General features: G+C 46.0%; 6 protein-coding genes and 1 long non-coding RNA gene across 20 annotated transcripts in view; 2 read left to right on the top strand and 5 right to left on the bottom strand.

Moving 5' to 3' along the window:
* The window catches only part of dlg1 (MAGUK family member discs large 1), a 540,041-nt gene extending 530,805 nt beyond the window's left edge, over positions 1-9,236 (bottom strand). For 2 of the 11 annotated variants that reach the window (XM_077658726.1, XM_077658727.1), the window contains exons 1-2: positions 8,578-9,226; positions 6,190-6,321 (exon numbers count right to left, since the gene is read on the bottom strand). In XM_077658726.1, coding sequence (XP_077514852.1) covers positions 6,190-6,321; positions 8,578-8,581 — 136 coding nt within the window. In that variant the 5' untranslated portion in view covers positions 8,582-9,226. Of the gene's footprint in view, positions 1-6,189; positions 6,322-8,577 lie in introns of all 11 variants that reach the window. The other 9 variants (XM_077658733.1, XM_077658734.1, XM_077658730.1 and 6 more) reach the window with 6 other exon arrangements.
* Positions 9,237-17,601: 8,365 nt separating this feature from the next.
* Positions 17,602-38,899, bottom strand: LOC144125388 (neprilysin-1-like). 2 transcript variants are annotated; one of them, XM_077658720.1, is made up of 11 exons: positions 38,555-38,899; positions 30,635-30,975; positions 29,520-29,861; positions 26,881-27,129; positions 26,283-26,486; positions 25,272-25,514; positions 24,318-24,521; positions 22,228-22,523; positions 21,373-21,517; positions 20,282-20,665; positions 17,602-17,852 (listed from the first exon to the last, which is right to left on the bottom strand). In XM_077658720.1, the coding sequence occupies exons 1-11, from the start codon at positions 38,724-38,726 to the stop codon at positions 17,742-17,744; spliced, it is 2,691 nt and encodes an 896-aa protein (XP_077514846.1). In that variant the 5' UTR covers positions 38,727-38,899; the 3' UTR covers positions 17,602-17,741. The 2 variants fall into 2 exon arrangements, with proteins under 2 accessions (XP_077514846.1, XP_077514847.1); XM_077658721.1 differs by lacking the exon at positions 26,881-27,129.
* An 86-nt stretch (positions 38,900-38,985) lies between these two features.
* LOC144125387 (transmembrane protein 126) lies at positions 38,986-41,859 on the top strand. The gene is made up of 2 exons (XM_077658719.1): positions 38,986-39,259; positions 41,244-41,859. Exons 1-2 carry the CDS (start codon positions 39,093-39,095, stop codon positions 41,743-41,745), a joined length of 669 nt encoding a protein of 222 aa, XP_077514845.1. The 5' UTR covers positions 38,986-39,092; the 3' UTR covers positions 41,746-41,859.
* Positions 41,860-45,238: 3,379 nt separating this feature from the next.
* LOC144125386 (nuclear protein AMMECR1) lies at positions 45,239-57,390 on the bottom strand. Of its 2 annotated transcripts, none has more exons than XM_077658717.1 (5): positions 57,104-57,390; positions 54,778-54,888; positions 52,461-52,575; positions 51,567-51,657; positions 45,239-50,587 (listed from the first exon to the last, which is right to left on the bottom strand). In XM_077658717.1, the coding sequence occupies exons 1-5, from the start codon at positions 57,322-57,324 to the stop codon at positions 50,421-50,423; spliced, it is 705 nt and encodes a 234-aa protein (XP_077514843.1). In that variant the 5' UTR covers positions 57,325-57,390; the 3' UTR covers positions 45,239-50,420. The 2 variants fall into 2 exon arrangements, with proteins under 2 accessions (XP_077514843.1, XP_077514844.1); XM_077658718.1 differs by having other exon boundaries at positions 54,778-55,864; positions 57,104-57,385.
* A 3,070-nt stretch (positions 57,391-60,460) lies between these two features.
* Positions 60,461-91,409, bottom strand: eIF2A (eukaryotic translation initiation factor 2A). 2 transcript variants are annotated; one of them, XM_077658716.1, is made up of 17 exons: positions 91,350-91,409; positions 86,198-86,267; positions 85,558-85,632; positions 85,353-85,471; positions 82,251-82,347; positions 81,681-81,763; positions 81,117-81,217; positions 79,531-79,648; positions 78,566-78,682; positions 75,364-75,432; positions 70,307-70,407; positions 68,926-69,101; positions 67,825-67,988; positions 65,768-65,943; positions 64,470-64,592; positions 64,321-64,386; positions 60,461-60,554 (listed from the first exon to the last, which is right to left on the bottom strand). In XM_077658716.1, exons 1-17 carry the CDS (start codon positions 91,375-91,377, stop codon positions 60,492-60,494), a joined length of 1,746 nt encoding a protein of 581 aa, XP_077514842.1. In that variant the 5' UTR covers positions 91,378-91,409; the 3' UTR covers positions 60,461-60,491. The 2 variants fall into 2 exon arrangements, with proteins under 2 accessions (XP_077514842.1, XP_077514841.1); XM_077658715.1 differs by having other exon boundaries at positions 91,269-91,382.
* A 146-nt stretch (positions 91,410-91,555) lies between these two features.
* On the top strand, positions 91,556-134,025 carry LOC144125384 (U2 snRNP-associated SURP motif-containing protein). The gene is given in 24 exon segments (XM_077658714.1): positions 91,556-91,664; positions 92,241-92,318; positions 92,987-93,101; positions 96,064-96,206; positions 96,887-96,951; positions 100,338-100,429; positions 101,671-101,900; positions 101,902-101,926; positions 102,653-102,879; positions 103,447-103,490; positions 107,096-107,200; positions 107,926-107,992; positions 109,111-109,207; positions 109,210-109,285; positions 113,823-113,985; positions 115,526-115,605; positions 117,258-117,345; positions 117,922-118,026; positions 119,536-119,783; positions 122,125-122,364; positions 123,406-123,517; positions 126,951-127,061; positions 129,741-129,988; positions 133,902-134,025. Coding segments are annotated over 24 exon segments (2,889 nt in total). The 5' UTR covers positions 91,556-91,652; the 3' UTR covers positions 134,020-134,025.
* A 5,730-nt stretch (positions 134,026-139,755) lies between these two features.
* LOC144123460 (uncharacterized) lies at positions 139,756-140,829 on the bottom strand. The gene is made up of 2 exons (XR_013313101.1): positions 140,680-140,829; positions 139,756-139,877 (listed from the first exon to the last, which is right to left on the bottom strand). It is a non-coding gene; the product is annotated as an uncharacterized LOC144123460 (long non-coding RNA).
* Between the last annotated feature and the right edge of the window lie 2,703 nt (positions 140,830-143,532).

The raw sequence follows: 143,532 nt of genomic DNA, 5'->3' as shown, positions 1-143,532 counted from the left end.
AAGCAGCTAGATAAAGAAACAGGCAAGCAATACGCAGCATGCTTGCTCAGCCTTTTCGATCGATGGGTCGAGATGTCGGGAACGGCCACAACGTACAATGATTTCTGTGACTTGGTGGTGGCCAGACAGTTCATGAGGAACTGTCATAGTCGTCTGGCGATTTTTTTTCGAGAAAGAGAGTGCAAGACGCTGAACAAAATGGCTGAGGCGGCAGACAATTTTCTAGAGGCCCAGCGGCAAAGCAACTTGTCGTCGTTCAAAGAATCGTTCGAGGTGGGCATTCCGAGAGAGAAGGATGTCGAGTAGACAGTCAGGAAAGTGCCTCATTTGTAACCGACCGGGACATAAGGCTGCCGACTGTCGCTCTAAGCCAAAACAGTTTTATTGCGTTTAATGTCGGAAAACAGGGCATGATGTAGGTTCCTGCTCAAGAAAGCATGAAAACCAGAAGCAATCATCCTGTTGTGTTCAGCCAGAGAGTGTTGCACCTGAAACTGCGTCCACAACAGCAGATAGGCTTGAACCAGCTGAGGATAAGGTGGTGGACGGACTTGTCCGGAAAAAGCCTGCAGACGCCCAACACATGCCTGTACTAGAGGGCGAGCTCCGAGGCCTACCTGTACGTGTTTTACGGGACACGGGGAGCAATACAATGGCGGTGCGGAGAGCCTTAGTGCCTGACTCGCCTCTCACCGATTCGAGATCTACGGTGTTCTTGATTGATGGCAGTAGTCTGGAAGTTCCCGAGGCAGATGTCTATATCGCTTCCCCTTATCTCGCTGGCACGGCCATGGTGAAATGCATGGAGACACCGTTGTACGATGCCATAATTAGAAATACATCGGAGGCTCGTAAGCCGTCAAATCCTGACATTAATTGGAAGAAACTGGAGGGCGTTGCTAAATTATGTCCTGGCATAGTCAATGACGAGGTCGCCAGTGAAAATGGTGAGGGCGAGGGCCCAAAATTTGTGTTGGCTGGAACGGAAGTTTCTGGACGAATGAGGGAAAGTACTGCTTTAAGCGTTGGTCCCATGAGGTTCACCAAGGAAATGTTAGCAACAGAGCAAAGAGACGATGAGTCACTGAAGGCGTGTTGGATGAAAGTAGGGAAGGTGTTCCATGGCAAGCACGGCCCTTTGCACTCGTATTCAGTGTTTGCTGTACCGCCTCTTCATCTCACCTCTGGCAGAGAGGTTCGGCAGGTAGTACTTCCAAAGTCTTGCTGATCACAGGTGTTAAGGCTTGCCCACGATAGCCCGTTGGCGGGACATCAGGGCATTAAGAAGTCTACAGATCGAGTTCTGGAAGAATTCTACTGGCCGGGAGTGCAGAAGGAGATTAAGAGGTATGTCAGGTTGTGCGACTCCTGTCAAAGGATGTGCCTGAAAGGCAAAGTAGAGAAAGCTTTGTTGGGACGCATGCCTCTTATCGACACTCCATTTGACCGGCTCGCTGTTGATATTGTCGATCCACTGTCACCCACATCAGTGAAAGGCAATAGATATATTCTCACTCTCGTCGATCTTGGCACGCGGTATCCCGACGCCATGGCTCTGCCAAAGATAGATTCAGCGATTCTGGCAGAGAGTCTGGTGATGTTTTCGCGAATAGATTTTCCGAGAGAGATCCTTTGTGACGAGGGCTCCTGTTTCACTTCCGAAATGATGAGAGAGCTCAATGATCTCTTGGCAGTGAAACATCTCAGCACGACCCCTTACCATCCAATGTGCAATGGGATGGTGGAGAAATTTAACGGCATACTCAAGCAGATGCTGCAGAAGCTCAGTCAGGAGCAGTCCAAAACCTGGGATCATTATATCGCTCCGCTTCTGTTCGCATATAGAGAGGTGCCGCAGGCGAGTCTAGGGTTTTCTTCATTTGAGTTGATATTTGGACGTCACGTGCGAGGACCGCTCGCAGAGAGCTCTGGACCAGGGAAGAGCTGGGAGAAGACACGAAGACGACCTATGGTTACGTTCTCGATCTAAGAGAACGTCTCGAGCAAACTGTGAGAGCGGCACATCAAAATTTGTTGCGTGCCCAACAGTCTCACAAGAAATACTATGATAGAAACAGCAAGAAGCGGCATTTAATGGTTGGAGATCGTGCTCTCATTCTTTTGCCGAGCAGCCACAATAAACTGCTAATGCAGCGGAAAGGTCCTTTTGTGATCTGTGGCAAAAAGAACGATGTGGATTACTGGATTGACTTGGGCCACACTAAGAAGCTCTTCCACACCAATATGCTTAAGCGAAACGAAAAGCGTGCCCCCCAAGAGACCTTGCAGGCGTCATCTTTTGTCGTACTTGAAGAAGGTGACAGGTCCGAAAACATGGGTGCTGATTGCATGAGTCGTTTCCAGATTACCGGAGGGTAATGCCCTATGTACAGTGCTACTATCCGGAGTGTTTGTAATGGCTACCTGTGCAAATGTAGTTTAGGAGTGCCTACGAGTTGTTTATTTCTCTGCGTTTTTCGGTTATGAGTTGTTCACTGTGTGAATTTTCACCTTTATGATGCAGACATGTTTAAAGTTTGTGTCTGATGTTTTGTACGGTTTTTATTGTCCCTTTTTCCAGATGTATGTTTGACCCCATGTTCTTTCTGTGTGCGTCACTATGTGCCTCCTTGTGTCACTGTGTAAAGTGCCTTTGGTGACTTCAACGGCGTGTAACCTGTCCGTTTACCACATGAACATAAGTGTTGTGTGCACCAACGGCAGTTTTTTCTATGTGGAAAAAACTTTTTCGAAGGGGGGCATTGTGAGATGCACAACAAATCTTCGGAGGATTTTTGAACGTGCTGCGTCGACAGTGGTGCGTCGTACAGCGAAGCGCTGCGCAGGCCAGCCCAGCGTTGCGTGTGTGCGCATGCAAAGAGAGTGTGCGAGGCAACGGCGACAAAGACCGTGGCGAGCCCAGCATTGCACGTGTGTGCGTGCGAAGGGTGTGTGCGAGGCAACGGCGACAAAGAGCGTGGCGAGCACGAGGAGCAGAGAGCTGACATGTCAGAAAACCGAGGTGTAAAGGAAGACAGGGCAGTGGAGATCGGGTCATTCAAGTGTGGAGGTGGCAGCCGTCGGATGTTGGGTCCGCGCTGCCGTGGATCTCCCTTGGATCACCGATGCAAGCCTCCTGCATTCTCGGCAGCCGATGGACTGAGGGTCCGTGTTGCCGTAAGACACTCTTGGATTAGCCTGCTTTAAGCCTCCGGCATTTCGTGACGCTGTCGATGGGAACTGGATACGCTTGTTCCTTCTGCTGATGCCAAGTTTTTTGGGCTGCTGATGGAAGTCCACCGGCGTCTCCCTGTGTTCCCCTCCGCTCCTACCACTACCTGGCTCTCTTCCGCCGCTTTCTTCTGCATAGCACCGGCGATGCAGTCAAAAACGTTAGCCCGATATCACAGCGATAAATTGAAGCAACATCAACAGAGTCCCACTGCAACCACCCACGTCCACCCTGTCTGCAAGACATCCCCGCTTCACCTGGGATGCTCAGTACCTGGTGAACACTTTCCTTTATTCTCTAGTGTTGTATGCCTGTTGAGTGTGTGTTTTTCTTGGTGTTTTCCTTTCTTATTGGCTCGTTTCCTTTAATTTATAAATACAGCTTTGTTTTGTTTTGTTTGATCTCTTTGTTCCAACCTGCATGCGATAACGTTCCCTTTCGAAAAGTCGGGGACGCGCTACCGATCCACAACATGCACTGTACTTAGTGATACCTTTTCACTCTGTCTTCACTACAAACGATGCTCTCATGTGGGAGCCGAAACATCATTGAATTTCCCTTTTGGATGTGCCATATTATTTCTTTTGTCAATTACAAGGTGTGTTATGCCTCTAAATTTTGCTCGTTTTGGTTTTATGGGGTTTACCGCCCCAAGACGACGCTGGCTATGAGGGACGCCGTGGTGGAGGGCTCTGGATAATTTCAACTTCCTGGAGTTCTTTGATGTGCACTGACATCACACGGTACACGGGCCTGGAGCATTTCGCCACCATCGAAATGTGGCCGCTGCAACCAGGATGAAACCCACAGAAGGTCAGAAGCCAAGCACTGTAACCACTTAGCCACAGAAGCTTCTGCCTTTCATTTTATTTCTGCATTCAGCAAGAGAAAACTGTGTTCTCTATGCCTAAAGAAGCAAATGGTACAATGTTTATAGCTCACCTATGAACAATTGCTGTGCAATTTGCAAAGAAAGTATCCTCAAATACAGAATGCCACAGCTAAAGCAGCTAGCATCAGGAGCCATTTTTTACTTCTACCATAAAATGGATTGATCCCTCAAGGAGCTCAATGATTGGTTCAAGCAGCGAAAAGCAGATGTTGCCCTCAGGTACACCGCAAAGCGTCATTGGACCAACCGTAAAGTTGGGCCCACAAAGCTACAAAAGCATGTTCAATTTGGCAACAGACAGTTCTGCTGCACTACCAGACTCAAAGGCATGCCAGTTCCTGAACATTCACTCGTAACGTCAAAACAACTTGGATGTCACTACAGTTGCGTCGCAGCTACACTCAGAAGCAGTGACCAAATAGCTGGTTCTTCTTGCTAATAAGAAAAATTACATTTCCAGACATATTTTATTAAAATGATGACAATATGTGACAATATGACAATATGACAATCTGACAATGATGACAATGTGTGACAATATGACAATGTGTTGAACATTTAGTTCAAACAAGCAGTTTACGCAACTGCAGCAAGATTCAGACTCTCTATTTCATGACTGCAGACAGTACAGCTGTGCCACTGTACTTTTCATCACAACTGAGAGCCATGACTGCTCCACTGCTTAAGCAAACTGGCGAGATTTTCGAGTCCCTCGAGGGATCAAAGTTGGGATATGATTCCCGATTACATGACTCCACACACGACAAGAGCAGTTCACTGGTCTGGAGCATTTAGTTAAACCCAAGGTGTGTCAGCTACCTCAAACTGCAAGATGTAGTAGAGTGCACTCAACACATTCCTTCAAAGAGTCCTTGAAAAGAGTGAGGTTGGCTATAATACGCTTGCATTATGTAGAGTATGGGCCATAGAGCGTTCATGCCGTGTACAAGGCCTCAAAAGCGAGCCGAACATATATTTTTAAAAATTCACGCTTCTACACCTCGTGATGACCATCGGTGCCGGTCTTTCGCCCGAATATGCGCGCAATGCGCCATGCAGCGCTCATTACGTCAGCAGCGGAGGGCATCGTTGTTCACCGTGCCAACTCTTTCTGACATCACACAGCTACTATAGCCGTAGCCGGAAGCTCCGCACCTCCCCCCACTGAGGAACTCCCACGCACGTCGGCAGCCGGCGGAGGGGCCGTGTGGGTGGGGCCGGCTGGAGAGCACCGACATTTCAGTGTGCAAAAGTGACGAGAGGAGAAAGGCGCAAAAACGCAGAAATTCAAATTTTAACTACAGATAACTCACCTTCCAAAATGCACTTAAAAAATTCTTTCTGGAGGATATTTGTGAAGCAGCGTTGTTTAACATCCTAGGCATACCACAACATTACTGAGAGCCCCTTTCAGAGCCCCTTTAAGATCTCAGGAGTGCCACTACTTTACCCAAGCTTCCAGCCAGTCAATGAACCTGGTTCCACAAGCTGCAGGTACACAGCCTCGTACAGGGTCTCACAAGGAACTTGACGCAACAGCACAAGGTACAGGCCAGCTGTCCATCTCTTTGCAGGATATGGCAAAGAGTTTCGGAATTCTTGAAGAACGCGCAACTTTTTACTGAAGTAAGTGCGCAGATGTATAACTTTCTCGTTATGTTGCAATGAAGCAGTCTAATTTTCAATTTATGACATTTAATTTTTGACATCTTTAAACTGCACTCGGTAACAACAATTACATTATGAAAGTAGCAAGGCATTGAGCTCTTCCTAAAAAAAACTGTTTCAGAGGAAACTTCCAGATGAACATCAATGTGCGTTTGTCAAGTGTGTTTCTGTGTGGGTGCCAGGCTAAGCATCTGGTTAGGATCCAAAGTGCATTTTGAGTGGCCTCGTGAGAACAATAGCAGGAAGCATTCCAAATTGGTGATGTCACCATCATACACACACCGTAAAAAAGCACATCGTCCATGTGAATGAACACAGTGAGCAAACAAGCAAGCTCTCTTTTCACACATCAGACATAACCAGAACTTAAAAGAACGAAGACAGTAAGGTCGCCTACCCAGCAAAGCCTGGAACAGCCGGCTCTTGAAGATGCGGATCACACGTTCAATGGCATTGCGCAGCTGCTTGTCCTGTGGCTTGCTCAGCTTGCTGTGGTATTCCTCCAGCAGCTCTAGAGCCCTATGGGCCTCTAAAAAATAGAAAAAATATATATATATATTAGTACACTAGGTATTAAGATATTAAGTACAGTCAAAATATAGAGGGTGCTTGTAAAAATATTTGTCATGGCATGTCTTACACAAGTTACTTTTGTTGCAGGTCTAAAAAAGATGTACATGAAGTGGTAACAAACTCACCAAATATTCTAAAATTCTAATCTGCTGGTGAGGGCTTAGTGTCGCATACACGAGATGTTACCGTCACAGGATTGGACACAACGGAAGCCTAAAATGCTCTCTCTGCAGTACTGTGGAACCACTCACGTCCTTTAAACTATTCTTGCTACATGGTCAAGATGGCCACACTTCAAACAACCATTGAGATCACCTCACCTTCCACCCCTCTCCAGACCAGACTCACGGATGCTGGTCGAGCCCAGAACACAGTAAAGGGCATTACGGTGAATTAGATGCCTGACTTTAATGCTTTTTGGTGCACATGCACTGCTTTGCCCCAGTGCATGCACTTACCGGTTGACCTCCAAGCTCACAGCTAGGCACCTACAAGTCATTTTATTACTGCATCAAGGCTAACTCCCATCTCCACTCTCTCTCATTCTCTGTCAATCCCTTGCGACTTGGATCACAAAAACTTGCTACAGGAACATGTGATGTCAAATTATGCGTTAAAAAATTAACGATACTGAAACAAATTTTGCACTTCTCTTGAGCAAAAAAAAAGCTATATCGACAAATATATACCTAATCTTTCAATTCTCTAATAACGGTTGGGAGCAACACCGTGCCATATAGGGGTTTTAATGCAAACACATGTGAAAAAAAAAACAAGTTCACAATATGGCTGTATGCTGAGACACTGAAGTTTGACTACATACATAAATCTTAGCTTCAGTACGAAATGTCTATCAATGGGACTTAAAAACCGAGGAAAGTATATATGGACAAGTAGCGCAACAATTAAAATTGTTAAGAAATGCGAATTTCGCCGTCCTTAAGTGTATTTTCTGAACTTACTTTCTCGAAAAAATGGGTATCAATGCGGTTTTTCAACAAAATGTTTTTGCTTACCGAGAGCTATCGTAACATTCCTACCCCGCCTCCTCGTAAATCCGCCTCCATGCATCAGCACAGCGAGTTTGTTTAAGGAACCGATAGGCAGCTATTATCAACACATACAATATGTTTGGAACGCCGAAATTCCTGCTACAGCAATTGCATTTCTTCTTAACCGCCTTCCCGGTATCCGAAGGCTCAGCTAGTCCCTGTGTCTGTCACAGAAAAATGACAATGACCACTCCAATATGGAAGTTCACACTTTCCAGAAGAAGAAACTAGTCACCATTAAACAAAGACGACAAGTAATAGTAACTGAACAAGCGCTACGCAAAAAGATAATAATAATAATAAACGCGCAAGGTAAGTATTCATCAAGAAATCGGATCCTCGCCAAAACAACTAAGGTGTTCTCTTTCTCGACTGTTTATAAACTAATGAAAAGAAATAGCCACCCACACGCAAATAGCTTGCACGTCACACGTATAATGGGCTGTATGCGAGAGTGCAATTATCTGCAGCTGTCAAAGTTACCACCCGTCAGTTTCTCAACTCCTGACCTGTGATGTGACGTGCGAGAGCTGCCACCACCCTACAAGGGTGAATTTCTATAACGCTTCTAGCAGCAATCTGGCAAATATGACGTATTTTATCTGCGTTTCCTATCACTAAAACGCTTATTTGGCAAATTGGAACAGCCTTTTCGACCAAGCAGTACAGCCTACTGCGGCGCCCGAAAAACCCCTGACACCTGCTCCGATCCGCATGCGTCATTGTCATTCGATCGGCAGCTCGCGGTTTGCTAACATCGCCCCCTAAGCGCGTACAATTTCACAGTAAGCCCACCAACAAGGAGAAGAATAAAAAATAAGCCGAATCATTTCCTTTTTAACACCCCTGGACAATAGAAACGTTAAGAACCGGTGCACTACTGCAACCCGGAACGTCGGCGGCGGCGCGCCCACCGCGTACGTCAAGGGCCGTGCGCGACCGATTAGTCGCGCTTCAAGCGCACCTATCTTCATCCCAGCCGCCGCTATCACTACCACCTGCCCGGCGGAGCGCAGGTGATGCGACAGAGTAGCAGCGAATCGGAGCAGCGTCAGTCAGCGATAAGCCGCAGCCTCGAGGCGCGCAACCACTGCTCGAGCCGCGGATTCGGTGGCTGCAATCGCGGGCGTGCGTGCGCCGTGCATTCCGCCGCTACTGACCCATGTTCGCTGGCCGTCGGCTGTTATCCGCTGGCTCTGCAGTGGTATCGCGCACACAAGAGAGCCTCACTGCCGAGGTGCATCGTAGAGACACAGGTCAAAACACGGCACAAACCACGCAGCCTCCTCCTCCGAGCAGAGCACAACAAATCCTGCGGCACGGAAGCGTGTTTCCCTTTTCTTTTTTTGCTTTTTTCCTGGGGAGTGACAAATCGAGGACTCAAGGCGGGAGAGGGAAGCGAAAACCCGCAAAGCTCTTCGGCGAAGTCAGTCGGACGGCGCCCTGCTCTCAGAGACCGGGGGCACGATTAATTAAGGAGAAAATTAAGCCTACAACTGAAATGATCTTACCACCTTGTTTACGGACTGGCATGGCCGTTGTCAAAGCAGCAGCCGCGGACTAGCGTCGGTATCCAGCGAGACACCTTCGTGATTCCTCCGCAAACAACCGAGGGAACAGAGCCGACTCCAGGGCAAACAACGAGGCAGCACAAAAAGGGGTAACCGCAAATTTCTGCCGAAAAACACAGCAGCAGCAAGTGGTTCTTTTCAGCACCACCGACGATAGCTGGGGATACCGCACCGCGAAATGAAATCAAACGATAGACACGCACACTCGCAGCGGCGCGGCGGCGCTACAAACCAATATGGCGGCACCCAAGTTGCCTCAGTGTCACGTGGGCATCATTGGCCAATGGGACAAAAACAATAATAATTTATTCGCTTTTCATTGGACCGCGAATCTAGGCGGCAGTTTGACTGCGGTAAAACGTGCGGGAGTTAACTGACAGTCCACGATGCTGCGGTTTGTTCGTACCTTTGCAAAACTTGGTTTTTGTTCTTTTTTACGAAACTAGTTGAGCTTTGGCAGAGGAAAGCGTCGATCTATTTTATTTTTGCTTTTCTTGAATGAGAAGTTTTAATCACTCATCATGTTAAACGATCCGCTCAATTGACGGTCTTCAAATTCGGCGCACAGACAATAATACTTACTTCGTTGACCAAATAACGTACAATTATGCTGAACTCCTTAACCTCTTTTATCCGAAAAAGTACTGAGAGTCAAAGAACACGGAGCAGTCCCGAGCACCGTCACCTGATAACACTCAAATTTCACTTGTGTATATTTCGGCTTACATCAAGCAATTTTCGAAAATTTCGAGCCTGCAACGTGAAATTATGGTGAATAGTTTGTGTACATTAAAAAAATAGCAGTTATTCCTCGTGCTCGTACAGATATCGAACTGCTAAATCCAAAGCGAAATGAACATTTTTGCTCTGGAAGTAGGCTTTTCCCTAGTGCGACTGCTTTGACCAGGCTTTCTGCGGCCTTTGGTGGTATTTTTGTATTTTGTAAATAGTGTACAAAGCTCTCCCCTGTCCTTTCTGCTATCGCTCCCCTCTATACTTCTCCTAGTTATCCTCTCCCTTCCTTTCACCTTCGGCAGCTGCAGCTCCGGTGCTAAGGATATTAGGTAGCAATTGTCGCGGCCGGCAACATTCTTTTCCTTAACTTTTTTTTTTAATTAACTACTACTACTTATGCGGGGCCCCCACTGAGGTTTACAAAGGAAGCATCAGCCTAAAATACATTACAATGCTGAGACATCAGGATTAATGATCAGATGATTCTTTTCTTAGCCCTCCCCCCTCCATTTTTTTTTTTTTACTTTAGGAGCAAATTCGGTGTTTTCTCGTTTTCTCTTGCCTTCTTTGTACCTTGTTTTCAGCTTATTTTTTTCTCTACAGATGAATTATTGGCATATTGGATACTGCACCTCATAACGTCGGACCTATGGCTTGACATGATTCGAGAAATCGAAGCATATAAAAATTCAGACATCGTAATGAACTTCGTGCATAAAGCACTCCATGGTGATAGTGCAAACCGACAGGTGTGCTCTACTGGTGTGCTGCAGGCCCTTGCGCCTGTGTGGTAACGCGGAAGCTCAGGAAGAGGATCAATATCAACAAAAATAAGGATGTTTTGCTGATATTCAATCCGAGAGTTTTCATGCCCGATATGCCGACAAGTATGCGACATCGTCGGCGCAGTGAGAACAAAAATATATTTAAAGGTGTATTTAAGTCTATTCGATCCCTAGATTTCAAATGATATCCACTTTCGGGAGCAGGTAGGTCAACGATAGATTAAAAAAAAAAACGTTAAACACTTGCGCGAGATTTCGGGATATACTTACGTATATAGGGCAATATCTTCCAAATTACACTCAGAATTTTAGGGACATAAGCGAAAGCTTGGTTTGTCGGCGGATGTCAAAATGTATATCTGAAGTTTCAGTGTTCTCCATGAACGGACGTAAAAAATTTTGCAGCTGTATATGCCCAGCAGTTCCTTCTTTACCACCTTTTTCAATGCTCTGCGCTAAGGGTTTCTATGCCTTCGGAAACACGCAGCATCATGGCGCCGTCTGCACGACGCTATTCGTTTCAAAAAAGTGCAGACGTTGTGCAGGTCTTGTTCAGGAAAGTGTAGGAAAACTGTGCACCTCCTCAATGGTCGGTGCCGAAACGGTGCAGCTGCAGCCGCCATGGAAGCAGACGACGGCTTGCGCGACGATGGCTTGCGCTTTGCGATAAACGGCGGATACACTCAAATTATTCCACTCGTCGATGATAACAGTTCCTCACACGGGCCCGCTGACCACTAGCTCCCTGTATATATTTTGAAAATAAAGTTTTTCAGTCAGTCAGACTCTCATGGAACGTGAGCGGCTACCCGAGAAGGCGGCGACGGATGTGGGGACGGCGGCCCTCGCCAGCACCTTGCATCTCTCGACCATCGTGCTCTCGACGGACCCGTAACCGGCGTCTTTCCTTTCTACTAATAAAGTTATATTAGTAGTCGAAGCCGGTTATGTTAACTAAAAAGTAAACACGTGCATGCAGCGCATGATGCATGTTGTTGCAACAACCGCTCAGCATGCAAGTCTGCGCGCGCACACCTCAGTCGTGTTCAGTAAAAGAACACACGTGCGTTTCGCTTAGCTGCCGCGAGGTTGCGTCGAGGCTGATTCATGGCATTGATTGTAAAACATTTTATTCGCCAGGAAGAGCTTGGCAAGAGGTCGCGTTAAGTGGTCGAGAGTACATAGCCCTCGACGACTTTGTCAGCCCACTCCACCGCCAAAACTTGCGTTCTGGGGTCAGAGCTAGCCAGCACGGTCTCCCACCGCTCGAGAGAAGGAGCTGTAACTAGATCACCCGGAGGTGGCTCTATTTTGCAGTCCCACAGGATGTGATCGTAGGTAGCACGTTGGCCACAGTGTTTGCAGTTTGGGTTGTAAAGATCTGGATAAATGTGCGCGAGGAGTGATGGGGTGCGTATCGATCTCGTCTGTAGACGACGCCACGTAACCTCTTGTTCTTTAATAAGTCTTTTGTCTGGAGGGGGGAAAATTCTCCTCTCTAGTTTAAAATGATTGGTGAGATCATGATATGTGATCATTGAGTCCTTCGTGAAATTCAGGGAGCCAGACTCATCCACTGCCCGGTCGACGAAACCTCGGGCTTTATTGTGGGCTGCCTCGTTCCCCGGATTCCCCGAATGGGCTGGGACCCATATCAATTCGGAATAATTTGGTGAGAATTTGGTTGCGTTAAGGATTCTAAGGGAGGTGTTTGTAATTCGCCCTTTAGCGAAATTATTGATACCCATTTTGGAATCGCTGAGGATGATGCTCCCTTGGGTATGTGCTAGGGCGAGGGCTATAGCCGCCTCTTCTGCCGTTTCAGAGGATTTCGTTTTGATTGTCGCCGAGACGATGGCAACACTTCGCTGCGATGTGCTGCACTCGACCATTCGTTTTGGGAGTAGGCAGCACTTGAACTGCTCGAACTGGCGCTACACGCTGGCGGCACCGCCACGGCACCGCTGCGGAACTTTACAGAACTGGTGCAGGGAGTGCAGGCGAATCGAACGGACCTATAATGCGATAGTGAGTGCAAGAAAAGGGGCTGTCACTTAGCCACCAGGACCAGAAAGCCGATTTAAACAAAGCAACCAACTTGGAAGGATGCTCGTAGCACTCTTTTCGCTAAGTTTTTGAAGAAGTGACTGAGCGGTAGAACGGGGAATACTTTGCCAATTTCGAAGCGAATTTAGGCTGCATAAATTGCGCGTTTTTTGAAAAAGTCCTTTAAAAAAAACAGATGTGCATTATAATGTATACGCGGAGTCCCGTAGGATTTGTTTTGTTTTTTTGCTGCCTTAAGCGCCAATTCCAAGGACCCTTCCTGGGCGTACGCGCCCAGCGTCGGCGCTCTAGGCGTACACTGGAACGGGCGTCGAAAACGGGCATGCATCTCCATGTTTCTGGCACTGGCTCGCTTCCTCTCTCGAGCCGACGGAGAGAATTTCAAGCCGTGAAGCGAAGGGGTTCGGGGGCGATGAAAGGACAACTTAAACCCCGAAGAAAGGTTTGGAGAACCGGAAAAAGCTTCAAGCAATGAAGAAAAGAATCGAGGTCCCCGCGATCCTCCCCTTGTTATAAACCGGACCCCTCTTCCGACGCGTACACGAGCGCCCGTGCACTGACGCCGATATCTAGCACGGACAGATACCGGCGCCTCACCGAGGCTTGATGGCGTCTCCTGCAGTGTGCATGCGCAGACCGGTTTTGGCGTACGCCAAGAGCGCCGACGCTAAGCGCGTACGCCCAGGAAGGGCCCTTTAGCCCAACTACGGTACACGCGTACCGGAATTTGCTAGTCTGCGATTAACCGACAGGTGCAATTTCGTCTTATTTCCTATAAATATCAGAAGAGGAAGTGTGGTATATTAGTATCCATAGCTCTCATATGGTTCCTGCACATGCGGAGAGTCAGTCAAGGAGACTCCCGCAGGCTAGAAACAGATATAACATAAAATGACTAAAGCATAACCTATACAGATATTGCATTTCCGATCCCGCCGCATAACATAAGAGGCCAAGTATGGCGAGCCAGCGTTTTCTCTTGAGAAAGTAACGCAGGAAAAATTAGGGGCGAACATGCAGCTCTTGCATTTGGCAGTAAATATTACCACACGCGAGACAGAGTTTACTCACAACACGATGTTCTACGCAAAAGATATTGCGGATGCGACGAGTGATTCGTGGAATAAGTCTGAGTGCACGTGTGTTCGTTCTCCAGCCTCGCTGGTCCCAAGCCGAAGAGGGAATGGACGGCTGGGGCCTGTGGGCGTGCTTAGCGTACAAAAGAGCAGCTGTACATTATGTTTGAACCCAGCTGTATGTACATCCTAAATGATGATAGCCTGATGTCAACCCGACCAGCGGACGTGAATTTTAGGAAATGTGCCGACTATGTCAACTCGGACTCACTTCTGTGTGTCAACATCTACCACCTACACACGCCGTGTCCTTCGTGCATCTCATTATGCGCTTTTGGCGGCCGCCATGCGTCGCTAGCTCGGCATCACGGTGTGCGCACTGAAGTGTGAAACCAGCGCCGCTACAGAAATATAAGGACGGTAATCGAGGTCCCACTACCATTTTTCAATTAAATTTTTATACGTAATATAGGGAAATGTGTCGGCACAAACATAGTGTTGCAAGACACGCTGTAGTTCCTTTTCCTTTTTGAAAAAAGTCAGATATCACTCGAGATAGAAAAGTTCGCTTTTGCGATTTCGCAAAATCATTTGCTTGGCTCCCCCAGAAGGAAACAGAAAATTTTGTGGAACACGAATATTTTTACAGTAATTCTACGCAAATGTTTCTGCTGGAAGCAGTAAAAAATAATTTTTTCGCTCCTGTAATTTTGTAGCAATAAAATCGCAAACATTATTGAAAAAAAAATGAGGCATTCCAATAAGGGCATTTTTTAGGACAATAATGGGCAAAAAGGAGTTAGAACCTCAGACTCAAATGTTTTTTTTTAATGTTAATCCCTCTCTTTTACTGTCTACTGACAAAATTTGTACTTCTAGAACGGGCAGATGATTTTTAATTAGGCATTGAAACATCTATAATTCAAAAAATTCGGAAAACAGCGAACTTGGAGATTTAAAAATAAAAACGCCGTTTCAGATTTTCTCAAAATTTCGTTATTAAACCTTCAGTACCTGGTAATTCTAGATTAAGATAAAGGTGTTGCACTGTAGTGTTTAGATTATAAAAGTAAAGGCCTAACACAGACCATATTTCGTTAAGTTACCATTACTGATTATTGTCTGTTAAAAGAGCAACGGTCATGTATTCGACTTCGAACTGAACGCATGTGATTGCGTTTTAGTTAGCACAATGGGAAAATCTCAGAAAAAACCTTGGAAGCATGTTTTTGCTTGTAGACGATTTTGAATATGTCAAAACAAAAAATGCGTTTGCTTCTTCACGTGGCTTCTGTAAATCTGGCTATTGGAATTCAGAATTTTGCCGCACTACAAAAGTGTTTCATGGCACTTTGGCTTGGAATAAGATTTATAAAACGGTTAGCTCAAACTTTTACATCGTGTAGATCGACGATAGCTTCTTTGATTAAACTTAAACGATAGGGGAGCGAAACGGTATAGTTGTGCTTTGTTTCTTCTGATATTCCAAAATGAGCCAGGGAACCAACTTTATCCCAAGAAACAACAAGATTATTTGCATATGTCGGCAAGCTAGTGTCGCCTGAGCCTTGGGTATGGACAAGCCTTGCCGAAATTATGTAGCCTTCCCCACCCAAAAATAAATTTAATTCTGTAGTGAGCGCGAAAACCTAACGGCGGATTGGGAGTCTAGTGGAATGGTTAAATAGCTGGTACTTCTTCATTGCTATTAAAATAACTTATAAGGAAGGCTAACGAATCATTCCCCACAAGTACACAAGATCTAGTCCTACAGTATTTATGCATAATGGGAGGCGGAGCTAAAAGTACAAAATATAGTTTTGCGTTTTCGCTTTGTCTACTGAACAGTTGGGTTTCCAAATGCAGTAAAAGCATGCCATTGGGAAAGAAATAGTTCTCGTTTTTTACATGCGTCTGCACCTCACCTCTGAAAACCGAACGCGGAGATTCGCCATTTTTTCGGACGAACTGCCTGAAGAGCCGACACATGCATGGCTGGCTCCGTCGAAATCGAAGTACGACATGCATCAACACAACGTGTCCATCTATATGCCAAGGCAACTTTTTGCCTATCAGAGAACTCCCAGTTATTGTAAAAGCAAATATTAGTATTATGAACTCGTGTACACAAGGAATATCAAATAACAAAGCTGATGTTTCCGGCCACATGGCACAGCAAAAGTGTGTGCAACGGTGATGATGGGCTAGTTAGCAAACCCTACACACCTTGATCTCGATTAGAAATAAAAGTTTAGGAAGAAGTCGTGACCTCGTAGACGCACTGAAAGGAAAGCTAAATGATATTACATTCCGGGCCTTCGGCAAAGTCACCTTGCTGACCTTTAGGACAGGATGGAAGAGAGCTGAGAAAGTACACGATAACCACATGTATGCATCGAATGTAAATATGTTGAATCCAATTTAGGCAATGCTTAGATGCGTTTTTATGGAGGAAAAACACTAAGGCGCCCGTGTGCTGTGCGATGTCAGCGCACGTTAAAGATCCCCAGGTGGTCGAAATTATTCCGGAGCCCTCCACTACGGCACCTCTCTCTTCCATTCTTCTTTCACTCCCTCCTTTACCCTTTCCTTACGGCGCGGTTCAGGTGTCCAACGATATATGAGACAGATACTGCGCCATTTCCTTTCCCCCCAAAACCAATTATTATTATTAATGCTTAGGTGGCCTACACCACTGTTTCTGAGTGGAATCAGATCTTTACTAATTTCCGCCTTGTGCGGGGCCACTCCTTGTGGAGACAGCGACCTGATCGGTTCGCCTTTATTTGGTAATACACTTTGAGTCATGCGCCTCAAAAAGCTTTTTAATTAGAGAAGCTCGGACTTCGTCTAAGACATTGAAATTGAAACAATTGCTTCAGTGCGGAATACATTTTGTCAACAGACTTTGGTATGTATAGGACCATCATAACCCTAAAACGCTATATACGCAAGAGACGAGAGCGTTATTGGGCAAATGCGCAATGCCAATGTCCTGTGTATAGAAAGTCCACGGAGTGATTGAAGCCGCTCCGGCTTGTACCTCAGCCAAAATTAAAAAGCCATTTAAAAGAACCTTTTCATATCGAGGCACTGATTTTTACATTAGAAAAACTCGACCGCCTTAAAACGCACAAATAATAATTTCTACAGGGAATCAGCGGTCATATAAACAATAACGAAATATAATAACTGAACAATACTCACGATAACTAAAATAATAAAATAACATTATAACATTACAAGGTTCAAGTTAGGAAGGGCGTAATATTTGTCTTTGCTGGCATTAGCGAGGGCCGGAGAGATTACGCTAAAAAGGGAACTTCGTCAACGTTGAGCGAGATGTGGGCTGAAAGAAAAACCAATGCTTACGAGGCATTTTCTGTGGTCATGCCAATATTTCAACTAAAATGCAACAACATGCACTCAATTTTAAGTCGAACTAGTGACCGTTACTCTTTTTAACAGACAATATCCAGTAATAACTGAGCGAAATATGATCTGCGCTATGTCTTTACTCTTATATATTTAAAACAATACAACACTTTTATCTTGATTGTAGAGAATTACCGTGTACTGAATGTTTTCCGGGGAAATTTTAAAGAAGAACGGAGACGGGTTTTTTTTCCCCGCCATTGCAAAGTTCGCCATTTTACGAATCTTTCGGATCCTAGATGATTTCAACGCCTTATAAAAAAATCTGACCCTGAGAAGAATGGCCCGTAAACTTACCCTGCATAGGAACCAGCTCTCCAAGTCTGGCAGTCTGTCCCGCTTCCACAATCCATCACGTAATTCCACGTCTCTTAACTGCATCAGAAGTTTCAGGGACGGAGTAAGCTGTCGGAATCTTTTATTGACACTAACAAGGAAGTGTAAGCTGAGATCGTTCTGAGTAACCACCCTTGATCCAGACTGGGAAAAGAGAAAAACAAGCCACCGGCGGTGCGTTAAGTAACGCTAAAGGAGCGCTGGTTTATTATTGAAGTCGCCATTCGGCGACTCCTCGTGGTGCACAGCAGGCGCAGGTGCGCACCGGGCAGCCCGGAAGCCGCGGGCCCGTTTCCCGCCAAGACAGCAGCCGAGGGGGTCATCCGGTCGACGTCCACACGGAGCAGGTCCGGGCCGGGTTCATGGGGGAGCCCTTCTTGCAGCCGTAGACGCGAGCGAAGCGCCCGTAGTTGCTCAGCGGCACGTTAACCTGCGCCCCGTTTGCACGGCACAGGTGATCGCCTCCACAGTGATTGATATCGGGGAGTGTGGTCGAGCAACAAATTTCTGCGTAAGCAGTGGAGTCAACTGAGAGCCGAAGGAATTTAACGCAATGTAAAAATATCCACAAACTCCGTAGCCTTCTGCTGTCGCCGCCGCGGTGGCTCAGTGGTTATGGCATTCGGATACTGACCCGAAAGACACGGGTTCGATCCCAGCCGCGGCGGTTGCATTTCGGCAGAGGCGAAATGCGAGAGACCCGTGTACCATGCGATGTCACTGCACGTTAAAGAACCCCAAGTGCATGGTGGAAATTATCCGGAGCCCTCCACTACGGCATCCCTCATAGCCTCAGTTGCCTTGGGACGTAAAACCCCCATAAACCAAAAACCAAACATTATGCAGCCAGAATGTGTTACGAGCGCACTGAATACAAACTTGGCAGGCACCTGCGCAGTGTGAGTGAGAAAATTTTTACATGGACTTCGTCTCGGCAGCAGGACAAACAGCTTATTTTTCCCTGTGTGTGTCTCTCTCTACACCGATTAAGCAACTACGAGTGTTGTGTACCAGGCGTGCGTGCGAAGGCATAAGCAGCTTTTTGGTGCACGCAGCACAAAAGTGTTGCACTCTGCATAAGGAGACACCAAAGAACCCTAACAGGGATGCCGTGCGGGGGTCTGAATTAATCCAATGACCGCAAGCACCAGTGGAAATCAAGAAGCGTGTATACAGGTACACCTCGCAAACCCTGTGATCTTGAACATCAGAACTGCGTTGTCTAAACTTTCGGGTTTAGTCCAGGGTTTGACAGAATGCCGTCTGGTCAGGTAGTAGCATAGTATAATGATTCTTCGATCACTGACCATGTCAAAAATGTTAGCTAACATCTTTGACATGGCGCTGCGGGTACAGGTATTTTCTTCTGAAAGATGAAGAAGTGCTCTATAGCGGTCACTGTTTGCCTGCTGGCGCGCCTGATGGTGCGCCTATTTCAGAATAAAGTAGATGAACGTTCCATGGAAAAACACTCACTGACACACGACTCATTCACACAAACACACACGCAATGTAGAGTGTGCGCAGGGTGCAGTTAAGTCCCGAGTCCCAGATGCCTTCGCATCATCATCATCATCATCATCATCATCATCAGCCCTACTACACCCACTGCAGGGCAAAGGCCTCTCCCATGTCTCTCCAATTAACCCTATCCTTTGCCAGCTGCATCCACCCTTTGCCTGCAAACTTCTTAATCTCATCCGCCCATCTAACCTTCTGCCGCCCCCTGCTACGCTTACTTTCTCTTGGAACCCACTCCGTTACCCTTAAAGACCAGCGGTTATCTTGCCTTCGCATTACATGCCCTGCCCAAGCCCATTTCTTTCTCTTGATTTCGACTAGGATGTCATTAACCCGTGTTTGTTCCCTCACCCACTCTGCCCGCTTCCGATCTCTTAACGTTACACCTATCATTTTTCTTTCCATGGCTCGCTGCGTTGTCCTTAACTTAAGCTGAACTCTTTTCGTTAGCCTCCACGTTTCTGCCCCGTAGGTGAGTACCGGTAAGATTATGCTGTTGTACACTTTCCTCTTGAGGGAAATTGGTAAACTGCCACTCATGATCTGCGAGAATTTGCCATATGCGCTCCATCCCATTCTTATCCTTCTAGTTATCTCCCTCTCATGATCCGGATCAGCTGTCGCTACCTGCCCTAAGTAGACGTATTCCGGCACAATTTCTAGGCTCTCGCTGCCAATTGTGAACTGTTGTTCCCTTGCTAGGCTGTTGAACATTACCTTGGTTTTCTGCATGTTAATTTTTAGACCCATCGATCTGCTCTGCCTGTCTGCTCTGCCTTCGCATATGATTGTCCTAATGACCCGAGCGACGTCATCACGAGCATCTCTATGGGGTGCTTGTGCGCTGTCCAGAAGACTCTGCGATTCCTCGGTTGCGGTCTACAGTACAAGGTGCCGGCGGTGAAAACTAGAGTAGCGACTGAAATTAAACAGAACTCGAAACGATCAGAGGCGATGCATTTTTCGTTTTGATGAGCCCCACGTGGCCCATGGCGGTCACTGCCAAGCACACTATACCTGTGGCTTCGGCAAAGGCCTCTCAGGTCTCACGCCTCGTGTCTATAAACCTTTCCATCGTGTTCACACGCAGAGGTCGAAACACCTCTCTGGACTGTAGCAAAACAGGCTTAGACAGCTGGCGCTCCGCTCCCACGATGACCTCCATGTGCACACGACAGTCCAGCGAGAAACATGGCTACGCCCAGGCACCGCTCATTAGAAAGGTCTGTATAGAGGGAGGACCTTGGACACAACGTGGCTTGTAAGTACTTATTGAGATATATGCGGTATAAATAGTAGCATCACTACTGGGAAGTACCGTAAGCACGCAAAGCCCACCTTGAACTTGGCCGGCAGCCGCTCCCGGGAAAGTATCTGCCGGGCGGCAGTGCCGTTTCGTGCGGCCGCCGGGTCGCAGTGTCCGACGGCGTAGTTGATGAAGAAGAGCTCGTCGGTGGAGAGGGCGCGCAGTGTGGGCAGCCGGAAGAGCGCGGGCTGCCCGTCGCGCTGCGGGAAGGATCGCAGGTAGACGCGGTACAGCGGCTCCAGCACCGCGTTGTCCTCCACCATCTCGGCCAGGAAGTCCTCGGCGGCGGCCGCGGGGGAGCCGGCCTCCGCCGACAGCGCCTCCGCGTACTGGCGCAGGAAGCACCACGACACGTGTGCGTACCGCAGCGACGTCGCGCGGCTCCACGACGGCCGGTCGGGCGCGTCGTGCGCCGTCTGCGTGTGTGCACATTTATCTCTCACCGCCTTCCCATTCCACTCAAAGGTATAGTTCTCCGTATGCATACGTTTCGCACTTCATTTAGAGCTGCAGGGATGTAAAACAAACAACTGATGCGGTCGTAGCTCATCATCATCATCATAATCGTCAGCCAGACTACGCCCACTGCAGGGCAAAGGCCTCTCCCATGTCTCTCCAATTGACGCTGTCCTTTGCCAGCCCCGCCCACCGTATTCCCGCAAACTTCTTAATCGCATCCGCCCCACCTAACCTTCTGTCGCCTCCTGCTACGCTTGCCTTCTCTTGGAATCCACTCCGTTACCCTTAAAGACCAGCGGTTATCTTGCCTTTGCATTACATGTCTGCCCAAGCCCATTTCTTCCTCTTGATTTCAATATTAGGATAGCTATGGCCGACCGCGGTTATCTCAACACATGTATGCTCGTATCCGGGCCGACACCGGCAGTTAACAACCACCCAGTTCGTTTTCGTTAGCAGCGCGTTGAACATTATCGACCGAGCAGAGCGGATTCGCAGCGCGCTTTCGAGAATGAAGACAGCGCCGTGCATGTGCTCGGCCGTTTTCATTATACAAATTTGATCGCACGTTTCTGCCTATGATTCGCTGAAAACTGGACCTCTCGCGCAGCTGTATACGAAATGGGACGCAAGACCCGCAATATGTGACTGGTTGTATGCGTGCCTGCATGTCGGCGACGGCGGCGAACAGTCCCCGGAGGGCGTAGTGCAGGAACCGGGGCACGTGCATGGGCAGCATGTCCTGCACGCGAACCAGGAACCCCAGCACGCCGTACGGCAGCAGCACGCTGTTGCGTTCCGGGTCGTGTCTGCATGCACGCGTATTGAGGCCGTTACGATCACATACGTTGTTGGCATAATACTGGCTGTCTTAGCTATACTGCTCCATGTATACGTGAAGCCAGTCAGTTCCACTTCCCGCAGGCACGATGCACAAAAAGCTGGCGACAGGTGTAGCTCCTATTTCATTGGAAACTAAATGTAAAACAGTGTACAGGTATGTGGACCTACACCGACAGTTACCGGGTAAACGAGGGAGGAGGAACAAACTTTTCAGCCACGCACCCTTTTTCCTTCCCCAACCTACAAACACATCTGTCTGCGTCCACGCTCATTCAGGTTGAGTCCAGGGCCCCACCAGTGCAGACGACTATATAGCTAGACTCAGGGAGCATTCAGTATACGCATCGTTTGCACTGCATGAAAGAATATTCGTCGTGCATTTTTCTGAAGCATACAAGTATAACCAGGCCGAATGCTGCCAGAAGCTCAGCCTACTCCCTCGTACTTCTTCCAATCAATACGCAATCCTGTTTCTGTTTGGTAATTAAAAAAAGACTCCCAAAAGGAAAGTAAAAGATCTACGAGTACCAGCATTCACGTTAATATCTAAATAATATCTCCCAAAGGCGAATACGACGCTGAAAAATATCAGATATAGCCCATGAGCGTCCTTGAAGCTTTCCAACCCCTAAAGGTGCATTTCATGACTACGAAGAAAAGCGGAGGTGGCCCCCACCCGTAGGCGAGGTCAAAGCTGCTGATGCCGTGCATGCTCCCGACGAGGGCCTCTTTTCGGGCCGACGAGCCGTTGCGCTGCGCCCGGTGCAGCGCGGTCCAGTATCGGCGCTGCACGGCTGTCTTCATGTGGAAGTAGCTCTCGAGCAGGCTGCGCTCGTTGAGCGTGGGCACGTCCACAAGCTGCTGGCCCAGTTCGGCCTCGCCTGGCTGGTCGCGCGGCACGCCCAGCGACAGCGACGTCTGAGACATGCGCGCCAGCGTCGCGTTCAGGTCCTCCGCCGACAACCACGGGGCCTGCGACGGAGGGGGAGGGGCAGTAAAGACTTTTAGCACAGCGCGTATCCTTCAGTGCGCATGCGCAGATCACCACGAGGGCGGCACATAGCGGCCAGCTGCGCGCACGCCTGCCGCGTCCGGACCAATCAGCGCACTGGCGGCGCGCTGTGCTAATGTATCTAGGAATGTACAGCATAGCAACGCAGCATTGCCGTGACTCGTCAGTGGCATGTTATACGGCAACGATGTACGGTGGTGCGGCAACACCAGGAAGGTTATATACCCAGGTAGCATACGTTCAGAATTTCGTGTCGATATAGCGACGAGTTCGCGCTAGCTTGCAGTTCGGTGCATATAGTGCAGTGCAATCTATATAGTTCACCGTGAACGCGAACCAATACATAGAGCAAGGAAGACGCGCAGACGAGCGCTGAAGTACGCCGAAATAAATTTTCAAAATTCACTTTTAGCCATGAAAGGTCAATATCCTTACATGCACACCGCAGCTATCTGGCTATCGAGCAGGCCTTACACTCAAAAGAGAAAATTAAAGTGCAGAAGCTATAGGGGAGTGATGAGACGGCATACCCTTGTGCGTTACGAGGTATTGCTCTACTGCACGCCACCGGGCACTTGAAATAATCGATAAGCGTCGCGAAAAACTGACATTTTCTTGCTACCGCGACGGTTATGCGACAGTTCCATACCTGTCGTAAACACGCAGACCACATGATCTATAGCTCAACATAGCACGGCAACAGAAGGATAAAATGGCAATCCATATTTAATAAATCAACATCTATTCAGAGTTTTATCTAACAGTTCCAACATTTAACTTCTGTTACTTTTTTTATTGGCAATAGCATGTATACTCTGCAAGCGCACGTATAGTGTAAGCGCTGTACAATAAACGCCAATTTGTGTTATAATTAATGCTAAATCGACGGCTCACGCCAGCAAAAAAAAAGCCAAAACAAGTTGTAAGTGACTTTTGATCGTTTGGGAATATCACATAAAATAGCCGAAAAAAAAAGCGATAACTCATGCGTGGAAAATAATGTTCGCCGAAAAAAAAAAGTTATAGTAGTAGTAGTTGCTGTTGTTGTGGTTTATTAAAAATAAATAAATAAAAAGTGAAGGAAATGAATGTTGCCGGCAGCTGCAATTGCTATCTTATATCTTAAGCACCGGAGCTGCAGCCGGCTATAGGTGAAAGTGAAAGGGGGAGGACCGCGACAAGAAGTATAGAGAGGGGCGATAGCAAGGAAGGACAGGAGAAAAAAAATCGAAAACTGCGATCTGAAATAAATACCGAAAAAAAGACTAAATTTCAAAAAATAAAAACCGGGACGTCCAACACATATAGTTATATCAAAATCAAACCACTAGGCGAGCTTTCTATCCTACGATATACAGGCCTGGCCACTAGCGCCTAGGCAACTCAAACTGCCCGAAAAAGGCATAAGAATTTCTGAAAACATTTGTCGAATCATTCATTAACAGCCCGGTTGCATCCACAGCGGGACAAAAGACATCTCCCAATGATATCCAGTTAGCTCAATCCATGCGCTGGCTATAGGGCTTCCTTACCTCTGAACATTTAATTAATCTTCCTGCCTGGCTCTCTGCCGTCCCCAGCTACGCTTCCCTTCTCTACGGTGCGATTAGTGGCAACAAGTGCGATCTAATTAGCATAGTGTGCAGATGCCAACCATAATCATTACCCGTTCGAGTAATATGGTTGCTAGCAGCATTCAGCGATATGCATGTATGCCAACAACACACGACAGTGGGTGGCCTCGAGGCACCTACCTGTCTGAGGAAGTGCGTCATGGCGTCGGCGGCGCTGTGGGCCAGGCCGAGCATCTTCCGCGCCGTGTCCGGATTGCTGAGGAAGGGCGTGGCGTGGCGCAGCATCACCGTCAGCGCGGCGCCGAACACCTTCTCGACGAGCTGCACGCAGGCCTGCAGCCGCTCCATGCCAGGGATGCGACGGCCGTCCACCGACAGGGGAACCTGCATGCATATCCGACGCTACATACATGAAAAGCCTCACAGCTGCTGGCCACGGTGTTATAGGTTCACCCATAGTTTGCTAGACCGCCAAGTAGGTCATTTTTGGGCCACTAAATACACTCTTAAAGACCCTCATGGAAGCTGGAAGAGTGAGAATGAGGCTCACGTGAGCGCTATATATATAGAAAAAAGAGCACTGTTTCAGCCCGAATCCTGGTCAAGATGCTTTACCCGGATTCAGAACAAGAGCTTCTATAGTTCCGCTGGCTGCCACCACGTGGCGCATGACTTGGAACATTAAAAAAAGCGTTGACATCATCCGTGATGCGAGATAGAAAGGTAATGACCGAGTGGCTGCTGAACAGAACGCGATAGTCGCTAGGCATAGGCTGGGCGCTGTCCGGCACTCTTGGTAACGATTGTCCCCGCTGCACTGTATACAAGGCGCCGAATACGAGACCGATCAAAATAAAGAATATACATTACCTCTCGAATGGTGAACTCACCCAAGAAAGTCTACATATTTGGATAATGGCAACTCAAACATGCTGTCGACACCACCGAAGACGTGTAAAAACCATCGGATGACTGTCACCATGCAGTCAGGTCATTAAACATTCTCCACGGTAGTCTCTGCACATGGTAAAGGAAGGTGCGACGCTATGCGCCCCCCTTTTCTAAAACGGCTCAAAACCGCTCGATATACGCGTGACCGGAGCGAAATATCCCGCGTGAATACTTCGCACCTACCAGGTGTTCGCCGGTGGGTCCGGGCAGGAAAGGCGCCATGGCGACCAGCACCCGGTAGCCGACGTAGTTGAGCAACACCGCCAGCGGCGTGCTCTGCGTCAGCCTGGCCAGCCGCTGCAGGTAGAGCATGGAGCGCACTGCTACGGGCTGGGCGACGGCGGCCGCCGCGCTGCCCTTTAGCACGCCGTTCATGAACAGCACCCAGTCCCAGTGGACGCTGCCGGGGACGCTGCCCAGGGACACCTGCGCAAATGGAGTGCGCACGGTTCCCTCAAGGAGTGATATGTGCGCGGACCAATTCTGGGCTAGATCACCTGAAACGCTCGAAGCGCAACTGAGCCTTACTTTGTGTCAACCCGTTGTCTTCCCAGTCACGCCAGTGCATACTTCGGAACGGCTTTTTCTTTTTAGGCAAACCGAAGTAGCCCGTCACAGAACGGCCACCCATAACACTACTGCTTTATAGTCTAAGCTAGCGTTAATTGCACAAAAAAATGTATGTGAAGGGAAGAGTGGCTGGAACGTTGCGCCCGGCACTGAACAGGAAAGCAGCACTAGCCGTGCTGACATGACCTGCTATGATAATGTGCGGCACGCCCGACGCACAGAGCCCGAATAAGACATTTGCATTTGGAGCCTTCGACCCATATGATGGTGGTCATGGTGCATAGATATGACAGCAGAGTACTATACGAAGCACGAGTGAGCAGCCGCAGTGCACCAATGTCTTTGGCAGGTAACCTACTGCCCGAATCCTGGCTCCAAAATGGGAATTTTATTATTTTTTTTAAAACGTAAGTTGTGGGATTTACAGTCCCGAAGCAACACGTGGGCCATGAGGGACGCCATAGTGGAGGGCTCGGGATTAATTAGACCGCATGGTGTTGTTCAGTGTACAGGTTAAATAGGCGTGGGTTAAATAAGCATGGTCAAACAGGCAGCAGCACAATCGGCTGGCTTTTGCTTTGAGTAGTACATGAAGCAACTACAAAAGCAGACACAAAGGTTCACCCTGTAGAAAGGCGGTGGCTTGAGCGACGGCTGGTTCTCGATGGAGCGGGCGAGATTCCTCTCCAGCTCCACGATGGTGTTTATGATCTTGTCCTCCTCACGCCCCTTATAGAAGGACTTGAGGGCGTGGCCGACGGCCTCCCGGTACCAATCCATGGCCCGGCTCTCGTCCATGTGGTCGTGAGGAGGAAGCAGAAGCTGTGCCTGTGGCCCAAGGTGTACAGCACTTTCGTCTTTAGAGATAGACTTACATACGCTTCACCATCGAGCCGCGATTTTCACTCGGTACGTCTCACACTGTTATACCTCGTAGAGCTGTGAAACTTTTGCAGAAATTTCTGTGGGAACTTTCGGGCTCGCTTCGAGCCGGTCGGGCGTCAACTTTAATACGGGCAGCACGGTCGTCCTAGTGTTCCGAGACATATTTCCCCTTTCGTTTTATGTACACACATACATAACCTGAAACTACGCCGTTACAAACTGTGACGACCGTGACACTGCAGCTGTGCGCTAAAACAGTTCAGAGCGCGTTGGTAGAAAGAAGTTTACGCCGCGAACTAAGGTGTGCGTGCAGAATGGATGAGGGGCCCGACGAGACCTGTCCGATGACGACCAGCAGCCTGTCGGCGACTTGCTGGCGCGGCTGGTCGGCCTGACGGGAGGACGGCAGCCGCTCGAGGCCCACGGCGACGAAGGGGAAGACGGCCAGCGAGCCGGCCACTTTGCCCGCGATGTGCGCCACGTTCTTGCGGCCCCGCGGCCTAGCGTCGTACGGCCACCCCTCGAGGTCAAAGTACCGGAACACGCTCGACAGAGAGTCCGTCTCGCGCGACGTGCGCGAGGACTCCTACGAGCGCACATCCGGCACACTCATGTCACAGGGCATCATGATTGAACCGAAGGCACTAAATGCGATGATCATGATAATAACATGTAACGGCGCTAGGGCTGTTCGGTGAGAGAGCACCAAGGCATAACGTGTTTGGTGTGCGCAAGGCGAGGTCAAAACCCAGTGCGTAAAAAAATGCCCTGAATTCAGCGACACTCAGGCCCTTAGCTCGTCCTGCTCGGCTTCTAAGGCTTTCCAAACCATCGAACACTATACGCTGCGTCATAAAGGCGCATTAATCATATTTCAATCAATCATATTTCCGATCTATCTCTCACGCACAGCGCTGGTCATTAGTCTCAGTGAGAGGTGACACGATTCGTGTTTCCATCTCGCTGCACTCTGCATTACAATGTTTTCCAACAGCTAGGACGGCAAGTGGATTTGCAACTCTCATAAAAGCCGCGTAAGCATCGGCACGATGCCTTGCAGTGGGCTGGAAACCAGCTCCTAGTACTTCACACACGTATAGAGTTACGGTTCTTCAATGGCGATACTCTAGTCGTCGTCGTTCACACAACCAGAATTGCCCTCGAAGTATCCTGCGTGTGTACCGCGAAATCTACCGATACCCTCCGATACCATCTATCGATACCATCTATTTAATGAAAGCCCCCTTGCGACTGCTGTGTTTTATGATTTTAGCGCAGAGTCGAATGAGCGCTTGCTGTAATTAAATGAATAAGTGCCAGCAAGGCACAGGACAGCGGAAGACAACGCTACGACTCTTCTAAGTTCACACGGTCCTTGATGTGCGGTAAGGGAATGCTGGGAATGCGGACTGCACTATTTGTAACATGCGTTTCCTCAACTTTCTTCATAAAAAAAAATTACGGCCAGTGTGGCTTTCCTTAAGGAATTCTCGTCTTTAAATCTGCCCCTGTAGCATCAGCATGTTTAAGCGACGACGCCAGTAATATCCCGTGTCTAAGCACTGTACACAAGAATCAATCCTAACGAGAGTTTAAATGGCTGGCTTTAAACTAATGTGACGAATCATTTATTGCATCAATACTGAGGAAAATATGCGTAATTGTTGCTCCCTTCCCCGATTGATGGAGCAAAGTGAAGATTCTCCTATTTATAACGCCCTATTCTGAAATGGATATTCTTGGTCTGACACAGCTCAAATCCCCAATGGAGTAATGAAAAACTCTATTTTGCGCCGTCCGCACCGGCACATAGCGTCAAATCTGCTTCTGCTCAGATGCTTGCTAATTGCGGTTACCATCTTTACCACTGTCGCTGACTCACCGCTCGTTTCTGCTGATTCACGGGTGCCTGCCGTGACAAAAGAGGTGACTGGCACCGTTTTATGCAAAAGTATGCTGCACTGAACTGTTCCTCTGAAGCGTCTAGCACGCTCCCACGATACCCGATCTTCCTTTGTACGCACCGTCACTATGCAGGAGCTCCCGCTTAGGCCTCATTCTCAAAGATTTCTTCCGCGCGGTTTGCGCGGTGTGTTGCAGTCAGCAGTGGTGCGGTGCACCGAGCTGAAACTGCGATATAACACAATTTCTACCCCGAGTTCTTAATAAAGCTTGTGAGGCTGAAGTTTTCAAGCCTTGAATACATGAAGGTGAAACCAAACAACCTCATGACAGATAATATGCGGTAGTGTTCTCAATTCAACCTATTCTGTGCTCGTTTTTAGCTTTAGCGTGACGCATCACGGTAAGAAATTCCTTGAAGCAAAGATTCAGAACTTCTGATACAGTTTGTAAGGTTACATCGCTTCACCTACGGCAATAGGCAACCGAACGACCTCACGAAGCACAGCCAGACAATTCCTGCAGCCGCAGTTGCAGGCGGCAAAGATAACCCGTTGCATAGGGTCGCGTGAGAGAAGCGTAGTCGCCCAAGCTGTTTCGCCGACTACCTGTATAACTTCTTGTCCGTTTCCGTCGCTGGCACGGCTGTACGAATGAGCCTAGAACTATAGGACGCGCAAACTTGGCAGCATGTTTGTCTTCCATTTCTGTGAGAAGAATAACGTCACTCTATTGAACTCCTAAAAGCTACACCTCTCCAAGAGAGCGAACGAGATGCTCCATATTGATGGAGCATATAAAACTCCAATATAAACGTGCACTAGAGGGCAAGTTATTCACCCCCATTTGGGCTTGTTTTTGCTAGCAGTACACACCATACGACAACTCGCGTCATGCGCGCCACTCCAATTTTTATTTTTATTTTTTTCAGGTAGCGCTATACGGAACCATCCGATCCATGTCCATCTTTTGGGTCCGTCTCTGCTTCACAGTCCGAGTGCGTGCCACGTGGCGTCGCGCGCAAAGCCCAGGCCACATTACTACTAAGCCAGCCATGGCTCGACGCATCTGTACCTTGGCGCAGGAGGCGACGAACAGCAGTATCTGGTGGCCGAAGTGGTGCCTGTTCTGGTGTATGCGGTCGGCGTCCTGCGACGCGTACCCCGAGGCCAGCTCGCGCAGCGCCTGGTACGCGTAGCCGGGGCTCTGGCTGGCGTACGGCGCGGCGCGCAGGTCGGCGCCCGCCAGCACGCGCTGCCAGTGGGCCGAGCACACGTGCGTGTAGTAGTCCTCGCAGGGCCCCACCGCCGTGTCCAGCTTGTCGTCGAAATAGTGCGCCTCGGCGTGGCACACCGAGTCGTTGCACAGGTAGAGGGTGCTGCCGCCGCCGCGGGACGCCGAGCGCCAGTCGGCCACCTGCGGCGGGGCGCAACGTGCCGGTGAGAGACGGATCCGCTTGCACTTCAAGCTAAGTCAAGTCTGACCAGTCTTTCTTTTTTTTTTCCAGGGCGACATAAAGTGATTTTCGATGAACTTTGTGAATGCCAGAAGCCAATGCACAAGAGAATGGTCGGTGTATAATAATAAAGAAGTCTGAACCATCAGCAAGAAGAATAAAATGGACGTTCACTCTGCGAAATTTTGCAACCACACCGCAAGAGTAATATATAAAGAACGCAAGATCCTCGTGATCCTCGCGCACGTACGCACGCACAAGTATGGTATGTGTAAGGAAGTGCTGAAAAGTGAGCACGAAAAAACTGCTAAGCTGCACCGCGCTAAAGAAATGGTGGGGCCCTTGGCCATAGTGCTCTACCTAACTCAGCGGGTAGAAGGCTCGATGAGCCCTCGGTAACTATATATTCTCGCCCCTCGAGGGAAGAATAAACGTCATTCTCAGTCCCACTGCACGAAATGAAATTAAAAGCGCATAAAGTTCAGGCTACGCGACATTGAAACCTACTCCGAACATAGCTCGTGTAAGAGATGTCTGCCACGCAGTCGAGCCACGCCACCATAGCAAAGGCTAACAGCGGCTACTAGTGGACTATAGCTGTGAGCTGACACACCTAATCACGTAATTCCTGAGGCGGAAATGACGTTGAAAAAAAAATCAGCGGCAAAAAGTTGTCCCTTCAACTGAATCTCGCTGACCAGATCCAAAAAAACCCGACCGCATGGGCGCGCACCGTTCCGGAGATGAGCGCCGCGACCAGGGGCAGCGTCAGCAGCGTGGCTGCCAGCGCCAGCGACAAGGCCATCGCGAAGCGACCCGAGCCCTGCAGGCGGCTCAGTAGCAACGGCAGGCGCCGTGCAGGCCGGGGCGGGGGCACCAGGTCCAGGTCGCCGCACTCGGACGAGCTCTGGGTGCTGGGAGCGGGACTGGCCGCCGCGCCGCCGCCTTCCTCGGTCCCCGGCGCGGGGGCGCTGCCGCTCGACGGCGCTCCGCATGTCGGCGAGCCCGAGGTCGACGATAACGGCTTCAACGACTCGGTAGCGGATGACAACGGCTTCGACGACAATGCCGCGTCTGAAAGACGACGCCGCGCCCCACCAGAAGAGCTGAGCGTTTACGAGCAAAGGCGTACAGATCGGGTCGTCTCCTGTCGCCTCCAGACCCGGCTAATTAAACGCACTTTTATCACCCGGAAATGTCCGTTACTTGTACAAGAACATCCTTACGTTATAAGAGTGGGTGACCTACACAATTCGGTGGGGCACTAGGAAAGTAAAAAGGACGCCGCCCGGGAAGCAATAAAAGGTAAATGCCAGACAAGGCTGTCAAACGCGCGTCTAGCTGACTTGACGGCTTCGTGTGTAACGTGAACTGCAGCGCCAGAGAAGCAGTACAGCTTTTATCGTTTTATTCGTGTCCATTTTCGTACTCAAGACCAAAACAATGCGAATATCAGGCCGTGTTACAGTTCTTAAAATGGGAGACAATCTGAGAAAGCAAAGCAGTGTAATGCAAGGAAAAACGAGATATTCAGCGTATATAAAAGAAATATTAAAGAGCATGCTTAAGAAAAAAAACGGAAAGTAACGAGAATTAAAAAGGGAAGTGAACATACTGGGAAACAAAAACACGTAAGGATAATAAAAATTCGCGAAAAGGAAAAAGCCGGGGACGTACGTTGCCGGTATTAATATCCGGTATTAATGCCGGTATTAATCGACCAGCAATATTTCAAGATTTGTCTTAATCTTTTCTGCGAGCGGAACACCAGAACTAGATTTCCTGGCTGTCTGTAAAACAAGTGCGTTTTTGTTTCTTTTTAAACTCCCTCGGCCTGCAGTGCATCTCGCAGCCGCGCGCCTTGTGCCCCTGCAATAATTTCTGCTGCAACGCCACATTAAGAGTCAGAATGCGGGCGAGCCAACTTTACAATTGCCTCCCTGGCTTGATAGCGTGAAGTGGCTACTTCAAGGGACGCAGATGCTTTCCTACATCACAACCTGCGTAATTTGTAAATGAGACGTCATCGGTACCATACCCTTCTTTTAGTAAAGCCAAAGTGAAAAGTATTGCAAATAATACGTGATGTGAATAAACAAGTAGGCGCATGCAAGTTTGGTCATTCATGGCAGGCGCACCGCAACATGTAGATGCTTTTCTTTGGCGTGTTCATTTCCGTGTGCAGTCATCCAGTAATGTAAGCAGGCAATGTAGGTATGAACGGCTTAAGTTGGGTAATCAAAAAATAAAGCATAAGGTGCACATCAGGTGCATATATTTTGCATTCAGTTAGGGTGAAAGCAGAAACGCTTAACCCTTTTCTATTCCATCATGAATAATCTAGACGTCAATGATAATCAACAGTGTATAAAGGAGTTCATTTCCCGAATAACGCGAAATAAGAATTACGAGCATATAGAAAAACAAGATTTTCAAAAGACTGCATGAAGTATTCCTTTTTCGCCCAAACAGCGCGAGACAGGAATAAACTGCCCAATAATATTTTATGTGCGAAGAGTCGTGAGGAATTCTCCTCTCTCTTAATTGAATTGCTGAATTAACACTTTTACCACCCCACTCCTATCTTAGTCCTGAATAGAACTGATAGTATTGCAAATAAATAAATAATGATATCTTTTGCGTGAAGTGCATATCTTTCATCATTATGATATTTTTGCGTGAAAACGTGTGATCATTTCTCGGCCCTTTTACTATGCAATTATTTCTGCTGTAGCAAGTACCTTCGATCTATTTTTAAAAGACCGAGGACGGAAACTCCAGAGCATGAGGAAATTTTGTATACCGAATGCTTGGCCTGAACCGTTTTAGCTTCGCGATTCCGCAGAACTAAAACTCCCTCTCAATTTGCATGTTCCACGTCGCGTTAAATGCACTGAGAGCTGCACATTGTTGGAGTGAGGCAGTATGCAATGAGTAGCGAACACTGCCGCACGCTGTACATTCACCGCAGATTCAAAATTAATAAGCCATCAGATAAAGATAGCTCGGTGAACCTATGGCACCAAGCACCAAAGCAAAGTGTCATTGTGTGTGCACACCGGGTGTTTCAGTGAAGCCTGACAGTAATTTTTTTTTTACTATAAATCCTTTGCGGTGCAAAGAATTGTTTTTGCGGCCTAGTAATACCAGTGCTTCGGATGTCAGGAAACAGGTAACTCATGTTAACTACGCACTAAATTCCAAAGAAAACTTTAATAACATTCGATCATTCAGCAAGTCGATTTGGCTTGTGGACACAAAATTGTTGAAAGCCACGACTGAAATAGAGGTGGATGCTTTCAGTCCCTCTATTTTTTAGCTTGTTTTTATTGTATTTATACCAGCCGTTAAAGTGCGGCGGAGAATTCCTTCCACATACCGGCACTATACTTTGAGCTCTTTGCCACGGTGTGCATGATATTCAAGTCTGTCGACCGGGTGGCTTCGCTTTCGACTTCCCAAATTAAGGCGCCAAGCATTACGCCAGAAATAGTTAACATACTTTTGACCTTAGCACTTACTAGGCATTTACCCTAATGCTCTCTGTAAAACACGCATTTTCGCCTTTTGAGCTCGCCATAACTGTGTGTTTTTCATAGGATTTACATGGCTGCCTTGTGAAGTAATGATGTAATCGGTTGCACCAGGTTAGGCATTTTAGAAACTGGAGGAGCGATGAAAAAAATTTAAGTTAAGCTCCCAGGCGAATTCCATCAATGATATATGGTGCGTGACCGCATACGTGACATTCAGAATCGTAATCACAATTTTGGTGCATGATCCTTATTTTCTGAAGATGATGACGAAGTTGTTTTAATGAAAATAATAATAAAAAGGAAGGAAAAGATTTTTGCTAGCCCCGGCATCTGCCATCGATACTGAAGCACCTGAGCTGGGGCAGTGGAAATAAATGATATCAGGCAGAGTGGAGAAATGAAAGGAAAGAGGTGAGGGGACAGGAAGAAAAGATAAGGGGGGGGGAGAGAAGTAATATACACAAAAAACTATTTACACAATCATAACTATGTACAGGTTGCTTAGTTCATGATGAAAGAAAGACGAACGCAGTTTGCATGTGATGTCACGGGTGCCATCTTTGACCGCCAAACCTAGTCTGCAGTGCTTGAGTAGATGAAGCGCACACAGGAAAAGAAAGACACGGCGCCTGTCTCGTGCCTTTCTTTTCCTGTGTGCTGTGTTTCTGTGCGCTTCATCTACTCAAGCTACGAACCAACTTGCCCAAGAACGTGTTCTACTGAAATACTAGTGTGCAGTGTAAGGCAGAGCAGGTGGCGATAAGCGGATTAGAAAACACGGCTTTTCGCTGGACTCCTAGTCTTAAACATGGGTACGACATGGATGCATCGGTGCAAACTATGCGTTGGCATAACTTGATGGCCTGCGTACAGGCAGCTGGCCCCAATATGTTTGCACAAAAAGATTAATTGAAAATGAAAACGACGCGACCCGCCGCGGTGGCTCAGTGGTTAGGGCGCTCGGCTACTGATCCGGAGTTCCCGGATTCGGACCCGACCGCGGCCGCTGCGTTTTTATGGAGGAAAAACGCTAAGGCGCCCGTGTGCTGTGCGATGTCAGTGCACGTTAAGGATCCACAGGTGGTCGAAATTATTCCGGAGCCCTCCACTACGGCACCTCTTTCTTCCTTTCTTCTTTCACTCCCTCCTTTATCCCTTCCCTTACGACGCGGTTCAGGTGTCCGCCGATATATGAGACAGATACTGCGCCATTTCCTTTCCCCAAAAACATATTATTATTATTATTATTATTGTTATTATTATTATTATTATTATTATTATTATTATTATTATTATTATTATTATTATTATTATTATTATTAATATTATTATTATTACTATTATTATTATTATTATTATTATTATTATTATTATTATTATTATTATTATTATTATTATTATTATTATTATTATTATTATAATTATTATTATATATTGTTGTTTGTTGTTGTTGTTTTTAATATTATTATTAAAATGAAAACGAAAATTGGTTTTGAGGAAAGGAAATGACGCAGTAACTGTCTCCCATATCTCGGTAGACACCCGAACCGCGCCTAAGAGAAGGAATAAAGGAGGGAGCGAAAGAAGAAAGGAAGAGGTACCGTAGTGGAGGTATCCGGAATAATTTCGACCACCTGGAGATCTTTAACGTGCACTGACATCGCACAGCACACGGGCGCCCTTTGCGTTTCGCCTCCATCGAAACGTGGTCGCCGCGGTCGGGTTCGAACCAGGGTACTCCGGCTGAGTAGACAAGCGCCTTAACTACTGAGCCACCACGGCGGGTCCAAAAGAATGAATTTTATCGTTATTCCTGCATTAGAGATGAAAATTTCTTCCGGCTACAAAACGTCAAGGAAAACAAATGCTTCTAAAACAGGAAAAGCAAGCTTGTCACTCATGATGACTAATAGACTAATCAATCATATTGAATGCCCAAACTCTTATTCACTTTCATATTGGATCTAACTATATGTCCCGAGGGTGTTCCTAAGCGTAGCCGGAAAGGTTCAAATCTATCTACGTCATGTTCAGAGTGTGTATTGTGCGATGTCATTAATCCGGAGCCCTCCACTGCGGCGTCCCTCGTAGTCCACATGGCGCTTCGTGACGCCAAACCCCACAAAATGCAAGGTTTTTTTAATGCGAAGCATTCTTTAGCTACCTCAGCCAGGTTTCGTGATGTATGCGTCTCTAATGCACGCTCACGCCGAGTGGACGGCCAGTGGGAGCGCCGACACGCGCTCCGAAAAGAAGAGGTAGAGCTAAAACACCGCATCGCATCCAAAAGAATAAAAAAGGCGTGACGGGGCCTCGCAAGCGACCACCACACACAGAAGAGGAGCTCCACGAAATGAAACATCGACGCCGCTGACCGCCACGGGTACGCAGCGAACCGGACGGTGCGCTCCAACCAATTAACCCGGGTTCGAACCCGACCGCGGCGGCTGCGTTTTTATGGAGGAATAACGCTAAGACGCCCGTGTGCTGTGCGATGTCAGTGCACGTTAAAGATCCCCAGGTGGTCGAAATTATTCCGGAGCCCTCCACTACGGCACCTATCTCTTCCTTTCTTTAACCCCCTCCTTTATCCCTTCCCTTACGGCGCGGTTCAGGTGTCCAACGATATATGAGACAGATACTGTGCCATTTCCTTTCTCCAAAAACCAATTATTATCATTCAACCAATTAATGTGTGAGGAACGCGAGGCGGTCAAGAAAACATGCGTGTAGTTAGGCGACATCGTATGGAAGAACAGCTGTCTACTGCCGGTGTTGATGCCTACTGTGAAAAACACCTTATGCAGGACGGGCTCGGAGTGTCGTGCAGCGTGTCGCACATCATGCGTGCACAAGACCGACAACATGAGATATTAAGTGCGTTCATAACAGAAGATGGGAGTACTTTCGTAATTTGCGCAACGTGCGAGGGAAGTTTAGGGAAAGATAATGTTCCCAGACCCTCTCGAAGTAACGGCTTCATTTACCCGGATGAATGAATAAAGGAAACTTAAAATCACGAAACTCCGTCGTTCAATTCAAACTGACAGGCGTTGTATATCATGCGGAAAACTCGCTCTTCACAGGCAGCCAACGTAGTGTTTTCTGCAACACATTTTTAAGAAGCGACTGAGAAGGAAAAATTACTCTAGCAAAAACAAATTTGCTATTCTATTTTGACAGTTTGTTGGCCTCCTAGAACATACTAAAGATATCGCACCGTCACTATAATGTAATACGGACGTACTCGGGATGTAGAAAGCAAACAAACTAAGTAGATAAACTGCACAGCCCGGTTGCTGAACGTAACACAGCTGGATACAAAACGACATACATGTATGAACCCTAGGTTTAAAGGTGTTTCAGCTAAGAAACTAAATCCCAGTTTTGAATCCTGCTAAGTGGCTATACGTTAATTTTATCGTGTCTATTTGCGATCTCCATCAAGCAAAGTGGCATGATGGCAAACAAAACAGGTACTCCTCACTCATGTCGTTTTTAAATGTTTCCAGACCATCAAGTTTGTTCTAAGCTTTGCCGTGTAGGCAAGCAGCGCAACAAATCTCTGGAGGGTGACGAAAGCTTCATTGTTACCAGTTCAGAGCCTTAAAGTGGCAAGCGAATTACAGCTCCGAGCTCAAGAGAGATAGAAAGAACGTGGTTCTTGAAGGAAAAGTAAGAGTTGCGTGGAGCGTGTATACTGCTCAGCGAACTAATTACTGTAGTCGGATACAGCTCAAGAAGGAAGCGGCTTTTCCCCGTCGAAGGACCCCTTTCCAGCCAATGGCGTCGGCCGATTCTCATCAGCCTGCTAGCCCGACAATGCAGGGAGTGGCCGATGAAAGGGGATAATCCGCTCCCTCCATGGTGGTCCCCTCCCTGCACTGTCACCCTTGGTGGCAACCACCTGAGGTTCTTTAACGTGCTGTGACATCGCACAGCATCGGGTGTCTTGCTTTTCGCCTCCATATAAACGCGGCTGCCATGGCCAGGATTTCATCCCACATCCTCGTGCTTATTTCTACGGAGCACTAAACGACCCGAGCATGTCCTCAAATGGCCCAAACGTTCTCATCCCGAACAGGATATCCTCGGTACATTTTCAATGTATGATCATGAGCAAACGTCTTCAAAAAGATGTCCTAAGTTTGTGTGCTGCTGGACGACACAAGAATGAAAATTTATCGAATGTCCTACAAATGTACTTTCGCGGGACAATATGCGGCACTGCAATGAAATCAAGCCAGCTTTATCTCACGCACGCAGCTGTCATTACATAAAACTGTAAATTAAATTACAATGAATTCATGTAAAATTGTGATTAATAGAGATTCTGACCCAATAAATTATATGCATTCAGAATTTTTAAAAAAATAGATATGCCGTTTAACCAGGCCTTACCTACTGCATATTTCTGGTGTGGTTCGACTGTTGGACTTTTGGCTGTCGCTGTATAAGTACTGTGAGTTATTTGGGTTGTTCGTGCAAAGGGGGCGATTGAACCATCCATAGCCTTGCTAAGAGCGGCAAAACTTTTGCGAAATTGATTTTTTTAATCAAGTACACACAAAACAAGCTTTTTCTCAATTCTTGTGAATGCTGCCCATAATAATAAAGCAAATAATAACGCACATTCTCTGCGCCGAATAGTCATCTTAGTCCTCAAACAGACCGAAAGGTCCTCCAGGGCAACTTTGAGGATTTCCTGAGGATGTGCTGAGGATGGACAAGAGGACCAGGTGAGGACTTAGGATCGGTACAGTACATCAGGACAACGCAACGTCCTCAGAAATACAGCCTCCGGGCGTCCTGAGCATCTATAGTGTTGTCTGGGTAGCAGCCGATCGGACACAGTAACCACTGAGTCATTAGTGATATTGTTCACCTAAGTGAGATCACCGCGTGTGCACTAGGCAAGGATGATTTGGAGTGGAAAAGGGACGGAAGGGAAGACTCGAGAGATGGTTCAAATGGGGCACCCCATGAGCAGCGCAGCGCGTTGTCGGTCAGGAAATAAAATGTCTGGAAGAGAGTCCTAGCCACTTCAAGCGTTTCAAGACTTTGAATGAGAGAGATGGCCTGGGAACAGAGGACACGCCCCTTCACTTTGGGCTTACCACCTACGACGAGCTTGGTTCTTCTGTCTGTTGCCGTCCTTGGCGCTGGGTTTCGTGGCAACGGGCTGCAAGCTGTCCCCGGTGGAGATGAAACAGACTGGGCCATATTTGTGTATTTACCTCGCTTCGATAACGGCACAGTGCAAATGGCGACACGAAAGAACAAGCGCATGCTAAAAACCGCGTGCTTCCACAAGCTTCTTTGCAGCGTCCAACGGTACCTAATTCAAAGGTCGTTTCACTTCTCACTGGAAGGTATCTTGACGTATATTTTTTGTAGAGTTCGAACACAGTTCCTGCGGTCAATTACCTGCAGTGAGGTATGTGTGTGGCGACGCCAGCACAGCCGTGCAAGCAAGACTTCTTTCAGTTCTTCTCAACACCGAATTTAGAGGAATGTTTTTCACCCATCACTAACAATGGGCCAAGATGGCGGCGTTCTTTGCTAATTTGAGAAGGCGTGCGGGATGTGCGGAGGAAAAGGAAACGTCTTATAAAAGGCTAATTTTACTTGGTTTGTTCACGGCATTGTATCAACATGCCGCAGCAGTCAAAGTTATATGAATCGCTGAACCCTGAAAAAGGTGGCGTAGTAACTTTAATATCGCCAGCTAATGCTCCGCCGGATGCTGTGCTGCTGAGCAGAGACGAAGCACTTAAGCATCAAATGAAGCTCTTCGCTCACTGGAAGCCGAAACGCGACGTGTGAGATTCTAGTTTTTCATATCGTATGTTTGTATCTATCGCATTGTGTGTTCCAAAACATGTCCAGAATGGATTTGTCCTCTTGGCATTTGCTGTGCCTATCTTCTTATTTGCCTTTTAAAAAGCCCTTTAACGCGCCGCTCGTTATTTAGATTAAAAAAAAATAAAACTCCGCTTAAAAGTATATCTGGGCCCCAAGGAAACTAGTTAGGTTTGCAATACGGAGCACCAAGTGCCAATTTTCTGCCGGAAGGTGTACAAGTTTTCGCAGTGGTTTCAGATTGTAGCATCGAAATACCAGGACTTATGTGGAATCACTTTGCGTTTCAAGGTGCTCAGGCGAAAAAAATAATTGGGTCGGATTGGGAAATACCCAGTTGTGTTCATAGAACCAATTGGAATGCTTGGAGCATTGCAATCGAATGTACAAATTGGACCGTGCAGCCGGTTACAAATACACAATTGTATACAGTTAGTTTCAGTTATTTAAACGACTGAAACTAACTGGAGCCTATAAGAACTGCTAATTTGCTGTTGACTCCCAGTGTTCAGTATGTGCCTACTCCGTTCACTGGACACTTCTGAAGCCAGTGGTGCTGGCCCGTTGAGTGAAGTATTTAGTCACGACTACCGAGATGGTGGAAATGATAAAAGCAATTCAGCAGATTAAGCCGCTAATATCTTTTTTCCAACAACCTCATTATTATGCTGTTCTGTGCTTGTAGAGAGCAATATGCAGATCTCAGTCGTGTAAATTTTTGGCTTCCAATTGGAATGTCCAAATGGAACTACTTGATAGCTCCAATTGTAATGCACATTGTATGCTCCACTTGGGCCTCCCAGTTGGAGACTGGAAGTAAGGAAGCCAATTCGGCTACCCATTGGGAATCATGAGCCCAACTGGCTGCCATTGAATCCATTTAATTCCAATTGGATTCATTTGGAATGCCAACTTGTACCCAGTGGCTTTTTTCTACCTGGGTGCACATCACACTATACCCAGAAAATATTTATTATTCCTGACAAAATCTATCTGCATGAAAATTGTGAATGACGTGAGAGTGCTACTTCACTCATTTGAAAAACGTTGCCTGCTATTTGTTAGACTGCATAAAACGATCACGTCTTTGTGACATGAAGGGTGCCAAATTCGCTTGAAACAAAAAAAAATCGCCGCTAGGTGTATAGCACACCGAGAAAATGTTGAGAGTTTGTTATTTACACAAGTTTGCACGTGGTGCCTAAACTAGTCAAGAGGGCTTTACTTTGTCAGCAAAGTGAGAACCCTCAGTGAACCGGAGCAGTCGCTCTACTAACTGAGCTAACAGGGGCGGCAAGCTTATGGATTTCATAGACTATTCTGCCCATCTTAAGCAAAGTGTGAACCCACAATCCTGGTTTCACAGACGATTCTGTCCATCTTTGAAGCTGAAAGCTCTTGTTTGCTTTACACCTAGTGACAGTTTCACTCCGGACCATTTTTTTTTTAAAATGAATTCCTTATAACAAGAGCTAGTTATTGTCACCAGGATTGCCGCATAAGTTTAGTTCTTGATGGTAAGACACTTCATGACTGCACCACAATGTTTTGTCATGCAGAGCAAATGCACGTTGCCGTTGAAGTATCGCCTCTCATTTGGGTTAAATGTAATACTGTGCATAAGGAAGAACAAAGAGTCGAGATGTCGCGCTAACTGATGCAGAAAACGCATACACAGAACAGGAGCAGATGATCAGTTTCTATATCAATTAGTGCGATATCTCCACTTTGAAGCATCAACTAGCCCCCGCACTTGCATTGTTAGGAAGAGCAAGTCTTGAGGTAACAAATGTTACAAATCATACTAAGTTATTCCAATCACATGCCTGCATTAGGAAAAAAAATAGTATAAAAACATGTCAAAGTGGCAAGGTAAACTGTGTAAACATGGCAGTAGCACTCAAGGTTGGCATTGATTTTCCCTTTCTTTCTCTTTCCCATTAGGTTGCCCATCACATGTGGTGCTGCGATAGCTGGAATTGCGGCATCATTTGGTGGCATCATGCTGAATGCAATATTTAGGAAACACTTTCAGCTGCACCGAATTGGGATGTTGTCAACTACCGCACCCAACCTTGCCCTGCCTGGAATGTTGGCATTCTTGTTAAGCACAAAGACACTGCAAGATTTAGCCCTTATGGACACTCAGTGTGTAGTTTGCACACAAATGGAAGCAGTATGTTGGCAGCTCACGTTTGGAACACTTTACCCATGCATCATGGCTCCCATGGCTTGCCTAAATGTTGCTATGCGTAATTATACCTACCCAGTACTTCCTTTTAGAACGCACTACAAGGAGATCCTTCATGACATCCTCAAAGTCCTGCAGAAGCACCGAGGGAGAGTGGGTGGACTGGCAGCCTTCCAGTGTGTTCTTGCCTTCACGCTGATACACATGCAGATGCGCTCTATACTGAAAGTTCACAGGAAGCTTGCAGAACGCTGAGCTTTGTGCAGTGCTTTTATGTTAGGAGTGTTGGAAGGTAGTACCATGAACTGTTTTGTAGTGAAGGTACTGGTTACTCTGGTAATTAAACATTGTTGCTTGCAGTGGAGTCCATACGAGACTATCCCATTCTCTGTCTGATCCAATTCCTGCACAGCATGATGCTTACCATATAAGTATCTATTATAAAACCAAGTACTATTGTAATAAGCTTGCAAACTATATGGAACTGAAAACAGTGCTTGTCACGTCACTGCAAAAGGCAACCAAGCAGCAGGCATGTTGCATAGGTTGTGTGACATACAGACCTAAAGGATACACACATGCCCCCTCTGTTCCCTTTTAAGTTATTCCTTCCTATATATTGAACAGCCTCTTGCGAGGCCACTGAACATGTCAATTGCATTTTCAACTCCCTTAAGAGAATATTCTGTCCGGCTCTTGCTTGGTCTTTTCACTTGGCATGCACGAGTTCGTTCCCATTTGCCAGAAGCTAGCCATAGTTCTTGGTTTCCAAAAAAACTTGGGGGCTTAGCCACATTCTTAAAAAATAAAATATGATAGCATTTAGGTTGCCTGCATGAGTGTGTAATGTTGTTCTTGAGACTTTCCTGCAAATGCTCCAATTGGAGCTGGTTCCACTGCCCTTAGATGTATGCATGAATCGTTGCCTTCTAGAATGTTCCAGCAACTTCCATTGGATTATTATTTATTTACTCAGAATACCCCCCAAAGGCCCTCATTGCGAGGCTATTACATGGGGGGGGGGGGATTAGTATATGAGATTATACTAAATTGACCTACTAATCCACCCTAATCCATTTTCTAGGGTTGGCCTGCTTGGAAAATTTTGGGGGTCCTCGGATTTTTTAATTTTGCAGTGCCTTATGGCTGGTCCAGTGGTAGTCACGTGGTGTTGACGACGTCACAACCCTCTCAATCACATTCATAGATTGCGGGGAGCCCTCATACCAGTACTGGCGCAGTGGTTAAGCAATACGCTCGTGCTCTGGCAGGCGAACATTTCAAACACTGCCGCCGGTGGAGCTTGCAAGACATAGGTTGCTCTTCCCGAGCTCCCGTAAGGCTCGTGCACAGTTTTCTCACAACCCAGTGGGCAGGCTGCGATGACGTCACAAGGTCACGTGACCTCTTTCGACCAATCGAGAAATTTTTTGTGAGACAGCCTAGATGCCATCGCATTATAACTAGACCCTTGTCCATCAGTAGCAGCCAGTGTCAATCCATTTCATCGCTGTGCTGCAGGCCTGCCTACAGCAGTTACCTCATGAATATTCCTTTCATTACTTCCCTCTCATCTGCAAGTCATCTTAGTTTCGGTAGCTCACCACTGGCTTTAAATGAGGTTTCCAGTAACCTGGCAGTATTTCTTAGGAGGACTATTGCAAGAGGGTTTCCAACTACTGCTTGAACCACTGCATCTAGGCTTGGAACATGCATCAATGGCCGAAATAAAGTCCATTAATATTTTCTCAAATTATTATCGTACATATTCCTCTTGCAGCAAGCAATTTTGTCAAACATGACAGATCCAAGTTTTGTTTGTGAGGTTATTTTACAAACAGTCCCACTTGCTTTCAAGTGGCACCATTCGAAAGCAGGTAGTCTGCAAAGTGGGACCACCAGTCTGGAAGTGGCCACAGTCAATCAAGTAGAACCACGATCCATGTGAACATTTGCACATTCGACGAACAAGGCAGAAATGATGAGATTCTTATAACAGCTGTCTGCAGCTTAACCTTCTATAATATAGGCATTATTTGTGCAGTAACTGCAGTTGAAATTGCATGCAATAACTGCACTTAATGGGCAAGTGCCGCAGACTCCAGCACGAGTCTCATAAGCAGGGTACAGTTGAACCTGATTATAATGAACTTGAAGGGGCCTGGTGATTTCTTCGTTATAGCCTTAGCTTTGTTATAGCCCGTGTTGACCGAGCTTCCAAGAGGAATCGTCATTGCTTCGTTATAAACCATTTCGTTATGAGGTTCGACTGTATATATTTGGGAGCAGAAGTGTGTTATCTGGTTGAGCTACTGTTAATACATTGGGCTAATGTTAGTGTACGACTATAGTATGCGTTTCATGTGTGCACAAGTGCATCTTCATTTCCATGAAAGCATTAGCAATTCTCAATTCTTCTGCAAAATTGCCAGCACCAGGTTGAGCGTCTGCCTACAGCCCTCGCAAATCAGTTTCTTTTTGCACCTTACTAATATACAGGTTGATTAAAGGCACAAGTGGAACAAATTGCAGAGTGAAACCAATTTCAAAGCTCAGCTGTAACAGACAAATATGCTATTATTTCCAATTGAAATTTGCAATGGCTTTTTAAACCAGCGAGTTCCAAACGATCCCTTTTGTCAAGTGAACCCACTTTCCCAATTGATCCCTCTTGCAAGAAGTACCAGTCCAATAAACCGCTTGAAGTGGACCCACTTGCAAAATTTCCACATGGGTAGGTTTGGTTAAGGACACCCCATCCTATAGGTCCCCCCCCCCAGTCACTGGTGCAACGACCGCAATGACGACACACAAGGCAGAGCTGGACCTCCAGAACTACAGGTCACTCTGGCCACATTGGTTGCACACATCCATGGTAACCTGCATTCCCACGATTCGGTCCAGCATCAAGGGAATCATGCGGGTTGCGTAAATTAGTTCTCTCACATAGCCACAGCATGGTTAGTGCCTGGGATGGCTCCACAGACACAATGCAGGGCCTCAGAATGTTACAATCGGAATTTGAGGGATACCACTACCTTACCTTTCAAGAGTGCGGGACTCGAGTGACCCTCCAGTTTTTTTTTTAATCTACGGATGAACACCAAATGGAAGGAAAGTAACCATTTGCCTTGCTGTCTTCTGCTGGCTGGCCAAAAATTTTTTCAAAGGGGGCTTGCATAATGATTAACAGCACCTTGAGTAGCCCTGTTGCATCGCTAATGAAACAAGGACTTGTGTGCCACCTACAGCATGTTGTCCTGTCACAGAACAGCTGATCAGCGTTCACTACTTTAGCAATACTGGCACTGCATTACTGTCTCCAGAGCAGTGTGTGGCTGAACAAACACCAGCAAAATACTGTTTGACTGCACAGAATGGCTGGAAATGGTTCCGGTTCATGGGGATTTAACATCCCAAAGCGATTCAGGCTATGGGGAACGCTGTAGTGAAAGGCTCTAGAAATTTCAACCACCTGGGGTTCTTTAACGTGCACTGACATCGCACCATACACTAGCCTCTAGAATTTAGTCTCCATAGTAATTACTTGACTGGCATGTCCAAACAAGCCTTTATACATGCGGAGTACCTGGTCTTCGCAATTTGCCCATGAGAAGGACAGCAATAGCTACTACTATCACACAAAAAGAAGAGGGCAGAGGAGGAGGAGGAATGAGATGAAAAATGTTTTAAGGTCACACTTGAAAGGGCTTCCCAGCTGCGGAGAGAAGGTAAAGGAATGCATACATCAAGAGAGCCTGTCGTTTTATTAATACTGGCACATTCTAATCTTCCACATCATTTCAAGCTTAGCATGGTATGTTTGAACTCTAAAACTGCAAGCATTCTTTTGATTCACTCCTGTAGTGGGCACCAGAGACAAGCTCTAAGAATCTGTAAAGAACTTCTGACCAAATTCATGAATGGAGATCACAAAATGATACAATGTTCTCACAATGAAGCAGTGTCAAAGGGGGGCCTCTTCCATACGAGCCAAAATCCTCTTAAAAAAAAAAACAGCACAATAAAAATGCAAAATACAGGCAAACTGGGGAGATGAGTTATGCATGTCTGAAACTGTAAACTGGTTCCTGCTATCTACAGGTTAACCCCCAGCCCCACCCCAAGACTCTTCAAAAAAATAAAAACAGATGGCTTTGTCCATACCCAAATGACTTGCTGCAAACAGACATGCAAATAACTGTGCAAGATGGAAGCCAGCACACATTGCTACAATATTTTCAAGCACCTTCCAATACTTCATCACAGCCACCTTGAATTCCACAGGTTCCTCAGCTTTCACAAAACGGGCATCACCGAATTCACACGTCAAACGAACTGAGATTTCATACTTTCCCTTGCAGCAGAGATGCTTGAATAATCATGTAGCTAATCAATGTCAAAGGGCCAAATGCACCGCTAGTAAGTGACGGTGAAATCACCAGCTATGGTAACTATAGAGAGAGTCAAATTCACACGTGGAAAAACTCCTGACATAACGTCAAGAGATATGGTGAAATTGCCTTTACTCCGCATTTATGAAGTCCTATGCATGCTTCATAAAAACTCATATCCAAAGAAACAGACATCATGGAAGAGGCCCCCCCTTCCCCCTCCCATTTCCTCCACTTTCTAAACCCTCTTATTCTACTCCCCTCCAGCGCAACAACCCAAAATCATGAATTAAAACAAAACAGGCGCATTTGAAGTCAACAGCACGTGCACATTTCAACATATGTGTGCTATCCCCTGAATCTGCATTTCACACCTCTTTACAATTGTTAGAGATGACCTAGTAATTATGAACATTGAAATATATATATATATATAGCATGCCTTCCCTTGCCAGACAGCAGCAACATTTACCTGTGCATCACTCAAATTGCCTACAAAAAAAAAGGGAAAACAAAGTACTGTTATAAAGACATGCCTATTTGAGATTTCCAACCACTCTCACGTGGTTGACTTTTTTTAGCACTTTTACATTTTCCTTTTTTTTTCCATTTTTTTAATGTTGCGTCAGAAAGATGTTGCAAATGGCAACCTTGAAAGAATCATGTACTGGTGTGCTTGCAGACACTCCTTGTCCAAGGAAAAGTAAAGCCAGTGTCTGCACAACTACAAGGCCTGCAGCAATGTTGCTCTCCCATCCATAAGCACACACTTCACAAGAGAAAGAAAACTGGCAATACACTCTTTCTTTTTCCCAGAACAAGAAGGGCTGTGCCACTGCCTTCGAGTGACAGAATCTGCAGTGAAGTTGACAAGCAGCTGCACAGAACCATGCCACAACGTGTGGCATTTGAAAGAAAGTTCACAGTGAGTTAGTCTCATGAAGACCAGCACTGGCTGTAATACAAAAGTGCAGTCAGAAGTATGGATGGCAGGCCATCAATTTAATCCTTTCAACAATGCCATTTCCTTCCGCGTGCCACTTTTTAAAATCTAGCAGGAGGCAACAGCTTGTCAGCAGAAAGTGCATGAACATTACAAAGTCCCAAGCCCAATGGAAAGGACTCATGTTCAACAGTGAATGAAGAATACTGAAGACATCAGTTGAGACGTTATTCAACAGCCCTTAGGATCCACTCCTGAAAATGACTTCATTACGTCTTCAAATGGCTTCGGCTAGGTGGTGGAGTTTGTGAACTGAGCGCAGCTTGAACAGACAAGGAATAGAGTGAAGAGCAAATAGAATATGACAAAGGAATTCTTTTACAGATGTTATGGCCATGGCAACCAGAAAAAAAATGAACCGTCCCATGTGTTCTCTTCTAAGAGTAATACTCTCATGCAGTCCAGAACCTGGTTGGTCAATGTTGCTGCAGGCAGCTCACAACGTGCTCCTGAAGTGAAAGGAGCACAGCTGGCAGTGAGTCGCGATTTGTTTCACTCCAAATGCCATGAAGTGCAGAGTATGAGTGCAAGAAGCACGGGGACCTTAGTTGCCAGTCCTTAGTTTGACAAAATAGATTGCCACAGCAGCCAACTGTGCTCATACCCTTCACATCAAAGCATTTCAATATCAAAGGTGGTACAATACCACAGATAAAAAAAAAGAACACTTTGAGATGTAACTAACCTAGTACCTCAGCGAAAGTACACCTTGAAGCACTTTTTTTCTTTGCCTTGCAGACTGTACACAAATTAACACAAAAAAAAATTATCATGTATGAAAGTTTGCTTTCTCTTCCCAGACTGTGCTGCCCGAAAGCTTTGAAGAGGTCTGAAAAATCCGACTTACTCCCACAGATGCAGCTGAACCTATTTCCCACACATTTCGGGGGCTAGAACTCCGGATCTGCTTCCCTTTCCTGTCAGCCCATACCCATTCGCATGCGTCAGGCCTGAAAACCTCATGAAAAAGCACTTGGACACTTAGAAAAAATAATTATGGCTCGTGTATGTTCAATCTGGCAGTGTGTTCTCAACGTCTCCTCACAGGCGCAACTGACATGGGAAGTCTATACGAAGCCCGCCATGCTTTCTTGAAAGCACAGGCACTAAGGGAGCTCCCAAGTGCAGCAAGCGGGCTGCAATGTGCTACCAGAAACATTTAGCCATAAGCCACATCACAACATGAGTTACCACCAAGGTTATGCTAAGTACTGCAAGGGCTGGGAGTGCACACAGCATCCTTTTTAGTTTCTAAACAAGTGAGCAAGCTCCATGCAAACAACCTGGCCACTCAATGCTGCCTCAAAGTCTGGTTTAGAAGTGAACTAACACAGCAGCAAGCCACGAAACTTTTGTGTTCTTGATGTGGGAACAAGCCATGGGTTATGACTTACAACTGTTTACAGCAGAAAAATGGAACAGACTGCAACAACGCACGTCACGCAGCTTGCTCAATTGATCAGAAAGTTCAGAAGGGAAGCTAAACTCTCATCTCGGGCGAATGGCATTACTATGAGAAGAGTAAAGGGGAGAGGTGAACCGCGTAGTCATCAAGTGGTGTGAGCAGCAAGCCTAGTAGCCAGTACCAAAATCCAGTACATTATACTGCGGCCCCTGAAAAGCAGCCAACTTCTGCCCCTCCTCAAATGGCGCTGCTCTTTCACGAATTGCTTGTGACAGTACGATGTGCGCCACAGGTTGTCATACACAAGCAGCGTATGCTTAGCTTGAACATCCAGTTCACCCCATGCAACAGCCCGACTTTCCTTGTGCAAAACAAAATAAAAATGCGAGAGTAGGGCAAAAAGATGGAAAAAGTGAAAACAATGTGCTAACAACACCCGAGGGACAGGAGAGAGAAAAAAAGAAAAGCCTTTCTGCTTCACATCACCCGATGGCTCTGTCCAGCACCACTGTGCTTGACAAGCTTTTCGAGCATCAAGTGCCGCCGCTCTTGGAGCGCCCTTGTGGTGGTCACTCCAACCAAACGCACCAGGAGAATGGGCGCAGCCAGACCGGGGGAACATGAAAAAATAAGGTTACTACCTTATGAAGGGGGTGGTTACTAGGCAACGAGACAAGCACGGAGCACAAAGAAAGCTGCTTGATGGAGGTAGCTTGCACGAAGCAGTAAAAGAAATGTAATTGCCGCTTCAACCTCTTGCATGCCGCCATGCAATGAGCTTGGTCCTTGTGAATGTCAGTGTGCCTAGCATGGTGGAAAAGGGCCTGCCATGCCCTCCAAAGTTGCTGGCCACTTCAGAGGAAGCCATTAATTCAAGAAGACTGACAATGCAGCAGGGGCCTAAGCCATTCTATATCTGTAAAAGTTCCACGTCTGCATACTATGTCCTAATAGGTCAGGAATGACCTAAACAGGAACAGCTGCCTTCTGCCTCTAATAGCTATTAGAGCAAGCTGACCTGTAACGAAGTCCGCTTTTGCACAGTGGAGTACTCAACTCCCAGCTACTGAATAATGAAAATAAAACAAGCAGTGAGTGAAGAGAAAAACATGCATGCCTACACAGCAACTAAAAATCCGCTGTAATCGGAGGCAGAAGCTGGATGCACTGCCATATATGAACGTTTCTTAATTAAGATGAAACAAAGAGCAGCCTGGCGTTCCTTGTACCAAACAGATTCGACAACAGGCTGCAATGCACAACACATCACGCACTGCAATAACTACTTTGCACCAGCTCAGTCTCCTCCAAAGATCTTGCACTACTGCAGCGGCTCAACAGTAGCAACACAAGAGAAGGCTGCATCTGACAAGCAAGCGCTGAGTAAGCAGTCACTTTCCAGTCACCGATGGCTTATCACAGCAACTGATGAACAAATGCACTGAGGCAGATAAAAACATGCAACAAGAAAGAACGCCTCATTCATGTCCAGTGAGGAAGCACACGGTCAGAAGGTACAGGCTGAAACAAACAAAGTCGCCTCAATCTTCTGTGCCTATATTCCATGCAGGTGCCTTTCCCTCAAACAATGAGGCCAGCTCAGCATCAAGACCTCTTCAAAGAGACGACAAAGTGCTGCTTCCACACCAAGACCGAGCCAAGCACAGATGTGGGACATGAAAGGAGCCTCTCAAGAGAAGCAGAGCTAGATAAAAGCATGGATCAAGCAGATGTAGGTCATTTCTGAGACACACGAAGACAGCAATCTGACCTCCCAACCAACCCTGCATACCAGCCACCTGCTCCCTCCCTCTGCCAGGACCATGACTGTCGGCAGACAACAACCAACCATAGACAGACCAACCTCTCCACCAACACAAGAACAGGAGTGGGGGAGGGGAAGGCAGGGGCAACCACTCAGTGCACAGGGGCGGGAAGACAGCAAGGGCGCGCACTAGGCACAGTCGGCAGCAGCCTCCAGAATGCAGCAGGGGGAGAGGTGCGTTCACTGGGAGAGAAGGGCACGTGGGAGAAGGCCGATGTGGCTTTGGGGGAAGGCCTCCGTGGAAGTGCAAAGTCGCCGTTAACTTGTCCAGGAGAGGAGAGGCTAGAGGCCCCACCACCGGGGCTAGCACTGGCGGTTCCTCCAAAAGTCCCGGTACTCCTGGTAGCTAATGGAGACCTTCTCACTCTGGTAGCGCGTCAGGTGGATTGACTTCCGCAAGTCATTGGAGATGGATCCCTTGTAGCCACCCTTGCGCAGCAGGGAGTCTATTGTCTGCACATGGTCCCAGCCTGAGGAAGAGAAAGGAATGCAAGAGTTCTAGTGCAGTGCTGCACCTCAACGTCACATTGTTTTTACGAATAGCAAGTGACACCTCAACACAAGTTCATTCGAGTAAAGAGCTAGTTTAGTACTAAAGCTAGACAGCAGAGGGCTGAAAGCAGATGAGCCAGAGAGGCAGGAAGTTCATTAATAAAGAACCACGAAATAGCTCTGCTCCAGCAAGCTCCAAACAACCTTGATCGATAAGCTAACGTTTTTGCCACGCACAGCACTGGGTGAAAGAATGTAGAATGACTGCACTATTTAATTACATACAAGCCAGAAATTAACAGCAACAGATGCCACAAAGAAAAGGCCTTGCATACATGTCACAGGCATATACAAATATGCCGCAAAATAAAGGACTAGTAGAGCAGCTAACAAACAGCTTTCTGTTTGAAAGCTGCTGCATTTTTTTATCCCCTGCATCAGGACGTAATTACACAAAGCAAAGAACTTCTGGCTAATTCTGACAGGGAGGTGCCATTTGAAATGAGCACAGCACACAAAACTAGAAGCACTTTCTTGGGGCATTAGGTGTGAACTACAGAAGTGTGCCACAGCAACGCAGAAGAGCAACCTTCAGTGAAACTGCCTGTCTCATGCAACACGCTGTATGGTTCACGGAAATCACACAGCAACTGTTACAGTGCATCATGCCCAGGCGTAACTTACAGCTTTCAAGGAGGTCACAAAACTGGAATGCAGTGAACTTAACAGCTACTCTGGAAAGCTCTCTCCCTTGCTTGAAGTTATCCCGAGTGCATGCACTCAGAACTTTACTGCAACTGGCAGATGCTCTGGTCTCAAGACAGCAAAGCTATATGGATGCACAAATGGTCAGCTAGCTTGAGCCAGTGCATACGGGGGGCACGGGTCTGCTTGCACTAGACGCTGACAAAGAATGAATGAGAGTGTCCATTCGGCTGTTTTATGAAGGCCACTTACCTTGCTCAGGGGCTACTTCAGGAAGGTAAGTGGCAGTGCGTTTTGAGCCTTTTTCAGTCAGAAACTCTATCCTGATACCATGAATACCAATCTGCAAACAACGGCAAAAAGCCAGCGCTTTACGCTGCCTCCCGCAAACACAGCAAATGCAGCCGTGGTTTAGTGCACCATCAAGCCTAAGCAGAGGCACACTACACAGAACTGCAACACGAAAAAGCCACCAACCAAACAAACCCACCATGTACACCTACTGTCTGATGTTGGCATCCAATGTTAACAATCCATGGCAGACCAGCGCAGCATTAATTAGTATTCCACTGAGCTATCAGCCTTAAGGGGGGCACTGATCCCTCTCTGAGCTTGGCAAGTTACTACACTCATCAACGAGCATCCACCACCATGACCACCTAGACAAATTTACACAGTCCCATGAGGTGCATTATAATGCTCACAAAATGGGCACATTAGTAAGGTATTCTTCTTGTTCATTCTTATTCGTCCATTCCATTCTCCCAATCTTTAGGGTAAAATTCAAGAAGAGAAAGCACTGAAGTACAAAAGAAAACTGCAGTTTCCAGACACTCTTAACAATCCAACGAGCCACCACCATGCAAATGAACAAACAGCATGGCAATGCCACAAGATAGAACCTGCCATGTGCAGCCACCTCAGACACAGAAGCATATTTGGATGTGTTCAAGGTAATAAGAGGTTCACAAAGTTACCTGCAGCTCTTGAGTGCTTTTTGGAAGCAATGAGGCATGTGACATTAACCATCCTTATTTTGCCTTTTTTTATGACATTATTGGCTATAAGATAATACGAAGCAAGGAATTTATTTTCATTACTGACGACAGTAAAGGAAGGGGAATAATACAAGACAAGACAGGTTACCTCCCAGTCCATGTAGTCGTTGCCATCTTCAAAATGCCGCAGAATGGAGACAGAGACATGGAGCTTGTTGAACTCATCCCTAGTGATTGGGCTGAAGCGGCTGTCCTTGAATGCACTGTTATGCCATGGCAGAGTTGGCAACAAAACGTGGCCAGAAAAGAAAATAAATGAAAAAAATTTTTTAAAAAGGCTGAGGTGCACAGCCTTGCACAGTCATCTATGGTAGGACTGTAGCGGAAGGATAACAAAAAAAAACAAGGTTTGCCAAACACCCACACCGTACAAGTAGCACTGCTGAGCGAGACGAGTATAAATTCTCTTGACTAAACCACCAACCTACCTGTACCCAAAGCAGCCACAGATGTCGCAGCAATAAATCCAATTTCGATTTCATGCTACATTTCTTTACATTTCCCCAATACAACCAAAATACATAACACCTTAATTAGAAACAGCACATCTAAAATAATAAGCACGAGAAAAGTAACTCCAAAGCAGAGGCCCCAAAATAAACTAGTTCATTCAATAACTCATCGTCATGACGTTACATTACATCACAAAATTCTTTGCAATGGACCTAATGAGCCATTATCCTCCCATATAAAAACTTTGTTTGCAGTGAAATCCTAATCAGTGCCTGTTTAAATGTGGCAGCTCAAAACTCCAGCACCTTATGCACAGTCAGAAAAAACAGCATATGTAGCAATGCCACAGTAGCTGGATACCACGAGTACAACGCATTGCACATGCACACTACAAAATTACACTGGCACATACGAAAGCAACAACCACTTCAACATCACTGGCCGCTGCCCTGAGGACATTCCTCATTTTGAGATCACATCGACAAACAATCATCCCAGAATTATTGTGGCAAAGTCTAGATGAAGAACGATGGCCAATCAGTGAAGCTGTCAGCATTATTACTTCTCTGAAACGCTATAAATGCTTACATTATCCTGTAGCACCTGAATGCAAGTGATTCCAATAATATCACTTCAGCTTCCAACAGCTGTGAAATCTTCAGCTTGTCTCGAGCTAGCACGAACCTCCCTATGTACATTAGTCAAAGTCACCATTGGTTATGATCACAGTGGCGACTAAGTGGTTGTGGGATCATACCTTGGTCACAACAGCCACATTTCATTGAAGGCAAAGAGCAGACGCGCCATGCACCGAGGTTCTGGTGTGCATTAAAGAATTACAGGTGGTTAAAGTTAATTCAGAAGCCTTCACTGCAGCATGCCTCATCACCCACAATGCTGGTTCAGCACATAAGAACCCATAGATCATTATCTTTGGATATGTTTAAACAATGGTCATAAGAAAATTTCTGCACCTTTTCAGCTGAGCTATGGATTAAAGTGCACTCTTGTTAGAAAGAAGTATGAACAAAAATGTACCATTCTGCAGACTAAAGAGTGGTGGTGTGAGCTGTTACTAAGGCAATACTCCTGCCGAACAGAAATGACTGGAAGTAGTGGGCACTTCAGGTTTCCAGAGACAAGTAGTGCATTGCACATTAAGCAGGAAATCTAGAAAGCCTAGATTGTCATCATTGCAGACAGCAGTCAAATTTAGTTTTGACAAGAAAGGCAAGAACAAAAGCCAACCACCTAATCCCCTCTGCATGCAGCTACAGCTTGAATGATTCAACAGTTTATCCATACTTCAAACAGCGATACTGACACAAAAACAACCTGCACCAAAGAAGCAATCTGCTCCCCCCCCCCCCCCTCCCCCCAACCAACACACACAACATTTCATTACGGGTGCTAAAGCATCACTGAAATCGCTCAAGACAGTGGTGTCAAGAAAAAGTGTTAGAGAAACTGCAATAATTGGAAAGTCGGTGACAGCAACTACAGTCGAACCTTGTTATAACGAAACAATGGATATAATGAAGGAAGCTCAGTCAACATGGGATATAACGAAGTAATTGCCAGGCCCCTTCAACTTCATTATAATAATGTTCAGCTTCATTGTAAATAACCACAAGCTGGGTAATTCCTAACGTTATAACCATATGACGCTGAAAGCCTGCATGAAATGACTGTACTTCAAGCATACTTGAGTTTAATACATGTGGAACGGTTACAGCAATGCATAATCCTGCATGCAACATAGCAATTTCAAGTAACATGCAAGAAGCAGCTGGCAGAAAACGTGCACAAAAGAAGGCAAGAATTAAAAAGCTGAAATACTGTAATTTATAAAGCGAAATACTCCCACCAATGCATGCTGACTCTTCGAACAACAAAACAAAGTTGGAGGGAGGAGGCAAATAAAGAACAAAAAATGCACACGCACGACCCACCTGGTGACAGCATACTCCCTCAGACCCGAGTGCAGGTTCATTGCATTGAAGGTGCCAATGCAGCCTCTCAGCCTCTTGTCTTTGCCAATGTTCCAAGTCACAAATAGTGGGCTTTGAAGGGGGGGAAAGAGAGTCCCAGACGGTTCACTTACACAAATGAGAGGAAAAAAAAATGCCCCTCCAACACAAGGGCAAATAAACAAAATGTTGCCCTTGCAATTTTGGTTTTGCCTCTCAAATTTGGAAGCAACCATTCTGCCAGCAACTGGCATGAAAGCCTTTGTGCAATTACAGTGACCAGTGTGTGTACGTGTGTGAGTGGAGCTAATGCAAGCACATCAAAGGTTTCAAATAGAGGCCTGTGTTCAATAACAACCTGGACAGCCTGGAAAAGAAAGGGCGTATTTGCAAATGTTATATTTTGAAGTCCACAGCAGCATGGGTTTTGGCTTGCTCTGATATTAGTCACTGAGATGCATGGATGGTGACTGAGATGCATAGATGTTTTTTAGACACCTCAGTGATGTGCTCTTCATCCAGTTCACCAATTTTACAACACAGCCACAGAAGAATGCAACTGAGCAAGATGTCTACAAAAACATGCAGTCCTACACCAAGGCTGCCAGCAGTTTATGCAGCATAACACCTGTAAGGAAATGGTGATGTGCATGTACTGGCGCACAGCCCGTGGAGAAAAGAAATACCGGCTGCCAGCAGAATAGCTGCATGCATTCTGTTCATGCAGCACGCACTGTGACAACTCATGTCACAATGCCTTCATCAGGTCACTTGCAGCTGTAAGGATGCAGGAAGGAATTCTTAAGCAGCAGCACTTCTCTTGGGCTCTGCCAATTGGTCTTGGCTCTAAGGGGTGAGCCTATCTCGCAGCAATACCACAGGCCAATCACTATCATGATCGAGAGCCCAAGTGAAGCAGCTTCAGGTAATGACTCATGAAATCCCATTCATGTACTGCTGAACAATTTTTTTTTTTTTTTGAGGTGGGGCATAAACATTCTGATCTGGGACAGAACAGATAGTGGATTGTGTTCATGTTTAGGTGGCCAGTCAAGCACGAAGATGACATCTGAGAAAGAAACAAAAGAAGTGGCAACAGCGTGAATTCTGTGCTCGTTTGCAACAGTGCTCGTCCTATTGGCTGGAGCACTAATGCAGAGAATTGAGAAAATTTACAGCGGTACTATTCGTGTTCACCTGCAGAGTAAGACAAAAGGAGGAACTGTCCTTCGTCCACATATTACTGAGATTTCTAAATGATCACATGCATCTTTAGACTTGCCCATTCGTACATTTAAATGCACGCACATTTTTACAGACCAGCATATTTGCTGCTACGAATTATGACAAAAAGCGTCCTTAGCATGAATTACTTCAAACTGACAAGCACTACCAATGCTGAGCACGAAGCACAAGCATTTTCCTTCGACTATTATGCGACAATGATTATTCACTTTTGCAAGCTGTATAGTGTGCGGCTTTGGGAAAGGTAAGCCCCTTCTGTCAAAGTGCCCCATGTAGATATATACAGAAGACCTTAATCGCTAGTGGCTTATTGCACAGCGGCCTTGTGCGATTTCATTTTCACTTGCACAAATCGATCGCTGGTGGACGATTAACAGTCCTAGTGCCAGTCCCGAGTGTTCGAACATGAGGAGGCGTTTTCTCCGAAACAACGCGCGGATTAGGAAACGCGACAGGGTGGTATTTCGGGAGCCTAGCAACACGAAGGGCGAGGACCTTTGCTGTGCAGACAGCTAACAAAATCAAAGAAACAAAGCGCATGGCGGGACGTGAGCGAACAGAATCCGTGTTGCGACATGCGGCGCAACCAGGGTCTTTTTATCGACTGATATTTCCGCAGGCTTTTGCCCCATTATGCCCCAGTTCGCGGAACTAAAAAAAAATATGCTGCACGCGAACTAAGCTGCTCAAATTTAAGCCTACAGCTAAACACATTGAGCACGCTCAGAATATAGAGAAAAAAAAGTTATAAGCCACTCTAATACTAAAATGTAGAGCTGACGACGGGCGACTAATTTTGGCTTCGTGGTATAACCAAGATGCCAGTTTAAGTGGCCTAAAAGTGTTTTAGTGCTTTGTTCCACCAAGCAATGTCGCCTCGAAACAGCTGGTGGCGAGAGTAATGTCTTTGTTTGGAGGTAAAATCAGCTGACAAGCGTGTGTTACCTGGCCCATGCAAGCTCACCAATTACTGCGCTCGACATGGGTATTTACCAATTAAGGGCACCCCAAGCGGCATAAGAAGTCGAAAACAACCACACAGGTCACGGAATCAAGTACTCACTAGCATTCATTTGGGAAATTGGGCGACTTGGGCGGCTCGTACTGATTGAGATGGCAGTAGAGCACATCGAAGCAAAAGAAGCACATTTCTACGCACACTACCATTCCATTCTTGTAGAGGCTGGGCTGGAAGTGATTCGGGTGCACAATCGTCCCATTACAACATGGGGCGGAATTATTATTCATCTTTTGCTTCTTGGCTCCACAACAACCAGCCGCCATGGCTTCGCCCTAAACTTCACCGCTCGTCTGCCGAGAGGCGCTGCCTACGGAAGTGTGCGGCCTCCGCTGCTTTTTGCTTGGCCGCGGTCACGTGAGAGTTGGGCGAGATGCTATTGGCCGAGAGTTTGGCTGTCAGCTGTGACGGCTGTGGGCTGTGATGCATTTCCAGATGTCCGCATAAGCCCGCACGGCGCGTGGCGCACGATTTCTCGTGCTTGGAGCGCGTGCGGTTGAGCAGCGTCGGTCTCTCCCTTAAAAGATGCGAGATGCACGCATACGCTAAAGTCATCTCGCATGCCCTGCTCCGTCGAAGTCGTGGACTTCAAAGCAAATTATAAATTGCGGGGCTTAACGTCCCGAAGTGACTCATGGGCTATGAGCGACGCTGTAGTGGAGGGCTCAGGATTAATTGGTCACCTGGGGTTCTTAACGTGCGCTGCATTCGCACAGCACACGGGCGCCTTTTGCATTTCGCCTCCATCCAAACGCGGAGGCGAATTGCAACGGTAATTATTATTATTATCGTTACGTGGGACGGCGGACACCTGAACCGCGCCGTAACGGAAGGGATAAAGGAGGGAGTGAAAGAAGAAAGAGGTGCCGTAGTGGAGGGCTCCGGAATAATTTCGACCACCTGGGGATCTTTATCGTGCATTGACATCGCACAGCACACAGGCGCCTTAGCGCTTCGCCTCCATCGAAACGCAGCCACCGCGCCTGGTCCTTCGAGGCTGGGCGTACAGGGGCTTTCGCCAGTTGTGGAGGAAGGAGGCTTCTTGCTACAGGGGTATATTTTGTGCATGCCGTCGTCGCAGTCGCCGCTTGGGTGGTTAGACTATGGCTGTTGCGGCGCCATCTTTTTGGGACCATCTCTTGGCCTCAACAACAACGAGGGCTGCCGAAGGAATTTCGTCTAATGGAACGCTTTCGCCCTATATAGAGCACTTGTATGAGAAGAAGCTCGAATCATTGACACTAGCCTACCTGACTAAGCATGCATTACTCATGTTTAGGAAGATAACAAAAACTTTGCGTATGCTTAAATCACCTTCAGAGTGGAATGCAATAGCATATCAGACTTTTCGCATCTTAAGTATGCTAAAACTTCTGTGCATCTGCCAATTTCTTCGCAATTGCCAGTCCAGCAACTGCCACATTCAAACTGCTAGCTGCAGTAGCCAGGTATCTGTTATCCTGCGATGGTGCCAATATTTGCAGTTATTTTTTTTTCAATTTTTTTACATTCTTTATTGAACTCGCTTAATTCATCTACATCCATTTCTTTTGAGCAGACTTCTTCTGTAACTTCATTCATGTACAACGTATTAATCCCATCCACTCGAGTTGCTTTTAGGCACCATTTCTTCTTGAAGTGCTACGAGCATGGCTTTATGGTCAGTGAAATGGTAAGCCATATATTTTACTTCTACAATGCTGTTCTTGTTATGGAAGGCCAAGTCTATGCAGGTGATGAGTTGGCATTCTTTAGTGTGGCCAGTTGGAGACTCTGCCTTGTATCACTTGGGGAAACTGTGTAAACTCGGGTGTTTCGCTTGAAGTCACAAACCACAACCAATTTGTGGTATCTGAAGGGCAACTCCTTGGCTATATAGACCTTTTCACAAACGGGTCCACGGCCGCCGTCTAATTGGGCACTGGACTACATGTGCTCGTAGTACAGGAAAGAGTTGAGAATTTAGCTCCCCCACGTTCTTTCTCCCCACAGCCCAGAAAACCGGTTTTCCCGAGGGTCGTGAAAAGGTCTGTAGAAACTAGGTTGCTAGGTCACCCTGCTACAGTGGGCAGGTAAGCAATTCGGTGCCAGGTAGCTACCTGCCACGATGGGCAGGTTGTGATGATGTCACAAGGTCATGTGACCTTTCTCGACCAATCGGGGTAACCCAGGTTGCAACGACATCGCAATGTTTCTTGACATCTCATGACCAATCAGTGAATTTCGTGACTTTGGACAGCACATTTTGCTGCTGACGTGAGCTCCAGTGTTACTGCATTAATAACCAAAAATATGTTGCCATTACATAAGTACACCATCTGCCATTTAAGGAGGAGGAAAACTTTATTGCAGGAAAAGGAATGAGATAGGGGAGTGATGAGCAGTGTGGTCAGTTTCCTTAGTCCAGGGCTCTGCTGGCTTCGGCTGCTTCGTGGACCATGTGGATGATTCGTTGCTGGTCACCCAAGGCCTCACTGTACAGCACCGCTTCCCACTGCTCGTATGTGTGTCCGGTGAGCATTAGGTTTAGTGGTTTGGCTGTGCACCCCCATGATATGTGAAAAAGATTTGGGCAGGCACCGCACCAGGTGCACTTAGAGCTATAGTGGGTTGGGTATATTTTGCTGCTAATGTAAAAGCTGGGAAACGTGTTTGTGTAGATGAGTCGCCAATCTATGGCTTCTGCAGTTGTGAGGTTTTTGTGTGGGGGAGAGTACTTGCGCCTTTTTAGCCTGAGGTGTTCAAGTCGATCCCAGTGGGTATGGGGCAAGGGGATGGGGCAGGGGTGTGGTGCTAGGTCCGCCCAGTTAGGTCTTGGGCTAGACCATGTGCTACCTCACTTCCTTCCAGGCTGTCGTGTCTGGGGTCAAAACGATGCAGTGGTGTGGTTCGATTGAAGTCGAGTATGGCTGCGAATTTAGCGGGAATTCAGCCTTGAGTGAAGTTTCTGCATGCTGCTTGACAGTCGGTTATGATGGTGGATGATAAACTGACTTTCTTTCTGTGAAGGACTGTTAGTTTGATTGCAGTGGTTTCGGCCGCTTGGGGATTGCCCACACGTATTTATGCCTGTAGGAGGCTTATGCTTCGGGTCCACTACCACCACAGTAAACATGTTGGGGGTGGGATATGCCAAAAGTCGTATATTTGGCAGGAACATATACCAGGAAGGTTTCAGAATGTGGAATTTGTCTGCTCTTTCTACACTGTGCATAAATAAGATTGGTATTTAAGTTCGGAGTTCCTGCAATTCTGGAGCCAGCTGACGTTTCACATGTAGTTCTACTGTATTTTGTTTTTGCACTGCAGATCGCTGTTACAAAGGCCACTGAATTACCCAGGCCTTTGCACTGATCCACTAAAAGTGCACAGATTTCAAACAACAGGTAATAAAGAAAGAGCCAAGCAAAAATGCATATATTTTATTGCACGTTCATTGCAATTCTAGAGCTTGCAGTTCATCAAGAAGGTCCTGCTCCCGCTTTATCTTCTCAAGCTGCACACAAACAAAAAGTGTAAAATTTGCATGGTTAAAAGCTTTCCTGCAATAAATTTGCTACTGACAAAAGCCATCAAAAAATACTCAAAGGCAAACTGATTGGCTGGTTTGCGTGCCTGGAGGCTTGGAACGCATTAAGCATGCTTTGCAGCTCGAACCGCAGCCGCACCAATGCAAGCAGATGTCACGAGGCACTAAGTGCTCACACATGGCTGTTTGGGCAATACTGTTGTGCACAAGCAGAGCAAAACTTCCATTTCTCAGTACATAGCATGTTTGCGCAGTTAAAATAATGCAACACACTCTGCTTGTTTCTGTCGGACCATGTACCTGAACACTGTACTGCGATGACTTCATTTAGCCTAGCCTGATGCACCAGCAGGACTTCCCACATACTTAATGAAAAGCATAGCGAGTGCAAGAAAATGACAACAGACCAATAATAGTTACACATGCGCTACTCCAAATTAGTTTATTTATCAGCCACTGGGCTTATTCACATTGATGTGCATAAGTGCTCAAAAGCAGAACTCATTGCTACCATTATTACAGAGCTAACAAAATTATTGTTTATATTTGTTTTTAATGCAGGAATGCATTCAATGTCTATGATGAAGAGCACCCAGAGAGAATTGTGTTTACTGTGTCTTTATAAGCATACACTGCAAACATGGCTGCGTTCTACCATATTTACTCTCGTAATGAGCCCACTGACATAGTGAACCCATCCCTCACTTTTGTCGTTGAAAATTATTTTAGTGCGAAATCACTATTTATTGTAGTCCCAACCAAAAATCCTGCCTGAAGCCTCGGAGTAACTCTGGTTAGTTCAAAGGAGCGTCACGCCAGCTGTAACCAATGGGAGGGTGACCTAGAGAGTTACCTTGGCCAAACCTAGCATAGTAACTGCCCATGCAGAAATAAAGTAAATATTGCCGCGCCTGGGTTTTGAACCCAAGGCGGCGCAAACAGATCAGCTACGCTGGCCACTGCACGAGAGCACTATGCTATTGTCACAGTAAATCACGCCAGTGCCAAACTGTAACACACTCTCGTGCTGTGCATTGCACACCGTCGTCTACACCAACTTCTATCTGCGGCACGAACAGATCAGGTCAGATCAGCTTAGCTTAACCTCGATCAGAGCTTAACCTGAGCCTAATATCATCGCCAGACATGCCGACGTCCCAGAAAAACAAAACCATGAACCAAGCAGGCTAAACACATGCTTTAGCACATCTACTCGGTTTCATTACATTAAAACTCTCACTTTTTTTAAGTGTTTGCTTTCCCTGGCATGTTCCTCAGTTTTGCGCAGTCCGCAGCCTAGACCTTTGCAGCATGCCAAGGTGCTGCGCGCCAAAATTTGGAGGGGGCATTTAAGCTTTGCATTAATGGTATAACATGATAGCATAATGGGTTAATTCCCATATAAGCAGAAGGTCATTTTTACTTTACATTCATAGATTCCTGGGAGTCCTCATACTCCTCCTGGCGCAGTGGTGCAGCGATTAAGCGATGCGTTATTGCCCTGCGATGGCAAGTGCTCCCAGCAGTCGGCCTTGTGCCTCTGACGCCATCGCGTTAATAACGTCACAGTGTATTAATCTTTTGACGAGAGCTCCAGCGACAGGTGGCTTGCTCAGTGAACTTGGCAGAGTGGCAAGATGCTGTGTGCCCTTGACAAGAGCGCTGGTGGTAGTGGCTTGATCGACGCGCTCGAAATCAGGAGCAAATATGCTTAACTGCTCTCACCCTGCAGCTAACGCTTAAACATTCACATTACACACTTGTAACCATCCTGCGAGTTTTTAGTATGCTAGTGCTACTGCCCACAATTACGGTATTCACCGGGGTCTGTCCGAAGCCGTGCCACGACCTTGAAGCACAAGAGATAAGTAGTAGAACTGTTTGGAGACAGAGGAAAGAAGCGATAAGGAAAGAAGAGATAAGTAGGTGGCGACGAGCGCTTCACGTGGCTTAGCCAATCAGGAGGAGGCGAGGCCACACAGCTGCAGGCAATGAGACTGCAGACGTATAGTGCGCGTTCTGCGGATAGTGTGGGATTCTCGCTGGTGACTCCGGATGGAGCAGATGCATGTCGTTCGCGCTCCCTTAAGCAGTGCCAACGCACCCACTTCACATTTGATTAGCTATGCAAATCGGCTGTCAATTTTTTAACCTCGCGTAAAAAACGTGCATCTGACCTTCAGGGCCAGTGTTTAGTGTTTGCATGTTCGCTTTATCTCGCTGCGATTGGCTGGCGCCGTCAACTATCACAGTATAGTCGGATCGCACCGCGATAAAGAAAACCCCTTTCGATATGAACGATGTTAACACCGGCGACACGGACGCGGCTGACCGCATGCTTTTGTTGATGTTGAATGGATCGGTGAGCGACGGGCAGGCGAGCGCACATATGATATGAAATTTCTATTCTCGCATAAAAAAGATTTATCGAAACTTCTTTTCCCCATGTAATGAACCTTCCCCCAAACTGATGCCAGCTTTTCTGGAAAAGAAAGTTGGTTCACTACGCGAACAATTATGACAAGCTTTGAAGAAGAGGATGATTAGAAAAACAAAAGATATAGATCAAGAAGATAGCATTGAGGGAACACATGAGATTCTATGGGCACTGCCACAAGAAGAAGAGCACCAGAAAAGCATGGTAACTGTTGTATGAATCTCTCTGCCTCTTTTTGCTCAGTCATGCTGAGGTCTCCGAGGAGAAGGTGCCTATGACTAGAGAAAAAAATTGGCGGTAATTTAGCTCTGGTTAAACCTGGAGTGACACGATAGCTACAGCTGGCTGAGTGGAGCTTGGTCACATGACCAACCACGTGATCAACCACGGCGCCGCGTCGCTGGCAGCTGCTCCGCACCACGTGACCAAACACGTGACAGGGTGGCATGCAGCCACAGGGTGGTGGTGTAGCCACAGGCTGGCGGCACTGCCACGCTGAAGGCTTGAAATGCTACCGTAATGTAGCTATTGCTACAAAAGAGCAGCGACTACCCAGCAAAGCACAAACTGCCTACGTAAACACTCAGGTCTGGTGACACCTAATGCTGTGAGGAACACTAACCAAGCGTTCAAATCAAACTTGGTCGTCCTCCTGGCCACAGGAATTCCAGGTCAAACCTCAGGCCCGTTTGCAAGCCAGGCAGCGTATCGCCCTCATCCTGCAGACACTGCCTGGTACTTGCCATGCTTTTCAGTCAAGTACACTAACCAAGCATTCAAATCAAACTTGATCGTCCTCCTGGCCACAAGAATTCCAAACACCTTTCCTATGGTTGGCTACATAACGAGTGGGCTTTCTCTGAATACAGTATACAAAAAAAAAAGCAAGTACAACCCAACCAAGAGATGTGCCACACATGCTACACACACCTCCTACACCCTAGGAAATATGTTTGTTCTCAGTTAAACAAAAATGACAAAGGACAGCAGGTGCCACAATAAGCAATGTAAAATAATCAAAACAGTGACTGCCAGTGCCATGTCACTATTAGATTACAATAAGAGATGGTACCTAGCCTATCATGACAAATGGTGCTAAATTGTTTAAACAGAAAAAGTAGTAACAAAACATGACCAGAGAATGAGACAAGAACACCAACAACTTGTGTTTTGCTTCCTTATGTGCAGATCCACTGGAGATGTGCGCACCACACACTATGGCTCTATCAACAGATATTTTTAGTGGCAGTGTTTGAAATAAAATTATGCAGGGTGAACAAGCCCCCATGATGTTACCTGGTTTGCTTCTAGTTTCTTTCCTGCCTGGAGTTCTTCCTTGAGTGTAGCTATCTGGCCCAGCTTCTGCACAAAGTAGAAAACATGCTTGTGTCATTCACCTAAATGAAAGCACTTCAGAAAATAAAGGGCAAGAAAGAGTAACCTGCCTTCTTCACATTCCGAATTTTCTTTTCCCGGCTAACTTCCTCCGTATCCTGTGCTGCAGAATTCTGCCCCATAACTTCAACAACTGTCTGTATTGCTGATGCTTTATCTGTAACCTCTGCTGCCTGGAAGAAAAAATGTGCACTTTTATTAAATCTTGATCCCACCTTATAAAATGCCTAAATCTGGCTCTTGAGCATTAAACTGAGCCACCATTTGTACCATGGGTCACTCTTGCAGCAACAGGGTGTGGTCACAAAAACCCAGGCCAAAGCTTAGAATGTTAACAAACCATGAAAGCAACCATGTAGTATGTGGCTGAACACAGCAAACATAAAAAGACAACTTCAGACATGGTAGTTACGCACACACACACACGACAGGGTATGGCGCGTGCGTGCGTGCATGTGCGTGCGTGTGTTTCGCGCAACTACCATGTCTGAAGTATTGAACCAACTAGCCCGACAACACGTTCAACTTCGTTATAAAAAGACAAAGGGCCTTGAAGGGTACTGATGAAACAAATGTCTGACCAAATGAATGCAAGGCTTCTCTTGGCTCCGATCTTGCAGCAAGTAAAAACTCGAGCCTTGTAACATACAGCTGGGAGAACACCCCCTGCACACCTTCACTGCAACCAGCTATGATGTACAAGCAGTCATGTTAAAAGGCAGATGACATTTTTTAGCCTCTTCATGCAGATGGGATAAGCACTGATGTGAAGGCAGCGGAGTTATCTGTGCTAAAGCGTATTTTATTTTTAATGTGATAACAGCAGGGAGCTCGCGTCGCAGAAAATCCGGCGTCGTTGACCGAGAGCGAAAAATCCCAAGAGAAGAAACCTAGGAGGTAGGTGGGTCAGCTAGGTCATGTGACCTTGTGGCATCATCACAACCTGCCCACCGGATTGTGAGCAAACTGCACACAATGGTAGGTGGCAGTGGAATTAATGATAAGTCCTGAGAGGTTGCTGTGAACAGCAACCTAGATCACACATGTCCCACCGGTGGCAGCACCTGCCATCACAGGGTGGGGGCGCACCACTGTGCCAGAAGTGACACGAGGACTCCCAGGGATCTATGAATGTTAAGTAGAGAATGCCCAATTCTGCATATATGGGCATTAACCCATTAGCTATTTCATCATATCCTTAAGGCAGAACTTAAGTGTTCCCCTCCTGCCAATTTTTTTGTCAGCTACACCGATGCCAGCAGGTTTCAGCAAAAGCGTTCAGTAGAGTAGAAGGCCCACACTCTTAATATGGCTGTTTATCGAATGCCTCCTAAGTGATTTCCCTTGCCTGAGGGTTCTCCTTCTTTGCCTTCTTGGCTTCTTTCCTCTTCTGGTTTTTGATTTGTGTCTTGGACTTCGGGGCGGAGTCGGCAGCCTTGTCACCAGATGAGCTCTCATCATCCTTGACCTTAAATGAGGCAGGCTGTCCTCTGGCACATGGTGGCCGGTACACCTGCTTCGACGCTGCCAAACATAAAAAAAATAATCCTACATCAGCACCAGTAATTATGCGAAATTCGCTCTTGAGATCCCTGATATTTTTAATATCACATGAGTCGAATATCCAGTCTGTTGGGAAGCACAGCATGACAGAGCACAGTGGTTAAAAGGACACTGAGGATAACTACATCCAATCCAATGTTTGCTCTTCGTAAAAATCAATTGTGCGGCTCTTTCTCGCCATGCTGATGTTTGTTCTCCACCAAAAGACACACTTGTTGCCTAAAAAATGTGATATAAAAATGAAGAATTTTTTTCCCCGTTCAATTCTGTTCTCTTCTCAGCGTCCGAAGGAATATAGTGTGGACACACAAGTCATACAAGTGCGAACGTCAACCGCTGCAGGCTTTCCTCCAGTCTTTGCCACCAAGAAGCCTTCCAAATCAGTGGAGGTTGGCCGACGTCACTAAAACATGTGCACTGTGGCTTGAAAGACTAAGTGAAATGTGCAGCCATACGTCACTGATTAACATGTCCCATGCTCTACTGCCTTCTGCACAAGCTGTCAGAGAAATACAAACACAGTCACATAGCGAAACTTCTTAACAATAACACCTGAAGCATCCTCACCATCTTTGCATCTGATCAGATATCACACTTCTTCCCTCATAAAAAAAAAAAAAAACGAGAATGCAATTTTAATGTCTCTTCCTTTAAGAATCGCTCTATCTTACTGTTCAAAGCTTGAGTGATTTTATTCCCCGGGGATGACCTAACTGGCATCAGTAGGCATTTCATTCTGGTGTCCTGCAGTGCCTTTTTAGTGTGTTAGCAGTATAGTCCTGTTTGACCAAAGACTGTAGTGTTTCTCTCTCTCTCTCTCTGTGCATGCATGTGTGATGCCTCCACCCTCTGCAGGAAGCACCCTTCTATGCTCCACAAGCAACCTCTATGCTCCAGAAGCATCTGCCCACCAGAAGGCCACTCGGTACAGGAACGAAAAAGTGATGACGAACTCCAAATGACAGATGCAATGGCAAGGCGATCAAAGTAAAAGAGAAATGCACAACCAATACTGCTAACACAGATTGGTTGCATCATCTTTTATGATCACCTGTGCAATCTTTTTCTTCTTAGATTTCCCCTAAGCTCCTGTTAACAACTCTAAATCTTAAGCAATAAGGCCCATATTTTCTTCACTTTGTATTGGTATTGGTACGTGGAGTTTGAAGCAACACGTGCACTATGAGGGACGCCTTAGTGGAGAGCTCCAGCTTAATACGGACCACCTGGGGTTCTTTAATATGCAATGGTATTGCACAGCATATAAGCGTCGTTAGTATTTTGCCTCCACTGAAATGTGGCTTCTGTGACTGGGATTGAACCCAAGACCTTGGGATCAGCAGTCGAACACTTTATTTAAAGTACTTCCTCATGGGTCGGCAACTCATATCTACAGAATTATGTCTTTTTACAACGTAACAGGTACTGCTGCTTTGACTTCAGAGCATTTATTCAAAAGAAGCTTTTGAATAACCAAAGCCAACCTACTAAGAGCTGCCAAGCAGTGCATGCCTTAGTTTTTCACTTCTGTAAATTTCAGTTTTGACACATTCAAGCTTTCTCTTTGGTTGCAATTACTCTTTTGCTTTTCTGCAGCAAATGGCAGGATAACAGAGCTATGGTGCCCTGCCCATTGCTCTGCACTTAACTAGGAACACCATTCAAAAATAGAAGAAATGGAAACTGTTGAAGCACCATTAACCCAGTCGTACGTATTTGGGACATGAAAAGGTTCTTGAAAAGCATTTCCTGGACAGCACCTTGCCACTTCTAAAGTGTCGCCTCAATTTTATGATATGTGCCTCAGAGTCCCTTTTACATACTACACAGAGGTATACAGACCTTGTGGCTGTGAAGACTGAATGCCGCTGACTTGCTTGAAAGAGATTGGCTTAGCTGGGAAAGTGTTAGCAGGACATGGTTGCCACAACACATCCCAAAGCTCCTCCCCTTCACGACAGAGGTTTTCGTGCTGCAGGCTGCCTGAGTAGTGCCACACCTTGTATCTGCAAATTGATTAAGATTTATAGTTGGTTTTACGAAAAAAATGCTTAAGCTTTAATCTATGTTACAGTAGATGTCTCAAGATTAGCTTCAACTGTGTGGCCAGAACGAAATTCTATATTAGCAGTAAGCAAACATTTGCACACATCACCATGAAAAAAAAGCACCTGGACCTGAGGCGTCAGGCTCCGCTGGAGATAAGTGGTTGGCTGATACATACAGAAATGCTTCCAAGGGCCATGTATTTTAATTCAGCAACCTCAAAGAGTTTGACAGCACTTGCACCCAAAAACTACTCTGAAATAGCACAATTTGCAAAAGATTACTTGAAACATGTGACATTTTCCCACTAGTAGAAATATGGTGATTAAATTAACTACATCGCCTGGGAAGTTTTTGAGCACTTAGAAAGCAACATGCATTTGAATAGCACAACCTGTCCCATGAGTTGCTGACAGGTGGACGTCCGCAAACAAGAGTGAGATGGGTGCAGCCAGTTCTGTTCTTGACACAACAGTTTCATAAATGTGCTCTAGTGCAGATGCTAGAGCATTCACACATGCAAAAATGTCTTAAAGATTGTCTCGTCAAGCATGGCAGAGGCAAGAAGAGCCTTGTATTAAAACCCAGCACCCTCAAGATGGCTGCAGTTCATGTTAACGGTCTCCAGAACAGAGATGACAGACAGACGTTTACACAACATGAGCGCTGTGTCATGCAGAAGTTGCTGTCTGTTGCCCGTGTTTTCTGTGCAGTCCAAGCATGAATGAGTTACGCCTCACACAAATTTCTGTTCTTTTTCATGCAGTGGGTGAAGCTAAAATGGTCTGTACACCATAAAAAGACACCTGTCCTGTGCACCTCAAATAAAGAGCGCTCCCTTCCTTCATTGCCGCAAAGCTGAGAATTGCCAAGAAAGTAGAGAATGATGTCACGCACCCGTTGCCCACCCTCAGCCGAGGGGCAGTGGTGGCTGTCAGGTAGTGCTCACCGTCCGCACACCAACACAGCTGGGTGGAGTCTGCAGCCTGACTCCTGGACACCTGCTTGCGACCCTTCACATCCCAGACTTCCACGTTGCCTCGCAAATTACCAAAGCCGGCAAGAATCAGGAGTGTACACCGAATCAAGGTGGCAAAGGCACAATGGACTCACATACAGGCAAGAAAGGGTGAAGTGCACCCAAAAAGATGCTGTACATGCATGCGTTACATTGACCACTCCACTCACTGTGCACTGAACACTACAAGTGCAAGAACAAAAGATACGCCAATAATAAGGGGCCATATAACGCACCAAAAAAGTATATGGTGGATATGTTTTAATTTACAGCGGAAATGAAATGACCACCACAACAAAATAATGCACAGGATGAAAAAAAAAAATTCTCCAAAGCATAGCTGTGCAGTGCCCATAGCAAAGTATTGCATTTGGAATATAAATGACTACACCAAAAGCGACGTAAAAGTAGCAGTTTCAATAACTGGATTAAAAGAAGGGGGAGGGGGGAAGCCAGCATTATTATTAGCAGTAAGTGACAAAGAACTGAAAGTTCATTCCATTGTGTCACGCATGTGAGCTCATTGCTAACTCCAGCAGTCATTAAAGAGGCTCCTCATTATTTAAGTGCACCTGGTGTTGCATACAATCAAACATTAAATGCATAGGGAGCCCCCCCTCACACACACACACACGTACACTGACACTAATTAACGCCCCAAGAAAGGGAATATGAAAAACGTTAGTACAATAATTCCAATACTGCGCATTCTCTGGCCGGCAAACTATGCGCACCGGACCTGTGACAAACTTCCCCGTGCTTCTAAAATACAGCAAGCACCCGCCACAGTGCTTCAGTGGCTATGGCATTTGGCTGCTGAACCCAAGGTCAAAGTGCAGAGTACAGACCGCAGGATAGGTATACTCCACACCCTGCTACGAAGGCTGTGCACAAGGGCGCCCGAAAATAGTGTAATTTTTCGTTCTCAGTGCTTCCCACGGCATTTCTGCTGATCAAGCAGGCTTGGCTGTAAGCATTTTAACAGGGCAGCTAAGCAAACACCTAAAGCTTGATAAGTGCTATCTCTCACCCATCAGATGCACAAAATGCAACAAAGACAAGCCTCAAAAAGCATAAAAAAATGATTGAGTTAAATTGCATTTTGAGTGAAGAAATATTTGCACAAAGATGTCGAATGCAGGAGCTGCACACTTATTTAAAGAGATGAATCCTTTCTAAAGATATTTTCATCATCCTTTCAAAAAAAAAAAAAAAGAAAAGATGCGTGACAAAACAACAGGAAATAAAGTGAAGGATATGGGTTCCTTGCACGTTGTAGTAGACACAGTTCCTTGGGCCAGTACCCATGTCAAACACAGGGTCACAGTTGAGGTTGAACAGAGTGGCTTTTGCAGGCATGACTGTGCACAGATCAGGTTAAGGAAGATGGAAGACAGCAACTCCCCAATGTTCAGAAATCTCACCTAATTCTTTTCCTCAACTTGCTATTTTTACACTGCCCCAGCACAAGAAAAAGTGAAGCCATTCACGAAAACTACGCAATACTGTAATATTCGGGGCTTCCATGACAAGATAACAACCTTAAGCTTTATTCTAATTTTAATCTCAATCGACTTTACTTTCTGTACATCATAATACTTCATTATGTTAGCAATTCATCACCAACTCCAACTGCCTAGCAAACAATACATTTACTACAGTGGCATAGTGGCCATGGTGTTCTGATGCCGAGCTAACTGGTTTGATCTTGGCCACGGTGGCTATACTTTAATGGAGCTGGAATGCAAAAAGCCCAAGCACCGAGATACAGGGGAACATCAAAGAACCCTAGGTGGTTGAAATAATTTGAGGACCCACCATCATGATACGTTTCCAAGCCCAAAGTGTTGCTTTGGCACATAAAAACCCGTTAAGCTTAACCAATTAATTCCATAATACATACCCCTGTAGTGGCTCCACTATACACAGCACCATGCAATGCGAGCCAAGGAATTTAAAAAATCAACAGTTTCTGGGAACATGACTATAAAACAATTTGGACGATAGTTGCTTGGCTTTTGGTTTATTGGGGTTTAACATCTCACAGCGACTCAGTCTATGAGGGACGCCGTAGTGAAGGCTCTGGAAGTTTCAACCACCTAGGGCTCTTTAATGTGCACTGACACTGCACAGCACACGGGCCTCTAGCATTTCGCCTACATCGAAATAAGACCGCTGCTGCCAGGATGACAGTTGCCTAGAGCAAGCATGTGTACATTTTACTTCACATTGATCAAGTAGTTCATCAGTTAATTAGTTAACATTAATTAGCTCTTAAAACACTGGATGCATGCAAGAAGATTCAGGTAGAAAGTTGTACAGTACAAAAATGTCAAATGGTACAATCAAATACAGTAGAAGATTGTTAATTCAAACCCCGTTAATCCGGAAATCAAGATAATTCGAACTGCTAGCGCATTCCCGGCCAACACCATTGCAAGTCTATGGCATTAGATGCTAGCTAATTTGGGCGCTACGGGTCTTACACGGGGTAATTCCAACAGGCTCCTTAAAGGGGCTGGAAACACTGCTTGAACGGATGCCGGTTACACTTCAGATAGATTCTTTATGTCACACAGATGATGACTCAAAAAGAATTACGAGAATCGATGCATAGAATTGGGAGTTATTTAATGAAGAATTTTCAAAATACAAGCAAACAAAATGCTGCCCTCAACTCGATTTTCGCGCAGCTTCCCATTCCCATTTCACTCTCCCAATGACGACAATGCGACCAATCAAAAGAGCCTATCTGAGCACGTGGCGGAAGTTTGCACTCCATGGTTGCCTGTTCTCTGTAACTCGTTCATGCCAAGGCTGGCAGCGCCATTTGCATGGTTACAACAACCATGTGAACGCCCAGCTGACCCAGCGATGCTTCATTGTCACGTCGACGACGCAGAAGGGAACACTGATCAGTGACGTTCCCTTACTTATGGATCTGAACTCGAGCGCGAGATACTGCGACGGTGTGACAGCCTGCGCAAGATAACAGACACATTTAGCATAGCGCGTACCGCTACTGCTTACCGCCAACCATCGCCCGGTCGCTCCTAGCGCTCTAGTTGGTCACAGCGAGCAAGGAGCGCGCGCTGTTGATGGGAACGTGGCGCCATTTGGCGCCACCGCCCAGTGATCCTCTACAAGCTGACGATGGGCACTGCCTGCTAAATGTGAAATGAACACATCCTTCCTTGGGACCGAAACGAACGCTTATAGAGTGCAATGACTCGATCGGATCGATTCCGCAAAGCCGCTCTCAGATACATAGAAAGTAGCCATAAGCATTGAGTGCTAGGTCGTAGGATGTTTACAAAGAGGCGCAAAGTCCTTCGATGCAAAAAGTAGCCAGAGTCTCTGGTGGTGTATATTTGTTTTACTTGCTTTACAGTGCTTTTATCTAGGGCAAAAAAGTTGATTTTGTTAATGTAATATAAAACACAAAAACTTGACAAAACGTATCTTTAGTTATCAACACAATTTGCAGTATATTTACTCTTTGTCCAATCATCAAGCTACCACTAAGTGATGTCATATCCGCTGCTAAAAACCGCCACTGTATGGTGACACCGTCAGCGGCACGAATTTGCTTTTGTAAGCTAATTAAAATATTAAAAACCGCAGTATACGCGGTACGACTGATGCTAATAGCATCACTATAACTCATTCTATGCAACCAATAGTCAAAACAATGCACTAAAAATGTGTTTCGGGGCCCCTTTAAGAGGAACTGTGTCCAAGTATGACCAGCACGGCAATTGTCAAAATAGCCCTACTCAAACCATAACTGTATGCGACGGAATCGCCCGTGCATCTCTTAAGTGTGCACAATGGCAGACGTGATGGCGAATGGATGGTCCCATCTCTGAGAGTAGCCCGACTGCTTAGTTTCAGTTTAGCTTTTCCGAGTTTTGGGCCAGCCCACGGTGACACCGTCTATAAGCTGTGCGTCAGCCAACCGAGCCCAGCTGCGCGCCGTTTCAGATGCTAACTGGTAGCGCTGTGCGCTTCCCCTGATTCCAGCCACATGGTTCTTCAATTGTGCCGAAACTGCGCATTCATCTTGCGATGTTTGCTCTATGTACAGTGAACCCTTCTCAAACCTGATGCAGCCGCCTGTTAGGGGGCTCCACCACTACTGCGTCGCACCATGAAGGGTGCCGACGAGGCCCTTAGCATTTTGGAGCAATTCTGCTTCAATGCTCCCGACAGAGAGTACGCATAAATCCTTGATGGAAATGTGAAAAACAGTCATTTCATGCCTTTCACACCTCTAAAGCAGGTGACCATTGACTGATCTTTCACTAAATAAATTTACAGTGATGCAAGTAGATCTTGTCAGTTTTTTCATGGTCATTCAGTAATTTCAACTTTGGTAATTCGTTTTTTGTGGTCCGTTGAAGATCCAATTAACCAGATTTACTGTATAAGATTACTCTCAATGTCTTTTCTATGCTTCTCCAAGCTCATGAAACCCCCAAAAAAAGAAGAATGTCTCCACTGTTGGCATGCACTTATAGTTACTATGCTTGCATGAACATGGATTCATCAAATATATCACTACCAGCAGGTGAGCGAAGTCAGGTGAAGTATCTTCAAAACATGCTTCCGTGGTGAACATTTTGGATTCTGCAAATTTTGTTCTGAACACTTTTCTGAACGCTTTTCTGAACACTTTTCTGAACACTTTTGCAACAAAGCTCTCTACATGAAAAGAATGCCGTTTGTAATTTCCTTTGGTGCTTTACTTTCAAATTGCAGGTCTCTGCATATCTCCAGTGGTTCAGAAAATTATTAACTTTTTTTTAACTACTAAGGTAAATTAGCATGAATTTAAAAAAGCCTTTATTTCTAAAACAAAGGTGCAAACAGTACTGCACAAGTTTCTTTTCTGCTACACATAGCAGTTTTTGTTATGCTTGGACCACATTGTAAGGAATATTTCAAATATTGCTCAAAACAATCTTTTCTAAAAGTAGGTCACTGAAAAGTTGCTTAGAAGCCAAAAAATAACCTCACCACACTGACACCTCAGGCATTTGCAGTTTGCAACGGGCACTCAATGAAGACGAGAGATGCGAAAGGCTCCCTGTGTGGCAAATTTCAGTCTTTTCTATTTTACACCTTTTAAGCCGCCGCGGTGGCTCAGTGGTTATGGCACTCAGCTGCTGACTCAAAAGACGCCGGTTCCATCCCGGCCGCGATGGTCGAATTTCAATGGAGGCGAAATTCTAGAGGCCCGTGCATTGTGCAATGTCAATGCACGTTAAAGAACCCCAGGCGGTCGAAATTTCCGGAGCCCTTCACTATGGCGTCCCTCATAGCCTGAGTCGCTTTGGGACGTTAAGCCCCCATAAACCATGAACCATATTTTACACCTTCTAGTGCAGTTAACTCCACCAAAAAGAAATAAAATACAAAAACAGCAGCCTTCCAGACTTCTTGTGCGACATACAAGAGCTACTTGTAATCTCATGTGGATAGTTGCGACTTCCCACAGAGGTGTCTCAAAGGAGCACCTGCCAGCAAAGTCCACTAGTGCAAGCTGTAGACCTTTACAATAAGGGCTTCCTGGACATCGCCATATTGCTTGCTAAGCCGTCGTGTGCATCCCACGCTAGTGAGGTAGAAGTGATGGTGAAACCGGTTTGCGACAGTCCAGAGAGGAGGCATTTTGACATCTCCCTCGCCCGACACAAAGGTCCGTAATGACCATCTCAGTGCTGCCAAAATTAAACAGTTTGAGGGATGCCAGCATAAAGCCTGCAGAGAAATCATATTTAAGTGCACCGAATGTGGCGATATCAGTCTACTGTGTGGGCAAGGGACACCTAAATTGGTAAAATCTTGCATGCTGAACAGGCTGCTGGCAAAATCTACAGTTTCAAAACACTTGCTTTAATACAGAGGTCTTCAAACTGGGTTCCATGAAACCCCTTGGATTTTTTAGAGCACTTTCAGAGTTTCATGAGTACCTCAATCCATGCATGCCTCAACCCCCACCTTTCCTTTAGTCGCTTTTTTTTTTTAGTATTAACCATACAGGAATTAGTTACAACAGGCTGTTTCACTATATAGCTAGTCATTATTACTGAAATTGGCCATTTTCTTCAGGGGGTTGTACATATGCATGCTCTAATTGCATGCAGGTAAGGTAAGAAGGGATCGAAGGCAAGGTTTCTTGGTGTTCCTAAGCACCTTTTGAGAGCCGTTGGTATTCCCCCGAGGCCAAAAAAATTGAAGCTTCTTCGAATACACTACAGAACCAGCTTAAAAAAGCTTTGGTATATACTGGTATATACAAACTAAAAGGATACATCCATACACGACACAAAAGTGGTCGCAGTCAGGGCTCCACTGCACACTATATATGGGCCCATCTTTACCTGAAAAAGAAAAAAAATTGTTACAAGTATTCTTGACGTGTTGCACACAGCAGCATTCCTCTTATTAGAGCTCTTGAATATTAAAAATGAGCAGTTTTAACAGAGCACTAGCACTAATTTTCAATCTTGCAAAAATATTTACATATGCTTCTCACACGGTCATAGGTTTTGCCCTACAGACAAAGATGTCTGAACATAACTAATGCTTAGTCAAGCCTTCAAGTTAAAGACCAGGACTGCCCCATCTATCAAGATCAACAAAAATGTTACATCACGACTCGGCACAAAAATTATGACTTTCATATGACCAAGTAAGTTCAAGAACCACAATTCCTCTGCAGCCACTGCTATGGATCTTGATGTTGTTTTTGCTGAGAACCATGCCTCTAATTCAACAACAAGCGCATTGGAGCAGTTCTTGTCAAATTACTGTTCATTATTATTATAACTGTTGTTTTGTTGTTGTTGTTTCTCATTTTTTCTTCATTTCTTGTGACCAAACAGACGTCTAACATTTTTTTCTATTTTTCTCTATTTGTCTTTTCTTAAAAGGCAATCACTGAATTTTTTTTTCTGCTGTTTTCTCTGTCTTTTTACCATTTTTGATGGGCCTCGTCACTCAAGCCATTTTTGGCTTTGACAGGCCTGTAGCTGAAAATGTAACATGGAAATTGACAATAAAATTATCAATATTATTATTGTCGTTATTGCTAACAAAATACCTATGACAATTATAGATGAAAGAAATTCACATACGTTAGTAGCATCCTTTAAAGGGGCGTAGACACCTAACTTTTGGGTGCGTGTTTTCATTGCTATAATGATGCGTAAGGCGTTGTTATACATGGATTACCACCTGGTATTCTCCTATGGCTGCTAAATAATTTATAATCACATTTCTTTCTCGTGCTGTTTCGGTTTCTGTTTCAACAGCCAAATGAGGACTGTGACGTCAACGTGTGCTTACCGGTCACGCAAGACATGAAAAAACTGCAATCTAATCGCTGCTTCCACATTAGTTGTCATTCTGGCTCTTGAGGAAAGCTGGCTTCAGCACTGCAGTAAATTAAAACTATGAAGCAGCAGTTATATAGGTGTTTTTCCATGCCTCACGTGACACAAAACCACTCTTTGACGTCAAAGCCATCATTCAGCTGTTGAAACTGAAACTGAAACAGCATGACAAAAAAAATTCGATTATAAATTATTCAGCGGTTGTAGGCTAGTATCACATGGTGATTCATGCTAGTAGTCTCTTCCGCATCATTGTAGAGAATAAAACATTGGTCCAAAATTAAGAGTCTATACTCCTTTAACTGGGCACATTTAATTGAAGGCGAACAAGTAGAGATAGTTTATACAAAGATGTGTCATAAAATTGACGAGCTGGAAAAAACTTTTATGCGGAATATTGTATGTAAAAAAAGGTAGACTAACAAGCAGCTGAATCCCGAAATTCTGTGGGTAATCGCGAATAGAGAGAAGCTTTGGAAACATTCTAAACATTTCTCCTAAAAACGCGGACATTCGTTCAGAATATAGAGCCGTAGGAAACAGGGTTGTGGCATTTATGCGATCTGCATGGTGCCTGTATTTTCAGCAGCAGTTCGAATGTTCCTTTAAAAATCCCACAACGATGAGGTCGCTGATAATCACCTTCGTGGAAAAGATGGGCATGTGCCGTGTTCTGACATTTCGGTAGATGACCCTGTTTCAAAAGGTGATGATTTCAATCAGTATTTCACGCTTCCGGCAGCAATGGCAGCAACTCGACAGGGCATTAAGTGCACACTTAAAGAGTCATTATCATCGTTGGCGTATCTTCCAAGGCTATCAAAAGAAGATCTTGCAAGGTTGGCATTTAGCTTCAGATGAAATAAGCCCGCTGGAATTGATGGCTTATCGGTTTCACTGCTGCAATGGAACTTTCACGCTCTCTCGGAAATTCTGCTGTTTTGATTAACCGGTTTTTGGAAAACTCTGTAATGCCAAAAAATTTGAAAAGTGCTATCGTAAGGCCACTGTTCAAGGGAGGAGGAATGCTTTTAAGAACTACCGATCGATTTCTGCCGATTCTATCATAAATACCGGAGAAATTTCTACTTGAATGCATGACATCCTTCTTAAACAAATTCACAGTCCTTTTCAAACTGTCAATATGGCTTAATTACAGGAAGGGGCACTATATTAATTCTTGAGGAATTTACAGAGTTCTACACTGCTTTCAAGGAAAGCTCATTTAGCTGCGCTCTCTTTTTCGATGTTAAGAAACCCTTTGATACAGCTAATGATAGCATTTTATTGCAAAAACTGTACCTACTGGGCTTTCGAGGTCCCTTTTATGCTATTATCAAGAATTTTTTTATGCGGTCATACACAAGTTGTCAATTATATACCCAAACCGAACCTAATGGGAAGCTGCTTATGAAGGCAGGTGTACCACAAGGCACATAAACACCATCTGGCTCAAGGGTTCCATGGTCGAGAGTCAACTAAATAAAGGACCATGTAATGTTAAAGCACACATGGTCCAGCCACTCATATGCCTTCTTGCTCAATATTAATTTGCATGCAGTGCCTATGGGCTAACTGTTGCTGCTTTAGTTTCATATCCTCTCCAGCAGCAGCGGCTCAATAGCTGTACTGTTATGCTACCAAGCACGAGACTGCAGGCTTGATTCCTGACTGCAGCAGCCATATTTCGATGAAAGTGAAAAGCAAAAGACCGTACACCGAGATTTCAATGCAGGTTGAAGGACTGTTGGGGCTACCTGGAGCCCTTCACCACAACATACCATGTTGCTGCTCCCTTGCCCTTGGCACGTAAAAAAATTGCCGTTTATTATAGTTTTATGTTGTTGATGTTTCAGTGAAGCCTGTGACATCAAATCAGAGGGAGCTAGCTAGACATGGTCATGTAGCCTACATCACTGATTATCGAATATCTAAGTAAAAGAAAGAAAAGTGCCTGTCGAGTTCAATGTAAAATGCATTCGCCACATATGCGGCTTTACATGAGAGCATGATGAGCCTGAATAATAAAGGCAACCACTGTGTCGATACATGTGAAGCCCTACATGCACATGTACCCTCATCCGCACCCACACCTGCACCTGCGCACACAAATACTTGCCTCGTTTCACCATGGCCGTGTCTCCATTGGTTCTAAGGAAATGCAATCCCTGGTCACCATAATATGAGCCTCCCGTCTTGTCCACTTCAGTGCTTGTGAGCAGCAGCACGCCAGTGCCTGGTAACAACGATCATGTTCAATAAACACGATATGTACTACTGAGCTAAAATAAAATATCAGGCACATTAAAGGGTGATTGAGGACAAATTGAAGTAGGCCTGGATCGACCGATTACCACTTGCTCACGGCAAGGAAGCTACTTTTGCTGAAAACGGAACTACAATAGGCTACAAGGAAGAGCAGAATATAAGGCAGGTACCGCCACTACATGCCATTTTTAAAGCTAGACTGCAGGGCTGCCTGGAGACATTTTGTTGCAAAGAGAAAACAGGGGATTACGCACACCTGAATATTCGGGTGAATTTTGTATTGTTATCATTAGTGCCCATTTATTCTCTAAAGAATAGGAAAAGATACCTAAAATTTTAAAAAGACACAAGGTAAACCCAAACCCTCAACATCACCCCTAAACTAACAAGTTTTAATAACAGTGGCGGGGAAAAAAACACTCCACCTTTAACTCTGTATATTTCTCTAATGGAAGCACCTTCTGCTGCTGCGTGAATATCAGCAAAGTCACAAAAGGTGCAGCTATGAATTTTAATTTGAACGAAGAACAAAACTTCATAAAGTTGTCCTCAGTACCCACTTGAGGCCTCGTTTTACAGCCACAATCTTCTTGGAAAGTCTCACAAATCCTACTGCAACCACGAGGTTACTCTCTCATGTTGTGGGTGACCCACGGTAATATATTTGGGCCCCGCTGCATCTAATGAACCGATAATGGGAAAGCCGTCAGCATGGCATACAAAACAGCAGCACTGAAAGACTGGAATTCAAGCTCCAAAATACTTTAGCATTAAAACAGTAAGAAAATTATTTTAAATTTGAGCCTTAGTACGAACCCTTTTTGTTCCAATAAAAATCCACCTTGTCTGCCTTGTAGAAACTTTTATTAGCGATGCCTGCATTCGGACCATCATAATTTGAATGCCTGAATGCTCTCACAAAGGATGGCTGGCCCTGCAAGAGTAACGACAAATGCAAAATACAATGTGCTTTAATAAAAGTGTAATAATTTCATGTGAAAAGTGCGCAATTAAGCACACAATGGCCATTCATGGTAGGACAAAAGGCTACAATTAACCTTGCTAGAGTTATCAATTTTAGAAATTTATCACTCTTTCACATCCGTAAACTGTGCACAAAAGGAGTCTTTATGAAGTGGACTGCTGAACAGACTTATGAAATTCACATTCAAAGCTACATAAAAAAATTAAACAAGGCAAATCGGTGAGAAAAAACCTGAAAATATGACCTGCAAATATTTCACTTGCATGGCTGTTAGATTCACTGAGATGATGTGGCCATCTGGCTTGGTAGCCCTAGAATTCTTTGTCATACAGCTGTGGCTTGTTAGCCCCTCAGTCTTGCATACAGCTTGCTTATCTGTTTAACATGCTCACTGCGGCAGCGATTTTCAGTCTTAATCCCTGTGTATCACGGCACAATGGAGAGCTACTGGCAAGACAAGCTTTTTGCACCACCAACAGACGGCAGCAGCAACCTGGCCTGTGTGGTTTTCGTGAGCTTTTGTGAAAAATCTGAGCTGTCGCACGGCTTCATCATGCAACTCGGTAGTCATGACCGCACAGCATGAAGTCACGATGTGACTCAGAGGAATCCCACAACACAGAGAATGTGTCAATGATCTCACTGCATTACTGGCTTAGTTTTCACAGAATTATTGGACAACTGCAATGGAGTACCAACCAAACTGCAGTGCACAGCCCTGCTAGTCAACTAAACTACAAATACCTTCTGTCAAAAAAGTGACCAGCCAATTCACTGCCATCTGATATACTTGGTCTTTTCTCTCAACTTCACTGCTTTCTATTTTTTTTTCCCTGTGATTTTTCTTTTTCCTGGTGACACCGGTCCAGTCTACTGGCTGACTGCACCCTCTTAGGTCAAGCTGGTATACTATATACGAAGACAAACTAGGAAAGCCTTAGTGGCAGTCAGATTACATCAATGCATGGACATGCTGCAAAATGCAACCTTTTGACATGGTTTGGCCGCAAAACAAGCCGGGGGCAAACAAAAATTTTTAAACCTGTCCGGCCAAATTGCAAATCCCAGCCAAAGTCTGAAGGCACACAGAGCCCTAAAATGCTTTGCTTTGTTACCTGACAAAGACAATCTGCCGAACTGTTGTCCTTGAAGCCTTATTTAACTGGCTTATCGGCAAATATTTCAACATGGAAGGAGTTCCACATCTCAAAGCTACGTACATGGCAGCCCCAATAATTATGTAAATGGCAGCAACAGATCAAAAGACAAAGACATGCTTTTATAACTCCATAATTACTGCAAACAGTGCACATATTGTTCTTATTCTCGCAAGAAAAATGAAAACAAGCAAAATTAGCTTTGGTGAAAAGACAATAGCACAGCACAATGCCTGTGCCAACATAGCAATAAATCGTACCTTTGTGCCAGGGACGTGGCATGCTATGTGGTAAGGCTTTTCACCAGGAGCCAGACTGAATTCTGCAAGCTTCTGCAGGTGAATCTTGTGGCTGAAGGTTTCTAAGACGACAGAGGAAAAAAGAGCCAACCCATGAAATATTTGGCCGTCAAATCATTCACTAAAAGAAAAGAAGGTAAAGCCCTCAAAGGCAGCATGTGCATGATAACAAAAGAAATTTGAATGCATGAATTAGAATAATGCTTTCTCTCTGAGAACTATCCACATAAGCAAAACAGTGCCGCTGAAAATTAAACTGGGACAAGACCATATCACCAGCTGGACAGAGTGAACAAATAACTGGCAAAGGATGTGCTCCATTTCGGCACGTGACTATGTGCTCAGTAAACTGGCATAGATCATATGAACTGTGCAAAGCTGTGCAAAGCTGTTGGCAAGGCAAGGCAGTCATACTTTCTGGCCTGACTGCCTTTCGACAAATCCTGGAAGCTGCTCTCAAGCAACAGTCCGAGACCACTATTCCCCTAAAATCTGGCTTGGCCACAAACTGAGCCCACAACTTACCAAAAGTGTTGCTTTCAAAGATGTGGACCTCGTTGTTAACACTCCGTGCACAAATGCTCTCATCATCAGACCACTGGGGTTGCCTGCAAGAAGCCAAAATCTACTATCAGGTATCAATGGTAATCGTGTGAACCAGCACACACCCTGAAGGTATATTTTCCTTTTATTGGCATGACAACACCAAAAAGACCACTCGTACCAACTCACACTTGATGACCCTGATTTATCACTGGACATTAATCAGCTTGGCAGCAAAAAAAGCTCACAGCTTCCATTTAATTTATCAAGCAGAACCAACAAGCATTTCTTGTGTACACAGCGCAGAAGAAAATGACTGCTTATAAGATGCACCCATTGCAGGTGCATCATAGCCTGTGAAATTCTGTGCTCTACTATCACCGGAATTCTGTAGGTAACCTGAAGTTTTTATGCAAAAAACAGGAAGCTCTTTAGGAGAAAAAACACTAGCACATCTAAGCAAAACTGAAAGCTGCAATGAGATTAAATTATAAGTACTGCTGAAGCACGTTTCATATTTTTATTTTCAAAAACAAGATATCAACTGCTCACCATGAACTCTGTTTCTTCTGTACAAATGACCGAAGGCACTTTTTAGATTTGATATCATAAATAAACATGTTAGGTTGCTCTTGGGAATCTTTCAAGCCTGGAATAAAAGGTGAATGCCTATCATTAATAACTATGTGAAAGGGACATCACAGATATTCTGCACAAAGAATATGATCGGTCCTGTAACCTAATCCCACCATGCCTAAAATGATCATCGCATGCCCATATGCTGCTTCTGTCTCAACATTGCAATATTCCTGCAAGTATGAGTGCCTGTTAAAAGACAGCAGCTATTTTGGGAGATGCACAGGCCCACAGATCAAGTATGCAGTTGCTTTTACTCCCACAAGTACTGTAGAAATGACATCTGCCTAGCAATTCAACAAAAAAAAAAAACAAGTTATTTCCAGCACAGCCAAACTGCAATCATCCTCAACATCTCATCAACATCTGCAAAGCCCGAATGAGTTACTGGAACCAAGATTCCAAGCAAGCTTCTACCACTTGTTTGAACAACTGTTACAGCACAGTTGGCTACTGCTCATTCAACATTGATTTTAAATGGACTGACAACTAGATTTTATAAACCATGACTTTTTGGTGTAATAAAGAGCTAGGTGTGCAAGGTGTAAAAAGTGAAATGGCTGCGTCAAAAATATGTAAAGCACTTTTGAAAAGAACATTTTGACCAGTAGGCACACTTGCTTTCATGCACCCGGATACTGAAAACAACAATCAGCAAGCACGGTGTCCTCCCAACACCCGGCAATGGAAAATCTGACCAATATGTTGGACAATGGAATTGCAAATGCAGAAGCCATGGAAGGAGGTTTAATGCTGCAAGAAGCTCTATCTCAGCTATATTTAGAACCCCTGCTGCTATCTAGTATAATTATGGTCCAAGTCATATCATTTTCCTCCTCTTAAGGAGCTTTCAAATTGGCAGTCATCAGTGCAAGCATGTTTTACGGCAGTGATCAAATAAACAAAGCAGATTAACATGCATTTCGACAAGCGTTAAGGCAATTTTAACTATAACACCCAGTGAAAAGCAAGATTTTCTGACTATCTGAGCATCCGCTGATTCTTGACTGTTGCTGTGTTGTCCCCAATTTTTAATGAGCGGCAACACACAAACACAGAGAGCCCTTCATTTTCAGGTAAAAATCAGCTTCACCTAATTCTTGCACCCCAAGCAAATTGCTTACAGATAAAATTAAACTCGATTTCAACTCAAAAATACACCTTCAAAGAAGTGTAGTTTGCAACTAAACAAACCTGAAGGCACCGCATGAAAACTAGCGGATATCTTTTACTGAAGTGATGCTTTAATTAATTTGGCTTTAACCTCCTTTAGCAGTTCATTAATCTGTGGATAAATTCAAAAAGTGCGTTTTAGAGGTCTGAGAGGTCGGAACATAAGTACCTGCAGGACGTTTTATTGGCATCATTGTATCCAGAGTCAACATGCTAATGACTCCCTGCTTCAAGGCGACTGAATGTTTCAAATGACTGCTGCGATGCTGAATGTTTTTGCAGTGCTCAAAGGCAGGCAGCTACAGCACAGATGCGAAAGTGCTGTGCACGGGAGTGATAATGTATGCGACAACATAATGTCAAGAAATGAGAAAAAAAAAATCGCAATCTTAGTAGGCAAGTAATAACTTCATTCAAGGCTTTATTGACACATTCTTTATGAATCAATCCGGCTGCGGCGGTTGCATTTTGATGGAGGCGAAATGCTAGAGGCCTGTATACTGTGCAATGTACACGTTAAAGAGCACAAGGTGATCGAAATTAGGTATCCGAAGCCTTTCACTACACTCTAAGTCACTCTGGACCGACCGACCGACCGACCGACCGACCGACCGACCGACCGACCGACCGACCGACCGACCGACCGACCGACCGACCGACCGACCGACCGACCGACCGACCGACCGACCGACCGACCGACCGACCGACCGACCGACCGACCGACCGACCGACCGACCGACCGACCGACCGACCGACCGACCGACCGACCGACCGACCGACCGACCGACCGACCGACCGACCGACCGACCGACCGACCGACCGACCGACCGACCGACCGACCGACCGACCGACCGACCGACCGACCGACCGACCGACCGACCGACCGACCGACCGACCGACCGACCGACCGACCGACCGACCGACCGACCGACCGACCGACCGACCGACCGACCGACCGACCGACCGACCGACCGACCGACCGACCGACCGACCGACCGACCGACCGACCGACCGACCGACCGACCGACCGACCGACCGACCGACCGACCGACCGACCGACCGACCGACCGACCGACCGACCGACCGACCGACCGACCGACCGACCGACCGACCGACCGACCGACCGACCGACCGACCGACCGACCGACCGACCGACCGACTCTTATGAAAACATTGATCCAAAAAATATGGCCTTCCATGTCCCGCATAAAAACAAGTATAGACAGTAAATTATTCCGGTGAAAAAAAAATGGAAAAAATTCTAAATACAGTCGTACCTCATTATAACGAAATGGTTTATAAAGAAATATTGGATATAACAATGGAATGATGATTCCCCTTGGAAGCTCGGTCAACACAGGCTACAACAAAGCTAGGGCTATAACGAAGTAAATGCCGGGCCCCTTAATTCGTTACATTGAGGTTAAACTGTATACAATGTTTTATATAGCCTAATGTTTACCCAAATTTCAACTAAAAAAAAATTTGTGCGTAATTTTTACCCCCAAAATACAGAGAAAAAAAATGCCAAAGACAAAGGGCTCTAAATATAAATTAGGCTATGAAGGAAGCTGAATTTTTTTTATTTAGTTCCAGATGTCGTCCATTAAGTATGAGAAAAGGAGTTCTCACCAACAAGACATGTGATCCCTTCCTCTATTAAGAACCCCTTTTTATTCTGCCGAGACATAAAAACTGAAGTGCACACACCAGTAATGGAAAAATCGAATAGCTAACACTGTCAATATGTCGTGAAATAAAATCACGGACTGCCCATGAGTCAGCACATAAGTAAAGCTACGCAAGGGCTAATGCTTGCAGGTCAATGAATGAATTGCCGCATACCTGTGTACTGTTCCCACGTGCACAAAATATTCCCTTTTGGTGAGAATTCCAGATACAATGTTTTTGGCCTGGGAATTTCAAGTAGTCTTTCAAACGAAGGTACAGAGAACACCTGGACTCTGCAAAAGGAATGGTGTCATTATCGCTCATAATATGCAGTGGGGCAACAACAGCCAACCTTGAAAATTAGAACTGAAAAACATACTTCTCTTCATTGCTCCATGCAAAAAGTTTTCCATCCTTGCTGAAGGTAATAACTCTGCAAGATCTTGTGGGGTCCCTGAAATTTAGTATATATTAATGACTCAAGTATAAATAACACAAAATGCTCGTCTGCAGAAAACATTATTCAATAGTACTGCTTTTCAAACTGTTCAAAGTATCAGAAATAGGCAAAACCATGCAGCAATGCTAACTGCCTTAAGCATGTTAGCACTGTAAAACCCAACCAGTGCATAAGCAGCTACATTTCTGCACGGACTTCCAAGCTACAATTTTGCATATGTTATCAAAGTTGCATCCAATAAGACTTTGCAAGGCTCTCCAATGGGCTTAACGTACCGAGATGATGTTTTTAGCGATGGAAGTTATAAGCCCAATAAATGATAACAGTGACTAAATGTTTTTCACACCTCACAGAGCATCTCCCCAGAAACAGCAGCAAAGCTTTATTCACTACAGCCCTGTATGAACATGCCATTCATCTCAGCGACTCTTGCTGCCACTGCATTTGCAAGCAACCAAAATAGTCAGCATTAAACATGTGATACAGATGACACTGCGAATAAATGAAGGTCTGCTCGCTTTATAAATGTCTCATATATTAAAACATGGGTACTGCTCACCTTTGGAATCCACTCAGCTCAGAGTAATCTGGCTCTCCTTTATAAAACGCCACTCCAGTCAATCCACGAACTGCAACAGTTTCAGTTCAGATTATGAGACACGATCCAGTGGTTCATGAAACAGGACATGCAAGTGCAAGTTGTTTGATACAGGCATTGTATTAAGGCGACAGCTTTAAAGGGCCACAGAAAGGGGTGTTTGAGCTTGGCTTTAAAATGTTTGCACTATGTAGAGTACAGGCCAACGAGCATTCATGCCGCGTACGAGACCTCAAAAGCGAGCGGGAAATTTACAATAAATTTTTTTAAATTCCCGCTTTCACACCTCGCGGCAACGCGCGGTGCCGGGCTTTTGCACGAAAACCTGGCAGACGACGTCACGTCTTGCAAATGACGTCAGCAGCCAGGGGTAATCATTGGTTCACAGCACCAAATTCTTTCTGACGTCACGCGCTACCGCGGCCGCGGCCACTCCGTGTGCTCCGCAGCCAGCGGAGGTAACGGAAGGGCCGAGTGAAAGGGGCTGGCGGAGGAGCGCCGCAGTTTTGTCATGCGAAAGGAGAGGGAAAGGCGCGAAGATGCGGAAGTTGATGATGATGATGGGTTTTTATGGCGCAAGGGCATCTATGGCCAAAGAGCGCCATGACACAAGGTATTTTTCAAATTCTCAAGGTGGGGTCAAAGACCCATTTCCCAAGCATTTCACCCTAAATAAGCCGAGCACCAGACCAGGGGAAAGCTTGTACCCATTGTATCACCGGTGGGTACCCGGCGGCACTGGGGATCGAACCCCGCACCTCCCGCATGCGAGGCGGATGCTCAACCACTTGGCCACCGCTGCGGTAAGATGCGGAAGTTCAAATTTTGTCTGCATATAACTCAGCTTCCACATAACGCATTAAAGTAATTCTTGCTGGGGGATAATTATGAACCGCCATTTTTTAACATCCCAGACATATCATACCTTTATTGAGACCCCCTTTCTGAGTCCCTTTAAGGGTCCCATTCAGCAGAAAACCCAGCATTGGCATTGGCGTACCAAGAAAAGCAGGTGCCCCACCTGTTAGCAAGGTCACATGACCTTGTGATATCATAACCTGCCCACAGCGGCAGGAAACTGTTAAATTAATATTGCTCAAGACAGGTCGCATGACCTTGTGGAGTCATCACAGCCTGGCCATGGTAGCAGGTGGCAACCTGCCAACAGTTTGTGAGCTAGCTGCCCCCACGTCCATGCCCCCATGGCATGTTGATATAAAATTAATTCAAATAAATCCAATGCAACTGCTACCTGCTCACTGTGGCACTACGCATGAGCGTTACAAGAGCTTAGGAAGAGCAACCCGGGTCTCACAAGTACCACCGGTAGCTGTTTGAAACAGCCACCTGCCGAGGCAGTGGCGCATCACTTAACCACTGCACACTGTGCCAGGAGTGGTACGAGAACTCCTCGTGATAAAGTAGAGAATGACCAATTCCACATTTATGGGCATGTAGGCAGAAATTAGGCAAAAGAAAAGTACTTGCATGGGAGGGATCTCTACTGCTACTGCATTGTACTCTTAAGGGCAGGCCAAGTGTTATGTGATGGTGAACAAAAGAACAGTGCGAAGTGAAATGCAATGAGGGCTCCAAGCCGTTGAAGGGATCCAATAATGCTATCGCGTCATACTCTTAATGTCCCTTCAAGTTTTTACAGTGATGCTATGCCTCTGGGCACTTGTCCACTGACTAATCGCATGCCGCCTGCTAAAATTGCTGTAATCAGCATAGCGTTGTTGTTAAGCGTCTTTATTTGCAAAAAAAGAAAAAGTGGCTCTGCTTGCTGCACCAGCCAGATGCAGTGTGCGTCGGATGTGCGTGCAGGGACCATCCTCCCTCCCCTGTCAGGCTCAACTGCACGGACACAAACAGACTACGAACACAAAATTGCCCTTCCCAGGAACCTCCGCTCTGTGTGTTTTGGGAAATTTAGCATGACGTGCGAGGCATGGGCTATGTGCATAGGGTGGTCACATAATCACACCGACGTAGGATGGCACCCGATGCGGAGTGTCCCTCCATTCCCCCCTCCTGCTTGTCACACTCAGCTGCATGGACGCTCTTTGGTGACTACAAGAACAAGCACGCTTTGCCTGATGCCTGGAGCACAAGAGGTCGCCGACAGACTTCAATAGACCTGGAGCGGCTGAGGAAACCCAAGAGCATCATCATCTAATTGACAAAGTTTTTTCTTCCCCTCTCTTCCCATTAACAGCTGGCACTGTAAGAGACGCACATTCACAAAGCTACAGGTTGCACTGACATGTTACATATGCTGGGCGAAAAGAAATTGACACCATTTCTTAATGACCAAGCTTGAACTGTTACTTCAATCGAGAAGGTGTAAGGTGTAAAGTACCACAAAACTCGTTTCGTTGGAAATGGCTGTGACATGAAATCAGAGGCGCCAACCATAGTCAGCAAGAATTAAAATAAAATATCTTCAGTCTCCCACACAGAAGCCTTTTCATAATGTGCAGTGATTCCATCTGCTGGTAACTTATGTCTGCACAAATGGAACACGCTGAGTGCAGACACTGAACAAGGGTGGCCATCACTGTGGTTTAGACTTTGCATGATCATCTACATGTGCAAATATATTGCTGAAAGTGCAGTGTCAGACTGAACTCTCTAGAAGTGTGGCATGTCTTACCTTAGTACAACACCTTGATTTGACGACTGAGCAGTGTCAGATAGAGCTCTGCAGATATTCAGCATGTCTTATACTAGTCAATCTAACCACCCACAGGCCACATACATTAACCATATTGCACTGTGACCCCTCAGATCAGCAACTAAATGTTGTAAAGCAATATCCACTCAGTTCTCTACAAGAATGAGTTGACAGAGACACGTGACTGGTTAACGATGTTCTTCATCGCACTGCACCCAACTTTTGTGCAGAATGCATAAAATGTGCAACTTCAACACCAAATGATCGCTTTTGCCTCCAGATATACAATGGCAGACCACATCACAAAAACCTCATGGGTTCATGAGGAGCAGAACTGCATCCTCCAATCTCAGCATTATAGTGCTGCTGTCAGTATAGCAATCCAGCACAGGATCATTACTGATGCAATTTGTAGTTCTGAGCACCCCGCTTGTTGAATATGCATGTGAAGATACCTCATGTACATGAAATTAGAGCCCCTAGCCCAGTACTATGCGCAGATATGATGTGCACATATGTCGGCATGGTAGCTCTGACATATTTTCGTAGATATGAAAGGAAAATTACTGAAGGGAAAATTCACAGGTATCATCCAAAACAATCCCTGCACAAACTGTTGCTCTGTGCATATAGCCATAACAGGAATGGCTTTAGTAGCGTTATGGTGTGGACGATAAAATGAAGACTACAGCTGCTGTCATAGAACAGTTCATACATATGGCCCATGCACTGACAGGGAAAGGGCACATATGAGTGAAATATGGTGCCATGCCTTCATCTAAAGAATGTTTGAGCATACAAATTACAACAGAAACTTTACCACAATGACAGCAACCCTTCACATGTCTAAATGCACAAAGCCTGTGCCATCTGTTTTAAGTATAAAACACTTAACAGATGAAACAGCTTTTAAGGGCTCCCAAGTAGCAGTCTAAACACTTGGGAACCTCCTAGAAACCACATTTGCCATGGTGTGTTCAGCTATGATGCAACCTTGTAGCACCTTCTGTGGCTGGGGATCACATCTTTGTGTATGCCAGATATTGAAGTGATGTAACAACCAAGCACATTCCCTCCAAGTGCCCTTGCTTCAATGTCTATGCATGGCTTTACAGACTGCCTTAAGCCGTCTGAACAGGACAATCTCCTCAGAGGTGGATACTTGGTGTGTACCGTCACCACAGCAAATAACTGGTGTCTTGAAGCAACAGGTCACACGAGCACTTGCAGATTTCATGCGCACCTTTATCTCTCCTCTGGGCTTTCCCTCTTTCCATCCATTCCCTCCCTCTATACGCCTTCTCCCATGCAGTGTAGCCAACCTGTCTAAAGTCTGGTTAGCCTCTTAGCTTCTCTGCATTCTTTTTGCTGCGATTTCTGTCTTCCCATTTATTTGCATCATACATTGGATACCTGCCCATAGAAATTTTAGAAAGCATCCTCCAATCAGTATTTTTGTTCTGAGAACAGTAATAGCTGTGCAGTGTAGTAAGAAATGTGGTTTGTCCGCCGTTTTCACCGCCTGTTGAATAATGAAGTCATGTTCTTGGCACTCAAGAACGCAGTTGATTGATGACAAGTCCAAATATGTGTCATCTCTTCGCTTGGCAAAAGTGAAGTGTCGCGGTTGTAATCGAAACATTCGACGGTCATTCTTTATATTTCACTACATTGTTGGCGTGTGAATATGTGAATGCACGTTCATGCATGCACGTTCATGTGTGGCGTGTGAATGCACGTTCATGCAGCATTACAAGCACAGCTCTCGCAGAGACGCAACGTGCTTCAGCAGCGATCGCAGCAGAAGACATGCATGCCATGGATGCATCTAAATTTCCAAACAGCCGCAAAGTTACGGGGACGTTGCGTGCACTCTGCCAAGACTGCTGAGCCTGTACTAAGAGGCAGGCGCGTACCCTCTAATTAATTCCATAACTGCAACACGCCAATGCAGGTAAATGAACATCAGCTGTCGAGGCAAGCTTTCGGCGAACGGTCTGAACAAGCGGTGTTCCAGGTAGTACGTAAAACAGCCTTGTGAAGCAGTAAGCGCAACGCTTGACGACAGGCTAGGCTTTCATGCGTTGTCAGCTGTCGTGACTTATTTTACACGGACACTACCACAAAGGCATAAAAATGACCGTCTTTGAGAACATGCCGAACTGTTATGTAATGGGGGCAGAAGGCCATACGTCGGCTCAAGCATGCGCAATGAGCTTCGACTAAAACCGCGTGTTTCTGTGATGCGGCATGTCTTGCTCGCGAGACGTGTGCCACACGCTGATGCTGTCCTTAATGATATCGCAATGACAGCGTGTGTGTGAACAAGTTTGTTTGCAGCAGAATATGCCACACCTAACGAAGTGCCACACCTAACGAAGAAACATACAGCAGCAGAAGCTAAAATGCGGTGATGATACACGAACTGCAGCTCACCAGCTATCAGCGGCCTGGAAGCTGCCATCTTGCTTGCGGCCTAAACCACGGAACAACAAAACTCAAACCAAAATAGGAAGTTCTTTAACTTGCATGAATTACATAGTAAACTAAAATGTATGTATTTTGTACTGCATACTAAATTTAAGAATAAAAAGTGAAAAAAATTATTTTAATATCGTAAACAATTTTTAAAAAATGGGCCTCAGAGAACCCGTAAAAACCCGGAGTGTTGTTTTCGGGAGGTCGTGCGCTGCTCCCAGAGTAGTTTAATTTACGGTTATGTATATAGTGTAATTCACAATGAGTGGATCGGTAAGCAGATCCAACGACTGTTTTTAGCAAGTCTGCACTAACCTCATTGTCTCGGTGTTTGGAAGGCTTGTTTATTACGTGCATGTTATTTTTCTTTCTCGCATTTAGGCCTAGGGTGACTATTAAATGTCCACCGGAGAGGCGAGCAGCTCCGGCTTGATTTCACTGGTTCTTCTCACTGATCGCATGCTTTGCACTCATCGATACCACTTGCTGCATTAGCATGCAATGCTTTATTCGTCCCTCTTGCGTTTTTGTTAGTTTCTTCGCGCATCGGTGTTGAGGTACACATCCATGAACGTTGCCTTCGAACAGCAGCGCGGCGTGACATAACTGATGATGAGACCGACGAAAGGGTGTTTTGTGCGCCCTAAGTCGTCATTAATAATTGTCGTAACAGAATAGAGTTTAATAAGTAGTGTCGTTGCCCGTCACCCAGGCTGCTGCGCAGTTTGTGCAGCATCTGAAGTGAGCGATGGATAAGGCTATCGTCAGGCGTGTTCGGACTATATTCAATAACGTTATGTACGCTTTGTGATGTTTCTGTGATCTCTTTCTGAAATTATCTGTGTTTAGGGAGGACCGAAGGTGAAAGCCTTTAACATAAACCCTCTGGCGAAGAAATTGGCGGTGAAAGACAAATTCAGGAAAGAGGTATGTACGTTGTGTGAAACCGATCTGAAAGTTTTTGCGTTGTCTTGATTTTCGTTGTACAGGTAGCGCTTTTGCATTTGTCTTGTTTTATTTGAAATACAGTGTTTGTACCTGCGGATCCTCAGTTTGTTTAGCCGCCGTGGTGGCTTAGTGGTTATTGTGCTCGGCTGCTGTCCCGAAAGACGTGGGTTCGATCCCGGCCGCGGCGGTCGCTTTCGATGGAGGCGAAATGGTAGAGGCCCGTGTACTGTGCGATGTCAGTGCATGTTAAAGATCCCCAGGTGGCCGAAATTATCTAGAGCCGTCCACTGCGGCATCCTTAATAGCCTGAGTCGCTTTGGGACGTTAAACCCTATAAAAGCAAAACATAAAAATAAGTGTTTATATTACGCACGTTACGCGCAGAAAAAGTGTTTACAGTGCTATACTACACTCATGCTTCGTTTTCTAAAGTTATGTGACACTTTGCGAAGTGGCAGAACACATCCGAGGAATACATGGAAAAATGCATCTGCATTGTGGTTTAGATCTTATAGATAGCGCTGTAATGTGAAACAGATCCACAGTTGGCTTACAGAAATTATAAACTTAACGTTTATTTCAGTTTTTTTTTTTTGCGGTTTAGCTAAGCCCAGGCAAATGTTCACCAATGCCCTTGTCTTATATAGGAAGAAGACAAGGCTGCTGCTGAGGCATACGAAGAGTTCCTAGCATCTTTTGAGGAACCTGCAAAACATGGAAAGTTGTTTGTCCGAGGAAGTGTCATCAATGCAGGATCTGGAGGTGAGTATTTCAAGCACACAATTTCCTTGCTTTGCCCAGTGCATCCTCCTTGATGGAGCATTTTTTAGACCAAATGGTTCTGCTTTTTGGCCACCATGGTGGCTCATTGGTTATGATCCTCCGCTGCTGACCTGAAAGACACAGGTTCGATCCCGGCCGTGGCGGTCCCATTTCGATGGAGGTGAAATGCCAGAGGCCCGTGTACTGCGCAATGCCAGTGCATGTTAAAGACCCCCAGGTGGTCGAAATTATCCGGAGCCCCCCACTCTGGCAAACCTCATAGCCAGAGTCAATTTGGGATGTTAAACCACATAAACCAAACCAGACCAAATGGAACAAGGTCTTGCCACATGAAAGCTGTATGTGCAGGGGTTGGACTTTTTGGTTTCAACTGAAAAAAAAAAAACTTTAAAAGTGCGCTGAATTCAGTTTTCAAAAATCGGTTATAACCGAAAAAGGTCAGCATTCTTGGCATGCAAGGCATAGCTAGCTGGCTGTTAAATGCGAGTTACACTCAGTCGAGCTGAAAATTAACTAATGAAGGCAGGGACATGATATGACGATGGCATTGTTGGATAAGCAGCACAGTTGCACAATTAAGAATATTGCTGCGCTGCTTACAAGCCTCTGCACACCGGGGAGCATCACCTCCTCGCCGCCTTTTAGCTAAGCACTGTTTGTTCGCTATTATCACCAGCTTAGAGCAGTTAGTCGGTTGATTAGGTTAATCAAATGCATGTCAGACACTGACATGAAACTACGCATGGGTGTCGCGAAAAAGTATGATTTGGCTACTGCAAAGATTGAGCGGCAGTTCCGTCGCTGTCATCAACGCGCTGGCCACGTGATGCCCCACCCTTGCACTCAACTGAGTGCAACAACCCGGTGATATGTAAACCTTACTCTTGGAAGTAAACTTAGACTTCTGTTTTTATCTGCCGGCTATCTCATTTAACTTGAGTTACTGTTTTAATGATGATAGCAATTTCTCTAAAGCACAGCTCTAAGTACTACCATTTGCATGTTAATTACTGGTAAATAAATTGTTCAGGATAACAAAAACACCAAGATAGGCTTTTAGTCACTTTTGACCACACAGAATGGCTACATTAAATCACTGAAAAAAAAAATTGAATATTTTTGTCAAAAATAAAAATCTGAAAAAAAAACCTGCCACCTAAAGTCCACCAAATTTGTTTTAAATTTAAAAAAAATTAACAGATGGTTTAGCATGGCTAAGTGCGAAATATTTTGCAGTAGCACTAGTTATCGTGGGCAGTTAAGGTCCTTACGTGCTAAAGGCCTTCACTCTAAAGGTATTTGACCTTAAGGCCTTTAGTACAAAGGCCTTTACCATGAAGGCATTTACCGTGAAGCCTTCACCCAGGTGGAGGCCTGCCAGGTGTGTGCACTTGGCAGGTCGCCCACAACCCGATGGGCCACCTGCCACAGGGAGGCTTCAGGGACATATGTGCGTACACCTGAAATTGAAAAATGCGCCTAGTAGTGCTACTGCAGCGAAACCAAAAAATTCAACCCCTACTTAGATGTCATCAAGGCCTGATTGCAGTCTGCGTCATCACAAATTCAGAAAAGGGAAGACAAACTGAACTGTATGGCATGCTTGGGGTCTCTCTGCATAGAGAGCGATGTGTGGTCTCTGTTGTGCAAGGAACTTGCCAGATTTTACCGTACATGAATTGATAAGCAGTTATTGCTTTGCTTACCTTCACATTGATGAGTCATTGTGGTCCTTCAGTAATTGTTTAACTTTTGCTGTGTTCCATCTTTAATCTTAATGTACCTTATAAATGCGTGTAAGGGCTGCACCTGTGTATTGGCCGCACCCTGTTTTCCCCAAGGAAATAGTTAAAAAAAATAATACCTATGTAAGGGCTCACCCAAACTTTCCATGACAAACTTTCCATGAAGGAATAGCCTTCGAAATGCACGTGCCCTGGCCTCCGCGATCAGCTCTGGCTGCGAGTAACGGTGCGCTTGATCGCAGAGGCAATGCATGCGCACAAAAGCTTCCAGGTGCCGTCCATGAACGGCGCCCAAGGCCGCGGCTCATCATCATCATCAACTTTTTCCTCTGCCGCAAGCTCCCGCTATCCATAGCGGCGGCATCAGTATAACCAGCTCCATCCTTTTGTGGCTGTCTAAGGCACAGGAGTTGTGACTTTCGCGTGCTGCCGCCAAGCGTTGGAGTTTTAGCACTATGGGCAAGCACCTGAATAGCTGTGCAGCTGGGAGTTTGCTGTCGAACACGGCAAGCGTGCGGCGGGCAGGAAATTTGACATGGCCAAGAAGTGCGTCCGACGATGGTGGAACCGAAAGGTTGCATTGAGGAACACAAGCTGCAAAAAGCGCGCTTTCCGAGGCAAGCCATGCAAGTTTCCAGAGCTGGAAGAAGAGCTGCTCTGCCAAGTGATGGAGGCACGGAACAACGGATATGCGTTCACAGCGGACATGCTGCACGACTTCTTGTGGGATGAACGTGCACCAGTGCACAGCACCGGCTTTTGAGCCGGAATACTCCGCGAGTGACGACTGAACGTAGATTAAATGCCGCTCGTTCCCTGATTGGTGTCTTTTAACTTCATTGACTTTTTTAAAACATTTTTTGCACATCGCGTGTATGGGCCTCGCCCCGAAAATTGGCCCTCGAACCTGGAAAAAAAAGTGCCGCCCTTACATGTGGTTATACGGTAACTTCAGCTCTTGTCAGAATAAAAAGTTGTTTGAGACATTTAATTCGAAGGCAGCAAATCTTTCCTCGTATGAAGTGCATAGCTAGTGTGCTTTCTTTTTACCATAATGAAACTCAGCTTCAAGAGCGAAAGCTTCCAGGCAAGATTTTAGTTGCTCTTGAGACTGCTTTTGATTCACTGAAGCAACAGGAGCTCTGCATAAACAGTTCATCTAGCTCACTGCTGTGTATTTTTACCTCTGTTTATAGAGGAGAAAACCACCTCCCAAACTGGCAAGTTGTATAAGCCCCCTAAGCTCTCGGAGGCCACGAGGCGAATGGAGGAGTCTCGTCAGCCTCAGCAGCATGACCTCCATTCACCCTCATCTCAGAGTGCTGCCGCACGAGAAAAGGTAAGAATGTTTGTGTAAGGTTATTGCCCAGTTCCAGATTCAACTGGAGTTTCTCACAAGTGCGTTAATGAAGTTTCATGATTTGTGCGCTAGCGATCCAAGCATTGCAAGTTAGGCCTTTGTTCGATGTGCATATGTGCCACTTGCATCAATTGTGCTTCGCCTCCCCAACTGTACTTTGGGCTTGCATGGAGCATTTAGTTCCATGGGAATGTTGATGGTTTCTCGCATAAGTTCAAGATGTCAATTGTACCCAAATTTGTTAAGGCTAAAAATCAGTTTTCTACTGCAGAGCCATTTAGCGATATTTGTCGGCGATGACTTTCACTGGAATTTTAGTTTTTGTCAATAGCTGCAGCCAATTTGGGCTGCTGAGAGACAGATTTGCCACATAGCACACATCGCATGGTGTTGCATTACATGGAACTCATATGGCAAGTAGAAAAAGGTGTTACTGAGTTGCTTGGTCTCCACCTCCACTATGGCGTCCCTCATAGCCTAAGTTGCTTTCGGACGTTACACCCCATAAACCAACCAAACCAACCTCTTTAGAGACACGTGGTTCATAAGACCTAGTTTTCAGTGTGTAAAAAAAAAAAATAGGGGAGGGTTTACATCGGTTGCTGACGTTTCCAATTTGTACTCTCTCATATGTACACAATGCTCTCATCATTTTTCAGGCAAAAAAGAAAGAAAAAGAGAAGAAGAAAAGTAACCTTGAGCTTTTCAAAGAGGAACTGAAAATGTAAGTTCATCCTCACAACAAAGATTTCCTTGCTCCTTGCATGTGTTAAGGACATATTATGTATATGATTATTGAAAGCTGCTGTCGCTCAGTGGCTATATGCTAATGCTCGACTGCTGACCCGAAAGACGCGGGTTTGACCCCGCTGCGGCAACTACATTTCAATGGAGGCGAAATACTAGTGGCCTGTGTACTATGCGATACAGTCGAGCCCACATATAACGGCCCCACTCAAGACGAACTTTCGTGTATAACGAACAAGACCCGCGCAACTGTCAAAATATACATTGTTTTATGGCACAAAATCGCACGTATAACGAACGTCATTAAGCCCTACTGATCGGTTACAGCGAAAGGACAGCATAACCCCGACGCCGCGATGCGAGATAACCTGCCTCCGACAGACCCCTTTGTGGGCCCGGCGCGCGGTATGTTTTCCCGAGCCTCATCGCAGGTGAACAGCCCACCCCGTTTTGTGCCACTCTCAAGCAAGCTACCCTTTCCCCGCCGACGTGCCTTCCAAGAACGCCCTCCTCGCAACTCCGCTCCAATCTCTTCACTCTCTTGCAAATCCGCACGTGGCCTCCGCGATCAACCGCGCCGCCGCCGGCTGCGATCGCGGAGGCCACGCTCCGTGAAGCAGGCCTTCCGTGGGAGCCAAGAGGTGGCTGCACTGACGCTCACGGACGCCCCTCATTGGTCTCTCCGCTGGCGCTGTGCGTCTGTATCTAGCTTCATTGACTTGATTGCCACCTGTGCACGTTGCACGTCTACCCCATCGCGCACTTTTGTACCCCCTCCTCACGCTGCTCAGTTGCAGTGTACCCCTGCAAAAGGAGGAAGTTACCGGGCTGCGCTCCCCCCTCTCTCTACCTACCCCCTGCGCGACTGCTTCCCACAAATTAATAACCTCTTCAGCTCTTGTTACAGCGTCGTGGTGCAGACGTTTCATTGGCCTTGTTCAAATCTCGGGCCCCGGTTGTAATTTTTGATGGCGGACGGGAACACCGTGCCCATTTCCATTGTATTCAGCGGTAGAGATGATGAAAGCGGCCTGGGCGGAAGTGACGGCCACTGGCGAGCGGAACTGCTTCCGCAAGGCCGGCTTCATCAACACAGTGTCCGATGCCGGGCCTGATGGTTCGGAAGATGACCAGCCCGGCGGCCATTTGTGGCAGCACGTCGTTGACTCCGACATGGGGGGTCATGACATTTGTTGGAATGATCTTATTTCTGTCGAAGACGACGCCGACACCGCGGAACCGTGCACGGACGAGGGCATCATTTCTGAAGTGCAGGACGAGAGTGACGCGGAGGAATCAGATGAGGATGAAACTTCGGAGCCAGCACCCATAAGCGCGCCTGTAGCAATGGGCTACGTAGAGAGCCTCAGACAACTTGTCTATACCAAGAAACCTCCCTCATCGGATCTGCGCTGCAAAAACAGGCGTCCATCACGGATTTTTTAGCAAAGAAAAAATTTTTCATTTTAACAAGCAACTGTGTGGTCCACTTACTGCGAACTTCGGGATATAACGAACGAGCGCCGCGTGATGCTCATGTTTGTTATAAATGGGCTCGGCTGTATCAGTATATATTAAAGAATCTCAGGTGGTCGAAAATTATCCGGAGCTCTCCACTAAGGCGTCCCTCACAGCCCGAGTTGCTTTGGGACGTTAAATCTCACACAGACCCATGGCACCAGTATTTCATAAGTACGCAAGGACGTGTTATACATGAAACTAAATGACATGTTTGGAATCAGCACAAAAAAATACATATTCTTTGATGATTTCATTTATGTGACTTCATTTTTAAAAAAGATTTGTAAGACCCTCGTCTCCCATTAATTGAGGAAAAGTGGTGTATTACCGAGCTAAAATCAAACATAAAACATACCTGTACAAGTTATTTTGCGAGTGCTGTGTCTATGTTTAACTGGCTGACAAACATTACTTTGCAAGATACTAAGTACACATGAATAATGCTAGTTGCTCACCATAGCTGAATGTAAAAGGAGAAAGATTGGCATTTGCATTCTGTTCTAGCCTGACTGTAAAGAGCGTAGTTTATTAGCATTCAGCCATTTAACACAGTCAAATCATCATATCATCACAAAGGAAGCCTATGAGTTTAATATAAAGTGTAATTTGATATGAAAGTAGCAGCAAATTTACAACACTCAAGCTCATTGAGATGGGGAAAAAAATGTACTTCTATGCTAGCCACTGCGCAGATTACTGTGCAAAATAGTCATGAATTTTTATATGTTTCTTCATCCTCATTGCCTCAGAAACACATTTTTCAATGTTATTGATGAACTCCGTACAGCTGAGACTGCAGCCTTCTATTGACGCACAATAGCTTGTCGCACATGGAGGACGTTGAAGCATATGGGCTCTCTCAAGTCCTCATCACAATTCGCATCAGTGGTGTCCTGGTTATCCATGAGATCATCAATGATCTATTTGTCCGCAAGTTCTCAAGCGGTCTCAACGTCTCCGTCCTTGGAGGCAAAATAGCGCCAGGAAATTCGGACAACTGGTTCCACAAATCAAGCCCCGCAACGGCTCCGTCTTCTTCAGGATAGCAGAAACGAAAATGTCGGAAGCAGTTTTTTATAGTATAGTTTCAACTAACAACGCTCCCTTGAGCGCCAGGCGCGCATTTGAAAGTAAAAAGAAAACTTGTTGGGCGCTTGAGCTTCCCGTAGAAAGCGATTGCGTTATCGGGCCGCCGCCACTTATCAGCAACTGCAGTCTGCAGCCACGTGGGGGTAGTGTGGGGTGCCAGTTTGCTGCTTATCGATAGTCGCCATCGGCCGTCGCCCGCGCGGGGAGGGGATGCAAGTTCTGCGCGTTGACATAGTAGCTGCTCAAAGCCAGCACCAAGAGTGATGTGATGGAGCAGCGCAGCAAAAATGCGACCATGCTGCAGCATGCCCTATATCTCGTTTGTCTCGCCTTTACTTATAGTGCCATGTTTTCGTTTCGATTGTAAGTCGACCCCCCCCCCCCCCCCCCCCCACTTCGGATTTTCAAATTCTGAAAAATAGGCCGACCACACATTTGTGTAAATACTTTAGTTTGCTCACCTGCAAGCAGATAGAGCTGACAGGTTATGGGACACTAAGCATAAGCACCCAGGCATCAAACGAAAGCATGTATCCGCTGGTACATGTGGCATACGTAACTTGTCGTTAGCTTGAGGTTTGCCCACTAAGTGACAAAGCGAACGATGACGGTCCTCACCATGTCACCGCATCACATCATTCTTTTTCACGCACATGTAGCCCACTCTTAACTTATGGAGGATAACAAATGTGCTGTGCACCTGACTGTCATAACGTGGTTGACTCAAAACGTTCTCTTCTCATGCACACACAGCATCCAAGAGGAGCGAGAGGAGCGCTACAAGATGAAGGGGGCCCTCAAAGACCATCTCAAGAAAGGAGACAGTGATATAGGTATCAGACTCGGTGAGGCGGTGTTGCTTTTGGTCGCTGTAGACATGCTTGCTGTTCATCAGCAAAGGTTTCAAAATTCAAGTTGGAAACTTGAGTAATGAAAATGCACATGATCTCGTCCAGAAATCTGCTTGGAAAGGAAAAGCTGAGACTTTCATAGTTTCATGTATTAGTCAATGGACTACTCGTCCACACTTGCACCATCGTCCTCACTAGTGCTCTGCCATTGTCATTGCTGCTACAGTCCCATAGCGTGTTCTTACGTCATCGTCCAGCAAAATCCCCCACTTGCGAACAGCCAGAGCACGTCATCATCCCGCGAAATTTCGCACTTTGCAACAACAGCACCACGACTTAGCATGGCACAGCCGGAAATTTTGCTTGGCTACAGCCGCCGCACTTGAATCACCCGTTCTGGAATGTCGAACTTGTGGCCTGGCGCACTGTTGTTCGTTTCATTGGAGTAAAGAATGACAATCATCTTGATGTAGCCATGAACGAGTGCCGAACGCTTACCGGCCCCGAAGCATAATAACGATTTAAGAAGCACTACATTAGAGGACTGGTAAAAATGGCCATCAGTGAATTCATATGCGTCAAACTGAACCAGAGAGAAACTAAGCATCTGCGGTGTCGGCTCCTCCATTGGGCTACCGACACTCCCTGGAAGCACTGCCGTTCCGAGTGGCGGTGCCGCCGCGACTGGAACACCAGTCCTTCCATCAACTGTCAACGCTCCCATGGGCGCTGAGTGCGCAGTTAACAATTAAAAAGAGAAAAACCTTCTGAATAAGCGCACAGAACGGCCAAATGTTACTGTGTAGAGCTCTAGAGCAAGCATAAAATTTCAACCACGCTGTAGCCTCCCTAATAGCTCGTTTGTCTCACTTTTGTGTATGGTGCCATGCTTTTGGTTTCAGTTGCGAGTCAACCCCTCCTCCCAGACTTTGCAAATTTTAAAAACTAGGTCGACTTACAATCGTGTAAATACAGTATATGCCAAAAATGCCACCTTTAATATGTATGCTCATAGTATATAATATATTCATCTCTATACGGTATAATAAAAATATCATCAAAGATATAGGGAAGTCATTGCCTGCTTCCATCTTATTGTCTGTACTTTTCGGGCTGATTTTATCCAACCTTAAAAAATTGCTCCTTTTCACTTGCCTCTGGACTGTGTTAACCGAGTCGGGGTGTTATACATGTACTTTGCCACATCCAGCCTTGTGTGCTCTCTTCATGTGCAGGAGATGATTACCGTTACCCAAGCCTGGCAGCTTTGACACAGGAGACCCAAACACCGACTAACCTTTACCTTGGCAACCTTAACCCGAAGATGACTGAGCAGGAGCTGTGTGAGATATTCGGGCGTTACGGACCTCTGGCCAGTGTCAAGATCATGTGGCCCCGGTCACAGGAGGAGCGCCAGCGCAAGCGCAACTGCGGTTTCGTCGCCTACATGAATCGCAAAGACGCGCGAACGTGCCATCAAGCATCTCAGTGGTATGCTAATCATTCACTCTTCCCGTTTAAGCCCCAGTGCCACTCTCACTCCGGCCACTGGGCGCTGCAAAAGGGAACGAGTAACATGCATATATTTAGTTGTGGCTGCATGTGGATGTCCAAAATACATTGTACTGCATCACCAACAAGGATAACATTTTGAGAAAAATGTATATGGGTCTCGAAACATCCATCTGCTTTTGTTTTTAATTTTACTTTTGGGGACAGTCTGCTCACGTGGCAGGCATATGGTAGCTGTGATATTTGTTGTAAGATAATGGGAATATACTGATGGCTGCAGCTTTTGGTTACAACCCATGCTCAGGCACTAATGATTGGCTTCCTCATAAGAGCCTAGCATCCCATTAGTCTGTTGTTGCACAAAATGATGCGTCTAAAAAGACAACATCCGTACCTTACCCTGTATGCTCCCCTAACCTAGTGCTGTTTGATTTCTTTCCTGCCACATGTGTCCTAGCTTATGCCTCGTAACTGTTTAAACCGGTCATGTGGCTTACACAAGAAATTTTGCATGCAATGCGAACAGTGGACAAGGAGTGCTAGACATTGATAGGCATATTTGTCTGAGGTAGACAGTGGAATTGCATTTGTCCTGAAACTCTATGGCTGAGGTGATTATACATTTTGATAAGTATAGAAAAGGTGAACAAGGATGAGAGGCTGGTTGTCACCAGAGGTCTTGTCACCTGCTCACAAACATCTGAGGCCACTGGCGGTGATTTTTCCAGGCCCAGGAAGTGATGGGCTTTGAGATGAAAATGGGCTGGGGCAAGGCAGTGCCCATCCCCCCACACCCTGTGTACATCCCACCAGCCATGGTGGAGCTGACGCTGCCACCACCGCCTTCAGGGCTCCCCTTTAATGCCCAACCCCAACGCAAAGCCAGTCGGCCCCTTGACCCTCAATCCTTGCCTTCTGAAGAGCTTGACAAGGTCAGTGAGAAGACTCTTTGTTGTCATTTAGCCATTTCATGTGCACACTGCTCTTGTGAGAGTACAAAGCTACATGCACACATCAGCCCAGCCAAGGTTGTGAGGACATCACTTCTATGTTCTGATGAGCTCGTTCAGGGCAGGTTAGCTTCATGTGTGGCATTGACATGTTTGCGTTGTCTTAGTATGCCATGATTGTTTCACTGCAGAGCTAAAAACCTTTTTTTCTGCACTTTGCACTTTTCTGTAATTTCAGCTGCTAGTAATTTCACAAAGGCAGGACAAGTTTGTAGCGAAAGCTAGCAGTCAGGTGGTGAAAACCATCGTTAAAGTTACCTGATGCAGTGTAGTCAAAGCAGTGTGTCTACAGGTCATCTTTCATGATTTGTAGCCTGTTGTGTCTTATTTGCTCCTATGCTTATATGCTACTGTTTCATTTGCTCGACTTTTTTTTTTTAAATATAGTAGCTTTGTTTGTAGTCTTTTTTTTGGCTGTCATCGAATCTGTTAATATTAATGAGTATCTCATCTGTCCCCATGTACGATGCGATGCTGTATTTCCTGCAGATATTAGCCAACGCAGTAGTGAAAGTGGTTATCCCTACTGAAAGGTACTGGAATTCTTTTTTCTTCTTAATGCCTACATTGTCGCATTGTTCCTTAGTGAATCTTTGCGCTAGTTCTGTGTGTTGTCTCGCCAGGGCACCTTCATTTTATTTTTCATGCCAAAGAATCTAAATTCATGTAGCTAACTGTCCGCTGAGTTGCATAATGCCATAGCATGTGTCCTTTGGTAGCCACCAATATTTGACTGCACGTCAACAGTAGTAGCTTCACACATAGTTATAGGCATTTGCTTATTTTTGGCTGGGAACACCGCTGTTACCCTTCAGCTGATAGTAGTCTGGACAGGTTAATTTATTGCCTATAAGCTTAAGCACTTTCAGGGTGTGAGTAATCGGAAGCCTGTGCAACCAGTGTACATTGTTTATCTCATTTCTTATTCTTCCATTCCGCTTACTGTACCATTACTACAAGCAACATTCATATGGCTAGTTATGTCAGTAGCATAAAACCAAGTGAAATATAATGGTGCACAAGTGTGCTTAGTCCAAGGTAAAATGAGTGTAATGTATGTTTAGGAAACGAAGTGGTGGAAATGAAGTTGCAGTTGCGTGAACAGTGTGAGGCTTTACAAGCTCCATGTGAAGGAGCATCTAGCTTATGCTGCAGCGGTGATCTCTCCATGAGTTCCGGGCACAGCCAAGGTATGTTGGTTGTGTGCGCCGTAAAAAAATTAAGGTAAAAGGAAAAAAAAGAGAGCTACTGTTAAGGAAGGCCAACAACTCTCGGACATTCTGTGTGCGCCGTAAAAAAATTAAGGTAAAAGGAAAAAAAAGAGAGCTACTGTTAAGGAAGGCCAACAACTCTCGGACATTCTGTGACAGCTGTTTGCGCTCCTGGAGGTCACCATAGTGGATGCCACAAATTCGTGTCATGGCGAATCACACCACTCCCCTTTGATCCTCATTTCTTCTCTGTGTTGTGCCAGTGACACCACAAAACCATAAAATGTGTCCTTAACTGCTGTCGCAGCAAAAGGTAGATGGACATTCTCCTACATATGGTCAACTTTACAAGCATTGGATAATTTCACCAGTTATTGATGCCTATGTAGTTATGGAGATGACAGTGCACATCGCTAGCTGCATCATGATTAAAAGATACTAGTAGGCAATATTTCCGCAGTTGCACCAACTGCTTGGGATCCATTGTGAATTTTTTAATACGGTATAAACGCGTGTAAGAGCCGCACTCGTGTATGGGCCGCACCGTTTTCCAGAAGGAAATATTAGCAAAAAATAATATCCATGTAAGGGCCGCACTCAAACTTTCCACATGACCCACGCGGGAATAGCCTTCGAAGTGCACACGCCGTGGCCTCCGCGATCAGCTCCAGCTGCGAGCAACTGCGCGCCTGATCGCAGAGGCAACGCATGTGCACAGGAGCTTCAAGGTGCCGCCCATGGATGGCGCCAGAGGCCGCGGCTCATGATCATCATCGTCAACTTGTTCCTCCACCGCGAGCTCTCGCTATGCTGCTATCCATATCGGCATCAGTATCACCAGCTCCAGCGTTTTGTGGCTGTCAAAGGCACGAGAGTTGGTGGTCCATCGTAGTTGTGGCTTTCGCATGCTGCCGCCGAGCCTTGTAGATTTAGCAGTTTTAGCACGATGGGCAAGCACCTTAATAGCTACAAGGCTGGGAGTTTTCTGTCGAACACGGCAAAGTGCGCGGTGGGCAAGAAATTCGACGTGGCCGAGAAGTGCGTCCGACGATGGTGCAACCAAAAGGATGCAATGAGGAACACAAGCTGCAAAAAGCACGCTTTCCGAGGCAAGCCGTGCAAGTTTCCCTAACTGGAAGAAGAGCTGCTCTGCTAAGTGATGGAGGCGCGGAACAAACGGCTACACGTTGACAGCGGGCGTGCTGCGCGACTTCTTGTGGGATGAGCATGCACCAGAGCACCGCATTAGCTTGGAGTCGGAATACACCGCGGGTAGCGACTGAACGTGGAATAAATGCCGCTGACTTCCCGATTGGTGTGTTCCTACTTTAAAAAAAAAAAATTTTTTCTTTTTGCAAATCGCGTGTATGGGCCGCACCCCGAAAATTGGCCCTCAAATCTGGAAAAAAAGTGCGGCCCTTACATGCGTTCATACGGTAACTCTGAACACATTTTGTGGAAACAAAGTCACAGTCTACCGTAACCTAAGAGCCGTGCACCAAGTGGTTAGAGCCCAGTTTGATTACTTTTTGTTGCTACATATCCAGATCAGTGCTGCTCACTTAGGGCAGATCTTCCTGCACTGATAACACCTTCCTTTATATTTCTAGGGTGCACAAAGTAATCAGCAGTGCTTGCAAATAAGGAGGGGCACTAGTCATCTAGCACACTACATAACAGGGCAGGGAATGTTAAGAATTCCATGTGAATTTATTGATCATCAGAACAGGCGAATGAATGTAGGAGCAAATGTACGACATATGGGGAGAAAAAAAAGCGAGCTGCAAATGCATTCTTTGAGCACATGTGCAGCAAAACTGGTCAGATACCACTGTCATAGCAAAAGAATACAGCCTAATGATGCTGCTTTTACCTTAATGACACCCAATGTGTTAATAACACCTAAACTATGGGTGACCTGATAAAGACTAGAGTGGAAAGTTTTGCGCTTTGTATACCATTTTCCTATCTTGACCTTCATGCATCTCACTCTGAACAAGGAATAAAAGTAGCCTAACTTCTTTCTTCATGTTTGACCTGGCCATAGACTGTAACTTCATTTCCACCGAGACGGGCACTTAATTATCCATGTGGCTATTTTGAAATGGACAGCTGTTTCAGTGGAGCTTCCTCTTGCACTGAACTGTGAATTTAGGTGTTGCATTTTAAGCAAGCTTGATGTGCGTAGTCAATATTGTTAGGTGACATTTCTTGCTAATTAGGCTTGTAACAGTGCTTGCCGGTGCAATATGCCAGCTCTTGTACCTTTTTATCGTGTGTGACAGCATTTCATTTGTGCCTGGGACAAACTGAGGCGCTGATTGCATAAAATGAAATTCAAAGCACTGCTATTCAAGATGGTGCAGTTCCAGGACAAAACATGGTATGAAATGCTGAGATCGTGCTTGAAAGCATCCTTTGGAGGCATTTGGGGGATTGAGCGGGGGTCATCAGTGGATTTTCACCTCCATGTTCTAAGCTAGGATGCATATTAGCTGCCCCAAATGTCCAGCAAATGGAAAGAGTAGGGACATGTTTGGATTATGGGAGCTGTACTAATGTGCCTCAGCTGAGTTCACATTGGAAGACTTAAAAACCTTGTATTGCACTTTATGCAACACTGTTTGGATGTGGAGAACGAGGCAGGAGCAGTTGATTTTTTTTCTTTTTCTTGCTCTGTAATGGAACTTATGCTCGGTTGCATTGTACTGGTTGTTCACATGGAATCCCTTTCAACATGAAGCAAAGCAGTTAGTTACGTGCTAGCGCATTGCCTGCATGGTGTCAGTCTGTGGAGTACTTTAAACTGTCAGTCACGTCGCTTCTGGGCTAACCTCCCCTTTCTCTTTTCGCGGCCACATTTTTGTTGCCCCCCGGACGGGTACTACCTGTGGCTCTTTCTCTTTTGACCCTCTCCCAACCCACAGGAGCCTGCTCTGCCTGATCCATCGCATGATCGAGTTCGTCGTGCGAGAGGGGCCAATGTTTGAGGCCATGATCATGAACCGAGAGCTCAACAATCCCATGTTCAGGTAAAGCTGCAGCTTCAGCTGATGGATTGTCCAGTGAAAGCTCCTCTTTGTCATGCCCAGTGTGCAATTTTCGAGACAAGTGCAGTCCATTTCTTGAATATTGGCCTTTAGTTTCTTGAATTTAAATAGCTGCTGTTGCTCTTGTGAAGTAAAGTACTTGGCACACGTCATAATAATGTGGGTCTTTCTCAATACATTGGCTCCTAACCTTGACACAGTGGTTGGGGACACATTCATAGTACTTGAGTTTATATCCTCCCATCTCAAGTGGTCACGCCTTAAGTGGTCACCATTGTTACTTGTGCAACAGTTGCTCAGCACTTTTTTCTTTTAATCCATCTACCTTGTGTACTTGGGTTGACCTCATAGTAACACAAATTTCCTGCATACTTTTGCATACTTGTACGGGAGAAATTGCTTAGTGAGTAGCTTCTTGCGAAGTGATATAAAGCTTGAGCTGCATGTTGTGTTTGCGCTTGAAATTATAATGTTAAGTGCTCGTTATGCATTATCCTGCAAAAACTTGTGAACCAGAATGTGGATTTGAGGTGTAGCTGTGACCTGTGGCTCATGGAGCACAAAATATTCTCTAGTCTGAAGGTAGCGCTGAGGGCAGTGTCGACGAAATAATGTCTGCCAGCAGTCTCCTGTCACGCGGCACGCGTGTACTCTGTTTGTTTGTTGTGAGAAGGGCTTGTGTGTAAGCACTAAGCTGGCTATTCTAGGTTCCTGTTTGAGAACCAGAGCCCTGCTCATGTCTACTATCGCTGGCGGCTCTTCTCCATTCTACAGGTGAGTGTTGGGCATGGCTACATACCTTTAATGAGTACATGTGTCCATTGTTTTTATGCTGTGTCGGACGAGTAAATTTCAAAAAAGATATACATTTCCGTTTTGGAATGAATGTGTCCACAGGCCTGCCCGCGCGAGCAGATAGCGGCTGGAAATAAGCGGAGGCCACAGGATAGTGGTATCGCGTTCTATTATTAAAGACGACCTTCAAGTTGTTTTTTTTTTCTTCATAAATGTTATTTGGGGGGGGGGGGGGGGGGGGGGGGGGGGGGGTTGACTTACATTCGAGTTGACTTACAGTCGTGTAGATACGGTACTAAGGCTTTTTGATAGGGCTATTAAGTCACTATAATACAGATCCACTCTTGCATTGGTGATACTTGACCCTCCTATTATATGGCACTTGTTTAGGGGGGGCATGGCAAATGCTAGAACTAAATTTAAAGTATTTGGCTTCATAAATTATTGGTTTTCCTTAGTCTTTGGCTGTTGTGAGGCACTGCTGCAAAGAAGCGCAGTGTAACAGTGGTGTATTGGTATCATTTTTCTAAGCATTTCTGATTTTAGTTGCTGGTGTTACCAGGCCTTCTATATTCCTGAACAAATGAAAATGTTCAAAAATATTCCTGTCTCTTGTAAATGGGTCTCGGGAGGTGTTTAGGAGCACAATAAGACTGTTGACTTCTGTTTGTGTTCTTCCAGTTTTTTGGGGCTTTATATGCAAAGGATCTTTTTTTTTTTCTTTGCACTAACAGACTCATTCTGTAGAACATAGTTTTGCAAACATATTGTAAATTTCTATTTCATGGAAAGTGCGAGAGGTGCTTTTAAAAATGGTGGTAATTCTGTTGCGACTGTAATTAATTACGTACATACTTCTCATTTCAGTAAATTTCACATGCAAGTAGCTGAAATAAATTTTGGCTGCTATGTCCCGCCTGAATTGCTGTTAAGGCTTTGCAGCATTGGTATTGTTAATATGCCTTAGTACTTTTTTGTGGTTCCTTGTCTCATGCAGTCTGCTGGCTTTTTTTTTATGTTTGTTCTTGTCTGCGTGCATGCAGTCGCAGCTGTGTTAAAGGTGGGCGCGCTGTTTCTATTTCCTCTGCTGCCTCTAGGGTGACCACCCCAACCGGTGGCGGACGCAGGAGTTCCGCATGTTTGAGGGGGGCTCTCTGTGGAAGCCGCCCCCCATGAACCCCTACCTCCAGGGCATGCCCCAGAGCTGGTGGAGAAGGAGCAGGAGGAGTCTCCTTCCAAGGATGACAACAGAAAGGGCTCACTTAGTGACAGGTGGGCCCAGACTTTGTGACAGTACGGAGCTTTAGGCTTCTAGGACACTGAGGACAAACTGAGGTTGACATCATGTATCGGTAGACTACGGCATTCTAACAACAAAGAGGCCACCCTCACCGAAAACGGATCTTTTGTGTTTCAGAAAAGTCCAAAGAACAAAAATAAAGGAGTCGCCACCACCAGCTGATTTCACAAAACTGCATGCATCGACAGTGAACTTTTGCCGTGGATCCGAGAGGCTATGCTACACTGAAATTCACTTCAAAACGATGGCAACTAGTCCTTCTCGGTGCAGACGTCCAGAGCTTGAATGAAGTGGCGGGAAAATTTTTTAATTCAATTTTCTCAGCTGTAAATAAATTTTTTTGCTGCTGGACAAACATTAACATACCTAGGAAGGTGCCAGAGAATCAATTTTTACTAAGAACAATAATTATATCGATTTGTCCTTGGTGTCCCTTCAAGGTGCAACGCGGGGATCAAATTGCGGAAATTGAGAAAAAAAACATTGAATTTTAGGAAACACCCGATTTTGTATCTGTGAGGCCTTTTAAATTATATCTAAAAAGTTTCCCTGAAAAGAGCCCAAAAGTTACTTTGAAAAATGTCTAGGTAGCAAAGAACAGGCTGAAATCTCCTTGAAAATCCAGTTTTCTCAATTATTTTTGACCTGGCTGCCCTGCTTGCAGGAAGCATACCATGACAATGGTTTCACGGACTTTTTTTTTGTTGCATTTCGTTGCATGATACATTTTTTATACAGTGACTTCCTGTACAGTTGAACCTCATTACAGTTAAATCAGGATATATCGAAGTTGAAAAAAGTTCGGGATTTTTTGATATATCCAGGTTTTCTTTGCATGCAGTTTTTGCAGGAAGACCCGAAAGGGCAATGCAGAACCAAAACCAAAATAAGATCAAATCACCTTGAAAATGTTTACAGAAAACCCCATTACTTGAAGTCATAAACACTGAGAAATGTTCCGCGACCGCGCTGATAGCGCGACTGCCGCAGCAGTCGCCGCCACCTTCGCTGCGGCTCACGCAACGGACTTTTTTTTTGTTGCATTTCGTTGCATGATACATTTTTTATACAGTGACTTCCTGTACAGTGGAACCTCATTACAGTTAGATCTGGATATATCGAAGTTGAATAAAGTCCGGGATTTTTTGTTATATCCAGGTTTTCTTTGCATGCAGTTTTTGCAGGAAGACCCGAAAGGGCAATGCAGAACCAAAACCAAAATAAGATCAAATCACCTTGAAAATGTTTACAGAAAACCCCATTACTTGAAGTCATAAACACTGAGAAATGTTCCGCGACCGCGCTGATAGCGCGACTGCCGCAGCAGTCGCCGCCACCTTCGCTGCGGCTCACGCAACGCTGCTACGAGTTGGGTGGGGAGAATTGGAGAGGCGGATGCGCCAGTCGAGCTAGAAGAGAGCGTGCGCTGTCGCGCCGGCGCCATGGACTGGCCGCGGAGGCACATGCTTCTTCCCACGTGTTCCCTCTCTCGGTCTGCCCGCCACTGTTGCCCCCAGGAGACGTTGGCGTTCCTCTCATGTCTGTTCGTACTTTAGCGTCATGAAACTTTCCTCCCAGACTTTTTTAACTCAGCACAAGCTAACAGATGGTTGGCTTAGCGAGTTCGTTGTATCAAGGTCCCCTCCCGCTGCGTATTCGTTACATGGAGGTCTCAAATACACGCGCTTTAATGGGGCTGGCATTGGGGGATCAAAGAACTTTGTTACATCGAGGAATTCGCTATATGTAGGTTTGTTACATCCAGGTTTAACTGTATAACGAAGTTGAAGCAGCCTGATTTACTTCATTATAGCCGTGTTGATCGAGTCTCCAAGGGGAATCGTCATTCCTTCGTTGCATATTATATTTCGTTATAAACCGTGTTGTTATAACAAGGTTCGACTGTATCTTTGAACGTCTTTTTCTTCAACTATCACTAATTTGACATGACACTAATGGGGGCACTATGCAAATGTGGATATATCATTTTATGCAGAAAAAATTCAGGTTGTGAAATTCTTTGGAGAATGTCACTACATCAAACATTCGTTTGGGCAAAACTTGAGAGGGACTCCAGGCAACCACCATGTTTTGTTATCAAGCCAGCTTTCTGCACGTTTGATATAGCAGTGAAGCATTAAAAATTTTAAATGTCGAAACTACATCGAATATTTTAGTGAAATTTTGTAATTGAGCATTCAGTGAACCTTCGAATAAGCATGCCAGATTTCATTACCGTGCACCAAAAATTAAAAATTTCACCTCTGATGCCTGCGTCCCCTCTTGAACAGGCTTCTAGCTGTGCAATTTGCAGGAGCTTGATATTGGCATTAAAGGGAATATGCAATAAATTAATTGAGGTTACGTAAAGCAGACGAGAGATAGGCATTCGATCACCCATCACCCCAGAGCAAGAATTTTTGAGCTAGCATCAACAACAGCGAAAATATAGACTATTAAAAATTATGCTCTTCCTCTCCCCCCTCAACTCGTACACTAGGAGCACCAGAAAAAAATTAAGAAAACAGCTCTGGAACTGGGCCCCGCCCATGAATACATCATCCGCTGACGTTTATTTTGCAACTTCCGGTTATCGCTCCTAGTCCCCCAGCAGCAGCGTCGGCGGCGTGGCGGCATCTCTCCGGTCTCTTCGCCTTCCTGGATTGCGGCGCGCGTAGGGTTTCTTTGCTTGTCATCCGTGGTAATTAGCAGTAATAAACCCGGACCTCGAGGTGCAACTGCTCGCTTTTACGGCCACGATGGGCATCAAGCCCTATGCGTGCTCACGAAGAGCCGTGCAAGGGGCTCCGGAACTCCCGACAGAAGGAGGCGGCAGAGGAAAATTGAAACCATATGCGCAAAGGCAATGGCCTGGCTCGCGCTTGCCCGAGAGGGTCGCGCGCCGGCACAAGCAGACGATTTTCACGGCTACCAAAAGTGTGCCCGTGACGTCGTGGCTGCCGTGGCTCCAGTGAATGAGAGCGTGTGGTGGCCTGGCGACGTCATGGGTAGTGTGACGTCTTTCTTCCACGATTTTTGTTCCAAAATCGGTCACTGTGAGCACACCAATCGGCCCGCAAATTTTAAAAAACAAGGTTTTTAAAAGTTCATAATAAATTTCTAGCTCAGTTCTGAAGACTCATACTTGGTGTGAATGCTTCTTAGCATCATTTCTAAGCATTGAAAACATTTACAACTGACTTTTTATTCGTCGCATAGTCCCTTTAAATTTGGCAGCCACACTAGCTTGAATGTGATGTGTCTGCCTCTTTTGAGGCCAGGATTACCACCTGGAAGAGCTAGCTAGACCAGAGGTTTCAAAACATGAAGCCCTGTGCGCCTTGTTGTGCAGCCTACTGGCCCTTCGGATTTTGGCCATTGTTCGAGATGAACCTCACTAGTTTCCCTTTTTTTGCCCTATTGATAATTTATAGCCATAAATAATTCCTCAATGTCCGGTTTTCTCTGCCTCTCTGAATACAGTTGCCGGCTGAATTTTCGGACTGCGGGACTAAAAAAATTATCCGAATAATTGACCATTGTGAGAAATTTGTCAGCTTAAAAAAATCACTTTTTTTGTGAAAACCAGCTTTATAAATTACAAAATTTTCCATTTCCTACATTACTCTTTCAAGACATAGTTTGAGATTCTATTTAAGCCTGAGTCATTCTTTCATAGGCTCCGCGCTGCCTCATGTCACCTATGTCAGAGTGTGCAACGCGGCCTCAGGTCGTGCCGCGAGTGCACCGCGATACGCACACTACGTGAAGCAAGAACAGTCACGTTCTATGGGCAGCAACGGTTGCGGAGACCAAAGGAGGGAACCCACAGGAAGAAGCGAGTAGAATCAAGTGCCTCCAACTGCACCCGCACACCACGTCCCCTCGTCTGCCCTGCACCACGGGCAGTCATGAGCCTTCGGGTTCATGGTGGTTTCTCAACAACATCCGAAATATTGTGCAAGTCCAAATTATTCAAGTTCGAAATATTGATCGACAACTGCAGTTTCCTTTTGATGAGAAGGGCCTAGGCACATTAATTAACATGAAGAATATGACAAAAAAAATAAAAAGTAAGGAAGTTTAGTTGACAAGCGTGTTTCCTCGGAGCTTCCAGCTTATGCACTTCTGTTTCGTTTTTATTTATTTCACCCATTTCAATTTATTTTATTTTTGCCCACTTTTGCTTACTTTTTACTTTTCGCCTACTTCGGGCCTATGAGAGACAAAAAGTTTGCCAATAGAGCCCGCGCACTGAGGTGAGTTTGAGATCCTTGAGCTAGACAGGTGCTAGCAGGGAAAGTTCATTCTACAGCCACATTGCATGCACACAAGCAGGTTAAGTACTGCCAGGAAAGTTGAACATTACAGTGGTGGACTGGCAAAATGTGGCAGGTACAACGTTTTTTTTTTTTTTTCACAAGAGCGCACGTTGACAGTTTACCTGGAGGTCAGTGGTTCCAGGGTTTATGCTGCCTGCTAATGCTTTCTCTAATTGCTTTACTACAGCCAACGAGATAAGCTTGAAGACATGCTGCGTGCCCTAACTCCAGAGCGTCCCCGCATCATGGAGGCCATGATATACTGCATTGAACATGCAGACGCAGCCGAGGAGATTGTGGACTGTGTCACCCAGTCACTATCCATTCTGGAGACGCCCTTGCACAAAAAGGTAGGACACCATGGATGAAGCAGCATGTGTGTGTGTTACCCACATGTTGTGGGGATTGGACTTCTTGAGCGATCGGAGTGCGCGCTCACTGCTGCCACTTTGCTCGTTAGAGAGACCCCCCGTGGGGTGTCCGCGAGCGGAATGCAGGCAGCCACAATGGTTGTCCACCTTTCCAAGGGAAGCACTTTTGAAGAACCACTGTAAATCACCCTCCCTTCCGTCCTTCCCTCTTCGACCTCGCGTCCCCATTGGGTCACTCCGAGTGACAGTTGGGGGGCGTTGTTCCGGCGAGAGGCCCGAGCAGGCAGCAGAAAGGTGCGTAGATTTCGCCTCCCGGGGACCCCGGCCTTTGCCGGGGGACCAAGAGTGCGGGTGGTGTAACCTTGCGCACCTAGTATGTACGCTTGAGTCCAAGCCCGAGCCTCCGGAGTCCTGTCGTCCGCCTGTGTGGCGCTCACGCGCTCTGGATTCGGGAGGGCCTGATTTGGCTGGTACTCGATCATCGCCGGCCATTGCCGGTGACGATGCGCGATGGACCATCGACATGCGACCTGCGTCGTCAAGATGTGCTCCGCGCATTCCCCATCCTCCCTCGTCTTGTGTCGCGCGCGATCTAACCGATCGGTTGGCCGTGCGGCATGCTATCGCCCTTGGCTGTGCTGTCACGTGCGTATGTTGTCTTTGCTTTGCGCGCGCGGCTCCGCGGGCCCGCTTTCGGGTGCTGCGGCTGGGAAATGGGTTGTGTACTGAGGTCTGGGGATTAGTGCAGTGTTATGTAATGCAGCTTCCTGTGTAATAAACACTTGTGCTCTCAAATAACTGTGCCTACCTTCCTTCGGAGCGAGAGCACAGGCTAGCGGCGAACGCTGGCTATGCCCTCAGCTTGCTCTGGCCCGAACCCGCGATATGTGGGCGATGTGCCACTCAATTAACACTTCGGCACGGGTTCGTAACCAATCCCACAATGTTCACCAATACCATTGAATGTTGACTTGGCTAGCGGAGTTCAGTTGGTCACAAATATCGTTGATGGAAGTCAAAGATACTAGCTTTTCTGTTTCATGGCTGCTCGCAGCGTAAGTGGTTATGAAATCATCTAAAAGATGCACACCATCTAGATCAAATGATTTGTGTCTCAGTTGTGGGCGTTCCTTTGGCCGTACTTGCCATTAGTTGATATCATGTATACCATTCTTTGATCTAGCAAGAGTATGTTGAATACGTGTTTTCAGCAGCCAGCTGGTTGCTTGTATTGATAGCATTGTATAAATGATTCAAAGCACCACCTTCTCTTGTTTATTAAATGTTCGTGTAATGCCACAAAGAAAAAGCCTCAATCATCCTTGTGCAAAAAATAAATCGATTAACTGCAGAGAAACCCTGCACCCTCTCTTCAGGAATGTATCATAACGTTGTTATTGCTCGCATTCTGAAAACTGTGGCGCTCGTTCTTCGTAGCACAGAGGCACTTTGAATTTTTTTTTTTCATATATGATTGTTGACTGTCACTCCTCACTCCCTTTTTTTTCTTTTTTTTTAGGTGGCTAGGCTGTACCTGATCTCTGACATCTTGCATAACTGCAGTGTTAAGGTGGCAAATGCGTCCTTCTTTAGGAAAGGGTGAGTATGTGGCAAGATTTCTTGCTGTGCGGCCGTGAGAAACAACTGCATTGACTGACTGCAGTGTTTTGAGAAGAGTGTGAACAGTAAGCTTAAAAACAAGTGAAAGACTACCTAGAGCCCAGCATGCACTGTCTGCCTGATCAGTTCTCACTTACACTTCTTATAAATGTACAGTATTTACACGATTGTAAGTCAACCTATTTTTCAAAATTTTAAAATCCGAAATGGGGGTGGGGGGGGCTGACTTAAAATCGAAACCAAAGCGTCGCACCATAAATAAAGGTGAGACAAGCGAGATATCAGGCATGCTACAGCGTGGTTGCACTTCTTCCTGCGTGGCTTCGTCACATTGCTCTTGGTGCCGGCCTTGAGCAGCTCCTATGTCAACTCGCAGAACCGGCATCCCCACCCCGCGTGAGGCGGTTGATGGTGGCTGTCGATAAGCAGCCAACTGCACCAGCCCACTCCCCACATGTGGCCTCAGATTGCACCTGCTGATAACGGCAGCGGCCCGATAACGCATTCGCGTTCTACTCTTAATAGGCGTCATCCAAGTTTGTTTTTGTTTTTTTTTGTTTACTTTCAACCGCACATTGGCGCTCAAGGGAGCATCGATAGTTGATGGAAGGGCCGCTGTTCCAATCGTGCGGCACCGCCACTCTGAACTACAGCGGCGCCGGGGAGTGTCGGTAGCTGACAGAAGAGCCGACGCCGCTCACGCGTAGTTTTTCTTTGGCTCTGACGCATTTGACTACTGCTGGCCACGTTTCACAAGTTTTTAATGTAGTGCTTCGTCATTCGTCATTTGTGCTCCGGATCCGGTACGCGACCGACGCTCATTCACGGCTACATTCAAGATGGCTGCCATTCTTTACACCGAAGAAACGAACTGCGCACCGGGTTACAAGTGCGACGTTCGCAACGGGTGATACAGGTGTGGCAGCTGCAGCGAGGCAAAATTTTCAGCTGTTCCACGCAATGTTGTGATGTGGCTGTTTGCGAAGTGCAAGATTTTGCTGCATGACAATGTTAGAACGACAAGCCGTGGGACCTCAGCAGCAATTACAACAGCAGCGCTAGTGTGGACGAGTAGTCCAGTGATTAATACATTTTCGTTTTGGAATGTGCCCACAGGCGCTCCTGCGCTCCTGCGCGCGGCAGCCATTAGCGGCTGGCGATAAGCGGAGGCCGCAGGATGGTGCTATCGCGTTCTATTACTAAAGGCTAAGTTAAACGATCTCCAAGTTGTTGTTGTTTTTTTTTTCAGAAATGTTATGTGGGGGGTCTACTTACAATCATGTAAATACGGTAGCTTCAATATGAAAAGGAGCACATCATGAACATACATAAAGTGATTTCTCCGCACGTACGGGTGACAAGTGCAGTTTTTTTCTTTTTTTTTTTAAATAATCTTCCTTTGTGGTAGAAATGCCCATAAGACATTTTGATCTTCAGTGAAGAAATAACGAAAGTCATTCTTCTGTGTAAACGCAGAATGGCTGCTCCTTTTTCGTATTGGAGAGACCTGCACCTGCTCACAAAGCAACTTTTTAGCACTTAGTCATGCCAGAATTCTATTTTTTCCCACTAACCTGAGCCTTCCTTCAGTATTTAGACCTATCTCTCATTTCTTTTCATGCACTTTACAGGTTTCAGGTTTGCCTCCCAGAAATATTCAAGGAAATTCATGAGGCATTCAATAGCATTGAAGGTCGACTGAAAGCTGAACAGTTCAAGGTACGTAAATATGGCCCACAGTCTGAGGAGCTCTTTGTAGTAACCTATTACATTTAGCCCTGTTGGTGTGAAGTGACCCTTGGCTTTATGTTATTCTGTACAGTAGAACCTCATTGATAAGGTGCCCGTCAGGCCGCATAAAATATTCGAATTGAGTAGATTTCTTAATTATCCAAAAATGAAGCAGAATGGAAAATGCGAGCATGAAACGTTGCTCAGTGCGTACAGCACTTTAAAATCACTACAGCAGGAGCCTGTCAGAGTTTTCACAGTCGCTGGAATTTTGGTCACGCTGGTTTCGATGTCCAGAACAGAGTCATCTGTCTCTCTTAATTTAGTGATTGGCAGAGCTGTTCGTTGCTCGCTGATGTGATTCCGAACTTGGTACGCAATGCGCTAAAACCAGGGAATTTAAAAAATTTGCGTCATCTGAATATTCGTTTCAACCATGATCATATAATTCAGATTCTACTGTATTTAGCTGTTCCAAAATCAATATTAGAGTGCTCCATACTTGACATTGCTCCAAGGCACAATTCACTGGTAATATCACTGCACTATGCTTGTTGTATGCAGCAACGTGTGATGTCCTGTTTCCGAGCGTGGGAGGATTGGGCCATCTACCCGAATGACTTCCTCATACGGTTACAGAACATCTTCCTGGGCCTTGTGCCTTCAACTGTAAGTGAGCTCATTTCTGTCATCATTTGCTCATTTTTCAGTCCAAAAATGTAAGCTCTAAAAGTTTAGTACCTCAATTATGTTTGCGTTTGTGCGACTGAAATTTTTACCGCACCGCATGGAGTTGCAATAAAATCAAATTTTCATGGTTGTATTCAGTGTTGTGGCACTTGTGGGTTGTCTGTTGCCTTAGTTTTAAATGTTCTTAAAGGGACACTGAGGAGAAATTGAAGTTCGCTTGTATCCATAGAATAGCAGCTCCTGATCACAAAAACGCCACTCTTCCTGAAAACAAACCTCTTGTAATGTAGAAAATAGCAAGAACCAAAATACAAGTACCGCCGCCACAGGCCAATCTCGCAAGTACAAGCGTGATGACTTCCTAGGACAAGAGGTGCCACCTTGGAGAAATTTTCTTTACTTCATGGCCGTCAAGAATCTCTGAGGCTTGCAAAGGAAGGTTGCACACCGCACCGCTAGCCGTCAGAAATCACGGAGTCTGCGTTTACATCACGATTCTCGTCACTCCGTTCTGTGACGTCATAAGAGTTCCCTGAGTTTGAATCAGAGGGGCGGGAAAAACTTTTTCAACTTCGAATCCAAATTTCTTTGAAATAAATGCATCTTTCGCGCCCAGACAAGCGGCAACAAAACCATGAAATGCCGAAATATCAGATTTTGCTAACAAAAAAAAATTGATAGTGTTCTTCTCAGTGTCCCTTTAAATTCCTTTTTTATGAACAATTGTAAGTCATTCCTGATTGTGACCTAAACAGGGTATTTGAAGTCAGAAAAATAGGGGTAATTGAAAAGCGCAGGTTTATTTGTGACAATTATGAGATCATGTACATCAGACTAGTGGGCGCCGTTCAGAAACACCATAGTGTTTGATCCAGTGTTTGATCTGATCACAAGTTCAGATGAGCAGGAAGAGCCATGGTATTTAATTAAGGCATTTATTTGAATGCTCTTAATTGCAAAAGTAAGATGCAGGTTGAATTGGACACGAAATATTATTCGTTAACTATTAAATATTTTGAGTGTTTGCATGCTGGAATAATAGTCCTTGCTTTTCTCCATAGTTTAACTTACAAAATGTGTGATGTTGGGTTCCAGTTTCTGAATTTTTAAGTTTTCACTAGGTTAGATTACAGGATAGCCGGCCAAACGAGCAGTGCTGTCAAACTGTCAATATTTTCGCTGGAAAAAATAACCTCCAGCTTGGCATTCCTACCACTGCGTATAACGTATATCTAATGGACTATGTGTCAATAATATTTTGTAGTGCAGTGCTTTTCCTGTTGTCTGCACAAATGAGAGTTCATTCTTTTCAAACTGTAAAGATAAATGCAGTTTTGAAGTCAATTAAACAAAAAAAAAATTCTGATTTGTTCGAGATGCCACAAGAATAACTGAGACCAGTCAGCATTTTACCTTTGATCTGCTGTTGAAATGCCAGAGTATGTGCTTGAATTTGTTCCTGCACTGCTTGTTCCCAAATTGGAGCAGAAGCCCGTGGGCCTAGTACCAAGCTGTGAAGACCAGTCAACGGAGGGCGAGGGCTCGCCACCTCCCCTGGTGAAGGACGATCTGCTGGAAGACGTGGACGGAGTGCCCCTAGTGGCGGCTGATACCGACCTGGATGGCTTGCCTCTGGTGGGCCCCGTGGCGGACCCAGACTTGGATGGAGTGCCTTTGGGTGTGGTAGAGGACCCGGACCTTGATGGGCAGCCCCTCGATGTGGCCCCGTTGCGCCGGTAAGGCTTCCCACGGGGGACTTTCCATGCTGTGACAGGTCAAGGGACAACCGTGCGCAAACATTTTCTACCCAATGCCAAAGGCTGCAGTCTATTTCTTTATTGCTGTGTGTGCTCTTACTCCACTGAGGCGTGCTACTCACTCTTGGTAACGAAGAGCTGGCAAACTGTGATTGAAGCCAATTTGATTTCAGTGTAGGCATAAAGCAGAAAGGCCTAGGGTCTTCTTGTGCTTTCTGTACAGTTAAAACAGCTGGCTGTAATTGCCAGCGTTATCTTTTGAACTGCTGTCAACAAGTCCTTTGAGACGTGTTGTTCTGTTGCGCTGTGACTTCAAGCCAGGTTCAGGGCTGTTCGATTATTTACCTCATGCAAAAAAGTGGCCTTTTCTTACTGGATCATTAAAAGTAGCTAATCCAGGTACTCAGAATTTGCAAATCAGCAATGTACAGTCGCCGACCGATTTTTCGGACTTGAAGGGACCCGAAAACTGGTCCGAATAATCGAACAGTCCGAAAAGTCTATGAAGTACAAAAAAAAATCACTTTGAGATGAAATCTGCTTAAAAATGTCACTGATTTTACCTTGCGGAAAATTTCTCTTGCTGGCGACGATTTGCGCCTGTATTTGCCCCAAAGTGGTGGTGCTTTCACTGTACACGCTAGACAGCAAGGTGACCGCATTTAGTTGGAATACTTCCCACGCTTCTTTGACGGACCCGGTGGGGCCATGTTGTCCACAACCCGAGTGTGCACCACACCGCTTGTCAAACACACGCAAAGATAAGGCACTTTTCATTCAAAGCGGCGGAACCGCCGGACGTAATCAAAACGGCGAACGGATGTAACTTCGTGAAGACTGAGCACCACTCCGGCGACGCGGTCAGAGAAACCCAAGTGACGAAACGGCGAATGGCGAACGTATGAAACCTGCCGTGGTGGCTCAGTGGTCAGGGCGCTCGACTACTGATCCGGAGTACCCGGGTTGGAACCTGACCGCGGTAGCCGCGTTTCGATGGAAGCGAAACGCAAAGGCCCGTATGCTGTACGATGTCAGTGCATGTTAAAGATCCCCAGGTGGCCGAAATTATTCCGGAGCCCTCCATTACCACCTCTTCCATTCTTCTCTCAGTCCCTCCTTTATCCCTTGCCGCCGAGATGTGAGATAGCTCCTGCGCAATTCCCTTCCCCCAACAACCAATTTTCAACATATGGGACAAGTGGTAACTACCCGCGATGTCGGCGACAAAAGCAAGTTGACGGCGATGACAATCCGGCTGCCACCTCGAAGTGTCAGATCGCAGGGACCTCTACTGGCAACAGTGAGGTACCGAAAGTATGTCAAGCCAATCCAACTGCAGCGTAAATCCCCCTCAATTCAAGATGACGCCTTTTGTGCCGGCAAAACCCGATAAGATGGCCGATTTTGGCCCACATGCGACTGAAATTAGTCCGAAAAATCGAACTTTCAGACTTTTGAATTCCGAAATATCCGTCTTGAATATGTATGTGCTTCTATGGGGTGACTGATGGTGCCTTATCGAGGTCTGAAATATCCATTATTGGAGTCCGAATTACCCGTCGGCTACTGTATTTAATAAGCGAATCAACTACCTGCCGCAGTGGATCGGTGGCAGCAACATTTTGCTTCTGAGTGCTAGGTTGCGAATTGAAACCCAACCATGGCAGCCACATTTTGGTGGAGATGAAGTGCAAAATTTGGCTTGTTGTGTGGCTTGCTTCTTGTTGCTTCTTCTTGCTTGGTTCTTGCTTGTGGCTTGCAAAATTTGGCTTGCTTCAGTGCAGGTGAAAGGACTGCAGGTGATCAGAATGAATCGAAACAATTTATAGGCTGGAGCGAATTTCGGATTGTAATAGCTAGCCAGTTTTTTTTAACATGTCGGCCAGCATCTGCTCTTTATTCAAAAGTGCACGGAGGTAGATATCTGTGCTTGTTGGTGCTGGGGCATGGTGGTAACAGTCAGCTGCATGAACTTCGATGAGTGTTCTTAAAGTACTAGTAGCTCCGATACGAAAGGGAACGATCCTGGGGAAAGCCATTTAGAACAGAGGGAAAAGTGTACTGCTCGCTTGTCTTGTGAAGCAATCATTGTTTGATTGCGGGGATTGTGTTCCCTTTTGTGTTGGAACAACCTGTACACTAGTGTGTAAGGTTGTGGGCAGCCATGCTTCATTGTGACTTCTGCTTGAGCTGCAGACACCAGCAAAGGAATGTGTGGTATTGTTTTTCAGATTTGCTCTATATTATGAGACTGATTCGCAGCATTTTGCTGATCACGATGTAACACATTCTTGCCGTATTGTCATGGGTGCTTGCGTAGGGCACCACCGGCCAAATTTGTGCCCTCTAAATGGGAGACCGTAGACCCCGAGACGGTGTCACAGCAGGCAGTGACAACCTCCAAGTGGGACCTGCTCGACCAAGGGGAGGAGGAGGAGGAAGAGGAGGACAACAGCAGTAGCCGGCGAGGTGGTTCTCTGGCCAGTCCTGCAGTGCACCATCCTACCACCAGTGGCGCCAGCAGCATAGCAGCCTCTATGGATGACGACATTGACGGCGAGTGAGTGGCAACAACAACAAAAGAAAAGTGTCCCTCTTGCCTTTTGCACTTGGGAGTAGCAGCCTAGGTTTAATGACACACTTCCTTTCATGGCAGATAGATTGGTTCGATGCAGATGGTCAGACTGTCTGAATAGCAGAGAATATCAGATAATAGGTTGGCACTAAAGAAAAGAAAAGCGTTTGGCTAGTTTCGTGTTATGATACGCATTATTTGTCAGATATTCCGTTATGAAATCTTGTATATAAGCTCATCTCCTGTGGATGTTTTCTAGCCTACCGTAAAACCCGTCACCAGGCTTCCAGCAAGAGGAGACACAATCTAGCAGTGGCGTCGGTTGGTAGTTTTGATTTTGCCGCCATTTCATCATGCTGACCTCGCTATGCCCATGCTATTGGAAGCTGGACAATTGCACTTCGCACAATGTCGGATTGTGAAAGTAGTACTTGGCTGCTTTGAAAAGCAAAGTAATCTTAGCTGCTCGGCACTGTGTCAGGCGCTGCCACATTGACTGGTTGAGGTAGGGAGAGCCTGCAGTTTCTGTCGCCAAACTGCTTAAAAAGGCCTCTCCAGCCACACTCTGCAGTTAGATCGCAAATGCTTGGGCCAGCATTCCCGAGGAACCCGTCAGTTGTGCTTTCAAGAGATGTGGGATATGAAACGCTCTCTACAGTACTGAAGAAAAGCTTCTGCGGAAAGATATATCCGACAAAGGACTCTCAAAAGGCGGTACACTTGACAACGATGATCACTGAAGCACGAAATGCAATGGAAATAAACGGTCCCGCTGAGCTTTTCTCATTTTCATTATACTTGGATGAAAACTTTTTTCCCCATTTTTGCTATCCTGAGATTACACCTCATATTATATGCGGATATTTGCGGCAATTTTATTGTCAATTGTCATCAGCAAAGGTGAACTGAAAATGATCATACCATGGGCACATAATCGGATCATTATCGTGCGGTTGCTAGCAGCTTTTCTCCAGCAAAGCAACAAAGTGATTTCATTTCTCCCCCTTTTTTCAATGCTGCTTGCAGGCCCCTAGAAGAGGGTTCTCCCAGGGATGACTCTCAGGACTCCATGCCGGCCATGGATCTGTTGAAAACAGAGTCGGGAGAAGAGAGAAGAGCCAAACTACGCGAGATTGAGGTAGGGGTTTCTTCTTCTATAACATCCCTCTGTAGCATTACAAGGTTCCTGAAAAGGGTGTTCAAGGTTGTCTATAAAATGCTTGCATTGTGTAGAGTACAGGCCACCGAGCGTTCATGCTGCGTACGAGATCTCAAAAGCGAGGGGATAATTCACAATACAATTTTTCGCACCTCACGGCGACCAGTGGTGCCCGGCTTATGCGTGAAACCTGGCATTCGACGTCATGTCGTGCGTGTGACGTCAGCAGTCGGGGGTTATCATTGGTTCGCCGCGCCAACTCTTTCAGATATAATGCAGCTACCATGGCCGCAGCCACTCGGGCGGTTCAGGAAGCCCCCTCCCCCCAGGAATTCCCATGCGTGTCGGTGGCTGGTGGAGGGACCGAGTGGGTGGAGCTGGCGGAGGAATGGCGACATTTCAGCATGCAAAAATTGATAAGAGGGGAGGGAAGGTGCGAAAGTGCAGAAATTCAAATTTTGTCTGCAGATAACTCGGCTTCCACAAATCGGATTAAAAAAATCCCTGTTGAAGGATATTTGTGAAGCGGCATCCTTTAATATCTTAGGCATACTGCACCTTTATTGAGAGTACCTTTCAGAGCCCCTTTAAGGGGGACACGACCCTTGAAAACCAAAAAGTCGCGAAAAAGTCGATTTTTGGACAAGTGCATATTCCGACAGTATGTGTCATAAACTACCTTTTCTGTAAATATCACACCTAATTCTTCGTCAAAAGTACAGTAGAACCCTGCTGTTACGTTCCTCACTGGTGCGTTTTCCCGGCTGCTAAGTCGTTTTCATCCGGTCCCGGCATAGCTTCCATAGGATCCAATGTATAAGGAACCCCGTTGTTACGTAGTAGCTGTGAAAAACGTTCCCGCATGATACGTCGCAACTTAGCACCCCAAACACGCCTGGGCTGAAGTAGGCAATGCGCTGCAACCGCCATTTTGACTTTTGACGAGTTTTGGCCGAGCTTGGCCGGGCTTAGCTATGGAGCTGGCTTCAAGAAGCCACACGCCAGTTCGAGAGGCTGCCACTAGGTGGCCGTTCGTGAAAAATGCTCTCACTTTTCTGGTCGCCGCATGGTTGTTGAACGGGTCGACTCCACTTCTATCATGCTATCGTCATTGTGCATTAAGCCTCGTGAACGTCGAACTTGTGCTTAGGCGGTGTCGCGCAAGCGGAAGGCGCTTTCCCTTGAGGAAAAGCTGGACGCATTAAACACAGTCGACAGGCAGCCAGCGCGGAAGAGAGTCGACATTGCCAAGGACCTTGGTCTCCCACCCTCGACGCTTAGCAGCATCGTCTAGAAGCGTGCAGAGATAGAGGGGAATGCCGCGCTTTTCGGCACTCCGTGGAAATAAATTGTCTATAGTTCAAACTGCACTTTTTCATTCATTTTCGGAGCTTTCCTCACTGTTGCGTTTTCCCGGCTGTTACGTTTTTTTTTTTCCCCGGTTTGGTGAAAAACGTATGAACGGGGTTCCACTGTACTTCAAATTAAATATCTAACAAGCCGCGGCAGCCACTGGCCTACGAGAAAGCGCCGAAAATACCCCAACTTCGTGCGGACGCTGTTCCTCAGCCAGCGAACCAAGTGCCACCATCTTGGTCTTGTTTTGTTCATGAATTCTTGCTCTTTTTTTTTTTTTTTTTTGCCGCCGCTGTATGGTGGGAATGTGGCTCGCTTGTGATTGGGGCCCTCAAAGCGCCTTTCAAGTTTCCCACGTTTGAAATGCAAGGCTGCGATTGGGCGAAGGGCATGCTCCTCGAGAACGCGGGGGATCGCGCGGCCGCTACTGGCTGCTGCGCGTGCTGACACGGCGGTCCCCTCCGGCGGCGGCCGGCACTTCGTCTGCCCCGGCCGCCCTGGCTCTTCCCTTTTCTCGTCATTGGCGGTCTTTGTGGCTTGTACGTTGTCTTCCCATTTCGCCATTTTTGTGATCGCCGTCGTTATGATCTCTCGCCGTGCCATCCGAGCGGTTTCCTGTTGCGCGGCCAGTCACTATGCGTTCAACAAAGCTAAAGATGCTACACGCGTTCAGTGCGCGGAAGCGTGTTATGAAGTTTGCTCGGCGAAGCGTCCCGCCAACAAGGACTATGTCGATGCTTCCAGCCGCGTAGCTTCTGCTACATCGCTACTAGACAGCGATTGCGTCGCCGCTTCCAGCGGCGAAGCGTCCCGCCAACAAGGACTATGTCGATGCTTCCAGCCGCGTAGCTTCTGCTACATCGCTACTAGACAGCGATTGCGTCGCCGCTTCCAGCGACGTACCAGCAGCTTCATCGGTGCAAGAATGCATTGCTTTGGGCATGCCTTGTATACCCAACGCATCAACCTCGGCGATTGCGGCCTCCAGCTCCTGTCTCAAATATACCCTCGCATCACTCATTCTGGCTGCATCTCGGAAACCACTTATTGGATTTCCGTGGGGTTTTTTTTAATTCCGTACTTGGATAAATTTCTGAGGGCAAGACAAGCTCCTTTATTCAGAATATTGTTTCTGGAATTTGTCATAAGCAATTAATATTGGCTAATGAGACCTAATCAATGACACTGCATTCAGTGCTGTACTAAAATTTTTCAGCAAGGAAATTCAACAAAAGAGCCTTGTCATGCCCTGCAGTACCTACCCAGGAATAACCATAATGAATTTCACATTGACAGCACTGTTTTCAAATTCTCCAGGCCTGAAATAAGGAACATATGTGAACCATTTTTATATACTCCTGTAACTTTAGAACCAGTGTGCACAGCTTCATGAAACTGAGCAATTCTTCAAATGTTTGTGTTATGAGCTTACCCTGAAAATTTCATTCAGATATCTCAAGAAACAAAAAAGCTGGTGTTCTCGCAGCCTTTGAGAGCTGTTTTCTCAGAATGTATTTTTTGCCTGGCGCAGCTGCTCATTCTGGCTGCATCTCTGGAACAGCTTATCGGATTTCCATGAGGTTTTTTTTATTCCATACCTGAATAAATTTCTGAGGGCAAGACAAGCCCGCTTGTTCAAGTTATTGTTTCTGAAATTTGTCATAAGCAATTAAATTTTGCCTAATGAAGGTCTAATTGGTGACACTAAATTCAGTGTTGTGCTAAACTTTTCCAGCAAGGAAATTTAGAAAAAGGGCTGTCTTGCCCTGGAGCACCTATCCAGGAATGATGATAATGAATTTCACAGTGCCAACACTATTCAAATTCTCCAGGCCTGGAATAAGCGACCTATGTGAACCACTTCGATATACTCCTGTAACTTGAGAACTAGTTACCACAGCTCCATGAAACTTGGTAGTTCTTGAAAAGGTTGTGCTGTGAGGCTACCCTGAAAATTTCATTAAAATATCTCAAGAAACAAAAAAGTTGGTGTTCAAGGGTAACCTCTCCCCTTAAACTGGAATAACATTATATTTTGATATATGTATGTTTGCAGCTCAAGGTGATGAAGTTCCAGGACGAGCTTGAGTCGGGGAAGAGGCCACGTAAGCAAGGCCTCACAATCAGTGCCCAAGTAGAGCACTACAGGCAGAAGCTTATCAGGAAGGTGAGTGAAAGATGTCTTAGATAGGTATGTGTGTATAGTGGTTTTTTGCTTCGAAGTGAATATTTCATATACTTCTGGCACATGCATGCACGCACGCATGCACACAAACAAACAAATGAGAGACATAATGCATTGAAGCTGTGTCGACTTTCTTCAAAAATACCTTTGGAAATTGGGGCAGTCAACCTATACGTGGAGCCGACGTATTTGTGGGGTGTGGGACATATTTGTAGGGCCTTTGACAACTGGTTTTAATTTAATTGTGCTCAGCTGTTGCTTCTAAGTAGTGATTCCATGGACACCTACTAGGCGTACGCACCACATGCCCAGTGCCACCCCGCATCAGGAGTCGGAAAGGTGCACCCAGCTTCATGTGTCTGGCGCTAGCTTTCCTTCGTGCTCTCACCATCGTGCTCGTTTAGCGAATTTCTTATGGAGAAAAGCTGCTGCAGTCAGCTTAGACTCATTCTGTGGAGAGACACTGCACATGGGCAGATCACCCTGAAGATGCCACAAGGTGCGAGCCAGCTGTTTGCATGCCTACCCCATTGGGATCAGTCAGCACGTGCACATGGGTGGCACGCGGAAGCGTATCATGCTGTGCTAAATCTCTTCATTGATGCATGCCGCCTTGCTGGTGAAAGTGCATGCGCATCTTGCATAGCGCGACCACAGACACATGTCTGTCACCGCGAGCATGCGCAGACTGGCTCCGGCATAAGCGCGGGAGCACGGGCACGCGGCGCAAAGTCAGGGCTTTGGTTGTGTCACACCACAATGCCATCCCTGAGGAGGTACGCTGAACCAAAGCCACCCGCAGCAAAAGTTCCAGAACCATTATTCACTCAAGATGAAGACTTCGAATACCGAACATTCAGATTGAATTGAAATCAAATACTCGCACATGCCTAGCCTTAGATAGACGATTTTTATTGTGAAGTTATAGGGCTGAAAACTACACAGTCTGATGCCACACCAACCTGGGTGGGCGGTGGGGTTGTGCTGTTTATCATCATTGCAAACACAAATCTTTTTTTTTTCTCTTGCTTGGCACTTTCTGATAAAAAGTAGTGCAGTAAAAGTTCATTGATTTAACTGCATGGGGAAACCAACACAGTTCGAACTAATGAAAGTCAACAGGAAAGGTAGTACTGTGATCGGGAAGCAGTCAGGTAGGGAGGTTACCCTACTGTAGTCAATTAAAAACTGTGGAAATTACCCTATTTTACTCTATAAAGAAAACTGTTCTGCTTTCTATTTTTATTTTCTGCTTTTTATTTATTTTTTTGCAACCAACACGAACTGGTGGAAAGCCTTCTACATTGAAATCTTGATACAGCGAACTTTGCAGGACCGCCAGAAATTGCTTGTTAGATTGAAATGTGATACTGGAAATCATAGCCAGTAAATAAATGCACTGCACAAAGTAATTTACATACCATTAAAAAGGGCACACGCATGGGCAAGGCAGTTTTGAACAGGATCATAATGAGTAGTTTATTGCTTGTTTATTTAAAGAAATCAGTGATTTTCTTTAGGTGTGTATAGCACAAGCTCCCCAGGATAGGCACCTCTTTGTTTACTTTCTTGTGGACTGCATTGGACACATCTTTGCAGCTTCCGATGAACACGCAAAGCTTGCCAATGGATGCCAAAACGTTGGCACTTTACACAAGTTGGTCCGCTTGGTCTGTTTACGACAACATTGTCATCATCGTTCAGTTGATCCTCATCGCCGGGGTCTTCTTTGTCATGAACTCTGCACATCCACATTACGCATAGAAAATCCAAATAGGCAACATACAATCATCTGGGCCCTTGATGCTGAGGTGGAGGGTAACACCATGGTAGATACCTGTTGTCCAAGGTTTCACTGGCCGAGAGGGTCATCAGTAGAATCTTTTAACATACCAGAAACATGGCAGGAACAATTCAGCGTACAAAGAAAGGTGAAGGAAGTATGTGTTTCCACATGACAGCCTAAGCCGAGAACAATCCACCATTTGGAGGCGGCCGCGAACTAACTCGTTTCCAAACAAGGCTCTACATCACAAAATATGGCCTACAATGTGTCTGGTGCGGAGACACGGAAACCTTATACCACTTCACAGGGGTTTGCAGGGCTAGTTCACTACAACCCAAGATCGACGGCCCTAGTCATGAGCAATGGGAAGATCTGGCTCACTCAGACCCTCAGAGGTAGCTTTGGCTGACTCAGCAGGCAAAAGAGGCAGCTGAAGCCAACGTACTCCTGTACTGAGGAATGCCGAGTACTGCTCCTATCTCGAATCTGTCTTATTCCCTAACCCCCTTACCCCCCCCCCCCCCCCCTTTAAATAAATAAATGTTTTCAATCAGTCAGTCAAATTTTCTGTTCCTTGATTCATTCCTCTATGCGAAATTCCTTGGAACCCTTCGCTATACTCCACCTCAACTTGATAGCAAAATGGAAGCTGTTGACATCAGGCGTTAGTTACTTTCAGGCCTTTGTGGTTTGCTTTCACCACTTGCTTGTGGTTGACTTTCACCACCTGGTACTTGTAGCATCAATTCTTCTACCAGTTCATTCCAGATGGGATGGGCTTTCATCCAGAAAAGCTTTTAACAGTAGGCCCGATTCTCTTGTGTTAGGGTAGTGCTCAGATTGCCGAGTCGTTACTTTGGCTTGTTTTTCTTCAGGACCAGGAGAAGTCTAGTGGTGGATCAAGCGAGCGCCGCAAGGAACGCAGCAAGCGATCCCGGTCCTTGTCCCGGTCACGGTCTCGGTCACCCATCCTGAGTCCCCTGGTGGTGCGGTCAGGAGTGAGCCAACGCAGTAGTGGCAAACTCAGCCCTGTCACCTCCGAAGGAAAGAGCCGGCGGTCTCGCTCACCGCGCTCACCTCGCACATCCAGATCACACCGGTCGCGCTCGCCAAAAAAAAGAAGGTGAGCCAGACTTTCTTTTTTCTTTTTTTACATTGGGACATTTAGTTTGAATTTTTAGAATGCTTTATTGTGAAGCAGTTGGAAGCGAAATGCCTCTGCATTAGAAAACTGCAGGACATTATTTTTCATCTGGTAGCAATGTTGGCTTCGCGTATTCATTGAGCATTGCTTAGAATTGCACAATATGGCAGATTGGGTATTTCGTTGTGAGTTTTTGTTAAGTGTTGACATTAGTTGATTTATTGTATGTGGCCAGTGACGTAATTGCTGCATCAATTGCACTTAACTACACCAAAAAGGTCATCCTTTTACATGCTGACACATTATGACAAAATATGAGCATATGAACAGTCTGTGCCAAACGTGCACCAAAACACTGCATGTGGTATGATAAGTACCAACTGCAAGTACCAATAGTACCAATAGATAAATAAGCACGCCCATTTCTTTCTAGAACCAAAATTTAATGAAAAAAGTCGGTCATTTTGCTCTGCTTCACATTGCTGTGCAGGAGCTTCACAACTCTGGCTTCACAGCTTGTTAAGCTATGCATAGCTTCGCCGTCGTCGTGGTCGCCGAGGAAAGTTGGTTTTCGCCATTCTCGTCGTCACTCTCCTCATTTCCTTTGCACACACTGTCGATAATAGCGTCGTCGCTGAATTCCTCGTGCACGATCAAGTCGGCGTCCGCACACAAAGTCATCCAGTTCAACAGTGTCTGGCACCACTGCATCGACACTGCAAAGCGCGTCCCATGCTTCGGATAGTGGCTGCAGATCGTCACCGCTTGCAGGAACGCTCTCTTCTAGTTCTGCCAAGGTGTGCTGACCAGCCGCGAAACCGGCATGCCTGAAGCAGTTCTGGACAAGGGTGGCCAAAGTAGCAATCCATGCCCCGGCAAGCATCTCCAGCACCATGAAAAGATCAATTTCCGTCGGTCGCTTCATTTCAATGCTTAATAACATCCGCTGGGTGAGTCTTCCTCGGTACGCAGACTCGACACTAACCCCTTGGTCAAGAGGTTGAATAATAGATGTGCAGTTCGGAGGGGAAAAAAATGAAGCAGACGCTCGTCAGGACAACGCCTTCGATGTAGTGGACACTGCTGTTACCCAAAAAAGTCAGACGGATCTTCCCTACTTCCGCATATCCCCATCAAAGGCTTCCAGCCAGCTGGAGAATATTTGCGCGCGCCATCCAAACTGTCTGGTTACCAGTGTACTCGACCGGAAGCCTTCGGTTACCTTTAAAGCACCGTGGCGTCTTGCTCCGGCCGATCACGAGGAGGGGACGCTTGTAGGATCCGTCCATGTTTGAGCACAGAAGAATGGTCAGCCACTTTTTGCTCAGCTTGCTGCCATGGCATTTTTGTTCCTTCAGGTCGAGTGTTTTCGATGGCAGCATTTCATAGAGAATGTCAGTTTCATTCGCATTTTAAATTTCGGAGTGCTCGTATTTGTCCATTATGCCTTCATAACTTTACTGCATCCAGGACTATGCTGCTTCCAGACAAAGGCATCTTGTTTGCTCTCTTGTCGAGGAGCCACTGGAATACGGCTTTGTCAGTGTCTTCGTAGACCGGCATTGCCACTGTCTTGTTCTGCGCGCGCGCGCCGTTCTGAAGTGCCGCCATGATGCTGTTCTTGGATTTCAGAATCGTAGAAAGTGAGCTGCACGGGATACTGAATTCCTTTGCAATGTCCGACTTCTTTCTGGCTTTGCAGCTTCGGCGATGATTGCAGACTTTTCCTGCAGCGTCAAAAACTTGCGCTTTTTAACATGAGACTGCATATTTCCGACAGGCCAAAAAAAAACTGCGCACAAGCAAGTGACGGGCGAATTCGGCATGCACGAGGCAGATAGCGTGGTCAGCGTGTACGGGGCGTGGTAGCGAAAAAGAAAAAGAAGGGTTCGTTGTTCTGCCTAGATGCTTCACCGGTTGGCCGGCGGTGTCATCACATGAAACGTCACGTGCGTGCGTAGTTGCCAACAGATGGGCTAGCAAAAAGCCGCTTTCAGTGAACAAAAAAAAATCTCATTGATATCATCATTACCGAACCGCCAGAAAGTAAACAGCAATGGTCGCGCCGGTGTGCTGCTGCAGTTTTGCCACCTCTCTGTTCCCAACTGGCTGATGTGTCGAAAAATTGTTGCAGATCACTGCCTCAAACTTTCGTTAATGCAGGACTGCTTTTTAAAAACTCTTCGCTGTTGAGACGGGGCAAATACATTGAACTCTATGGAAGTTCGCGGGCACCAGAATTTTTTGTTGCCGCGAGAATTCCGTTCCTCAGGGCTTTCGTTACTGAGGGATTCAACTGTAGTCTGGCACTGTGGTTGTGTCTCTCGTGACTTTGATGGTGCTGCTGGCAAACCTTTTCTTATCTAGAATCCTTCAGTCGGGCATTATTGTGAGGCTGGACGCCATGTTGATTACGCCCCTTGTCAGCAGTCCGCGTCATGAAATAAGGGAAAAGGGAAGCAAGTCCCCAGCATGATGGCATCCTACTGTGACTGTCCCAAAGTATGAAGGGCTGGCCAGAAACGCGCAGAGTGCAAGCATTCACTAAAGGCGTCGCTGTTGGGTTTCACGTCTTTGCTTGTCCAAAGTAGGAGATAGCACATGACAGCGGAATTCTTGGTGGGCATTGGGGTTTGCTTCTTTGACGCGTCAGAAACATTAGATGTGAGTGTGCACTGAACTGGCACCTCTTTATTTTATTTTTAATGCAAAAACATTATATAATCCCATTAGAACAAAAGCCATCTATGGCGTGAATATTTGGAGGATGTCAGAACGCTGGCGTACGATATCGCAACACATAAAAGCAGACGTGTAGAGTCATCCATGATGAAGCTTAAAGTCATGAGTCAGCACTTTACAAATGTAATGCACTATCAGCAAGAAATGAAACGCGAACAAGACAACTGAGCCATGAACAGCAATATAACAAATTCTTAGGCAGCAAAAGCTCTGTACTAGCAGAGGTTAAGGTTGTTTAGAAAGTGCGAAGACTCTTCTACAAAAGTGTTAATCAACCTCGCTTGCATTTGCTCTTTAGGAGCTAATATGGTGGTGTATTTATACTGCTACCTCAGTTTTCTTGTTCGCGTTTCATTCGTTGCTGATAGTACAAGTAATGTAATGTGAAATGTATAGAGTTTCTACAAAATGTGTAGTCATGACTCGTAATCATTCTGCAACGTAGCATGACTCGCAACTCTCATGCTTTTACGTTCTCACACATCTTGAAAAAGAACATTTTTATTAATATGGTCACAGTTAAGAAATCTTAAGAGAACGTGTATTTTTATGTGCAGATTTTAAATACTATGTCATTTAATTTCATTTAATTTCATTTTGTGAAAAACTTCCAATGAAATTTTCTGCAAGAAACTTGCTGAAATGTATGTTATAGGTTCTCTTTACATAAAGGAATGCAGTAAGGCTAAAATTGTCTTCCTGCCTATCATAAAACTTGAGTTATAGGGTTGTGAAGTTGTCACTTCAGAAATGCGAAGACAAATTTGTATTCCTGTTTCTGAAGTGGCAGATTCAATACCCTGTTTCTTTTTTTTCTTCTTTTGTGTATAAAACGACCATCCAGAATTCGGGGCCAACTTATATGTGGAGCTGACCTGTTTTTTGGGTCCATTGTAGTTTTGGCTGAGCCACAGATAGTACACTGTATTCCTTTAAACTACCAAACCGACATGCAGAAGTTTTTTTCCAATTAATTGGGTAGTAATTATTTTTTAGTATCTACCCGAGTACAGCCATGCAACTGCAGAAGAAAGTTGGGCAGATTTCTCAAATTTTGCAGCTGAAGGAAATGCTTATGGGAAGTTTTACCTTGTAATCCTTTTGTTTACAGTAAGCCAAATCGCTCGTCTCGTGTGATGCATTGTTTCAGGTCCAGGAGCCGAAGCCCACACAAGTCAAGGCGCTCTCGGTCGCGATCACCTCACAGGCGACGCTCGTCGCAGTCGCCTCCACGAAAGACACACAAAAGCAAAAAGAGTAAACACTGAAAATAACATTGCCTGCTCTGCAGTGTGTACTGTCACCTTTCATTTGCCCTCATCCTTGCCCTTGGTCGACTTTTGCGTACCTTTTTTCGTTGTACAGTTTATCACATTCCCATTAAGCCACAATGATCATGCATTCATGTACGGGACAGCTGGGACATGCAAGTAAATAAAAGTGATTTGTTAGTAGCACATGTGAGTGTGCGTTGTTGCAACTGCCAATGCTGAGCACCTCGGCAGCTGCAAAACCACAGGGCACCCATTGCTTGTGTTCGCCGCACATTTTGCGACTGCACTACAGAAACGTCACGTTTTAAAACAAGCATAGATGGTCGGTGTGGCCTCGATGCAGCAAATTAACTGCTTGGCTGGGGGTTTCAATGTATCCAATGAAAGCTCTTAGAAATCAAGGGAACTAAAAAAGTTGCTGTCTGTGTACTGCAGCCTCTGCCAATTCATGTGGCCACCAGCATCTTTGTATTGCCTTCACAACAGTTGATTACAGATACTCTGTAAATGTTGCAACAAAACAGGAACTGGCAGTTGATGTCATCAGAGTTTCGCCTGAAGAAGTTGGAACAATTTTGGAACGTGTTGCGGTGAGCATGCATAGGCAGAAGTCTCTCTTGTCCCGACTCTGGAAGTTTCATGGACGCACATACACAACTTGTTTGCCCTTTAATGAAATGATACAGCGTTTTGATTACCGTTTTTAAGTTACAAACTGTTTTCATATTAGCAGAAGGCTCTCCAACAAAATTTAGTGTTCTATTCTTATGTAAAACAAGAGCGCACCGCAAGATTCCTTATTTTTTCTTATTTTAAGCGCCCGCGGCAAGCGAGAAACGAGCAGCCCTCCCCCCACACAAACAAAACCTGCATGCCGCGGGCGCAAGAATGGCGGCCGCCGTAGCAGACGACACAGCTGTCCTCACCCTGAGCGGAGACGCGGGCATCGCGCTTGTATCGAGGCACCTAGTGAACTAGAATACAGTGAACTAGAATAGGGGTAGTGTGCTCACTGGCCGGGCAGGAGTGAAGTCGCCGCTGTCGCAAAATGGCGGCGGCGCTACTGTAGTGTTCACTGTAGGAAGGCGGTCTGGGCGTATACGGGATAAAATGCCGTGTTACTGTCAAAAGATCATGCCTGCACGGACTAAACTAGTTTGCATCATGTGTGTCATTCAACACTGGCGGGAGAAGGTTTAATAATATTCTCATTCGCGCGAAGGCAGGGCAGAGTCAAGCACGTGGAGCGTAGGTGCACACGGCCGCTACTTTGCGATTTCAAGAACTCATCAGCTGGAATTGCGGACTCTACGCTCCACATCGTCCGACTAACGCGAGCATATGCTTTGAGCACACCACTTCGGCTATGGCGTGTCGCTTTATTTCCAATTTTAAAGTAGACATATATCGCTTCAGATCAATGCTAATGGCGGCTGTGAAACTTCACACATGCTCGCCGATTTAACTCTGGCGTTCCTCTACCATGCAGTTAAATTCTCGACTCGCTTGCTCTTTTCAAATTGCCTGTACCCACCCATCCCTTTGAGCTTGAATGCTGTAACTCCTCTGCCATAGCATCAGCCTAAACATGTTCAGCAGATTTGAAATTATGGTTTATGGGGGTTTAACGACCCAAAGCGCAACTCAGGCTATGAGGGACGCCTTAGTGAAGGGCTCCGGAAATTTAGGCCACGTGGGCTTCTTTAAGGTGCACTGACCTCGCACAGTACACGGGCCAATAGAATTTCGCCTCCATCGAAATTCGACCGCCGCGGCCTGAATCGAACCCGCATTTTTTGAAAATTTGAAATTAAACAGTACACGAAGCCCTTCATCTTAAAATGGGGTAAAGACAAATTTATATTGTTTGAGATAAGCGCACAGAGAAAGCAAGTGTCGCAGTGGTTCAGCTACGGCTCAACTTCAAGTGCTTGGCCCGTTCACGTCTGCCGCGCCTCTCAGTGTTCACTCCTTTCACAAAAAAGTGAAGCCTGACTATGGTGTAAAATTTTACAATTGGAAAGAAACTGTGTGAAGATGACAACCGTCCTTTTTACACAGCCTGGCCCTGACCACATCCAGCATATCAAAGATGCTCAATGGAGTTGGCTTTGGCTGCAGCATTCTGTAAAAAGGTTCTCAAGCTTGAGCACAGAATCATAGAGCTGTGCGGAAGGGTAGATGAGTCCTACCTTGTCGCAGTATTTTGTGTACCTTGCAATTTGAAACCTGTCATCAGTGGCTGACATATGGTTAGGAGGCCAATGCCTATTTCACACTTTGCCTTTACGACACATTTTCGTGCTACATAGCCTGCGATGTGAAAGACTATAGTCGTGAGTCACTTGCCCACATGCCGACTATGATCACGACACGCTCCAGCCTGATCAACCTGCAACTTCATTATCGTTCCTGCTGGCATGCAAAGTTCAGATATCTCAGCAGCGTCTTCATCTTCTGCATCAAGCAAGGAGGCCAATATAGATAGAATCTTCACAGTTTTCCTGAGAAATGCGTTTCACCTAGTCAAAAATGAAAGACAGTTTACTATGATTAAAAACCGATTATGATTAGTAAAACTATAATTAAAAACTAAGCACGCTCAAGAGGGCTACCTTCGAGACATCTTTCCCGTAGGCATAGCCGGTATCAAAACCCGCTGCGAAGCAATGGTTCTGCAGGTGACCCGGCATTTTTCCCTTCACGGAACACTCTCTCAATTTATCCAGGATGCTACATCCTTGCATTGCAGGTTCGTGGGAGACGAAACAATGATCTAAGCACGCCACTGAATCCTCCAAAGCAAGCACATAATGAGCACAACAGCGAACAAAAACGACCCCCAAGAGACTACAGTGTTCGGAACGGCGGCGGCGCCTAGCGGACAAGCGGGAAACTAAAAAAATGTCAACACCGGCGGCTTCACCTCGGCCGATGGAGACGCGGTGCAATGAGAGCACTACCCAGCATTCAGTTCACTGTGCGGCTAAACCCCTACGTGCTGCTGAAGCCCCTTGATATTGAAAGTAGCGCATTTCTGTGAACTTTGCCGCCGCGCCGCGAACTCTCGCACATCCTCATCGCCCGACTCTGCTCGGCGATTTTCTGAACGATGATTGGCCCGCCTGTCCGTCGCCCAGGCAACGCGCGGGAAAGGATCGTTTTTTATTTTGTTTTCTTCTTTCGTCGGCGCCATGTGCAGGCCGTCTGCCTCTGCTGCGGGTCCAGCTCCGTTGACTTACGCGCTGACAATTCGAACTCTACTTTTAATGCCGCGTTATGTCCGATTGCGGTGCATTTCAGTGCGCAAGCCGGAGAGAAAATGGCGTCGTGCTGTTCGCGATTGCTCGAGGAAAAAAATGACATCAGCCGAATAACAAAGGGGACCCACAACATCGCCCCTAAGCACTTTGTTCCGACAAAGCACACCGTCCTCGGCGAAGTCCTGTGCATTTCGTGGTCCCTAACCTAGTGAGCATGCTTAAAACCTTTTGCGAGATCATCAGGAAGCTGATGATAATTGCTTCATTCGCTGATCATTGTGCGTCGTTTCGCATGCTAATCTTTCCATTTGATGGCATTGCTCTGTGTCCTAATCACGTCTGTTGGCGTGAGGATTACGCCTATTATGGTCACTTTAATTTCTGAATCTCGGTGTGGGTTTCCGCGAAAACGTTTGCATCATCAACGTTCATTTTTTTTTTTTTGCTAGTAAATACGCGTGCTGCTGACCTTGTGCAGAATAGAAAATGCTGATCTTCGTAGCGTGTACGGCAGTCTCTCTCTCTTGTGCCTCAGAGCTCTAGCGTGGTAGCTTTAACGGCGTTATACCATCGTATATCTGAGGGATTATAAGGGGTGTGAATCTGTAGAGAGATTAAGGTGCTCGATCCACCGTCGCGACTGCGCGCAACTCTACCGCTATTCCGAGATCTGATGCTACCTGAGGAACGAGCCACAGAAAAGGTGCTTTTTAGAGCGAGCTTTGAATTGTCGCAGGCGAAATTGTTATGATAACTGTATTTATTGAACGCTGCTTTCAAAATAACACCAGATTCTTTAGCTCCGTAGTTTATAAGAGTACAAATCGTTTCCGTGAGACTCCCTTAGTCGCGGAATCGCTCCCTGCGGACACTTCCCTCTTCTTAGATCCATGGTTTGCGGCCACTGACCCGGAACTCTTCAAAACGAGGGCTTAGAAAGCCAAGCCGCGCCTCGCCCGTAGTCACATCATGAACGGACCGAGCCGGTCCCGAAACGTCGTGTTTTTCAAAAAGTAACCTGGTTGGCGTCAGCCATCTTTCTACTAAATTAAATTTCCCAACCAGACAGACTTCAGTAAAATGTTTTTTGAGTTTTTTGGAATGAATACATCATTTCTGATCGCTCTTTACAGTGCTGAATATTGATTCAGCACGGGCATCTGAAGCATTCCTTGAATGCATTCGAGGGATTAGCGTAGATGAGTCATCAAGAGAATACCATATCTTTCCGCCACTTAATAAAATCTTCTGTTGGCACCAGCAATCACCCCCAAAATTTTAAGCCAAACCCTTGGCCAGGCTCGCTTCTGCAGTAGTTAATAAAGTTAACGAAAGAACTAGAAAATAAAGTTCTTCTCTTTCAAGCAGCCATGAAATTTGTGATGAAGGCAGTAAAGTCGCGGCGTGTGCATCACTCCGACGAGCCAAGCTTAAAATTTTCGGTCTGAAACCTGCTAAAAAATGCATAACGCGCATTAAAAAAAATTTCCCAGCATTTTCGCAGCCACCCACTCACTCGTGAAACGACTTCGTTACCTAAATTACCGCAATCTTTACCTCGTTCGATTGCAAAATAACGTCCTAAACAGTATTTCCGCAAAAATGAAGTGCTAGGTCAAATCTACATTTAGCGGAGTGTCAGTGACCTAAAAAATGTTGAGTAACAAACGTGATGCAACTCTCAGGCTAATAAAAACTCTGCCGTATTGAGGAGTACGGAGTGAGGTTTGATTGCTCGTGCCGCAAGCGCTCACGTTTAGTGCTTTTCTTGCTCGAACGAGAAAGTGATAAATGTGGTTCGTGGCAGAGTCACGCATGTCGCATCACTTTCTTGTGGTTGTGTTTAATAATAGAGCGTGAAAAGAAGCGCAATCTTCGGCGCGCTCATGTGTGCCATCGGACACATACGAGCCGCCGAGCGCGCGATGTCACCATTTTACCAGGAGCGGGCAGGAGAGGAAGAAATACTCTCTAACACGTGCGCTGCGCGACATCCCACTGTTGCCATCCTCCCATGGACTGATAATCCGGCGCTCGGAGCAACGTTCGGCTGGTTAGCCACCGGTCAAGCGCGTGTTTGCGTCTGTACAACAAAAGCTGCAATGTTGTAGGGAAAGCCAACGTCCTCTAGACATCAATGTTTTATTGCCGGTTGCGGCAATAGTCGACGAAAGTAAAAACAACAAAAAAGGCTCAAGAATGTACGCGCACAATGTTATCGGAAGGTCTCAGCGTGTCTGCGATGTCTGTTTCTTCACCGGCCCCGAGTTGCATTGGTAGTGGACGTAGTTGGCGAACAGAAAATACTTGCGCCAACAAGAAGCTTACGCATCAGCGCATTTTGTGAATGAAATGCAGACAGAAGCAAACCCATTGCCCGTGCTTAATATCGGGCGCGGAACGAAGCACAGCGCCTGGTTTGCCAGACTATACCCTGTACATAGTTTTAAGATATCAAGCTTTTGAATGGTCTTGGCAATGCTGTTTTAATTCAGCAGTACACGATGTAAGGACTTCGCAAATGTGGCCACAACTTCGTTTCGCCACCCCACATGTTCACAAATATCGGGAGCGTGTGGGCATCGCCACCTGAAAAAAAACATGCTGTTAGTACAAAAATACTAACTTCATTCGCACAAGGGCATGAATGATAGCGGCGACATGAACTTTTACCCAACTGTAAAGTGAGCATTCAATAATGCAGCCACGACAACGTAAAAAGAAAGAACATACGGCATTCGCGGGAAATCACATCGAATGCACTGTAAGAAAATCCCCTATGCATGACCGTGCCAGAGATAAGACAAACGCAATGACTTGAGCAGTGCCCTACCCGACTGAGATTGGAATTCTCAACACAGGTGTGGCTATTCGGCCTGTCAATAAGCGGTAATAGCGTTCCATTAACGCACCATTCTTTCAGTCCGAGTAATTACACATTTTCTGGTATTTGTGGGCCAGTGAGTACTGGCGGGAGCAGAGTAGGCAAGAATGCATGTTGCTTTCAGTGAACTGGCTTGTAACTCTCATAGTATGAACAACCCTACGCGAGCGGCAGGAGGGAGCGAATTTCAATTTTATCGCGCGTATCGCCGCGAACAAACACTGCAATGATCAGACATGGATTCGTTTCGAATGTTCAGTTTGTGAACACAGTACTCTGTCGTAAGCTCTGCATCTAGATTGTCACACTCGCCATATCCAAGCAGGCAGCGCAAGCGTTAATTAGAAACTGTCCTCCACGAAAAACGAGATATTCGATTGATCTATGCGATCTTGAGTTTCAACACATTTCGCTTTCGTTTTTCCAACATGCAACACAGTGCAAAGTTTTCTGTACAGGCAATCGGCGACAAAAACTACACGCGTGAACTGCGAGCATGGCACTCACCGATGCTGATCGTTCGCTCCGTCGAAACATGGCCGCTTGCTCCCGCTGGTTGTTGCAGGCGCTAATGGCACAGCAGACACGAGGACTAACACGAGGTGAACCACCACGCACCATTTTTAGGCTTGGCAGGAATAAAACGGGCGCATGACACTGCTAGAAACCACACGCTGTTTCGTCTGCAGCCCACTGGCTGCAGATTATCAGCCCATGATGGCGTCGGCGGTAGGCGTGTATGAGGCGTGTATGAGGCCAGATGTTCAAGCAAGGCTGGAAATTAGGCAACGGGGAGTAGGGAGGTTAGCTTTGGGAGCACATGGCAATACACCAAATCAGGGGGTACAGGGGGATATGGGATGGGCGTCTTTCGAGAGCAGAGAGGCTAGCAGTAAGATAGCATTTGAGGAACGATTGAGAAGGATGGAGGAAAAGCGGTGGGCTAGGAAAGTTTTCAGATACCTGTATATAAAGAATGTTGACACGAAATGGAGAAAGTGAACTAGAAAATTGACGAGCAAATATCTGGACAGCAGTAAGGGGGCAAATCAGCATTTATCGGTTAAGAAAAAGGTTAAAGGAACAGAGAGAGCGTTGTGGAAAACAGGGATGCTGACGAAATCGGCACTGGAAACATACCGGACCTTTAAACAGGAAATTGTCAAAGAAAATATCTATGATAATTGTAGGGGAAGTTCTTTGCTGTTTGAGGCCAGGACTGGAGTTTTGTGGACTAAGACGTATAGAGTCAGGTACCAGGAGATAGACACTTTGTGCATTGCGTGCGGAGAGGAGGAGGAAACGGCTGAACACTTGATACTTTTCTGTAAAGGGCTTCACCCTACAGTGGAAGGCAGCGGGGCTGACTTACCCAAGGCATTGGGGTTTAGGGATAGTGAGGGGAAAGTGAATTTTAAGAGGTTAGAAGTAACCAAGCGAAGGTTATCTGATTGGTGGCTAAAAGCAAGACAGGAGAAAAATTTCACAAGACATGGCTAGGTGGCTTGAGCCACCGCCCGATGTAAAGGGTTCAGCCGTATCCATCCATCCATCCATCCATCCATGGCGGCGCCCAGGTATCGAAACTAAAATCGTGTTAAGGGGCTTTAGGTGCCGCTAGTGTTCCTGTATATGCTCCCGCAGGGAGCAGAGTTGCCCGAAGGTCCGCCATTTTGTTCCAAGCTCTGCGGGAAAGCTGCTTCTCGTGTGGCAGGAGCCTCACGAGACCGCCCTTTAGAAGCACCACTCCTTATCTCTGTGGGGGCTTCACAATACCCCCTCAGTCGGATAACAAAGCAGACTGCGCTCAAGATTGGGAACCTCGGACCCCATCCTCCTCCCAGTGGGGGCGTCACAATACCCCCTCATCCTGATAACAAAGGAGACTGTGCTCAAGTTGGGAGCGACTGTCCCTCTCCCGCTCATGTGTTGGGCATGAGCAGACACGGTTTGGAACAAAATACGTCAGCGTGAACACGTGATCGCCGCTCCGCGAAGTGTTACGAGCGGCGCGGGGAAAACAGTCGCGCAACTCTGCTCCCTACACTAGGTGCCGCTAGTGTTCCTGTATATGCTCCCGCAGGGAGCAGAGTTGCGCGACTGTTTTCCTCTCGCCGCTCTTGACGCCAAGCGGCCGTCACATGATTCCGCAGACGACGTTTGTTCCATTTTGAAGTGGAAGAGCTGACTTTCCAGGCGCAACGCCGGTTCCTCGCCAGCCCCAGTACCCTCTCGGCTGCCATCGTGATCTGACCCGTCCGGTGCGGTCGGCTGCGGTGTGTTCCTGCCTTTCCCGTGCGCTCCAGTTGTTATATATTTTGATAGTGTGCAGTGACGGCAGCCTCCAACTATGACGGGGTGCAGTGCGCCAAACTGCAAGAACTGTACCGAAAGCGGCAAAGCTTTTTACGCAGTGCCGTCTGGACGGTCAGTCGTACGTCAGCGACTGCGCTGGCTTTTGCGTATGGGACGCGTGAAAGCAGCCCCGAAATGAACTCGAATATGCGAGGTAAGAGAATACACAGCACAACTTTACCGTATTTGCATGACTCGTGCACTTAGCCACAAAACCTCCATCGTCTCACACCTCCCTCCGGCGTTGCAACCATCATTTGGCTATGTGCCTAGTCTGATAAAAATTACAGTTCAATATAAATTATAAATTGTTCAGCAGGCACGCTCAAACTCCATTCGCCGACTCATGTTTGCCATCAACAAATTATCTTCATATTTCCTGCAACTCTACAAGTTCCAAATGAAAATGTGAATAAAGGTTCTGTTCCTAACCTGGCTGCACGTGACAGAGCATTTATCGTGCAGCCGCTGCCAGCCCGTCTGCTTATTCTGCGGCCACCTCCAGCATTTTGCAGAAATGGTTTGTTTTGTAAAATAAAGAATATTTGACAGGCAAACTGTATGTGAAATTTTGTTCTAGTCCCAGTCTACTACACAAAAGTGGGAGGCCAGTCTCTCTGCATGAGAACAAGCTTTGCCTAGGATATTTAACTTTTTATTTGTTAAGAATACCCTTAAGGTTCCACTGACAAGGATGTTGACACTGGAGGAGAGGGGAACAAAAATGGCATGAAATACTTGAAAGCAAAATTGGATACTCGGATAATTATTTTTCCTTGAATAAAGCATGGAGCAGTCAAAAACAAAGATATTTGAGAATGCAGTGAAGGTACATATAATTCAAGTAGCTCAAGAGAAAACGCAATAGTGCTTAGGGAAAAACGAGCAAATAACAGGACCAGAAAGAGATACACATCACTTTTAGAGATCCTTGGAAACTCGTATACCACAATTCAGCTGCAGTGACTTAAGGCAGACTTCTCTAACTTTTCGATATTAAAGAAG

This window comes from Amblyomma americanum, chromosome 3, assembly GCF_052857255.1.
Source record: "Amblyomma americanum isolate KBUSLIRL-KWMA chromosome 3, ASM5285725v1, whole genome shotgun sequence".
Taxonomy (NCBI): Eukaryota; Metazoa; Arthropoda; class Arachnida; order Ixodida; family Ixodidae; genus Amblyomma; species Amblyomma americanum.
Note: the sequence above shows the minus strand (reverse complement) of the source record. Positions and strands in the feature narration are given on the sequence as shown.

Coding starts and splice junctions, on each gene's coding strand:
- eIF2A (XM_077658715.1), bottom strand. CDS start 91,377: ATGGCAGCTTCCAGGCCGCTGATAGCTGGTGAGCTGCAGTTCGTGTAT. Junction 85,633..86,197: donor GAGCTGAGTGGATTCCAAAG/GTGAGCAGTACC, acceptor ACTAAATTTCAG/GGACCCCACAAGATCTTGCA. Junction 60,555..64,320: donor AGAAACTAGAAGCAAACCAG/GTAACATCATGG, acceptor GTTTGTGTGCAG/CTTGAGAAGATAAAGCGGGA.
- LOC144125387 (XM_077658719.1), top strand. CDS start 39,093: ATGCCGCAGCAGTCAAAGTTATATGAATCGCTGAACCCTGAAAAAGGT. Junction 39,260..41,243: donor TGGAAGCCGAAACGCGACGT/GTGAGATTCTAG, acceptor CTTTCCCATTAG/GTTGCCCATCACATGTGGTG.
- LOC144125388 (XM_077658720.1), bottom strand. CDS start 38,726: ATGCGCTTGTTCTTTCGTGTCGCCATTTGCACTGTGCCGTTATCGAAG. Junction 24,522..25,271: donor GACCCACCGGCGAACACCTG/GTAGGTGCGAAG, acceptor ATATGCATGCAG/GTTCCCCTGTCGGTGGACGG. Junction 20,666..21,372: donor CCGCCGTCGCCGACATGCAG/GCACGCATACAA, acceptor GCACACACGCAG/ACGGCGCACGACGCGCCCGA.
- LOC144125386 (XM_077658717.1), bottom strand. CDS start 57,324: ATGGCGGCTGGTTGTTGTGGAGCCAAGAAGCAAAAGATGAATAATAAT. Junction 52,576..54,777: donor AGGGAGTATGCTGTCACCAG/GTGGGTCGTGCG, acceptor ATGGCATAACAG/TGCATTCAAGGACAGCCGCT. Junction 51,658..52,460: donor ACGACTACATGGACTGGGAG/GTAACCTGTCTT, acceptor CGTTGTTTGCAG/ATTGGTATTCATGGTATCAG.